Genomic DNA, 144,179 nt, shown 5'->3' on the forward strand with positions numbered 1-144,179 from the left:
GTCTGTTTTGGTTTTATTTACCCTATTTTTTAGATCCTACATATAAGTGAAAACATACTGACTTTTAACTTCAGGTTTGAACTTGGTATGGCTGCAGATACAACACTGAGAATCACGCAGTAGTTACAAGGGTCCTGATATATGGAAACGAGAGCCCCAGTGTGTCCCAGGGTGACCAAGAGCAATTAGTAGTACAAGCCAGAGGAAAAAAAAAGTGGAGACAGGGTGTTAACAAAACTCTGATTTGACTAAAACAGAGACAGTTGCTGACAAAGAGATTTAAAAATTTTTCACTGAAGAGGAAGAGAAATCAATATAACAGCACTATCACATATCAGTTGTTGTACATGATTATGTTTAAATTAATTGCATAGTAAGCCATGTTCATTCAGCAATAGATATGTATTGAACATTAATACAATTAGCTCCCACCCTGAAGAATCACTAGGAGAGATTTTTATACTCAGAGCCCCCACCCAGACCAAATAAATCAGAATTTTAGTGGTGGGGTACATATACCAGTATTGCTTTCAAAGCTCACCCAGTGACTTGAATGTACATTCAAAAGTTGAGAACTATTGGCCTTGTGTGGTGGTTCTTGAGTCTCGCTGCATTTTAGAATCACCTGGAGAACTTCTAGAGCATACTGATTCTGGGTCCCAGTACTGACCAATTGAATCTGATTGTAGGAGGATGAGGCTTCCCAGGTGGCTAGTGGCAAAGAATCTGCCTGCCAATGCCAGAGATGCAGGTTTGATCTGTGGCTCATGAAGATCCCCTGGAGGAGGAAAGGGCAACCTACCCTAGTATTCTTACCTGGAAAATGTCATGGACAGAGGAGCCTGATGGGCTACAGTCCATGGGGTGCCAAAGAGTCGGACGTGACTGAGCAATTGAGCATGCATGCACACAGGAGGAAAGGACCTGGACATCAGTAATTAAAATCTCCCTGGGAGATTCTAATGTTCAGCCATGGTTGGGAATCAACCAATACCAGGCACTCCTGTTAGGTGCTTGTAAACAGAAAACAAAGCTAGTGAGCAAATATAACATCATTTGTGCCCTCATAGAACTTCACACAATGCAAAAGAGAGGCAAAGAACATCTTAAAACAATACAATTTTGATACACTGAAATAAGTATGGTGATAAAACCAAAAGATGGCAAGAATTGGAAATAATGGTGGAGAGTGAGGGAATGACTGAAATTAGGCAGAATGGTCAGAGAGGTGACATTTAACCTGGAAATTAAAGGAAGACAGAGTTCTAGTATTTGGAATTTAAAGAGAGTGGTGGGGGAGGGGGAAGAAATAGGGAATAGATATTTCTGCGTAATCCAAACAACACATGCAAAGGCCCTGGGGTGAGACAAAACTAGACATGTCCAAGGAAGGCTTCTGCCTGTCAGGGAATAAAGACAGAAATAAGTTATACAAGATGACCTGGAGAAACTTCACAGGGGCCCGTCATGCCATGTTAAAGAACTTGTATCTCACTTTAAGCTTAATGAAAGTGAAAGTCACTCAGTTGTGTCCGACTCTTTGCCACCCCGTGGACTATAGACAGTCCATGAATTCTCCAGGCCAGAATACGGAAGTGGGTAGCCTTTCCCTTCTCAAGGGGATCTTCCCAGTCCATTGATCGAACCCAGGTCTCCTTCATTGCAGGCAGATTCTTTACCATCTGAGCCACCAAGGAAGCCCTTAAGCTTAATAGAATTTATCAAAGGCTTTTACGCAGGCGTGTGAGATACTTCCATTAGTTTTTTCCAAAGGTCAAGCTAGAGATGGGAGAGGCTCGGATGATGGTGATGGAGTAGAGATGTAGAAAAATACCCCTACTGGCTGGTAACTACATGTGATTTTAAGTAACAGAGACCTGGAATAAAGGTTATTTAATACAGAGATTCAGTTTTCTCATACATAACAAATATTCCAGGGCTGAAATGGCGGCTTCTTGAGTTTCTACCTCGACCTTCCCTAGAAAGTGCCTGTACCCTTAAAGTAATTTCATGATTGCAACATGGCTGATGCAGCCCTAGTCAGCATGCCCTAGCCAGGAGTAACAGGAGATGTGGGGGCACGACAACCCACTCCAGTATTCTTGCCTGGAGAATCCCCATGGACAAAGGAGCCTGGTGGGCTATAGTCCACCGGGTCGCAAAGAGTCAGACATGACCGAGCGACTAAACGAACACAAAGCAGACTAAGATGCCGTGCTAACTAAATGCGATGTGGGATTCCGGGGTGGATCCTGGAACAGAATTAAGGACATTATTAGAAATCTGGTGAAATCTGAATAAAGTCTGTAAGTTAACAGTATTGTACCAAAGTTACTTTTTTAAACTTTGGTAGCTCTACCATGGTTATGCAAGGTGTTAAAACTAGGGAAATATACAGAAAGCTGAACGAAGGGTATATGAAACTCTGGAATATTTTTGCAACTTTTCTCTAAGCCTAAAAATTATTTTGAAATAAAAAGTTTTTTAAAATCTATGCAATAAACATAACTCCATAAAGCAACAACCAATGCCACTTTGGTCTCCTAAATGCCATTTTGGACACCCAGGTAACAACTCATAATTATTTATTCTGAAGTTTACTAACGCAAGGGAGAAATGCAAACATTGAAACAGCAAAGTACATTACCATTAATGTATCAATCATTACCAATCATCATCAGATATTTCAAACTCTTCCTCTCTATTCAATTCCAGATCACAGTTACAATTTTAAAAAGTAATTCTGTACTACTGAGGCTATATCTAAAAATGGCTGGTGAAGAGTTGCTTTGTAATATTTTTGTCTGTTTAAGCTACAATGTGACAGTTTCAGCCTAATAGGAATTATTTTCTTCTTTTCTTCCAAATGCCTTAAAATAATGTGCACAAACCTCAGTGGGTTTTGTTGTTAGACTTAAATCTAGAGACACATATACTTAAGAAAATGATGTTTCCACATATAAGTTCACATGAAAAATTGACAAAACAATGAGAAACATCTAGATAACAGTTTATATGAAATACTCAAACTAACGATATAAAGTATTTTAATTCATTATGAGTTTGTTAATTTTCTATCACTTTTATTATTAAATGTGTGTATGTGCTCAGTCTTGTCTGACTCTTTGTGACCCCATGGTCAATAGCCCACCAGGCTCCTGTGTCCATGGGTTTCTCCAGGCAAGAATACTGGAGTAGGTTGCCATTTCCTCCTCCAGGGAATTTTCCTGACCCAGGAATTGAACCTGTGTCTCCTGAGTTTCCTGCATTGGTAGGCAGATTCTTTACCACTGAACCACCTGGGAAGTCATTATTAAATAAATGTATTAACTTTTTAACTTAAAAAATGTTAAAGTACAGAGTTTAACAGTTTAAGTATTATATTTTATGACATGAGTCATTTTTTAAAACTATTCTCAGCTGCCATAGTGACCCACTTTTTATATCTGGGAAACACTGTCATGTAGTAAGTAAAAGTCTAAAAGAAAGTTAGACAAGTACTTATTAGAGCTTTGCAAAACAAACAGACAAAAAATACTTGTAGGTGACAACTATCTGTAATTTCTTCTTTTCAAAATATATCTCTAGAACACAGTTACTTCCTGTTAGTACACGTATAGTTCCAAAACATTTCCAGAAACTGATAAACATAGAAGATCGTAGTCTTTACTCAAAAATGTTCCTAAAATTCTGCAACCTTGAAAATAAATAACTACATTTTTTGATAAGCAAATGCATCTATCCCAATAATAAAAGGAACTGGAATTTTCTTGTGATATTCTCCCCTAAGTAACTCATATTGAAGAACTAAAACTGCTCAAGGTTAATCAGCCTAATCTGAAAGACAGGAAGTTTACCCTTCATTTCCCAACTGATTCTCTTTAATTTGGAGGCTACACTGACAGGTGGCCTCAACACTTAGGGCATTGCAGACCACCTTGAAGGTCTCAGTGCCAGTAGCCTTTGAAGTCAGAATAATCAACAAGCCATTCGATATCTGATCAGACGAAACTTCCCCATGGAGAAGGCAGTCTCTCAGGTAGACTGATTGTCTATCAAATACGAAGAACTCGATACAGTTTGCTGAACCAATTTATAGACTTAATAGAACTCTAAAACAGAGACAAATGGACATTACAAACTGATTTTCAGTGCTCTTACTTTCTACATGTGTTAATATATTTTCTTTCAAGAGTACATAAAGCATCAACCAAAAAAATAATAATCCTTTACTAATAATAAAGGGAAGAAAAATAGTTTGTATTTTATGGGCAGATAAAGTTCCTCTTCTTATATTGGTACATGGTAAATAGTTAGATCAAATATTTTGAATAAGAGGTCAGGTATAGTACAAAGAAAAAAATTAATTCTTTTGCCATGACATGTGAATAAATGGAGAAAAGAATTTTCATTCTTGGGAAGGAATTGATGTTTTCCTATCAGGACAAAACAGTTTTCCGGACTTCAGGTATTCTCTGTGATGATGGTTATTAAGATTTCTATTCACCAAATATGATTCCAACTGCATTTATTGAGTTCTTAGTTGAGTTTTTCTCTTAATTGGGCAGATAAATTTGTGTCTTTACCTTAAGTGGCCAACACTTCCTGTTCAATTGAGGAATAATTTATAATTGCATTGTGTGCTCAGAAAAGGACCTAACACGATTTGCATGTATATTTGTGGCACTCACATTGTCACTGTTCATACCAATTACACTTAATAGTCACTACAATTTTCATATCAATTCAACTTGATACAATAGTTTCTAAGCCCCACCTATATTTCACTCACTGGACCAGGGGCTGGAAATGGAATTCCATGGATTGACTAGTGGCTTTCCCACTAGTACTGACAAATGCATGCATGGGCAAGCTCCCCAAAGTGAATGATGTGTTTGAAATCCTCTGCATGACTGCAGTTCTCAGAAAATCATTTTTCTATTTCATAGGAATACTTAACCTTATGGAATATGAAGAGATTCCCATTAGCAGAGACAGCTGCTATGATTCATCACATGCATTGGAAAAAAAATACTGCTATTGTTAACCTGTATTTTACCTATGATAACCTTCCTGCCTCTTAAGAAACTCAAATACAGTGAAGGAAGAGATGACAATTAATTGGGCTGGGACTTCCCTGGTGGTAAAGTAGATAGGGATCCGTCCGCCAGTGCAGGGAAGACAAGTACAGTTCCTGCTCCAGGAAGGTTCCACGTGCCATGGGGCAACCAAGCCCGTATACCACAACTACTGAGCCCATGCTCTAGAGCCACGAACCACAACCACGGAGCTCGTGTGCCACAACCACTGAAGCCCACACACCTTAGGGCCCACACGTTGCAACTACTGAAGCCCACGTGCCTAGAGTCTGTGCTCTGCGACAACAGAAGCCACCACAGAGAGAAGCTGGCGCACTGCAGCAAAGAGCAGCCCCCACTCACCACAACTAGAGAATGCCCGCAAGTAGCAACGAAGACTCAGCACAGCCAAAAATAAAATAGATAAGTTACAATTAAAAAAAAAAGAAGAGTAATTTTTAAAATACAAATCAGTAGCATTGGAAATGTTCCAAATAGCTGAAGTCTCATCTCTCTGTGATGCCTGGATTCTACGACCATTTGCCTCATCATTGGTGAGCATTTGCCACCTGATAGTTGCCACATGGTTCTAAGACAGACTTAAACACAGGCTCTAGAGTCAGGCCATGAATCAAGTTCCAACTCTGCCAATTAATAGTTGAGTGAACTTAAACTGATTACTTGAGTTTTCAAAGTCTCAGTTCCCTCATTAGTAAAATATGGGTAATAGTATACCTACCATAATCTCAGAGACTCGCATGAAGATGAATGAGAGCGCATGTAAAGTGTTAGCACATAGCTTAGAATAGAACCAATATTTGGTGTCATGTAGCTTCTATTTTTATTTGGAAATGTTCAACTTTTCCTCAGAGCTACTTGGCAAAGCATATAGTATTTTTCAAGGCCCTCAGCTTCTGTACTTGTTGTTCCGATTTAGCTATTAAACCACTGTTGTTCTTTACCCCTTCCTGTTATTAATATATCCTAACTTCCAGAGCTCAAAAAAGATACTTCAGAGTAGATGAATTCAGGACTTTGAGAATTTTCTGTCATGAAATAGGAGAAACTTGTAAAAATTGTCTTGAATACTATTTTGCAGGGGTTATAATGCAAAGATATTTAATCTGAGTAACAGGAGGAAAGTTGTGGTTGAGGAAATCTGGCTGAGAATAATGTGTTGAGAACAGTGACAAGAGACAGAGAAATCAATGACAGAGACTGTTAAAATAATCCAGCCACTAACTAGAGCAAAAGAAAAGTGAAAGCATAAGGAAAATGTGATTTGACGAGATTAACCCTCTTCCCCCAACAAATGAACCCAATGCCATTAACAAAATCACCAAGATCAAATATTTAGGAAAGAATAATCTGACAAAATATGCACAGGATCCATGTCCCGACAACTATAAGACACTGATGAAAGAAACCAAAGACCAAAATAAATGGAGAGATAAACCATATTCATCTACCAGAAGGCTCAATATTGTTACATTGATTTCCCCCAACCTGATCTACAGATCTGATGCATTTCCATCCACATACCAGCAAGGTGTTTTTTGTAGATATTGACAAACCCAATTAAAATTTTTTTGAAAAGCAAAAACCCACAGAAAGCCAGAACAGCCAGAATAATTTTGAAAAATAAAAAGAAAGTCAAAGAACTACATGATTTCAAGAATTACTATAAAGCTGAAGTAATCATGAGAAGTGGTCCTGGCAAAAAGACAGACACCTAGATCATTGCCACAGAAAGACAGCCTAGAAACAGACATACATATAAATTGTCAACTTGGGCAAGTGGTTTTTGCCAAAGTCCAAAGACAACTTGGTGGGGAGAAAAAATAGCTTTTTCCAACAAATCCTTCTGGGACAACTAAATCTCTAAGTGTAAAAATATGAACTTTAGCTCATACCTTGAATATATACAAAAATTAATTTAGAATGGACTATGGACTTAAATATATAAAGTCAAAAAAATAAATATAAAACTTCTAGATAAAAACGTACATGAAACATTTATTGCCTTGGTTAGGCAAAGATTTCTTAGATATGTACCAAAAACACTATCCACAAAAGAAAAAAAAAATGATAACTCAGATTTCATCAAAATGCAAAGCTTCTGTAAAAGATACCCTTAAGAGAATAAAAAGAAAAGCCACAGACTAGAAGAAAATATTTGCAAATTACACATTCACAAGGAACTTTGTCAAGTATTTATAAAGAACTCTTGGGCTTCTCTGATAGCTCAGTTGGTAAAGAATCCACCTGCAATGCAGGAGACCCAGTTCAATTCCTGGGTCGGGAAGATCTGCTGGAGAAGGGATAGGTTACCCACTCCAGTATTCTTGGGCTTCCCTTGTGGCTCAGTTGGTAAAGAATCTGCCTGCAATGCAGGAGACCTGGGTTTGATTGCTGGGTTGGGAAGAACCCCCAGAGAAGGGAAAGGTTATCCACTCCAGTATTCTGGCCTAGAGAATTCCATGGACTGCACAGTTCATGGGGTCGTCCATGGGGTCACAAAGAGCCAGACACAACTAAGTGACTTTCACTTTCACTTTCTCAAAACTAAACAATAAGAAAATCAACAACTTAAATTGAAAAAATGAGCATAAGATTGGAACTGATATTTCACAAAAGAAGGTAACAGGTTGGCACATACCACATGAAAAGATGTTCAACATCATTAGCCTTTCAGTTCAGTTCAGTCGCTCAGTCGTGTCCAACTCTTTGCAACCCCATGAATCGCAGCACACCAGGCCTCCCTGTCCATCACCATCTCCCGGAGTTCACCCAGACTCACGTCCATCGAGTCAGTGATGCCATCCAGCCATCTTATCCTCTGTCATCCCCTTCTCCTCCTGCCCCCAATCCCTCCCAGCATGAGTCTTTTCCAATGAGTCAGCTCTTCGCATGAGGTGGCCAAAGTACTGGAGTTTCAGCTTTAGCATCATTCCTTCCAAAGAAATCCCAGGGCTGATCTCCTTCAGAATGGACTGGTTGGATCTCCTTACAGTCCAAGGGACTCTCAGGAGTCTTCTCCAACACCACAGTTCAAAAGCATCAATTCTTCGGTGCTCAGCCTTCTTCACAGTCCAACTCTCACATCCATACACGACCACAGGAAAAACCATAGCCTTGACTAGACGAACCTTTGTTGGCAAAGTAATGTCTCTGCTTTTCAATATGCTATCTAGGTTGGTCAAAACTTTCGTTCCAAGGAGTAAGCGTCTTTTAATTTCATGGCTGCAGTCACTATCTGCAGTGATTTTGGAGCCCCCCAAAAATAGCCTTTAGAGAAATACTAATTTAAATCAACATGGTGGTGTGGTTCATGCCTGCTCAGTTGTATTCTACTTTTTTGCAACCCTGGTAGACTGCAGCCCACCAGGCTCTTCTCTCCATGAGATTTCCCAGATTGGAATACTGGAGTGGGTTGCCATTTCCTACTCCAGGGGGTCTTCCCGAGCTAGGGACAGAACCTATGTCTCCTATGTCTCCTACATTGGCAGACAGATTCTTTAGTGCTGAGTCACCTGGGAAGTCCCATGGTATATTGTTAAAAACCTATGAGAATGTCTAAAATTAAAAACTGATAATGTCAAGTGATGCAGAGCACACAGAACAACTGAAACACTCCAACTTTGCTGGTGGGAACACAAAGTGGTGTAGCCATTTTGGGAAAGAGTTTAGCAGTTTCTTATAATGTTGAACATACATACTTGCCACATGATTCAGCAACTACATACATAAGAGAAATGAAAACTCACATATATACAAATGCCTTGTACATGAATGTTTCCAGTGTCTCTACTCATAATCACACACACACAAACTAGAATGACAAACGAAAAAGAAAAAATAAAATTAGAAAAATAAAAATACATTGGAAAAAATAAAAATGAAACAACACAAGGGCAAAAATAAATACAATTAAAATTAAAAAATAGATAAATAACTGGAACAACCCCAAATACCCTTCAACTAAAAAACAGATAAACTGAGATTCATCACACAATGGAATACTACTCAACAAGGAAAAATTTTTCATAGAGAAAGCAACAGGGATGATGTGATGGTAGTACGGTAAGTAAAAGAAGTCAGACTCAAAAGCTACATACTGTAAGTTTCTATTTAATGACATTCTATAAAAGGCAGAATTTGAGGAACCAAAAATAGATCGGTAGCTGCCAGGGGGTGAGAGTGGGAGCAGGGATTAATTACAAAGGAGCGATGTGAGAAAATCTGAGGAAGTGATAGAACATTTCTGTATCTGAAACTGTTGTTGTTACAAAACTACATGCTGAACCTGTTGTCTATGCGTATAGACCCGTCCAAAAAAGAGTTCATTTTACTGCACATTCATTTTTTTAACTGAGTAAAATAAAACAGAAAAAAAAAAAGTCAAGGTGTTTGAGCTGGTATGGCTAAAAGGAAATGATTAAAAGGGTCAACACTATAAGAGATCTCAGAGAAGTAGAAAGAAAACCAAAAATATGTAGAGTCGTGGGAGGGAAAGGAAAAGAGCCTTTCTAGAAGCAGATGATAGCAAATTCAGTCAATGATAAAAAAAAACATTATTGTTGATTTTAGGAAGACCTGTTTGAGCAAAAGAGTTTGCCCATTTAGCAACTACTTTATTCTTTCCTAGGTCAGCAACACACTGGTTTGACATTTAACTAACCACTGTCGTAAGAGGTCTGGACTTCACAGGTGGCACTAGTGGTAAAGAACCCATCTGCCAATGCAGGAGACATAAGATGCAAGTTCAGTCCCTGGTTAGGAAGATCCCCTGGAGGAGGGCATGGCAACCCATTCCAGTATTCTTGCCAGGAGAACTTCTTGGACAGAGGAGCTTGCTGGGCTATAGTCTATAGGGTCACAAATAGCCGGATGTGGCTGAAGCAATTTAGCACACAACGATAAGAAAAGACTAGGGTAATTACTAGATGAGGCTTCAGGTTCAAGAAACGAAGTTTTAAACTTGGGGATACGCTTGAGAATGTAAGATACAGGGGCAAAGGATTCACAGAGGAAGAGGAGACTGAAGAAGCTGATGGAAGAGAGGACATGGCCCCTCGGAAGGTGAAGAGAGAAGTTAGCCTTGAAGGAAGGGAGTGAGTGGCCTCTTTTCTCTTGAGTGGGGGAAAAGGCCAGAGCTAAAACAGAGCTTCTCAGGTGGCGCTAGTGGTAAAGAATCCACCTGCCCATGGCACCTCACTCCAGTATTCTTGCCTGGAAAATTCCATAGACATAGGAGCCTGTGCGCTACACCCATGGGGTTGCAAAGAGTTGGACACGGCTGAGCATCTGAGCACAAAGACAGTGAAACAGAGACACCGAGAGACACAGGGCTGACGCTGAAGTGATTATTCCAAACGGCTCTGCACGTCATTCTTCTCTCTAGTGATGGTAAGTCTTCATACAGTTTATTTTTTACTGTGGTAACTTCAAAACGGCTGGTGACTTTCTGTTGTTTTCTTTCTGTAGCTTGTCTTGAGCAAGCGAACCCTACTCAGTGATGTATTCAGGAACGTGTTAAATTAGTGCCCCCTTGTGGCCTCAGGGAAGAATGGGGCCCATTGTATTGAATACATCTGCAAACAAGCCCCCAGACTCAAGATGCTCTATAAAAGACCACATCCATTGGTTGCTTCTTTCCCCTAAGGTAACGAGGATTTAGTCAAGGGTCGCCTTGAATAAACTGTTTGTTGTTGTTGTTGTTTAGTCGTTAAGTCCTGTTCAGCTCTTCTGTGGCCTGACGAGGGTCCTCTGTCTGTGGGATTTTCCAGGCAAGAATGCTAGAGTGAGCTGCCATTTCCTTCTCCAGGGGATTTTCCTTACCCAGGGATCAAACGCACATCTCTTGCATTGGCAGGTGTAATCTTTACCATTAAGCCACCAGGAAGCCCAACAGGGATAATGTGCAAGGAGAAATGTTAATAACAAGTAAAAATAATGTTTGAATGAATTCTACTTCCAGATGTGTTCAAGTATGTTCACAGCTTTCATTCAGACAAGACTTGTGAGTATATAACTTCTGGCATGAACAGAAAAAGGAGAGTAAAAATGGTTCTGAAATTGCTGATGATTCCTAAGCTGTTACTTAATGGGCATCATTCATAAATCTATTTGTAAGGCTATGGACCAATGACTGAAGCAATGGAAACCAATTTGCTATGGTGTTTGGAATGAGAGACTTGGGATATAGATGTTCAACTTCAGCAAACTCGAGGCAATTTTTCATGAAAAGGCCTAAGAATTGATCAAATTTGATATATGTCATACCATGTTTGCCAATTAAATAAAAACCCTACAGAGACACACATAGTGCTTTAATTGCAAAAATAACACCTACACTCAGGAGAAGTACAGCGAGAATCCTCATGATTCCCATTACCTCTAATTGGAATCAAACAGCAAAATCCCTGACCTCCATGAGGCATATTCATTTCACAGCTGACATTTGTTTTCTTTTTTTCCTTCTCAGCTGATATTTTAAAATTATCACACAAGCAGAAAAACGTTTTAGGACTCTGTTTAGTTCAATATTCTAGCCTTGACTTGTAGGATTACCTTCAGAGGCCAGGCCGAGTCCTTTCTCCACACTACTTTAGAGCCATATGGCCAAATGAAAACAGAATCAGGTCATTGTAGCTTTTCCTTCTAAGCTGTCTTGTAAATGGGAAAGTGCTGTGGTGAAGCAGAGAGAAGTGTGAATTTCCACACTCATAACCAGCAAACAAAGAAATAAATTACTTTATGGTTTCCATCCTTAAATGGAAACAAAATGGCCTCCTCTTTGACTCATGACAATTTAGTCCATTTCATCTGAGTTGTTCCCAGAGGTCAAGCCCTTCCAGATCTGGAAATGATTTAATATGGCAAAAGTGAGCAGCAGGATGTACCCAAATGTTTATATTCAGGTTGACTGTAAAAGGCTGATAACCTGAAAGCTGAAATTTATAACAGCTTCAGGGCTACTGTGGTATTTATTTCTTGAATTGGCCTGGTTGAGGATTAATAAATCTATTGAGAAGTACCATGGGGAATTCCCTCTCAGGCTATTTGAATGGTGAAGAAGAATTAAAGTAATGTGGCTGATAGCTGAAATGGTACCTGGTGACTTCACTGAGTCAAACAGCAGCAAACACCTAAATAAAACTAAAAAATGCAGTAAATTACCCTAGAAATTTGACCTGTCTGATTGTCAAATACACAAACATACATAAAAGTATAGACACAATAACTTGCTTGTGATATTGTTCTCAGGATCCATTGGGATTTTTTATGGAGAAACTACTTTACCAGTTCAGTTCACTTCAGTTCAGTCACTCAGTCGTGTCCGACTCTTTGCAACCCCATAAACTGCATCATGCCAGGCCTCCCTGTCCATCACCAACTCCCAGAGTTTACCCAAATTCATGTCCATTGAGTTGGTGATGCCATCCAACCATCTCATCCTCTGTTGTCCCCTTCTCCTCCTACCCTCAATCTTTCCCAGCATCAGGGTCTTTTAAAATGAGTAAGCCCTTTGCATCAAGTGGCCAAAGTATTGGAGCTTCATCAATCCTTCCAATGAACACCCAGGACTGATCTCCTTTAGGATGGACTGGTTGGATCTCCTTGCAGTCGAAGGGACTCTCAAGAGTCTCCTCCAACACCACAGTTCAAAAGCCTCATCTTCGGTGCTCAGCTTTCTTTATAGTCCCAACTCTCACATCCATACATGACCACTGGAAAAACTACAGCCTTGACTAGACAGACCTTTGTTGACAAAGTAATGTCTCTACTTTTCAATATGCTGTCTAGGTTGGTCAAAACTTTCCTTCCAAGGAGTTAAGTGTCTTTTAATTTCATGGCTGCAGTCACCAACTGCAGTAATTTTGGAGCCCAAGAAAATAAAGTCTGACATTGTTTCCACTGTTTCCCCATCTATTTCCCATGAAGTGACGGGACCGGATGCCATGATCTTAGTTTTCTGAATGTTGAGCTTTAAGCCAACTTTCTCATTCTCCTCTTTCACTTTCATCTTTAGTTCTTCTTCACTTTCTGCCATTAGGGTGATGTCATCTGCATATCTGAGGTTATTGATATTTCTCCCGGCAATCTTGATTCCAGCTTGTGCTTCATCCAGCCCAGCATTTCTCATGATGTACTCTGCATAGAAATTAAATAAGCAGGGTGACAATATACAGCCTTGACATATTCCTTTTCCTATTTGGAACCAGTCTGTTGTTCCATGTCCAGTTCTAACTGTCGCTTCCAGACCTGCATACAGATTTCTCAGGAGGCAGGTCCGGTGGTCTGGTATTCCCATCTTTCAGAATTTTCCACAGTTTATTGTGATCCACACAGTCAAAGGCTTTGGCTTAGTCAATAAAGCAGAAATAGATGTTTTTCTGGAACTCTCTTGCTTTTTCCATGATCCAGTGGATGTTGGCAATTTGAGCTCTGGTTCCTCTGTGTTTTCTAAACCCAGCTTGAACATCAGCAAGTTCACGGTTCACATATTGCTGAAGCCTGGCTTGGAGAATTTTGAGCATTACTTTACTAGTGTGTGAGATGAATGCAATTGTGAGGTAGTTTGAGCATTCTTTGGCATTGCCTTTCTTTGGGATTGGAATGAAAACTGACCTTTTCCAGTCCTGTGGCCACTGCTGAGTTTTCCAGATTTGCTGACAAACTGAGTGTAGCACTTTCACAGCATCATCATTTAGGATTTGAAATAGCTCAACTGGAATTCCATCACCTCCTTTAGCTTTGTTAGTAGTGATGCTTTCTAAGGCCCACTTGACTTCACATTCCAGGATGTCTGACTCTAGGTGAGTGATCACACCATCGTGATTATTTGGGTGGTGAAGAACTTTTTTGTATAGTTCTTCTGTTTATTCTTGCCACCTCTTCTTCATATCTTCTGCTTCTGTTAGGTCTATCCCATTTCTGTCCTTTATCGAGCCCATATTTGCATGAAATGTTTGTTCCCTTGGTATCTCCAATTTTCTTGATGAGATCTCTAATCTTTCCCATTCTGTTGTTTTCCTCTATTTCTTAGCATTGATCACTGAGGAAGGCTTTCTTATCTCTCCTTGCTGTTCTTTGGAACTCTGCATTCAAATGGGTATATCTTTCCTTTCCTCCTTTGCTTTTCACTTTTCTTCTTTTCACAGCTATTTGTAAAACCTCCTCAGACAGTCATTTTGCTTTTTTTGCATTTCTTTTCCATGGGGATGGTCTTGCTCCCTGTCTCCTGTACAATGTCACGAACCTTTGTCCTTAGTTCATCAGGCACTCTGTCTATCAGATCTAGTCCCTTAAATCTATTTCTCACTTCTACTGTATAATCTTTATACTAAGGTCTATTTCATATAAAACCAACCAGAAGCATAAAGTCACCTGAGAGTAGTGCTAAATTAGAAATAGGAATTGATATAGACATAAATTTAGAAATCTGCCATAGGGAGGATCCATGTAAGCTAATGAATTTCTCAAGATTTGGAACATATTAATAGAAAAGGACAAGCAGAAGGTCAAGAGAGATAACTGGTAGATACAAATCTACCATCTCATTTGTCTTCATCACAACCTGCCATTATATATTCATTTAGTGTCAGTTGCTCAGTCATGTCTGACTCTTTGTGACCCCATGGACTGCAGCACACCAGGCTTCCCTGTCCACCACCAACTCCCAGAGTTTACTGAAACTCATGTCCATCACATCGATGATGCCATCCAACCATCTCATCCTCTGTCGTCCCCTTCTTCTCTTGCCTTCAATATTTCCCAGCAACAGAGTCTTTTCAAATGAGTTAGTTCCTCGCATCACGTGGCCAAAGTACTGGAGTTTCAGCTTCAGCATCAGTCTTTCCAATGAATATTCAGGACTGATTTCCTTTAAGATTGACTGGTTGGATATCCTTGTGGTCCAAGGGACTCTCAAGAGTCTTCTCCAACACCACAGTTCAAAAGCATCAATTGTTCAGCATTCAGCCTTCTGTATAGTCCAACTCTCACATCCATACATGACTACTGGAAAAACCAAAGTTTTGACTAGACAGACCTTTGTTGGTAACGTAATGTCTCTGCTTTTTAAAACACTGTCTGGGTTGGTCATAGCATTTCTTCCAAGGAGCAAGCATCTTTTAATTTCATGGCTGCAGTCACCATGATTTTAGAGCCAAAAAAAAAAAAACAAAGTCTGTCACTGTTTCCACTGTTTCCCCATCTATTTTCCATGAAGTGGATGGGACTGGATGCTGTGATCTTAGTTTTCTGAAGGTTGAGTTTTAAGCCAACTTTTTCACTCTCCTCTTTCACTTTCATCAAGAGGCTCTTTAGTTCTTCTTCACTTTCTGCTATAAGGGTGGTGTCATCTGCATATCTGAGGTTATTGATATTTCTCCCAGCAATCTTGATTCTAGCTTGTGCTTCTTCCAGCCTACCATTTCGCATGATGTATTATGCACATAAGTTAAATAAGCAGGGTAACAATATACAGCCTTGATGTACTCCTTTTCCTATTTGGAACCAGTCTGTTGTTCCATGTCCAGTTCTAACTGTTGCTTCCTGACCTGCATATAGGTTTCTCAAGAGGCAGGTCAGGTGGTCTGGTATTCCCATATCTTTAAGAATTTTCCATAGTTTGTTGTGATCCACACAGTCCAAGGCTTTGGCATAGTCAATAAAGCAGAAATAGATGTTTTTCCGGAACTCTCCTGCTTTTTTTGATGACCCAGCAGATGCTGTCAATTTGATCTCTGGTTTCTCTGTGTTTTCTAAATCTAGCTTGAACATCTGGAAGTTCACATTTCATGTACTGTTGAAGCCTGGCTTGGAGAATTTTGAGCATTACTTGACTAGTGTGTGAGATGAGTGCAATTGTGAAGTAGTTTGAGCATTCTTTGGCATTGCCTTTCTTTGGGATTGGAATGAAAACTGACCTTTTCCAGTCCTGTGGCCACTGCTGAGTTTTCCAGATTTGCTGACAAACTGAGTGCAGCACTTTCACAGCATCATCTTTCAGGCTTTGGAATAGCTCAACTGGAATTCCATCACCTCCTTTAGCTTTGTTCGTAGTGATGCTTTCTAAGGCCCACTTGACTTCACATTCCAGGATGTCTGGTTCTGTGTGAGTGATCACACCATTGTGGTTATCTGGTGTGGTTATCATGGTTATCATGATCTTCTTTGTACAGTTCTTTTGTGTATTCTTGCCACCTCTTCTTATCTTCTGCTTCTGTTAGGTCCATACCATTTCTGTCCTTTGTTGTGCTCATCTTTGCATGAAGTTTTCCCTTGGTATCTCTACTTCAAAGCCTAGATCATTGCTTGTCATGCCCTAGGTACTCCAAAGAAAACACACAGAGCTGCTGAATGAGGTGAAGAAAAATACAAAGAAAAGAGATGAGAACCAGGAGAAAAAATGTGGGAAGAATCACAAGAAATAGGTTACTCAGTGCTGTCAGACAAAGCTGAAAGGTACAGATATTTAAGAAAAAATCTAGGAAAGGTCTGTATACTGGGATAATGCATTGTAGAGAGGTTTAGTGGAAGTGAGAGCAAGCAGGCCATGTCATGAGCGGCATAGCAAGCCTGCTACTGAAAAATAAGTCTCTTTTCAGTTATACAAAACATTTGTTAATTTGCAATGAAAAAAGCAGGAGGCATAATAAAATAATATGAGGAGGTATTAACATAGGTATGTTCCCCAGATGGTCACCTTTCACCTTCCTTATGTGCTTTTTAATATGCAACATAAATGTGGGATGGAATACAGGACAAAGTCTCTTACCAATTATTTGGAAAAGCTTCCAAAATTAAGATTGCTCATGGAATCGGGATTGAAATGTATTTCGAATAGATTAAGTGATATTCTTTCGCAGCACACTGAATTTTCTATTTTGATCAGGTTAATATCAACATGACTTCATTGTTTGCAAGTGTTCATGTTGAGGGCAGGAAAAGTGACCCCAGAGGTTTCTACTGTACAGGGAAAGCAACCTGAGATATCTATGTGCTCTGAATATGTACAATGAGCCACCTAATATTTCTGAATTATCATTACTGTTCAAGGGCACCCAGCCAGAGTAAGTGTGTGTACTGAAATTCTATGGGGGTCTAACTTGAGCTTGCGACAAGTACACATAAAATCTAATATAAAAGGTCACCATTAAGTGTGTGTGTGTGTGTGTGTGTGTGTGAACAGTTATCCTGTGACTCACCAAAACACACTCAACCATAACTCCCCTCCAGCAGCACAGCCAACAACCTCTAGTCACTGTGGCCTCCTGCCTGTCATCACTAGTGAGAGAGATGGAAGCCAACTGGGAATGAGCTGGGACACGGGTGCCTGGAACATACATACAGGCCATCAGAGTTCTGATTGCAACTTCAGTGTGTGGGGGGCCAACTTGGAAAATGCTTAAAAACACTGGCTTTTTTTTTTTTTAATGGTATGAGTTCAGGAATCTGATTCAGAGAGGAAAAGAATAATGAACTGTATATTTTTAATAAACAGAAGAGAATCCCACCTGGGGACTTGATTGGGGGATTCTGTTTGTGATGGTTAATGGCTGTTTTATGTGCACTTGAGAGTGGTTCAGGAGCCCCAGGCTGAAGCATCACACATTGAAGTTAGATGTGAAGACCTGCCTCAGTGCATCCTTATGAAGATAGGAACTTTGCTATAAACTTTTCAAAGGAGACAGCATTTTGGAACACTTGAAATCAATTACACAAAAGGCCTATAATGAATCAGGTATATGAATTTTGAATTATCCCCAGTTGGGAATTTCTGGGCAAGTATGTGTAGATTTAAGGGAAAGAATAGTCTTCAAAGAAAGCTCAGGTATCCAAGGATGTTGAGTCATCTGGCTTTGAATATTGTATTGTTTTCTCCATTGTCCAGATTTTTTCTCTTGGTCTATGCACCATATTTAAAATAGGGTCATAATTAAGGAAACTTTTAGAGTCAAAGGAAAGGGGCTTGGAGATGGCTGAATTGAGATGGAGGTGACCTTTTCCAGAAAAGAAGAGAGGCACGGGAGTGTTGGGGTCAGGCAACCAGATTAGGGACTTCTGACCCCAAATGAGTGGTTTAACTAGTTCTGCAACCCTAAATTAACCTTCCTGAGCATAACATTTTTATCACCTGTAAAACAGGGATAATGGTATCTACTGTGCAGTGATGTTAATCAGATTAGCACTGATTTAAATAAACACCTGACATACAATTGGTACTCGTAGTCATGATTGCATCTGTCCCTTCACATTCCTCACCCAGAGCTAGTTGTACCATATTGCATTGTATATATTGTAATGTTTATCTCTAGAAATGTGGTAGATAAGCACCCAGCTAAATTTGATCTGAATTTTACATTTCAGATAGATAACGATCTTTGGAGTTTAAGTAAGTCCTATGCAATTTGGAGAATATACTTAACACTAAAAAATTAGTTGTTACTGATTTAAAATTCAAATTTAGCTGAGCAACTGACATTTTAATTTGCTCAATCTGGCAAACCTGCCTACTCAATATGTATTCCCTATTTATCTCTTTCTAACAGCACGGAGATTTTCATTCTGATAATGAACCCTCTCCTGCAGTGCAGAGTCTACATGGCTTAAGGCAATCAACACTTTTCATCCTCCTGGCCAAAGTAACTGGATTTTTTTGGTAGGCATGTGATCTAAGTCACAGTGAATTTAGGCCTCTTGTTTGGAACACAAAATTAGAAATATTTGCTCTCTCTTAGGTGTGATCAAGAAGAAAGAACTCCGCACATTGTTGGTAATCATTTAGCTACTGTGTGAGGAACTGACCCATAGAAAATACAAAGCCAGGGTTACAGCTGGGGAGTTACCCTTCTGGGGCTAGCAGTAGAATCAGTTTCCCTTGAAGTACAGGGCGTATGGGGAAGAGATGGACACCTGATGGACACCTGAACAAAACCCTCTTTCTCCCTTTTTTTCCTTTTGTTTAAGGAAGGAAGAAGGAAGAATTGATGCATCATAGGTAAGAGTATCCAGTACAGGGTGAAAATAGGAACTAAGAAAAAGCATGTCCTTCTGTGAGTTCAAATGCTTTAGTTGCAAGTAGTAGAAAAACCTAACTTAGCTAAACAATAAAGGGAATTTATAGGTTCTTGTAACATAAAAATCCCAAGGGTAGGTGAGTTTCAGGGGAAGCTGTTTATTTAACAGTGAAATATGACAACAGAGAGAAAAGGGGAGGGGGCTTGTTCTTTTTTTTTTTAAGTTAGCCACTGCTTCTATTTTTATGATTCCATAATTTTATGATGATTTGGCAAACTCAAAATGCAGCTGCACTCATTAGTTTCCCAAATTAATATTTATATAACTTGATGCAGCATTGGGGCCAAATTTTTAGTAGAACTTTACAAACATTTCATTGCACGTCAGTCTTATCTGCTTAGAAGTGCAAGCATCACATTTTCCTATACACATCCCAGAATTACTTCTGCCAATTCAAGATTTCATGATAAGTTTGCATTTGTAAGCTTCATTTCCTGATTCCTTGATTTGTGCACTTGCAAATTACAATTCTGTGCATGTTCAATAGAATTAAGATAGTCAAAATTCTGTAACCACCTTACTGCATGAATTTAGATCTCAGATATTTTATAATAATACTTTTCCCACAGCTGATTTTAATAAAATCTATAAAAATAATAATTATGAAAATAAAGAGCATATGATAAGAAATCTTCCTTTCAACCCAGCAATCATATTAAACACATTTGGGTCTAACAAACATATTCTTATATACATGAAGCTACCAATATGCATATAATAGGAGATCTTTTATCCAGGAATATGAAACTAGAAACATCCAAACAGTGGAATTATTGTGAAGTATTTTTTTTAATTCTCATCCATTAAAAAAAATTATATATTGAAAGATTTGAAAATAATATAGCTAGATATTTTCCAGGGAACAGCAGCTCACTGTTGCCCTGTAAACTGAAAGATGGCAGAGTAAAGTTGTCACCTGGTAGGTTTGTGGGTATCATACTATATTAACCACCTTAGCTCTCAGCTGACACATAGTTCAGAAGACAATTACTTTAAAGTGTTATTTTCCAGTCATGCAAATATGTGTTACATAAATCATTCCTTAATTAGGATAATGGAAAGAAATACCCTGAGAATGTACCTAGTGGGATGGAGTCTTTCCTAATTGATGGGCTCCATAGGAATGCAGACATCTCAGACCCAGAAATACTATTGGACTAAGATACATTTCAGACCATCCCAGTGAATTCTTCCCTACTAGAAATAACATTGTATTAATAATTAAAATAAAAATGGCTTGTGTTTACTGAGCTATTATTATGTCTGGAGCTAAGAGTTTGACTTTCAAAGTGAAGCCCTGTCTTCACTTTGTAGATAAGCATTTTGCTAAGTCCAGAGAAATGCCAGGCCACTTGGACCAAAGTCTCTCTAATAGCAGAGCTAACAAGAACACAGGTCATGCTGGGTCATAATGGGGATCATACACAGTAGGCTACACCTTTTAGACTGGAGCTTTGTGAGACAGGCGCTCGTGTTCCCATTGTGTAGAAGAGGGAAGCTAGTCATTTGCCAAACTCACTCACTCATTTTTCAGTTTTTATTAATTTAATATAAAAAGTTTAGGAATGCAGATGACCTCTCCCTTGACAAAAAGAGATGTTCTGTGACAGAGCTAAGATGAGCTAAGGAAATTTTGTGGAATGACTGATTTGAAAGTGTTAATTTTCAAGAGAATCTTCAGCTTTGAAACTACTACTTTTTAGTCAGCATAAACAAGGTAGCTTAATACAAGCAATAATATATTAAACCCATATATTTTCCACCCAAAAGACAAAGAAATAAAACTTCACAGACAACATTAACTTTGAGATATGCTTTCCTCACCATGCATTCAAACAGCATGCACAAGCTCTAGTATTGGCATTGCTGAGAAATTGGTTCTTTTATGTCATTTAAATGGCACTATAGTCTTCCATTCAGGGTCTGGCTAAAACTCAAAAAACAACAAACTACAAATGAAGACCTTTCTTTTCAAATTATTCTTTTGTTCTGTCCAAGTTAGGGAAATTGGTATTCCAGCAGAAAGCTGCTGCTTTAAGCAGAACAGTCTTTAATATGGAAAGATTCTTCCTTAGATTGCTAAAAGTTTTGCAGTTCTACTTTTAGTCATTATTACTATAATCTACCATCAAGAAATCTCTTTCACAGTGAGGTCAGGAAAAGTATATGGAATCTTCTAATGGTCAGGTTCTCCATTTCACTTTCTACTCTGTTACCCTCGAGAAGTGGGGCAGGATCCAGAGTTTAATAACATGGGATTCAAAGTTTATGTACATACATGTGTGTGAACATGTGCTTTAACCTTTTTACACCTGTCACCTTGGAAAAGATCACTTGTCCTTTTAAACCTCAGTTTCCTCATCAGTACAAGAAAGGCATTGGACTAGGTCAGTTCAGTTCAGTGGCTCAGTTGTGTTCGACTCTTTGCAACCCCATGAATCGCAGCACGCCAGGCCTTCCTGTCCATCACCAACCCCTGGAGTTCACTCAGACTCAAGTCCATCGAGTTAGTGATGCCATCCAGCCATCTCATCCTCTGTCGTCCCCTCCTCCTCCCACCCCCAATCCCTCCCAGCATCAGAGTCTTTTCCAATGAGTCAACTCTTCGCATGAGGTGGCCAAAGTACTGGAGTTTCAGCTTTAGCATCATTCCTTCCAAAGAAATCCCAGGGCTGATCTCCTTCAGAATGGACTGGTTGGATCTCCTTGCAGTTCAAGGGACTCTCAGGAGTCTTCTCCAACACCACAGTTCAAAAGCATCAATTCTTCGGCGCTCAGCCTTCTTCACAGTCCAACTCTCACATCCATACATGACCACAGGAAAAACCATAGCCTTGACTAGATGAAACTTTGTTGGCAAAGTAATGTCCCTGCTTTTGAATATACTATCTAGGTTGGTCATAACTTTCCTTCCAAGGAGTAAGCATCTTTTAATTTCATGGCTGCAGTCACCATCAGCAGACTAGGTCAGCCACTCTCAAAGAATGGTCTGGCAGCATCTGAGGTTTCCTAAGGCCTTTTCAAGCAGCCTTATGAGCTTTCAAGCCCTTTCATGAGCCTTTCAAGCTCATGGTTAAAACTATTTTCCTGATGACACTAAATACTGATTATATTATTTTTTCACTCTCACACTTTCACTTGTGAAGAGTGCAGTTTTCTGGAACCTCCATGCTACGTGATGATGTCATCATCCTGAATGTGTTCTTATGTAACCTTGTGTTTCAAAATCATTTTTAGTCTTAAATATCTAATATCATAAATTTCAATAAATACAATTCACATAAAATCTAATAGGGCTCTCAACAGTTTAGGAGTTAACAGGAGTCTTAAACCTAGAGAGGTGGGATGGGGGAGTGGCAGGGAAGTTCAAGAGAGAGGGACTATATATATATACTTATTGCTGATTCACATCGTTGAATGGCAGAAACCAATACAACACTGTAAAGCAATTATCCTCTAATTAAAAATTTTTAAAAGTCTTAAAATCAAAAAGTCTTTTAAAAAAAGTCTTTTAAAAGACTTTTTAAAAAAAGTGTTAAGATCAAAATCAAAAATTTGAAAATTGGTGGGCCAGATCATCTCTGCCTCAGTGGTTTCCAGTGGCTTGTGCTAGGGTTAAAATGTCCTTTTCTTTTTTTAAGGTGATGACGGTAGATTTTAAATACTTTTTAAAAGTTCCTACTTGGTAAGAGAAAAGTGATACCCTTTGTGAGTACCTCCATTAAAAAAATTATTACACTGCTAGTTTATATAGATGCAGCCCTATGAACCCTTTTCGTGACCTCCTATGTTACCTATGATTTTCTGTGACCTTCTATGATTTAAAGACAAAAAACATTAGTTTCTGTGTAGATTGTTACTACCCAAATAGGTATTGATGGTGTTCTATGAAATTGTCCTTAGGCCCTCAAAGCATTTAGATAGAGTTTGTACTTAAGTGAAAACCTAATTAAGTGTAAGAACATATTTACACATGACCAATTCTCTAATATCAGATTCAACCCTGCTTTGTCTTTACCTGGGCTTTTCTAGATTTCCCACTATAGACTTCAAGTCAGATCCTGAGACTTGAGCCAAAAGCTAATTCCTCAAATATGATTTTAAGGTGTCAGGAAGATGGATTGATTGATAACAAACTCTTTCAGTAGGTGTGCAAAAAAAAAAAAAAAAAATGCCTGCTGGCCAACTCCAAGAGGAAAATTCCCAATTCAAACAATACTTCTCCTTGCAACACTTTCTTATTTGATGGATTACTTCTGGATAAGTTATAAAACTGAAAGTTCAATTTTAAACAGGACCTTTTATTCTGAAAGAATTGCAACTCAGGATAATATCAGTGAATGTTTTCTTTCCCAAACCAATTATATGGTAAAATAGGATTTTTGTATTCATTTAATCTACATAAAGTCCATAGCATTAAATGAGAGATCAGCGGGTTGTTTCCAAAGCACTTTGCACTTTTGCAGTGCTGAAGGAGGCTTATTTATTTTTTATTTTCAGCCTTTCTCTTTAATTGGCTTTCCACTACATAGTGCTTATTTCTTGATTTTTAAAAAGAACTTCTTATTATTCTTCTCCATTATCTCATCTTTTTTCCTCTTTGTTGGACTGAAGTGACAAGGGGCCTTGAATCCATGATGAAAGAAAATGTAATTGAGCCTAGGGAGCTAACCACAGGAAAATCTGAGTTCGAACTCTGGCACTGTCTCCCCTTCATTATCAAACCCTGGAGTTCCATAATTGAGAAAATGTATATTGTTAGAATACTTCATGGAGATGTTGTAAAGATCACTGAGTACATTTCCTTTAACATTAGTAGTCTAAAAAGTGAGGCAGAGAAAAGCGCTTTTCCAAATGCACTCCACTTGAGTGAGGATACAAGATCTTGGAAGCAACTTTCTCCCCAGATGTCAGTCAAGTCAGTAACAGCAGAAACAAGGTGATTAGAAGTATGCTTTTTCACTTGTAGGGAGTTGTAATTAGCATAATTTCTTTTGGAGGGACTCTGAGGGACCTGTTGCCTAGGAAGTAAGTAGAACCTGTTCTTGTTGTGAAAATGATTTCATTCTGGTATGGGTTTCAAATGTAGGTGAAAGGACCAGGGAGCAGGTCTCAATCTGATGTCTGCCTACACTGACCGCTTGTCTTTTAATTTGCTCTCTGGGAAATTGCTAGTTAATGATTTTCCGTGCAGAATCCCTTTGATCACTGCAAAGTTCAACTATGCTTTCATGGAAAAACCCTCACAATTGTGACATCGCTGTCTACAGCAGTCTTCTTCGACTTGGCACTATGGACATTAGGGGGTGGATAATTCTTTGGTTGGGAGTGGGAAGCTTTCCTGGGCATCATAAGATGTTTAATAGCAATTGTGACCTCTACACACTAGATGTCAGTGGTGACAAACACGAATGTCTCCAGACATTGCCAACTGGAAGGAAAAATCACCCTCGATTTGAGAACTGCTAGTCTATGGAGTCAAAGAATGTTAGAATCAGACATGGTGCTCAGGGCTGGTGCACTGGGATGACCCTGAGGGATGGGATGGGGAGGGAGGTGGGAGAGGGGTTCAGGATGGGGAACACAAGTACACCCATGGCTGATACATGTCAATGTATGGCAAAAACCACTACAATACTGTAAAGTAATTAGCCTCCAATTAAAATAAATTAATTTTTAAAAAAGAATCAGAAAAAATATTCACATTGTATCATTCTTTGTTTCCCCTAAAATTACATCTCATTTACCACTTGTGGTATACTTGATGATTTTAGGTAGAAAGCAGCAATGAAAAAGTGAAAAGTGAAAGTCACTCAGTCGTGTCCGACTCTTTGCGACCCCATAAACTATACAGTCCATGAAATTCTCCAGGCCAGAATACTGGAGTTGGTAGCCTTTCCCTTCTCCAGGGGATCTTCCCAACCCAAGGATCAAACCCAGGTCTCCCGCATTGCAGGCAGATTCTTTACCAGCTGAGCCACAAGGGAAGCCCAAGAATACTGGAGTGGGGAGCCTATCCCTTCTCCAGAAGATCTTCCTGACCCAGAGATCCAACCGGGGTCTCCTGCATTGCAGGCAGATTCTTTAACAACTGAGCTATCAGGGAAGCCCCAGAAAGCAGCATTAAATGGCACTGAATCTTGTTGTTGTTTAGTTGCTAAGTTGTGTCTGATTCTTTGCGGCCCCATGGACAGTAGCCCACCAGGCTACTCTATTCATGGGATTTCCCAGACAAGAAAACTGGAGTGGGTTGCCATTTCTTTCTCCACGGGATCTTCCTGACCCAGGGACTGAAACTACATTTCCTATATTGACAGGTGAATCTTGTAGTGGGGAGTAATCATATTTGCACATGTTCTCTGTAATTAAGAACAAAGTATTTAGTAGCAGAGCCTCTTCAACACCTCTCTAATATTTGCACATGGTAGCTGCCAAAGCTAGTGGGGCCTCAGGTGCACAGCTCTCAGCAGACATTATCTAGATCTTTTTATGTTATTTATTAAGTATGGTTATCTTCTGTTTATGATAAGTAGTACTGGTTCTCCATTTGCCCTCTTGATGTAAAAGTATCTTTTAAAATTAAAGTATTTGGTAATCACATTGGAAAACATTTACCAATCACTAGGTAATTCCACTCCTAGGTATCTATCCCACAGAATGTGGATTTATAGTCGCCAAAAGACATGTGAAGAATGTTCTAACAACCCTGTTTATTAAAGTCCCAAATTGGGCATTATCCAGATGTCCATCCACAATTCATCGGGGATACTCACACAATGAAACATACATCCAGGAGAAGAATGAACCAAGAATGTGGTAATGTAGATAAATCTCACAAGCAAAATGTTGACTCAAGGAAGCCAAACCAGGCAAAAACAATCTATTTAGTTAGAAGTCAGGATAATAGCAACCCTTATTGAATAGTGATTGCACAGGGCATGAAGAAACTTTTGGGTACTGGTGATATTCTGCTTCTTCATTTGGTGGCATGGGTGTGTTCTGTATATAAAATTTCATCTATCATATAATTATGACGTGTGTGTGTGTGTGGGTGGGTGGGTGGGTGTGTGTGTTATGGGCTTCCCGGTGGCTCAGATGGTAAAGAATCTGCCGGCAAAGTGGGAGACCCAAGTTTGATCCCTCTGGAGAAGGAACTGGAGACGCAATCCAATATTCTTGCCTGGAGAATCCCATGAACAGAGAAACCTGGCAGACTAGAGTCCATGGGGTCACAAGCAGTCAGATACAACTAAGCTACCAACACACATGAAAACACACACACATATATATGCATTATAGAATATACTAAATTTCAATAAAATTTCAAAATTAAAAGTAAAATAGTAAGTGAATTGAGACATATATTATCAGCTCAGTATCAGTTCAGTCACTCAGTCGTGTCTGACTCTTTGCGACCCCACGAATCACAGCACGCCAGGCCTCCCTGTCCATCACCATCTCAAGGAGTTCACTCAGACTCAAGTCCATCAAGTCAGTGATGCCATCCAGCCATCTCATCCTCTGTCATCCCCTTCTTCTCCTGCCCCCATCCCTCCCAGCATCAGAGTCTTTTCCAATGAGTCAACTCTTCATATGAGGTGGACAAGTATTGGAATTTCAGCTTTAGCATCATTCCTTCCAAAGAACACCCAGGGCTGATCTCCTTTAGAATGGACTGGTTGGATCTCCTTGCAGTCCAAGGGACTCTCAAGAGTCTTCTCCAACACCACAGTTCAAAAGCATCAATTCTTCGGAGCTCAGCTTTCTTCACAGTCCAACTCTCACACCCATACATGACCACTGGAAAAACCATAGCCTTAACTAGACGGACCTTTGTAGGCAATGTAATGTCTCTGCTTTAGAATATGCTATCCTGGTTGGTCATAACTTTTCTTCCAAAGGGTAAATGTCTTTTAATTTAATGGCTGCAATCACCATCTGCAGTGATTTTTGAGGCCAAAAATATAAAGTCTGACACTATTTCCACTGTTTCCCCATCTATTTCCCATGAAGTGATGGGACCGGATGCCATGATCTTCGTTTTCTGAATGTTGAGCTTTAAGCCAACCTTTTCACTCTCCTCTTTCACTTTCATCAAGAGGCTTTTTAGTTCCTCTTCACTTTCTGCCATAAGGGTGGTGTCATCTGCATATCTGAGGTTATTGATATTTCTCCCAGCTTGTGCTTCTTCCAGCCCAGCGTTTCTCATGATGTACTCTGCATAGAAGTTAAATAAGCAGGGTGACAAAATACAGCCTTGACGTACTCCTTTTCCTACTTGGAACCAGTCTGTTGTTCCATGTCCAGTTCTAACTGTTGCTTCCTGACCTGCATATAGGTTTCTCAAGAGGCAGGTCAGGTGGTCTGGTACTCCCATCTCTTTCAGAATTTTCCACAGTTTATTGTGATCCACACAGTCAAAGGCTTTGGCTTAGTCAATAAAGCAGAAATAGATGTTTTTCTGGAACTCTCTTGCTTTTACCATGATCCAGCTGCTGCTGCGGATGTTGGCAATTTGATCTCTGGTTCCTCTGCCTTTTCTAAAACCAGATAGAACATCTGGAAGTTCACGGTTCACGTATTGCTGAAGCCTGGCTTGGAGAATTTTGAGCATTACTTTACTAGCGTGTGAGATGGGTGCAATTGTGTGGTAGTTTGAGCATTCTTTGGCATTGCCTTTCTTTGGGATTGGAATGAAAACTGACCTTTTCCAGTCCTGTGGCCACTGCTGAGTTTTCCAAATGTGCTGGCATATTGAGTGCAGTACTTTCACAGCATCATCTTTCAGAATTTGAAATAGCTCAACTGGAATTCCATCACCCCCACTAGCTTTGTTTGTAGAGACGCTTTTTCTAAGGCCCACTTGACTTCACATTCCAGTATGTCTGGCTCTAGGTGAGTGATCACACCATCATGATTATCTTGGTCATGAAGATCTTTTTTGTGCAGTTCTTCTGTTTATTCTTGCCGCCCCTTCTTCATATGTTCTGCTTCTGTTAGGTCCATACCATTTCTGTCCTTTATCGAGCCCATCTTTGCATGAAATATTCCCTTGGTATCTCTAATTTTCTTGAAGAGATCTCTAGTCTTTCCCATTCTGTTGTTTTCCTCTACTTCTTTGCATTGATCGCTGAGGAAGGCTTTCTCGTCTCTCTTGGCTATTCTTTGGAACTCTGCATTCAGATGCTTGTGTCTTTCCTTTCCTCCTTTGCTTTTCACTTCTCTTCACGGCTATTTGTAAGGCCTCCCCAGTCATTTTGCTTTTTTGCATTTCTTTTCCATGGGGATGGTCTTGATCCCTGTCTCCTGTACAATGTCACAAACCTCTGCCCATAGTTCATCAGGCACTGTATCAAATCTAGTCCCTTAAATCTATTTCTCACTTCCTCTGTATAATCATAAGGGATTTGATTTAGGTCATACCTGAATGGTCTAGTGGTTTCCCCCCCCTTTCTTCAATTTAAGTCTGAATTTGGCAATAAGGAGTTCATGATCTGAGCCACAGTCAGCTCCCGGTCTTGTTTTTGCTGACTGTATAGAGTTTCTCCATCTTTGGCTGCAAAGAATATAATCAATCTGATTTTGGTATTGACCATCTGGTGATGTCCATGTGTAGAGTCTTCTCTTGTGTTGTTGGAAGAGGGTGTTTGCTATGACCAGTGCGTTCTCTTGTCAAAACTCTATTAGCATTTGCCCTGCTTCATTCCATATTCCAAGGCCAAATTTGCCTGTTACTCCAGGTGTTTCTTGACTTCCTACTTTTGCATTCCAGTCCCCTATAATGAAAAGGACATCTTTTTTGGGTGTTAGTTCTAAAAGGTCTTGTAGTCTTCATAGAACCATTCAGCTTCAGCTTCTTCAGCGTTACTGGTTGGGGCATACCCTGGATCACTGTGCTATTGAATGGTTTGCCTTGGAAATGAACAGAGATCATTCTGTCATTTTTGAGATTGTATCCAAGTACTGCATTTCAGACTCTTTTGTTGACCATGATGGCTACTCCATTTCTTCTAAGGGATTCTTGCCCACAGCAGTAGATATAATGGTCATCTAAGTTAAATTCACCCATTTTGGTCCATTTGAGTTCGCTGATTCCTAGAATGTTGATGTTCACTCTTGCCATCTCCTGTTTGACCACTTCCAAGTTGCCTTGATTCATGGACCTGACATTCCAGGGTCCTATGCAATATTGCTCTTTACAGCATCAGACCTTGCTTCTATCACCAGTCACATCCACAACTGGGTATTGTTTTTGCTTTGGCTCCATCCCTTCATTCTTTCTGGAGTTATTTCTCCAGTGATCTCCTGTAGCATATTGGGCACCTACCGACCTGGGGAGTTTCTCTTTCAGTGTCCTATCATTTTGCCTTTTCATACTGTTCATGGGGTTCTCAAGGCAAGAATACTGAAATGGTTTGCTATTCCCTTCTCCAGTGGACCACATTCTGTCAGACCTCTCCACCATGACCCGTCCATCTTGGGTGGCCCCACACGGCATGGCTTAGTTTCAATGAGTTAAACAGGCTGTGGTCCATGTGATCAGATTGGCTAGTCTTCTGTGATTATGGTTTCAGTGTGTCTGCCCTCTGATGCCCTCTCACAACACCTACCATCTCTCCTAATGGACTTTATATTTGGCATATCTTAGCATGAAAATGGCAAGGCTTGTTTGCCTTCATAACATATTTTAATGTGGCCAGCTTACAGTTGCTTTGTTTATAATGGTGTGACCCCAGGCTTAAAGTTCTGGAAGAAGTTTTCCGTTTCATTGTGATGAGAAATGTGACTTCAACAGATTTACAACTACTGTGTCCTTAGGATGATTATTCTTCTAGACGGAAACACTTTTCTGCACATTGCATGATAAGCAATGCTGCACTCTGGGAGTCCAGCCAGCTCCATGGGGCACAGGGCTTTATGGAAATTTCAGTGTGAATAGTATACTAAATGTTTCTGTATCAGTATTAGAAATTATGTACATGACACAATAAATGATTAAGCTATTATTCTCAAAGGCTACTAAGTCTCCTCATATATTAAATCACAGTGAAAATAACATTGATCTTCAGCTTACATTACATTATTTGATTTCTAAAGGTGATTTTTGAAGCTTACCACTAAGATTTTTTTATTTCACAGGCCAAAATTACGTCAACAGAAAGGTCTTAATTGCTGTCTTGTTGATGTGTTTGGGTACAATGAAAGGCCCTTGTTTTTACTTCCATGTGACAGTCACATCAGTCTGAAAGAACAGGAAAAGCTACTACGATGAAAACCTCTGCAGCAAAGGGACTCAACCTCTGCAAGTTTACAAGTTGTTGGATTTCAAACGGCATGAGAGGAAATCCTTCGGGCCGGAAGTTGACATGTCATTCTGTAGCCCTCAGCCTGACCTTCCCCAAACATTAGCTCAGACACAAAAGACAACTCTGCTCCAAATGACTTTTTTACCTTCAGGCTGGTAACCCTATCATCTTCCTTAATGACACCTCTGCCACCTTCCACTCTTGTCAGGAAGGAAACCTTTGAATTCTTTGAAGCTCAAAGCCAGTGATGTTCTTCACAGTGACCTTGAGGGGCTGATCACTCCTCAGTCCTTGGCAACTACAGATTAATTTCTATTATTTGGCCCCAAGAAAACTGTCAAGGAGCTATGGATTCATGTAAGCCTCCCTGATGGGCTGAGTCTGTTTAAATTTATTTGCAGGTGAATTTGTTTGTGATTGATCATTTTGATGGGAATTCTAGAACTATCACTAGGCTATTTAAACCCCTCTCTATTAGAAAAATAGTGTGAAATATCAGTGGATGTGAACATATTTGCCTCCATGTAAGGACTGAAAAACTGTTAGAAGAAAAAAAAAACGAGGTTAAACTGTTCTATTTTTTTTTTTTTTTTTAACTAAACCAAAAGAAGCAGAGCCAAATACTCGATTTGAGGGCTGGCCTCAAATAGTTTCCTGTAATGAAAATTGGGAGGAGAGAAACAATCCAAAGTCAGTGAGAACCAAATTTGATTTAAATAAAGCTGTTAGAAGCTTTAGTACTTCTAAAAAGCAAAGTACTTTCCCTTACTTTCTTTTCCATTTAAAAAATCCTCTCTCACTTAGGATATGTAAGAAATTGCCTAGAGATTATTAAAAAACAAACAAACAAAAAACAACAACAACAAAAAAACTTGTTGCATGGGCCATCCAACATGTTTTGCTTCCAAGAAACAAAAGAAAAAGCCCAGAGGTCCAACCAAGACACCATTCAAAATCAGAGTTACTAGGAGCTGAATTTGGAGATCTTTTTACAATTTTGTGTCTGAAACTGAAGAAGGCCTTTGGACCCACAGAAGCCCCATGCACTTGTGCTGATCTTCTGTGTTTTAGGACCTCTGTAATCCTTCAGTGTTGACAGGTCTGTATGTGTATATTTGTGCATTTTAATTGAGGAGAAATTCATATCTCATCGAATTAACCCTCTGAAAGTGCACTGTATACTCAATGCTATACATTCATCACCTCTATCTAGTTTCAAAACCCCATCATCCACAGAAGAAATACCATCCCCATTAACCAGTCATTCCCCATTCCCACTAGTCTTTAGGGAACTACTAATCTATTTCTTGGCTCTCTGGATTTGCCTATTTTGGATATTTCATAGCAATGGAGTTATACAGTATGTAATCTTTTGTGCCTGGCTTCTCTCACTCAGCATAATGTTTTCAAAGTGCATCCATGCTGGAGCATATATTAGTCCTTCACTTCTTTTAAATGGACGAATAATAGTCCATTATATGGATAGACCACATTTATTCATCTATTCATCTATTGATGGATATTAGGGGTGTTTCCATTTTCAAGCTATGGTGAACAGTGCCGCTATGAACATTTGCATGTAAATATCTGAATGGTCGTGGTAGTTTCGTCGCTAAGCCGTATCTGACTCGTGTGACCCCATGGACTGTAGCCTGCCACACTCCTCTCTCCATGGTATTTCCTAGGCAAGAATACTGGAGTGGGTTGCCACTTCCTTCTGCAAATATTTGAATATGTGCTTTCAATTCTTGTGGTTATATGTCTAGTAATGGAAGTGCTGGGTCATATATTGATTCTAAGTTTAAACTTTTAAGGAACCACCAAACTGTTTTCATAGCATGTGCTCATTTACTTGATGCATACAATTCATCTCTCTTCTTTGAAAGTCTTTTTGAACAGGACTCAAGCAGAATAGACAAAACTTTAGGTGACCTGGTCTTCTTCAATCTTCTCAGTGTGGAGTGGAAGCAGCAGTAGTTATTGGTTCCATTTGGAAAACCTTTCTGGGGGCCTTATAATATACTTGATGAATTACTCAAACTCCAAATCTTTCTCCATAGGGGAGGATGGCTGTCATACTGGGGAAGTATTAAACACAGTAAACACTATAGTGTGGTCTCTTAAGACCTGGGTCTGCAGTTGGAAATCTGCCCCCTTTCCTCACATTTGTGTAGAGCAGCAAAGTGACTTAAATGGATAGCCAATGGGAATTTGCTGTATGGCTCAGGAAACTCAAACAGGGGCTCTGTATCAATCTAGAGGGGTGGGATGGGGAGGGAGATGAGATGGAGGTTCAAAGGGGAGGGGATATATGTATACCTATGGCTGATTCATGTTGAGGTTTGACAGAAAACAACAAAATTCTGTAAAGAAATCATCCTTCTATTAAAAAAAAAAAAAAGACCCAAGCTCCAGAGGCTGTTGAAGCACATTTTCTCCATCAGAAAAACCCAACAGACATCTCTGAATCCTACACATTGCCCAATTCATACATGGATACATAGTAATATGATGTTTTGACATTCTGGAAACTCATCCAAACCATTGTTTAAATTTTGAGACAATAATTGTTTTTTTCTCAGTCTTTCCTGGAGGCTCCAAGTTCTCTAAGATGAATAAATAACTAAGAGCTGTTTAGCCATTTCTGTGAATTGCTTATTTTACAAAGATATCTCCAACCTTTAGTCTCCAAGCATTTCATTACCATTTGTAGGCGACTATTAGCACAGAAATTCTCTAACTCCCTGAGTCTTCAACCAGGCTAGAGTTTCTTTTTAAGCATGGATTTAAGGAGGAGTTCATTCTTTCTGACTTCAAGTCATAATGACTTCTCCATCTCTGCTCTTTATTGAGAAGACAGCTTACTTTTGGAACGACTTTTCTTGGTTCTCAAAATATCACTGAGTTTGACTCTTATTTACTACCTGATGGATTCAAATAGGACCTGGTTTGCTACCTTCCACTCCCTGGTGGCTAAAGAGGTTTTAGTTGACAGTCCAAGTAACTAATTTATGATCCCAGACTACCCTTGACACAGTGTAGTGCAAATCAGAGTCTTGATTATTTTTATACTGATATATTTTAAATATATATAATTTATTTTCTTCTTAGTCAACAGACCAGCTTTGTTTGTACTGATGTAGTCTGTTGTCTATTCTTCCCTTTTACCCTTAAGTTCATAAAGTCATTGAAAATCCTACTTCTATGCTTTCTCTTTTCATGAAACTAGGAAATTTTAACAGATATCACTTCTTTATTATCTAAAAATGAGAAGAGCTTATATTCAAGAATTGTGTTTCCAGTGATTTGAATGGGCAGAGAGGTTATGGAAAAGGGATTGAAAAGGAGCAAAAATCTTCTCCCAGGACTTCTGGAAAAGGCAATGTAACGGCTTATGTGTTGTTTCCAGAGATGTACAAGGTTGAGCTGGGGCAGGACCAATACTGGAGACAAGCTGAGTCACAAAAGAGCCACTGGAGTTAATTGAACTGGAACAATTCACATTCTTTCCTCAACTATTTTCAAGATGTGATACAGGATGACATAAGTGAAGTGTTGAGAACTCCAGTCAAGGGTCATGTCCTGTGTTATTACAAGCTTAAAAATGTAGTTAAGAGGTTGGTGGTAGTGAAACCACCACTCAGAGGAGAGAGCAGATTCCCAGACACACCATCTTTGAGTTCCTTTTAGGCACTGCCAAGCCAGGCCCTCAGGTTTAGCCTGGCTCGGAAGTGAAATAGTCTCCTTCTCTTTTCAGAGGGTCATGGATTCTGTTTTGATTTCCATGCTTTTTCCTGAAAGTGTGCCATCATGTTACTATACCTTCCCCAAAAGTGAGTCAGACGTGCTGACCATTAGAACACCAAAGTGGTGGTTCCCATAGCAGCCAGAACCACATGGAGGCAAACAATAAAATACCAACACTGTTCTCAAACCAGCGGAGAACTACAATCACTAGAGCAAATCGAGGACATAGTCACAACGCTGTGCATTTCTGAAGGTGACATGGCTTTTCCAAACTGGAAGAGTTGTCCCTCCTCCTCTGAAACCATCTTCACAAAGTGAATATTAGAGCCCCTCAGTCTTTCCAAGGAAGGACGCTCTTAAGTTTCCTCTTGAATGCACACTTCTGACTAGGATGACGTCACATGGTGGACTCACAAACAAGACCCCTTTGTGGTCTTTCAAAGTAAAGCCAGATGTTAGTTGCTGCTTCCACAGAGACTAAATGAGGTTTCAGGTAAATCAGATCTATGCGTGATTATAAAATTGCATGGTCCATTTCACTGAAATCTGCACTGGTGCAGAACATGGTCTCCATGGTACAACCTTAAAATGTGGAGTTGAACATTTACCTGGAAATATTTTCAGCTTTTATAGAATCATATTTGGGTGAAATAATTATAGTTGTAGAATATTTACCTTTGGAACAAGGAGACAGAAAAAACAAGTGTTCTTAGGAATATGACCAAAAAAAAAAAAAGATTTTAATTCTGTGTAAATAAGATGCCAAAGACATAAGAGACAAAAAGGGAAAATTTCTGAACTGATATATTTGTGTGTACAGCAAGGAGACAGTATAGTTTAATGGTTAAAAACATATACTCTGGAATCACACAGATCTGAGTCTGGGCGTGTGCTTAACACGTTCAAACCTCAACGGTCTTCTGTGAAGAGTGAAATGAGAGTGACAGCAGCAGTTCCTGTGTGTTGAGTGTTTCTTGTATGACAGGCACGGTGTTATCCTCATTTAATCCTCAGAACAACGGTCACAAGGTAGGTACTGTTACTGTCTGATCACAAATAAGGAAACTGACACAGAGATAGTTTGAGTTGCCTAAATATCTAGTAGAATTGACTTGTGGATTAAGCAGCTACCACAGCATCTGATACATATTAGCACTAATAGATGATACCTACAGATGGGATTGGATAGTTGGTATAATGTGTATAATTACTTTCTGCTTCATTTTGAAATGCATTTTATAGGTTTTTTTCCCCTTTTCTTTTTCTCCAGTTTTATTGTATTACCATAATTGGTATACAAAAAGCCACACATAATTAATGTATTCAATCTTGTGAGTTTAGATACATGCATATACTTGTGTTACCATCACTAGAATCCAGGCAATAAACATATACATCACCTAGAAGTTTCCCTGTGTCCCTTTGTTGGTTTTTTTTTTAACAAACACAACATTAGATCTACCCCTCCTAAAATTTTAAGTATAAAATGCCTTATTATAGTTACTATTATAATATGTAATACTTTGTCATTAACTATAGGTACTATGTTGTACAGCAGACCTTTGAACTTACTCCTCTTGTGTAACTGTAATTTTATACTCATTTTCAAACAGCAAATTTAAAATCCCAGAAACTGATCTTCCCTGTGACAAGAAATAAGCAATAGATCCTCAAAAAAAAAATATTTTCTTGTGCTACTTCTTCTCTACCTAGAGTCACCATTAAACATCAAGGGACAGTTTTACTTTTAAAAGCTGTTTTTATGCTACTCTAAAATGGGTTGTCTCACCTCCAAACTTTTTATAGGTTTTGGGGTTTTTTTTGTATATTTTCGGGAGGGCATTTCACCACTTTCTCACCTATCATGGGGAAAGTACAGAGCAAACTTTCTTTGGGGAGAATTTCTTTCATTGAAAAGGAAAAGCCTAAAAATAAATCTGAACAGTCCAAACATCCATAAGTGCTTTAAAAGCAAATATTAGGATCCCCATATTTATACACATCCAGAGATAGACATATTTTCCTTAAGTTTGGACAAGAGCCCAACTCTGGCAGTTTCTACAGTAATGAGAAAAAAAATAAATAAATGCACATGGAGCCATGATATAGTGAAACTCTTAGAAGCCTTATTGTTTCCTGCCAGATAAAATAAAAGTGAGCTGATTGGGAAAGAATTCCTAATAATGCCAGCATCATCAAGAAATAGGTTAAAAGATTTTAGAGTGAAATGAGGGCCAAAACAGATAATCGTGGGCTTATTATGTAAGTAATAATCTGTCCTCATGCTGTGGTTGTGGCCCATAAAACTTGACTCCTTTTTCTGGCAATAGGGATGAATGTGTGCTGACCCCCTCACAGCCTTCTTGTCTGGACCACCTTATGATGAGGGTCAGGAATTCATGGATAATGGGTGGGATCTGAGCTCAATCCAGAACATGAATCAGGGGCATGACTTTCTGCTCCAAACCTTGTCCTGGCCATGCTGCCATGGTGTGTGTGTGTGCTAAGTCACTTCAGTAGTGTCCAACTCTTTGTGACCCCATGGACTGTAGCCTGCCAGGTTCCTCTGTCCATGGGATTTTCCAGGCAAGTATACTGGAGTGGATTGCCATTTTCTCTTCCAGGGGATCTTCCCAACCCAGGGCTCACACCCACGTCTCCTGCATTCAGTTCAGTTCAGTCGAGTCACTCAATCATGTCCAACTCTTTGTGACGCCATGGACTAAAGCATGCCAGGCTTCCCTGTCTATCACCAACTCCTGCACTGGCAGGCAGATTCTTTACTACTCCTGCATTGGCAGCCAGATTCTTTAGCATTGCACCACTGGGAAGTCCATGCTGCCATGGGGCTATAACCAAATGAGTTATCATAGGAAGCTGACAGCTCCAACACAGTATTTCCAGTTTCAAAGGATGTTGCATTTTGCTCATTGAACTCACACTTCTGAAAAGATAGCTCTTGTTAGGGCTGACATTCAGCAGGCGTGGATGGGAACCCTAGCCCTTCTTCTGCATATGATGTCCGAAAGTTACAGGTTAGTAAATATTTTGAATATCACCCTGAAAGACTGCATGGTACAACATAACCTGCTCATACAACATATCTATCAAAAGTCTGAAAGCAATATTAGATTTTAAAAAGATCAATCCAAAATTAGACAGCCAGAATCTGATGTCTAAAATTGGCCTTGTTGTGTCCATCTAGATATGAGGTTTTTAATTTTTTGCTCAGCAGATAAATCTCCAGAGTTGCCAATTAAGTATTGATAAATGATTCTTACATGAAGGTATAGGCTTACACTGCTGAAGAAATGATTAAGTCAACCTTCTACAACCATAGGATCTACCTGCTTAAGGCAATCACTGAATCAAAACTTCACAGCCGTTTCAAAGTATGTATTCAGACATCACAGTTTTGAAAAACTTTCAATACATTTGCCAAGTGCCTTCCCCCCACAACCTTTTAATATTTGAACAGATTTAAAGGAAATCTAATCCATATGTTTCTGACTCATTTACACTTGAATCATAAATATATTATTATCTAAGAACCATTCAATATCCAATAGCTTTTTGTCACCTATAAAAGATAAAATTTTCAAACTTCTTCCCTTAAAAACAAACAAACAAACAAAACACAACTTTGAGCAAACTAACATAGAAAATAGGTACAGTTCTAGTTGAAAGTTTCTGTTTTGGGTTCATCTTAAACTTGGCAAAGGGTGCTCCTTACATGTTCCCTATTTGTTATGTTAACTTCAGAAGCATGCCAATTTTTCATTCTTTTACTATATAATTATTAACTTTAGTACCATTGTGGTTCCTGTTAATTCATTCCACACGTTGAATATTCTCTGGAGACCTTTATTTTTCAAGTATCTTTAAGCTTAGGTCATTTGGGGCTTAAGAAGTAAACGAAATGGTTTTTTTGTGGGGGGGAAATTTTGCTTTTTTGGGAATGTAATTTTTCAGCAAATAATTTCTTAAAAGGCATATACACTGTGTGATCCATAGCCAGCTCTGGATTATTTTTTCCTTCATTTTGAAAACAAACAAATAAAATTCCAGACAGCACAATCATTCTAGGAAAATCCTCCAAGGAGGCCAACAACCATTAATGCAGTGCTTGAATTTAAGGTGATTTGAATCAGAATCTGCTGTTTCCAACGCACTCGTGAATAAAGAGGATTGAAGGTCTGGGAACTTAAGAAACACTAGTATTACACATTACTGTATGACAGCCAAAAAGCTTTTATTTTTTTAGCAAATATTATTTTTTCACTTTCTCCAAAAAGTTCATCTTGTTTAATGCATTTCAGTAATGGCCATAGATATGTTTCTATTTCTCACTGAAAATATTTCTATTAATTGCTTCCATGTGTTGGTATCCATGCTGATGTAAAGCTGTCTTTGCTTGGAAGCACCCAGTTATTTACTTTGACATGACATTTTAAGGATTCTGTCTTTTCCTTACATTTATTTAAGGGCTTCATATACTTGATGTAGTTCAATTGCTATCAGACTTATAGATCTATCTTAAGAAATAAAATGGAGCCCAAGAATCTTCAGAAGAATAATTACATTTGGCCCCTTGAGATATTCCATGCATGTTTATGTGATCTGGCAAGCGATCTCCCAATGCTTACTTATCATGAGGTATAATCAACACGACAGGAATATAAGAATATCCAAGCTCCATTAAACTATTTAATTTAAAATTTTAGAATTCACTTTTCCTTAAAAAAGGAAAACTATAAGCATTCAATATCCATGAAGGCTGCTTTTGATTTGGAGGTATATCAGAGGTTACTGGGCTTCCCAGGTGGCGCTAGCAGTAAAGAATCCATCTTCCAATGCAGGAGACATAAGAGATGCAGGTTTGATCCCTGGGTCAGGAAGATCCCCTGGAGAAGGAAATGGCAACTCACTCCAGTATTCTTGCCTGGAAAGTCCCATGGACACAACAGCCTGGTAGGTAACAGTCCATAGGGTCACAAAGAGTCAGACAAGACTAAAGTGACTAAGCGTGCATGCACGTGCTTAGTAGAAGCACGTGTAGAACTTATTAGAATATTAAGTAAAAACAGTTCGGACTACATCTATATGACACACTCATGGTAGTCTCACAATATGTGAGTCTGCAGTAATTCATGGTAGATGCAAAATCAACGACATCACCAACTCAATGGATGTGAGTTTGAGCAAACTCACGGAGATGGTTAAGGACAAGGAAGCCTGGCATGCTGCAGTCCATGGGGTCGCAGAGAGTCAGACATGACTGAGCAACTAAACAACAAAAAACAACATAGTCAAAAGAATGATTGGTGTGGGTGGCCTTGCTTTGGTAACCAAATGATTTGTTGCCCCCACCCACCCCCATTTCAAGCCATTTCATCAGCTTATGCACTTGACTGACAGCATCTCAGGACTTCCTTTCTATTCTCCCACTTTCTCACCCTCACTGTTACAAGTAGGACATCCTCCTCCCTTCCACAGCTCCCACTGACAGAGACAGTAGTTTGGGATACATCCTTGCACTCATACAGAGGAAAGAGAGCTAATATTTTTGAAGAACTCAAAGCAATCGAGAAGGCTTTTGTTATCATTTTCCATGACTGATCCAAGTTGGAGAACACAGGAAACTTCCAGTAAGGAATAAAATCCTAGGATCACAATGCCTTGCATTCCTAAGCATGCTTTGGTGAATCACCTACTCATTGACAACCTACATGGTGTAATTCACCTCTATGGCTTGGGTGTTCCAAAGAGACACAAAAGATTTTGTCAACTCCTTTTGTAGCCACATTGCTTAAACATGAATAGCATGTGTCAAAGAAACAAACGCTAATACGAGCCATGCCAGGAATAGTCAATTCAACAATTAAATCAATTAGATTTTAGATTCCCAATCTTGTCTTAGAAATGAAAATTGCTCTTTGATTCCTACTTCAAGCTAGGAAAACAGAATACACGTTTCGGCAGCAATGGACAGTATTAAGAAAGTCTCAAGCAGAAGCCAACTTCCTCAGAGTTGATATTTCAAGGCTTGTTCTTAAGGACCCATAGTCAAATTTTCAGACAATTTATGTTCTGAAATCCTGACTCTGCCATTGGTTTGGCTCACAGCCTAGGCATGTCACTTGGATACCAAAGGATCATGAAAAAGTACTATTGAAACGTTTGAAACTGTAGGGTGTTGGTGAAAGGGCTAGCCTGTACTCAGGCTTAGGTATGATTACAAATGTGGAAATAGGGGTACCTATGGTGGTTCATGGTATGACTAGGGGGAAGAAAGAGAGGGGAAGTAACAGAACGGATGACCAGGGGCCAAACTGAGATAAATTCTTTAAGCCATGCTCTTGAGTTTGTACTGTATTCTCATGGCCAAAGGGAGCCACTGACATGATTAAGGATGGGTTTGACAGTCATCTGGGCTTCCCTGATATCTCAGCTGGTAAAGAATCCACTGCAATGCAGGAGATGCTGGCTCAATTGCTGGGTCAGGAAGATCCGCTGGAGAAGGGATAGGCTACCCACTCCAGTATTCTTGGGTTTCCCTTGTGGCTCAGCTGGTAGAGAATCCGCCCACAATGCGGAAGACCTGGGTTTGATCCCTGGGTTGGGAAGATTCCCTGGAGAAGGGAAAGGCTACCCACTCCAGTACTCTGGCCTGGAGAATTCCATGGACTGTATTATAGTCCATGGAGTCTCAAAGAGAAGGACATGACTGAGCAAGTTTCACTTTCACTTTGACAGTCATTTAGAAAGCTCACTCTGGCTAAAAATAGTATATTATTGAACTTTGAGGTCAACAGAAGCACTATGGACCTTAGACTGTAACTCAGCATTATTCTACCAGGCTCAACAAGGAGGCCACCACTTAACCAATACCTACATTTTAAATTCTGATAATTATAAAATAGAATAAGGCAGACAGTATTGCATGAGTTATTTTAATGGCAAAAAAAAAAAGCTTGAAAACTAAGTGCTTCCTCTATGCACTATCTTCTATGGTTACAAGAAGAGTACTGGAAACTTTTTACCACCTGATTAATCTTTAACACTGCTATTTCTATGTACCAAATTATCAAGTTTATACTAGGTGATAATAAATGTAAATTACTCCATCTTCTAGGTTAGCTTTGGGAATAAGACAAATTCATCAAATTCTGTATAAGATGTCCTTATGTGACAATGACTCTGAATAAACTGCTAATGTCACTGAGAGATCAATTTCCTCTTATTCCAAATAAAATATTGTATGGAAGCAGTCTTTCCTTTGAATCAATTCAAAACCCATTCTTGGACCACTCAGCTCCTCTAACCCCTATCGGCCTCACTAATCTTTCTTTAACTGTAGCTCCTGGAAGGGGCTACTGGAAAACTTGTTATGGTGGCCAGAAACAGAAGGAGCAGGAGAGAGACAACTTAAGGCACCAACTGAAAGATGGTCAAGTGGAGAAAGAGAGTCATTAATCTGCAACAGGGATTTTGTTCAGGGCAGAGAGAATTAAACTTGGCCCAAGCTGGGGAGAATAGTTGTTCTGTTATTGTTATTACTTCTGATTGTCATACATTCAATTTCCACTGAAAAAAAATATTTATTCCACTAGCCGCTCCATGGGACATGACTAATAAATAATACATGGCAATAATAACTCCATTTGGTACAATTTATTTCAGTGGGTCAAGGCACATTTTTATTGCTTGCTGTCGAGGACCTTGTGTTTAGAATGTGTTCATGTGTCTATTTATCAAGAGACAGGTACTGGTATTGGCGGAAGAGGGGGACTAACAGGAACTAATCAATTCCAATCCCGTGGTTTCTTTTGAGTTCTCCAGCTGCCAACGCGCAGGCTGCATTCAGCATTCAAGAGCCTAGGAAACCACAAGCCCGTAAAACCTGCTTTCCTCTTGCAGTTCTACATCCTGTAGAAGGACAGATTTCCCTGGTTTGGGGTGCACCGTGACATTTGGTGGTGAGGAGGAGGTGGGGGCTGATGCTGGCCTTCAGAGAAAGCCTGGCACTGGTGACTGTTAAGCCAGCTGTCTGGCATCACATTACTTGGAAAACAACCCTTCATTTTTCACTCTCCTAAAGCTGGAGGGCGGTAATTCTTGGGCTCATTACCCTTGTCTGTAAAATACTGGAATGTGAGAATGTGCTGGAGTGGGTTTCAAAGCCGTCGGACTTTGTGGTCTTGGTATCTACTTGGGTGCCCAGCTCTGTGTTTTATAGAGCCCTCGTCTTGTGTGCTTTGTGGGCATCATGATGGATAAGCACTTTGCTGTGGCCAAAGCCCAGAGGACATGGAGTGACCAGACTATCAGGCTGTCATTAAAACTCCAATTGCATAGAGATAGTTCTAGGCTATATATTGTAAAAATTTTTTAAAGGGTATAAAAGATGGGTAGATATCTGTATATATAAATTTTATACATAATATTTGTAGGGGAGAATTTGGAAAGCTACACAACAGCCATGTAACAAATAGCTCCTTCTGAGTTCTGGGATTTGGGTTAGTTTTGCATGTGTTTATTGCCTGTTCTATTTTAAGAGAGCCAACTCTGGGTTTGAGTTCCACACACCGCTCCCCACCTCCCCCAATAATAGCTGGAGACTTGGGATCTAAATCTCAGCTTTTCTATTTGCACAAATGGAAATAATAATAGTATCCACTACAAAATGAAATGAAACGAGGTTAGATATATAAAAAGCTCAGTTCAAGTCCAGGTTCACAAGAGGTACTCCATAAAGGTTGGTTATTGTTCATATAGTACTATTATGTTGGTGCTATTGTTATTGGTACTATATATACATATATATATATATATTTGGTGAAACTAATTGAGGCATTTCCCCAGTTGTGATTTCCTGCTCATATGTGTATGTCGCTCTCAGACCCCTATGGGCCAGCATTGTCCCAGCAGCACTTCCCAAGAAGAGTGTACTGGTGGGTTCCAAGCCCACCTAGACCACTCACCAAGCTGACTTGGTCCATACTTTCTCTAAGAAAACCATATATTCATGTTTTTGCCTTAACTAAAATGAAAATAATCTTCAGACCATGGCTACTCACCAGGATTCTCTGAGTTCTCATAAATCATGAGGGTTGTATTAAATGTCACAACAACTTAATTGAAGAGTCCCATGAGAGAATTCCAGAGTGAACTTCTCACTCTTCTGATCAAGTTCCTCATCTTTCTGAAACAAGGAGAAATAGCCTCTAGTGCATGATTCTTGTAACCTTAAAGATTCTGAAAAAAATAAAATAGGCAACAGATGAGAATTGCATTCTTGCAAACTATGCTTCATTAGGTTGCTGGAAGTCCTTACACTTTCACATGATTCAAAATTGAGGCATTTTGGAAAGGTTGTTGACATTTCAGATTTTGAACCTTTCCACAAGGTTCAAGATATTTTACCCGAATCTTGTCTATAAAGAACCCTCCTGCCAATGCAGGAGATGAAAGAGATGCGGGTTCGATCCCTGGGTTAGGAAGATCCCCCTGGAGGAGAGCATGGCAACCCACTCCAGTACTCTTGCCTGGAGAATCCCATGGACAGAGGAGCCTGGTGGGCTACAGTCCAAAGGGTCGCAAAGATTTGGACACAACTGAAGTAACTTAGCATGCACACCTCTCTATAAAGCCATGTAGACAAAGCTACATGCATTTCTCTAAGGGGAATTGATCTTATGTGAGAGCACTTTCCCATGGATGAGATTCCAAAAACCTCGGTCATGTCATCCAAGAAGCAGTTACCACATAGCTACAGACTGTGTAGCTATAGATGCCCCAGCTTCAACCCTGCACACACACTCAATGCTACATAAACAGTAGGCCCAGATCCATAATAGTCTGTAACTCAGTGTCAGACGCAATCCAGAACCGAGAGTGCTAGTTGCTCAGCCATGTCTGACTCTTTGCAACTCCATGGACTATAGCACATGGACTATAGCATTATGGGCTCCTCTCTCCATGGGCTTATCCAGGTAAGAATACTGGAGTGGGTTGCCATTCCCTTCTCCAGGGAATCTTCCTGACCCACGGATCAAACCCAGGACTCCCACAGTGGCAGGTGGATTCTTTACCATCTGAGCTACCAGGGAAGCCCAAACCAGATAAGGGCAGGATAATAACTCTCCAGCTGCACAGTCATGAGAACCAGTGTCCACAGAATCCTCTTGACTCCACATCCTTTTTCCCCCCATGGCGGTGGCCAGGGAATCCTGGTCCCAGTGAACAAGTCATGGCAGGATCCATCTGCACGGTCACCCATCATCTGGTGCAGAAACCTCACCTTCACCTTCTCTCTTGGACAGATGTTTCCCTGAGACGACTTTATATATCTTTCACTTAAAGTCAAATTGTGGAGGGAAACACCACATTCTTTAGAGAAGACTATCTAGACATTATCTGCATGCACGCTGAGTTGTTTCGGTTGTGTCTGACTTTGTGCAACCCCATGGCCTGTAGCGTGCCAGACTCCTCTGTCCATGGGATTCTCCAGGCAAGTATACTGGAGTGAGTTTCCATGACCTCGATGATCTCAAAATATTTTTGTGCCACTCTCAAGCTCCCCAGTCAAGAGTGACTTCTCCCTGGTTGGTCAGTGCAGTAAACATGACTCCAGCAGCTCCCCATACAACTTCACAGCCTGAGCTATTTGATAAGAAAATGAAAGTGAAAGTATCCCCATGGAAGATACGGTCCATGCAATTCGCCAGGCCAGAATACTGGAGTGGGTAGCCTTTCCCTTCTCCAGGGGATCTTCCCAACCCAGGGATTGAACCCAGGTCTCCCACCCTGCAGGCAGATTCTTGACCAGGTGAGGCAGAAGGGAAGCATTTGATGGGAAATGGCCTCAAAATTACAGTGAGGGTGACAGGATGCTTGAAGCCTGATGTTGGAGGGCTCAGGCTTGTTCTTTGATGGAGACGGCTTCTGAGGGTACAATGGGGCAACCTGTGGAGCTTTGGGATCTTGAACTCCTGAATGTGAATGATATCCTGTGTCTGTGGACATCAGCTCAATCCTTTTAATCCTCAAGTCCTTAGATTTGATTCTGACAAGATCAGAGTAACAGGACATGGTCAGAAGCTTCATTCTTCACTTCTAGGGCTCTCTTGAGGGAAGACCCATGTTGATGATCACAAAAATCAGAGAGTAGCAAAATAAATTAGATTTTTCAAATATTTAATAGGGAGAAACTTGTGGTAACAATAAATCAAGCAGTTAAATAAAGTAGTAGAGTGATTTGAAGTCTCTCTCAACACACATACAGGCAAATGTACAGAGAATTGGCATAACACCAGAAATTTTTTTTCAAAAGCCCAAAGACTAGAAAAAGGACAGGTCTAGAATTACTGAAGTGTGATGCAGAAATTGAAAAATTAATAGAAGATGTTATAGAAACACAGAGTCAATGTTTCTGTTCACAAATTTTGACGTTTTGGCTGCTAATCCTATCATTCTGAACTTTGCTGTGTACATCTGTAGAATTAAAAACTAAGCTCCCAATTTTGTTTTTCTTCATTATTTGCCCTTCATTATAAACATATTTGACCACTTCCAATTTGCCTTGATTCATGGACCTAACTTTCCAGGTTCCTATGCAATATTGCTCTTTACAGCATCAGACCTTGCTTCTATCACCAGTCACATCCACAACTGGGTATTGTTTTTGCTTTGGCTCCATCCCTTCATTCTTTCTGGAGTTATTTCTCCAGTGATCTCCTGTAGCATATTGGGCACCTACTGACCTGGGGAGTTCCTCTTTCAGTATCCTATCATTTTGCCTTTTCATACTGTTCATGGGGTTCTCAAGGCAAGAATACTGAAGTGGTTTGCCATTCCCTTATCCAGTGGACCACATTCTGTCAGACTTCTCCACCATGACCCATCCGTCTTGGGTGGCCCCACATGGCATGACTTAGTTTCATTGAGTTAGACAAGGCTGTGGTCCTAGTGTGATTAGATTGACTAGTTTTCTGTGATTATGGTTTCAGTGTGTCTGCCCTCTGATGCCCTCTTGCAACACCTACCGTCTTACTTGGGTTTCTCTTACCTTGGACGTGGGGTATCTCTTCACAGCCGCTCCAGCAGAGCGCAGCCACTGCTCCTTGCCTTGGATAGGGGTATCTCCTCACGGCTGCCCTTCCTGATCTTGAACGTGAAGTAGCTCCTCTCAGCCCTCCTGCGCCTGTGCAGCCTCCGCTCCTTGGACGTGGGGTTGCTCCTCTAGGCTGCTGCCCCTGACCTCACCATGGGGTAGCTCTTCTCAGCCGCTGCCACTGACCTCGGGCGTGGGGTAGCTCCTCTCCACCACCACCCCTGAACTTGGGTAAGGGGAAGCTCCTCTTGGCCACCAAACAATGTTCAAACTACCACACAATGGCACTCATCTCACACCCTAGCAAAGTAATGTTCAAAATTCTCCAAGCCAGGCATCAGCAATATGTGAACCATGAACTTCCAGATGTTCAAGCTGATTTTAGAAAAGGCAGAGGAACCAGAGATCAAATTGCCAACATCCACTGGATCATCGAAAAAGCAAGAGAGTTCCAGAAAAACATCTATTTCTGCTTTATTGACTAAGCCAAAGCCTTTGACTGTGTGGATCACAATAAACTGTGGAAAATTCTGAAAGAGATGGGAATACCAGACCACCTGACCTGCCTCTTGAGAGACCTATATGAAGGTCAGGAAGCAACAGTTAGAACTGGACATGGAACAACAGACTGGTTCCAAATAGGAAAAGGAGTACATCAAGGCTGTATATTGTCACCCTGCTTATTTAACTTCTATGCAGAGTACATCATGAGAAACACTGGACTGGAAGAAGCACAAGCTGGAATCAAGATTGCCAGGAGAAATATCAATAGCCTCAGATATGCAGTTGACACCACCCTTATGGCAGAAAGTGAAGAGGAACTCAAAAGCCTCTTGATGAAAGTGAAAGAGGAGAGTGAAAAGTTTGGCTTAAAGTTCAACATTCAGAAAACTAAGATCATGGCATCTGGTCCCATCACTTCATGGGAAATAGATGGGGAAACAGTGGAAGCAGTGTCAGACTTTATTTTTTGGGGCTCCAAAATCACTGCTGATGGTGACTGCACCCATGAAATTAAAAGACGCTTACTTCTTGGAAGGAAAGTTTTGACCAATCTAGATAGCATATTCAAAAGTAGAGACATTACTTTGTCAACAAGGTCCGTCTAGTCAAGGCTATGGTTTTTCCAGTGGTCATGTATGGATGTGAGAGTTGGACTGTGAAGAAAGCTGAGTGCCGAAGAATTGATGCTTTTGAACTGTGGTGTTGGAGAAGACTCTTGAGAGTCCCTTGGACTGCAAGGAGATCCAACCAGTCCATTCTAAAGGAGATCAGCCCTGGGTGTTCTTTGGAAGGACTGATGTTGCAGCTGAAACTCCAGTACTTTGGCCACCTCATGCGAAGAGTTAACTCATTGGAAAAGACTCTGATGCTGGGAGGGACTGGGGGCAGGAGGAGAAGGGGACGACAGAGGATGAGATGGCTGGATGGCATCACTGACTCGACAGATGTGAGTTTGAGTGAACTCAGGGAGTTGGTGATGGACAGGGAGGCCTGGGGTGCTGCGATTCATGGGGTCACAAATAGTCGGACACGACTGAGCGACTGAACTAAACTGATAAACATATTTTAAAATATTGAGAGACTGTTTTGCTCGGAGAGATTTAATCATAATATTGAGGTACCTGATCCATGCTGGGTGGCAATAACCCCATTCCTCCACCCATTCCTTCATGCAATAATGCACTCTTTCATTCTTATGCAGATATTCAAGTACCTGCTGAGATTTAGAAGCTGAATTCCACTCCAAAATAATCTCACCCTCCTCCTTAAATCATCCCCTTCTCTGATGTCGACCATCTCTGCAATGGCAACCCTGTCCATCACTCTCTCCTCTCCTCTCTAAGCACCCCTTCCCAACACCATGACAAGCATCCTTGAAAATCTAAGTACTGGTTAAACTGCTGATCCCTCAATCAGGGATTCTCTGATTTTTCTTTGAATTCCTCATACAAAGAAGATACACGGTCAGAGTAAGTGTTTAATAAAAATGGAAGAGATGAACGAAAGAATGAAAGAATGAATGGTTCATCCTCTAATGTCTCTCATATTCACATTCTCTTTCTATCCCTGGGATCATAATTCAGGTATGTAATCTCTTCAAGCAGACCACTGAAGTCACCTAATGGACAGGGTCTCCATTTCTATTTCCTCTCCATGACCATCCATTCCTGGCACCCCTTCAAGCATGTTTCTCAACTCACTATGTCTCACGAAGCCTGAAGTCCTTATGGTGGCCTTCAGAGCCAACTCCATTTGGCTCCAATTTATCTTTTCAGCCCCACCTCCTGCTACATCCCATTAAATTCCTGCTTTATCCAGTCCAGATGACAAAAATGGCTTTGCCAGTGTTTGAATCTCTATCTCTATAATACTTCTGCCTGTGCACCCATGGCCACTCCATCTCATCCAACCGACTTTGAAGGCTTATTTATACAGTCTTATCAATTAGTAGTTTACTCTGTCCCCTCAAGGTAAATTTTACTTATAGCATTCATCACATTCTTTCTTATCTTTCAGATATTTGTGACCGTATTTTATCTTCCACTACTAAATCATAATCTCATGATGGTGAGAATGTGTGTCTCATTTATGCTTTCCCCACAGTGTCCAGAAAATGCCTTATACATTTTAGGTACCTAATAAACAATTCTGAGTTGAACACAGAAATGCAATACGGTTCTTACTCTTGAAAGAATAAGGGAGAATATACATGAAAGAACAGAAAGCCATCAACTTTGGGCCCTGGAGATATTTTCCTACTAACAAGAAAATGCAGATTTATACCACGTACTATCAATATGCCTGACACAGAGAATACAGGATCCTCCGTAGTCTAATACCTCCATCCCGATCATGGTACTAGCAGTGAAAAGTTAAACACACATATTATTGAGCATTTTCAATTGCTAGTGGACTTAAAGATCTCTTCTAAAGCCCTCATATCAAACATGAAGATGCTGAAGGAAGTCCAAGGAGGTTGATAATGTCCTTGTACATTTATTTTGTGCCAGATGCTGTGCTAAGTGCTTTATATGCAGTTTAACTTGAATCCTTACCACCCCATGAAGTGGGGACAGTTAATAGTCCACATTCCATAGGTTGGAATGAGGTTTGCAGAGGTTAATAACTTGCCCAAGTTACATAAAGCAAGGAGAAGGAAGAATCAGGGTTGCAATATATATTGTCTAACTTACACATATTCTTTATTATGTGGGTAATGCAATGCTTCCAAGATCTTTCCATGAGTTACAGGTAGGTATGAGATGACAGCTGCAAACTCCCAACATCTGTTTCCTGTCTCCTTCATTTATCACTTTCATTGGGATTTGCCTAGTAAATTTCACAGGTTTTAAGTGCTTAGGAAATGCAAATTAAAATCAAATAAACTTGTTTCATGCCCCTGAGTGGTAGGGGATACTCTTTATCTTTTGTGATCTTCTGTCTTCTGTGCTTTTCTCTGTTTGAAATTTTCTGTAATTGACATATACATACTTTGTTGTGCTCAGTCTCTCAGTCGAGTCCAACTCTTTACAACCCCATGGGTTGTAGCCCACCAGGCTCCTCTGTCCTTGGGATTTTTCAGGCAAGAACACTGAAATGGGTTGCCTTTTCCTCCTCTGTGGGATCTTCCCAACCCAGTGATCAAACCTGCATCTCCTGCATTGGCAGGCAGATTCTGTACCACTGAGCCCAATATACATGATACTATATATAAAATAGATAACTAATAAGAATCTGCTATATAGTACAGGGAACTCTACTCAATACTCTGTAGTGGCCTATATGGAAAGAAAAAAAGTCTTAAAAAAAAGAAGAGTGGATATATGTATGTGTGTGTGTATATATATAAAAAACTGATCCTCTTTGCTGTATACCTGAAACACAGCACTGTAAATCAACTATACTACAATAAAAATTTGTTAAAGGCATAAATTTAAAAGTTGATATTTTATAATAACTATAAATGGAGTATAACTTTTAAAATTTGTGAATCACTATATTGTACGCCTGTAACTTACATAATATTATACATCACCCATACTTCAATTAAAAAAGAAAGAAAAATTTAATGAAAAAGCCTATGGCCAAAAATAAAACAAAATAAAGTAGGATTTATTATTCTTTAATACTAGAGAACCATTCTTGAGGGAAAGACCGTATCAAAAGCTTCTTGGTAGGCTCTATCAGAAATAACCCTTTTTAAGATAATTTTATACCAAGGCTCATCAAGGAACAGAATTTTAAATTTAGATAATGAGCTGGGAGAAAAGTGTATCAGAAGATGAGGAAAGATCAGTTATGTATTTGAGAGAGAGAGAGTGGGTTGCTACTCTTATTCCCTTCACAGGCAGAGGCTGCCCTCTGCTGGAAGAAACAAGCCTTTACACCCCCTTATCTGTTGAACTGCAGAACTCTTGTTATCAGATGTGCTGCGTAAAAGGTTGTAAGATACTAGGTGTAACGTTTACATTCATCATGAGAAAACTTTTACTGCTGTGGATCTGAAAGGCAGAATATGAGCTTCCGATTGGTGGATTTAGTCAACGAGGTGATTGTCATATACATCTTAAAAATCACATTTTTCCTTTACAATGACCAAGTCTTATTTAATGGAATGCCAGAGCCACTAGCCAAAGCACTTCTTCTACTCTCCTATTGGAAGGAAGTACCAAGTTCCCATCACAGGATAATGGTCCAGATTAAATTACATAAACAAAGCACCCAAACACAAAGCCAGGCACATAGTAATTGTTCAGCAAATACAAGTTTTCCTTATTATCTTTATCTCCATCACAGTCATATCAAGGGCAGTGTATTAGTTTGCTAGCATGCCAAAACCAAATACTCAGACTGGGTCACTTAAACAGCAGACACAGTTTTGGAGGCTACAAGCCCAAAATCAAGGCGCCACTGGGGTTGGTTTCTGGAGAAACACCTCTACGTGACTTGCAGATGGCCACCTTCTCACTGTGTCTTCACGTGGCCTTTCCTCTGTGCATGTGTGAGGTAAGTAAGCTTTGGTATCTCTTCTTTGTGTAAAGATGTCAGTCCCGTTGGGTTAAGTTCCACTCTTACAACCTCACTTAACCTTAATTACCTCTGTAAACTGCCTACCTCCAGAGAGTCAGGTTGAAGCTTGGGGCTTCAACATATGAACTTTGTTATTTAGTTGCTAAGTCATGTCCGACTCTTTGTGACCACATGGACTGCATCACCCCAGGCTTCCCTGTCCTTTACCATCTCCCGGAATTTGCTCAGACTCATGTCCATTGAGTCAGTGATGTCACCCAACCATCTTATCCTCTGTCACCCACTTCTCCTCCTGCCCTCAATCCTTCCCGGCATCAGGGTCTTTTCCAGTGAGTCAGCTCTTCCCATCAGGTGGCCAAAGGATTGGAGTTTCAGCTTCAGCATCAGTCTTTCCAATGAATATTCAGGGTTGATTTCCTTTAGGATGGACTGATTGGATCTACTTGATGCTTAAGGGATTCTCAAGAGTCTTCTACAGCACCACAGTTCAAAAACATCAATTCTTCAGTGCTCAGCCTTCTTTATGGTCCAACTCTCACATCCACACGATTACTGGAAAAAACCACAGCTTTGACTATATGGACCTTTGTCGACAAAGTGATATGAATTTTAGGAGAACACAGTCCATAGCAAGGAAGATAATGAAAACATTACTTGGATACATCTTGGAATGTACAGACAGGCTGGTTGCCTGCCCTTCTGACATTCGTCATTTAGGTCTACAACTAGGTAGAATGAGCACTCAGGCATGATAAAATAACTTGAAAATCCCCTTGTCCAGTTGCCTGGATCTTCTAGCATGGAATTCACAGGCTAACCTCCTACATTTCAAGATTTTCAATGAGGGCTGAAACAACTTATATTTAATACAAAAAGGAATTGAATAAATCTTAATTTAAGCTGAAGATTCAACAAGAAAAATCCAGTCCTCAAAGCCATCTGACTAATGGAAGTTTCTTATTTTTCTGTGGTTTCATCTCACATCTTAAAGCCAGAATGGATTCTAGTGCTGACCAACTACAGAGCAGTCAGCCTGACCTTGTGTTGGAGTCACCAACACTTCAATGCTGCTGCTGCTAAGTCGATTCAGTTGTGTCCGACTCTGTGCGACCACATAGACAGCAGCCCACCAGGCTTCCCCGTCCCTGGGATTCTCCAGGCAAGAACACTGGAGTGGGTTGCCATTTCCTTCTCCAATGCATGAAAGTGAAAAGTGAAAGCGAAGTCATTCAGTCGTGTTCGACTCTAGCGACCCCATGGACTGCAGCCTACCAGGCTCCTCCATCCATGGGATTTTCTAGGCAAAAGTACTGGAGTGGGGTGCCATTGCCTTCTCCTAGAACTGAAGCAACTCGGTTCTTAGAGGGAACTGCTTTACTTTGTACTGGAAATAAATGTTACCTTGTGCCCACAGAAGAATTTTTTGACCTCCCAAGTTGCTATTTCATTCACAAGTCCTTTAAGATCCAAGGCACTATTTGGCATAAGATAGTAACTACAGCTGGAGAAGGCAATGGCACCCCACTCCAGTACTCTTGCCTGGAAAATCCCATAGGCGGAGGAGCCTGGTAGGTTGCAGTCCATGGGGTTGCAAAGAGTCGGACACAACTGAAGCGACTTAGCAGCAGCAGCAGCAGTAACTATAGCAGAAACACTGAACATGCTAAGATCTTTGAGGGTTTAGTTTTAAAAAATTTTAAACTTGGGCCAGAGTGCTTGGGCCAGAACATCAACTTTCACTGGGCCCACCACCACATTTCTTTTCAAAGAATAACTCAGGAAAATGAAACAAAACATCAACATTTCTATTTTGCTTACAGAGATTTTAATTTTTCCTGTGCTTTGGAGGTAAGAAATCAATTAGGAAAAAAGAACAAATTAATACAAAGAAGACAGTGAAGCTCTTTGTTTGGAGCAATGGGTTATCTGGCCTCCTCCCTCCTTTACTATGGAAAATATTTCATCCTTTGACAAGTAAGTAGTCAAAGCTTGTTGCCATAGAGCGCTTTCCTTTTGGAAAACAAAAATCCTCGTGGTTTTAAAAATCTTCTTTGTCCCAAAATTATTCCCATCAGTTTTTATAAAAATTAATTTATTTAATTGGAGGCTAGTTATCTTTACAATATTGTGGTGTTTTTTGCCATACATTGACGTGAATCAGCCACGGGTGAACATGTGTCCCCCCGTCCCAAACCCCCCTCGCACTCCCCTCCCCATCCCATCCCTCTAGGTTGCCCCAGTGCACTGGCTTTGCGTGCCCTGTTTCATGCATCCAACTTGGACTGATCATCTATTTCACATATGGCAATATACATGTTTCAATGACATTCTCTCAAATCATCCAACCCTCTCCTTCTCCCACAGAATCCAAAAGTCTGTTCTTTATGTCTGTGTCTCTTTTACTGTCTTGCATATAAGGGTCATTGTTACCATCTTTTTAAATTCCATATATATGCATTAATATACTGTATTGGTGTTTTTCTGACTTACTTCATCTGTATAATAGGCTCCAGTTTCATCCACCTCATTAGAACTGACTCAAATGTGTTCTTTTTAATAGCTGAGTAATATTCCATTGTGTATATGCATCACAACTTTCTTATCTGTTCATCTGCTAATAGACATCTAGGTTGCTTCCATGTCCTGGCTATTGTAAACAGTGCTGCAATGAACACTGGGGTACACGTGTCTCTTTCAATTCTGGTTTCCTTGGTGTATATACCCAGCAGTGGGATTGCTGGGTCATGTGACAGTTCTATTTCCAGTTTTTTAAGGAATCTCCACACTGTTCTCCATACTGGCTCTACTAGTTTGCGTTCCCACCAACAGTGTAAGAGGGTTCCCTTTTCTCCACACTCTCTCCAACATTTATTGTTTGTAGACTTTTTGATAGCAGCCATTCTGACTGGCATGAGATGGTACCTCATTGTGGTTTTGATTTGCATTTCTCTGATAATGAGTGATGTTGAGCATGTTTTCATGTGTTTGTTAGCCATCTGTATGTCTTCTTTGGAGAAATGTCTGTTTAGTTCTTTGGCCCATTTTTTGATTGGGTCCTTTATTTTTCTGGTATTGAGCTGCTCGTATATTTTGAAGATTAATTCTTTGTCAGTTGCTTCATTTGCTATTATTTTCTCCCATTCTGAAGGCTGTCTTTTCATGGTTTTCGAGGGATAGCAGACACTTTAGTGGGATTCCCAAGTGGCACCAGTGGTAAAGAACCTGCCTGCCAATGCAGGAGATGCAAGAAATGTGGGTTTGAATTCCTGGGTCAGGGAGATCCTCTGGAGAAGGAAATGGCTACCCACTCTAGTATTCTTGCCTGGAGAATACCATGGACAGAGGAGCCTGGCGGGCTACAGTCCATAGGGTTGCAAAGAGTCGGACTAAGGCGACTTACACACAGACTTCAGTAACTTCGTTTTTTCAGCAATCTGGAGGGACTTGCTAGTAATGAGACTTCTCAGCCAGGAAGCCAGACTCTTGCAGATCCAGCCTCAGACTCCCTTTTCAGACACCCCTGTCCTCCTCACCTTCTCCTCCCTCCCACCAACCAACCCACTGGTCCCTCAACATGCTGTTGTCATTACTCTCTTCAATCTCCATGCCTTTGCATAAGTTGTTGCTTTTGTCTAAAACATTTCAACCTCCCTCTTATTTGCCTATCAAACTTGTAGTAATTTTACATTTTATATTAAATCATCTGATCCTTTGGAACAGCTTCATGTTCATCCTTCACTACAGAATTCATTTTCATAGAACATATTTCTGGGACAGCACTTCTAATAATGAACAATAATGATTTCTTTACATAGTAACAGCTAGAATTTTTTTAGTATACAATATGGTAAGAACTCGGTTCCATGTTTTACGTGTATTATTTCTACTCCTCTTATTAAATTGAACAGATGCAGAAACTGAGGCTTAGAGGCATTAAGTGATTTGCCTGAGATGACACGGGGTGTGGAGCTCAGATGTGAACCTATTTCCTTTCAGTTCACAAGCCACGTGATTTGTCACTACCTCACACCACTTTCTATTAACCATCTCCCAAGATGATCAGTTCCTTTATGTCAGGGTCACACGGAATTCCTTTTGGCAGTCTTAATGTAAAGCACAGTACGTTTTATCTAAGTGTTGTGTTAGAATGTAGGCTGAATGTATAAGTGGAAATTAATGAAGCACTGCAAAATCTTTTTGAAATAAGCATTACATAGTAAGAACTCTACTTTCTAAGGTTGAGAAAGGAGGTTCTCCAAGGAGGTCTACAAGAACTACTCCTGTTCCAACCCCATATCCTCTCCTCCCATCCTCTTCCCTGCCTGTACCCTGTTCGCTGCACTTCAGTCTTTGCTGTTGTCCAGTCGCTCAGGTGTGTCTGACTCTATGGGACCCCATGGACTGAGCACGTCAGGCCTCCCTGTCCATCACCAACTCCCAGAGCTTGCTCAAACTCATGTCCATTAAGTCAGTGATACCATCCAACCATCTCATCTTTTGTCATCCCCTTCTCTTCCTGACTTCAATCTCTCCCAGCATCAGTCTTTTCTAATGAGTCAGCTCTTTGTATCAGGTGACCAAAAGATTCACCATCAGTCCTTCCAATGAACATTCAGGATTGATTTCCTTTAGGATGGAGTGGTTGGATCTCCTTGCAGTCCAAGGGGCTCTCAAGAGTCTTCTCCAACACCACAGTTCAAAAGCATCAATTCTTCAGCCCTCAGCACTTCACTCTAGCAGAGCTGATTAATGCCTCCTTCCTCAGAACTGCCAGTGCAGCTGCCCAAGTTGCACTCACTATTCCCACCCCTCTTTCACCTTCCTCACCAAGCCCCTTCTCATTTTCACACATATAACCTGTGAAATCTAAACTCCCTGCCAATAACAGTTCTCTGGACTTATCAGACAAGGAGTAAAGTAAGAATACTAAGCGCTGTAAAAGATCAACCCATGGGGCAGCAGTGAGGAGTGGTCAGAGGTGAAGGCTCTAGAGTCAGACACACTTGAGTTCATTCAGTGGTGCTGCCACTTTTTTGTTGCATCATTTTGGAAAAGTAGCTAAAGGTCTCTACATGTTATGGAACCACTGAGCAAAACCGCCTGCCTTGTCCAGGCACAATAATAACCGAATGCATGAGTCGTCTCACAACAAGAGGTTCCAACAAGGAACATGTTGCTGACACCAAAAACTAACTGGGAGAATTCGGGAGGGGCCAAAAAGAAGGGGATTCCAGCCCATAATAGTCCTTCCCAGTAACTCTCACACTAGAATCTATCTTGGCAGAGAGATGAATGCACCACCAGGAAGGACCCTGAGTCAGATCAAATATGGGTGCAAGCAAGATGACTGGACAGAGACAATCTGGAAAGTTAACCCTACTACCATAAAGCCTGAGACTGCAAGTCACCTAGCAAAGCAGATCTCCTGGGTCCCCTTACCCTGTTGCCTCTTTCCAATAAAGTCTTCTGCTTTGTCAGTGTGTGTGTCTCCTCACAACTCATTTCCAAGTGTTAGATAAGAGCCCACTCTTGGGCCCTGGAAGGGTTCCGTCTTCCAGCAACATACAGGACAATTTTTTAAATCTACTCATCTTCTAGGGTAATTCTGAGAATTCATGCCTCTAAAGCTTAGGATTTTGTACAATATAAACACTCAACGAATATTAGCTAATATTATTAATAAAACAGAAAACTGTAACCTTTCGTAGATGAGTGGTCTTGCCAAGGGCTTCTCTGGTGGCTCAGCAGTAAAGAACCTGCCTGCCAATGCAGAAGGCCCGGGTTCAATCCCTGAGTCAGGAAGATACCCTGGAGAAGGAAATAGCAACCCACTCCAGTATTCTGAGAAATTCCATTGAGAGAGGACCCTGGCGAGCTACAGTCCATGAGGTCACAAATAGCCAGACATGACTGAGGGAGCACGAGTGTGGTCTTACAGAAAGGAAAGGAAACCTCTCCAGATTTTGAGGCCCAACTTTCAGTGACCTGATGAGAAAAAGTAACTCCTGGGCTATGTACATGGATGCAAGACTCACTGTCTTGCATACTCAGGTGGACTCATTGTCTATGAGTCTTTCCTAGAAAGCACATTGAAATTTGGGATCAAAAAGCAAAGACTATAGTCTTCCATCTAGTAAAACAGGTAACAACTCCACACCCTGTGATTTTTGGCAAAGAGATTGATTCAAGGGCAACAGTTCAGGAAAAACAGGCTATTTCCTGTTTTATGGAAATGGCTCATAAACACATGGGCTATACTCTTTGAACTCAAGTATGTCAGGCCTCCAGTGACTCGTGCTCACAGAAGTTCTTAATTGTGAGGCAAAGACACTTAACAAGTGTTGAGTTTTCACGGAAAATTAATGACGATTTCTTTAGAGGTACAAAGAGGGAACATGGTAGGGGTGGGGAAGAGAGGAAACAGCATACAACAAGGAGCAGACTTGTAGGACTGTTCGGAAGGCAAGCAAGTTCACGCGCCCAACTCACAGTGAAGCCAAAGAACACCAAAACGTCAAGAGTTTGGAGCAGAGAAACGCTTACTGCAGGGCCCTGCAAGGAGATGAGTGGCTCATGTCTTAAAAAAAAAACCTGAACTCCCCAAAAGCTTTCAGCAAAACCCCTTTCTAGGAAAGGTAAGGGAGGGGTGTGATTAGTTGTTGAAAACCTCTTGGTGTCAGATCTTTTGTTCTTGAGGTCAGGTCATGGTTGGCTCAGAGTATTCCGGTAAACCTCCACCATAAAATGTTGTTCTCTGTTCTGAGAAGAAAGGGCAGAGTCCCAAGGCTCAACTTCCCTCTCCCAGGTCCAGGGCCTGGCTAAGACCTGGATAGGCTGCCTGGGAGTGATTGTTCAGCACCCAGTCAAGGTCCTTCTGCCACTGCCCAGGCCAACTCAAGAGGCAGATCTAAGTTGACGGCACCCTCAAAGCCGGCTCCCCAGACCCTGCTCAGCCGGGATCACCAGGGAGCCAGGCGCTCAGGGCCTAGAGGGCCCTCAGGCTTTTCACTTAAACTGGGGAGAATCATTTGTATAGGATTAATAGGAACTAACACACAGTTGTAGCAAATACCAGTTAATTACCCCCTTTAGCTCACAATTAGCTCACAACTGCCCCTCTTTATAGACAGCCCCCAAAACGGAGTGGGACCATAAGTAATAATATGCAATATCCTTGCAACTTCAGCTGGACCAATATTGAAATTTGAACGGAGAGACTGAAGCTGGTGGAAACTGTTACTTTAACAGCACTGTCCGGTATACTTCAGTTGCTGAGGCCTCCATGGGCCTTGACCCACAGGAACTGCCGAAGCCATTAGGTCAAGGCTTAGGCCTGGCTAGCAGGCAGCCAGGCTGAGGGCTCTGGAGCTCTGCCGGACACACCCCCAGCCTGTCCCCAGGCCCCTCAGCTTACCTGCTGGCCTCTAGGCCTGGAGGGCTTCAGGAGAAGGCTGCAATCCACCTCACACTACACTCTCTGCCACGAGAACCACAGTGAAGCTGACTGTTAGTAGAGCTGATCCTCAAACCTCAGAGTTCAGGGTCTCGCGAGAACAGTGCTCAGGGTCTCGCGAGAACAGTGCTAAGCGTGTCCAGATAATGACTGTGTGGCCTGCTCTACCCTATTATAGAAAGGTAATAAGACCAACTGGCTTAATCTGTATTTCTTCTGCTGCTAATGAGCCATGTACTTCCTTTACCCTGGCCTATAGATTTCCCAACAACTTCTTTGACAAGTAAAGGAAACATTTTCCGTTTCTAAGTATCCCTCTGAACTAGAGGCTATGCCCCCAAACAATGGTTCCTTGGGGGAAAAAAAAAAAAAAAACCACAAAAAACCCTTTGTTGGAAGCAGTAGAGTGTGGTAGTCAAAGCAGGAGCTTGAAGTAAGATAGCAAGTTATTTCCATTTCAGACAGTAATTGCAGGGATTCAATGCAAGTATCTATGAACCATCCTTAGCATGATGCTAACACTCAACATTTGGTAGCTATTTATAGAAGGAAGGAAAGAAGGAAAGAGAGGAAGAAAAAAGGATGGAAAGAAGAAGGGAAGGAGAGAAGGAAGAAAGGAATTTTTTAAGTAACCTAAATTATATTTGTGTTAGATTCTCAATGCCCTATTATAATACATCTACTTTATATTATCTATTTTTTGTTTTTTAATTGAAGTATAGTTGATTGACAATATCATGTCAATTTCTGACATACAGTGAAGTGATTCATATATATCTGTGTATGCATACATATAATTTTCAATCTTTTCCATTATATATTATTGTAAGATATTGAATCTAATTCCCTGTGCTATATAGTAAATCCTTGTTATCTATTTTACATACAGTGGTGTATCTGTTAATCCCATACTCCTAATTTATCCCTCCCCCTTCCTCTTTAGTAACCATGAATTTGTTTTCTATGTCTGTTTTAAATACTAAATTGAATGAGAAAATCCATCCATAGTCCATCCATTCCCAAACTCGTCTTGCTACTCTAGGGATTATCACAGGTGCCTGGATGTATCATATCATTAAACAGTTTTCATCCTAAAGGAGATTCCAGTTTTGGTTATAACCAATGGAAAATTCACCTCATTCTTCCCAGGGAGCAAGCAACTTGACCAAATTAAGCTGAGTCTGATTTTCTTTGTGAGCAATTCAAGCCTCATCTCAAGAAAGTTGCTGCTGCTGCTGCTAAGTTGCTTCAGTTGTGTCTGACTCTGTGCGACCCCATAGACCGCAGCCCACCAGCCTCCCCCGTCCCTGGGATTCTCCAGGAAAGAACACTGGAGTGGGTTGCCATTTCCTTCTCCAATGCATGAAAGTGAAAACTGAAAGTGAAGTCGCTCTGTCGTGCCCAACTCTTAGCAACCCCATGGACTGCAGCCTTCCAGGCTCCTCCGTCCATGGGATTTTCCAGGCAAGAGTACTGGAGTGGGGTGCCATTGCCTTCTCCATCAAGAAAGTTACTGTGTAGAAATTGCCGGAGAGTGCCAGAGATAGATCCTTTGGGTTCCCACCCTAGAAATGAAAACACTGCAGGCCCCTCACTAGCAAGCATCTGACTGTGCTTGAGAATGAGCCACCTGTCCTGCTAGAAGAGTTGGCATCTGCATCTCAGGACTAATCTTAGGTAAGAAGAGAAGGTATTGAGAAAACTAGAATAAAATGGAACAAATTCACTTTCAGCATTTCCACCTTAGAGGAATTGCTGTACCTTTCTCTCCTCCTTCTTCCTCAACTGGAGTGAAAGCTCCTGAGGTTGGGGAGCAGATCTCTTGCTAAGTGCCCCAGGCAGCAAATGCTCAATAAAAGTTTATGGAATTGTTGAGTTGAATTTACTGTGACATTAAAACACAACCTTTCCCTAGTGTGGGAGTGCCTATTTCTGCTCGGTCTTCTGAAGGGATTATATTTGTCCACCTCTACTTTCCCTGACAGTAGTTGGGAAAAAGGCAAGTGAGTATTAAAGTGGCTAACTGTAGCTGCTGCTGCTGCTAAGTCGCTTCAGTGATATCCAGCTCTTTTCCACCCATGGACTGTAGCCCGCCAGGCTCCTCTGTCCATAGGATTCTCCAGACAAGGATACTGGAGTGGGTAGCCCTGCCCTCCTCCAGGGGATCTTCCCAATCCAGAGACTGAACCCGCATCTCTTACGTCTCCTGCATTGGCAGGCAGGCTCTTCACCACTGGTGCCACCTGGGAAGCCCCAAATTGGCTAAAAGCCCATCCTAATGAGAACGTCCAAACCATAAATAATGTGTTTGCTGGAAATGAATAAAAACAAGTTTTAAAAAGATGAATCATTGGTACTGTGTATAAAATCTTCTAGTCTCCAATCACTCTTAACTTCTAGAAATAATGGTATATGATATTCATAAATAGAGAATTCTTAGAAAACATATATTGAAAGGGCAAAACTTTTTAATATGCCCCTCAACCTTCCCTAGTAACAGAGAAGAGGTGAACAGTGATGACATCAGTGTAGTTCTCATACCCAACCAGAATTTACAGACAGAGAGAGCTCTTGCTGAGTGTTAATGGTGAAATCCACATTAAGTCTAAACATGACATTAAAGACTCTGTAGGTTAAGGCATTCTCCCCAGGTAGAAAAAGTCTGCCAGGAGGAGAAAGGGTGTGTTCCAGAACACTTTGGTTTTGTGACTGCCACTCAGTTTAAAAAGATAATTATATTAGTAATAAAATTAATGCCCTTTCCATTTCTTTTCAGAATCCCATCCAATCCTTTCTCCAAGGGGTAACCACCACTGTCAATTGAGTATTTATCATTTCTATGCACTTCTTTTACTTCTGCTACTTAGGTGGGTATCGCCAAGCAACATAGAGCATTACTTTGCCTGTTCCAACTTTATATAAGTAGAATCCTGCTCTGTGTTTCTGCAGGTTTTTTTTTTTTTTGCTGCATATCAAAAAAATGATTTATAAGCTTGCTATATTTATTTTCAAAACTTCTGATCATCAAAAGACCAGAGGTAAAAGGAATAAGCCTTAGATGGGGAGATGATAGTTGTAAAACTCATGAGTAATGATCACTACCCAGACACTAAGCTCACAACTTATGTCAGGTTGAAACTTGAGTCTCTAGCACGCCCTTTCCAGGCCTCTGGACAAATGCGCTCTACAATGCTTCAAATGATAATGTCATTAGCTCTGGACCCACAGAGCCTTCCTGTCATATTACAGCTGCTCAGTGATGAGAACAGATCAGAAATCGAGATCAAGTTCAGACCGTTTGTTTGGAGACCACCCAGAAAAGACGTTGTCTGTGCCAAGAAACCCAACTTCTCCAACCCCAGCTAAATTAGACAAGCTAGATGATACCAAAGGAAAGAAAAAGAAACCAGGGATATGGTGAGTAATTGCTGGTGACTGATGAGCTTATAAAGGAAATCTTAAAAATCAAACTAAAAGGTCAGCTGAAGTGACAGAGTCCTTGGCATCATGGAACATGAGGTCATGGGATGATCCACTGTAGTCACTAAACATGACCCCCCAGAAGATACTCTACTCCAACTCTGCTCTCCGGAACCTGTAAATATGACCTTACTAGGAAACAGTCTTTGCAGGTATGATTAAAGAACTCAAGACAGGATCATTCTGGATAATCTAGAAAGTGAAAGTGTTAGTCACTCACTCATCTCTGACTCTTTGTGACCCCCACGGATTGTAACCTGACTCTACACAACCCCGTGGACTGTAGCCCGCCAGGCTCCTCTGTTCAGGGGATTCTCCAGGCAAGAATACTGTGATTGCCATTCCCTTTTGCAGGGGATCCTCCCAACCCAGGGATCAAACCCAGGTCTCCTGCGTTGCAGGCAGATTTTTTACCATCTGAGCCACCAGGGAAGCCCCAAGTAAGTACGTAAATAAGTGGGAGTGACTCAGTCCTGTCTAACTCTTTGCAACCCCATGGACTGTAGCCTACCAGGCTCCTCTGTCCGTGGGATTCTCCAGGCAAGAATACTGGAGTGGGTTGCCATTTCCTTCTCCAGGGGATTTTTACCCTCCCAGGGATCAAACCTGGGTCTCCTGTATTGCAGGCAATTTCTTTACTGTCTAAGCCACCAGGGCAGCCCCAGGTGGAGCCTAAATCCAATGGCAAGTATTTTACAAGAGACAGAAGACACAGAAGGGGAGAAGGCACATGAAAACAGAGCCAGAGACGGGAGTGATCTGTCCACAAGCCTAGGAACTCCTGGAGCCGTGAGAAACTGGAGGAGATAAGCTTTGCTAGTGCGTTTGGAGGAAGTGCTGACTTGTTGATACACCTTTCTGAATGCTATCAGAAAGCCAACTGTATTTTCATTGTCTAGGATTTTTTTTTCTCTAGGATTTCCAATATTTAAAGACAGCTGGCTTCCTCTGTTCTCTGTTAACCTTCAGACCTGCTGAACTACCTGCATCTTCCACAAGCATAGTCTCTTTCAGTGACCCAAATAGGAAAAATAATTTGGGAAAATTAATAAAACCTCATACCAGATGGCTAGAGACTCCATCATTAATTTAACTGGGGCCTGCAATTAAAAAAAAAAATTACAGGCTAGTTTTAATTTTACCAGTTTAATATTAAATGGGCATACATACAAAGTTATAAATTGGGGATAAAAGGATACAACTGTGCATATAGAGATTAAACAGAATAGTGGTACAGTGTGTGAAAAACAAAGTAAATCAACAGAGATTGAGACACAGGGAAGACTATGTGAGAATACAGGGAGAAGACTGCTGGATAGCTACAAGCCAAGAAAAGAGGCCCCCCAAAGAAACCAGCCCTGCCAACACTTTGAGCTTGAACTTCTCGCTTCCAGAACCAGAGGGAATAAATTCCTATTGTTGAAGTAAAAAAAAAAAAAAATTGAAAATGACATGGACATGCTGATCAATAGCAACAATTCTGGGCTGCATTAATAAGAATATAATAATGGAGCAAAGCAGTCTCTACTCTGTCCATTCCTGGAATCCACCCCATGCTAAGAGCAACGTCTGCAAACTTAACTTACCCAACGGAAAGCAACTAAGCCTTTAGAGTGTGGGTGTCATGACCAATGACCAGCAGATGAAACAGTTCATGATTTTCAGCTTGGAGAGAATCTTTGGGTAAATGTGATGCTGTTTTCTTGCCTTCAAAGGACCATCACAGGAATTTGATTGAACTCTGGGTACCAGAGAGCAGAAACGGGTGGAAGTGGGTGGGCCTTCAAGAGGCTAACAAGAGTTCATCAGGGAAGGAGTGGGTGAGGGGGTACCAAGAGTGTGTTGTATCACAGAAGCCAAAGGGACAGTTCCTGGCCAGGTGGTATTTGTGTGGAAAGAGACCCAGTCACCAGGACCACACAGATTGAGGGAGACAGAGGACTTTTCTAGAAAGGGAGAAATCTTTGAAGACACTCACATTTACACTCTGTGTTACATCACGTATCTATTTGTCCTGGATTTTGGCTAATCTGTAAAAACACAATAACAAGAACAACAACTCATCTATCCTCTATGTTTCCTATGGGTCTTAATGATTGTCCACAGTTGCCAACCACCTGTGAGGAAAGTTCCAGTTTTTTTTTTTTTTTTTAAGGTTTTTAAACATAATTTTATTTATTTATTTTTGGCTTTGGTGGATCTTCGTTGATTGTGGCAAGTGGGGAGCACTCCCATTGTGTGTGGGCTTCTCACTATGGTGGCTTCTCTTGTTACGGAGCGTGGACTCTAGGGAATGAAGGTTTCGGCAGTTGTGGCTCCTGGGCTCTACAGCACAGGCTCAACACTTGTGGTGCACTGGCCTAATTGCTCCACGGCACAAAGGCTCTCCCTAGACTAGAGATCGAACCCGCGTCTCCTGCGTTGGCGGCAGAGTCTTTGCCACTGAGTCACCAGGGAAGCCCAAGGTCATTCTAGTTTAACAGAGAAAGGCATCATCCCTTTTGTGCTCACCTAGGCCGGAGAAGGCAATGGCACCCACTCCAATACTCTTGCCTGGAAAATCCCATGGATGGAGAAGCCTGGTAGGCTGCAGTCCATGGGGTCGCTAGAGTCGGACACGACTGAGTGACTTCACTTTCACTTTTCACTTTCATGCATTGGAGAAGGAAATGGCAACCCACTCCAGTATTCTTGCCTGGAGAATCCCAGGGACGGGGGAGCCTGTTGGGCTGCTGTCTATGGGGTCGCACAGAGTCGGACATGACTGAAGCGACTTAGCAGCAGCAGCAGGCCGGGTGCAGAGCAACATTGGTTCACGCGTCACTCTCCCAGCCACTCTTTCAGATATTCACTTCATTTTACAGATGAGAAATCTGAGAGTTTGGAGTAGTTAACCAGCAATGAAAGAATTTAGTTGCATAGTAATCTCCACCACAGTACAAGGAGTTTCCCCAAAGAGCCGTATTTCTTTCTCACTTTCACACCCTCCTTCCTATGATACCACTCTTGACCACAAGGGGGAAGTATAGACTCATTGTAATGTGTTCATTTTACATGACCAGTTTTACCTGTTGTTAGTTTTACCTATTTTTAATCAAAACAAACTGCAAAAATCTATATTACCATTTTTTAATGCTTCTGTTTTTGTCCACAATATTATTTGGCTGGAGTGAAGAACCAAAATGGACTTCCCTAGTGGCTCAGATGGTAAAGAATCCGCCTTCAATGTGGGAGACCTGGGTTAGATCCCTGGGTTGGGAAGATTCCCTGGAGGAGGGCATGACAATCCACTCCGGTATTCTTGCCTGGAGAATCCACATGGACAGAGGAGCCTGACAGGCTATAGTCCATGGGGTCACAAAGTGTCAGACACGACTGAGTGACTAAGCACAGCACAGCACAAGAACCAAAATGGACAGAGTGAGTAGAACTCTGGACTGCATTAGAGAGTGTGTTCCTCTTAAAGCACAAACACAGAATTCATACCTGTGGATGCAGGTTTTCCATGAGAAGGATCAGAATGATTCTAGTATTTTCATAAAGATGTAGCAAGTGAACCTACCACTTGCTGTTTATTCTTAAAGACAAGGCCCAGGTCTAACAGGTATAAGGTGGCCATAATCATCCCCATTTATTTCTCGCAGGATTGTTGGAAGTTCAAATGAACTGATCATCACTGGTCCTTCCTTGAATAACTCCTGCTCCAAAAATCCTCTAAGAACTGTAACACTGCTAACAAATATGACCAAATGATGAAGCAAGTTATACATCTGTGTCTCATTCATAAACGAAGTAAAGAATCCTCCTGAAATGCAGGAGACTCCAGTTTGATTCCTGGGTTGGAAAGATCTGCTGAAGAAGGGAAAGGCTACCCACTCCAGTATTCTTGGGCTTCCCTTATGGCTCCGCTGGTAAAGAATCCTCCTGCAATGCCGGAGACCTGGGTTTGATCCCTGGGTTGGGAAGATCCCCTGGAGAGGGGAAAGGCTACCCACTCCAGTATTCTGACCTGGAGAATTCCAAGGGTTGTAAAAAGCCAGACACGACTGAACCACTTTCACTTCACTTCACATAAACTAAGTAGTTGTGGGTAGCTTCCGAAAGTGGTTTTCTAGAAGGGCTCTGATAGCAACAGTGTCCTTGAAAAATTACTACAGGGGATCTGAGACCCCCCAGATGGCCCACAGGTGAAAGAAATCCTGACTGTGTTGTGGGTGCTCCTAACAGTTTGACACATGTGCATCGCCCAGTTTGTAAGCCTCTTTGGATCCTCTTCAGCATGGCTGCTGCTGCTGCTGCTGCTAAGTCGCTTCAGTCGTGTCCGACTCTGTGCGAACCCATAGATGGCAACCCACCAGGCTCCCCCGTCCCTGGGATTCTCCAGGCAAGAACACTGAAGTGGGTTACCATTTCCTTCTCCAATGCATCAAAGTGAAAAGTTAAAGTGAAGTTGCTCAGTCATGTCCCACTCTTTGCGACCCCATGGACTGCAGCCTACCAGGCTTCTCTGTCCATGGGATTTTCCAGGCAAGAGTACTGGAGTGGGGTGCCATCACCTTCTCCGACCAGCATGGCTAGGTCTCCAGAAAGACCTCTGCCACCAGCTGCTTTCTTGATGGTTACAGAAGAAGAAGAAGATACACTTCCAGAAAAGTAAATTTTGTTGCGTTCCATAACTGCCTTTAGGAAATGAACAATGGCTTACGGTGAACGATGTCAGATTCGTGATCTCCGAAGAAGATTAAGCTTCAGGACCAGAGACCAGACTTGACCACTCAGGGCTCTTGTGTGGCAGAAGTTTTATTACAGTGAAAGGGGACAGAGAAAGGGGGCGGAGAGTGCCCCCGTCACTAGTGTTAGCAAGGGAGTTATGTACTTTTTAAGTTCAGTTCAGTTCAGTTGCTCAGTCCATGCAATCCCATGGACTGCAGCATGTCAGGCTTCCCTGTCCATCACCAACTCCTGGAGTTTACTCAAACTTAGGTCCATTGAGTAGGTGATGACATCCAAGCGTCTCATCCTCTGTCATCCCCTTCTCCTGCCCCCAATCTTTCCCAGCATCAGGGTCTTTCCAAATGAGTCAGTTCTTTTCATCAGGTGGCCAAAGTATTGGAGTTTCAGCTTCAGCATCAGTCCTTCCAACGAACACCCAGGACTGACCTCCTTTAGGATGGACTGGTTGGATCTCCTTGCAGTTCAAGGGACTCTCAAGAGTCTTCTCCAACACCACAGTTCAAAAACATCAATTCTTCGGTGCTCAGCTTTCTTTATAGTCCAGCTCTCACATCCATACGTGGCTACTGGAAAAACCATAGCCTTGACTAGACAGACCTTTGTTGACAAAGTAATGTCTCTGCTTTTCAATATGCTATCTAGGTTGGTCATAACTTTTGTTCCAAGGAGCAAGCATCTTTTAATTTCATGGCTGCAATCACCATCTGCAGTGATTTTGGAGCCCCCCAAAATAAAGTCTGTCACTGTTTCGACTGTTTCTCCATCTATTTGACATGAAGTGATGGGACCAGATGCCATGATCTTAGTTTTCTGAATGTAGCTTTTAAAATTAGTTATTACAGTAAATCAAAAGAATGTCTCAAGGCTGTCAAGATCTTACTAGACCCATTCCCATAATTTACATTTTAAGATAACAGGATTAGCTGGAAGGTTTTCAGGAAGGAGAAACTGTCCTCAAGCAGGATTGTTGTTATATAATCCTTAGTGCAGAGTTTAAACTAAGTTGTTTGTTGTGTAGTCATCAGTTCCAGGCTTAAAGAAAAAGAAAAAAAAATTTATGTGACTAAGACTAGGGAATGTAGAGAGAGAGAGAGAAAAAAAAAAAAAAAGATGTTTGTCCTTTCCTCCTTGAGAATTCCAGACCCCTATCTCTACTTCGAGAGCCCTAGACACCTTTCTCCTCCTCAATGGACTTCTCCTCCTGGACTTCTTATCAATCTGCCTAGGAATTGACTCTCTCAGAAAGGGACCACTTCTCAAGTGAACTGAGGGCGGGGGCAGGTCATCAAGGCAGGGCTGTGTGAAAGGAGAAGTTCAGGGCCTGATCCCACCTGGTGCCCAGGCAGGAGTAAGGGAGGAGACCCCAGGTGGGGCTGACCTCCAGGAAAGGGAGATGGAGCAGGTGGGAAATCCCTTCCCCTAACCCCCCCTCAGCAGCCCCAGCACCACCACCCTTAGGGGACCCGGTGGCTCCCTGCGTCCTCTCTGAGGACGTCCTGCTTGTCCCCAAACTGTAACCAGCTTAGCTTTGCACTACATGGGGTTCCATCTCCTCCTTCCCTGCCTCGCTCCCATTTCCTTCCACTTCCTCGCTCCTGTGATCCCAGATTCCCCGCATAAGGTGTTAGCTCCAATGCTTTTGCTTCTGGCTCTGTCCTCTAGGGAATCCAGGATAAGACAGAGTGCTTTTGTTGTTTTAAAATGTTGTCTTCCAGAAGGCGTGTAACCTCGGTCTTTGTATTCACCACCGGAGACCTAAAACGCTTGAGCTTGATGTGAGAGCTGGACTATAAAGAAAGCTGAGCGCTGAAGAATTGATGCTTTTGAACTGTGGTGTTGAAGAAGACTCTTGAGAGTCCCTTGGACTGCAAGGAGATCCAACCAGTCCATCCTAAAGGAGATCAGTCCTGGGTGTTCGTTGGAAGGACTGATGTTGAAGCTGAAACTCTAATACTTTGGCCACCTGATGTGAAGATCTGACTCAGTTGGAAAGACCCTGATTCTGGGAAAGATTGAGGGCAGGATAAGATGCTTGGATGTCATCACCTACTCAATGGACATGGGTTTTGGTGGACTCCGGGAGTTGGTGGTGGACAGGGAGGCCTGGCGTGCTGCGGTTCATGGGGTCGCAAAGAGTTCGACACGACTGAGCGACTGAAATGACTGAACTGAACTGAACCTCAGGGTTAATATATGCAGGTTAAATGTTTGCGGCAACTTACAAATTGGTCACTAGATGGCGCGCTGAACACATTCTTTCATGACTGGGCCCGTTGTATGGTGCTCAAAAACTTGACTTTGGTGTCTTTGTAGTTTTGATCTGCAGCTCTCTTATTCTGAATGATGTTGAGCTTATGTTCATATTAAAGGGCCATTTGCATTTCTTTTTCTGTTAAATCTGTATTATTACCTCTTGCTCATTTTTCAATAGGGTTATCAGAGTTTTTCTTCTGTATATTAGATGATTATCTACTTATCGTCTTTCTATTTTAGGATTGTCAGTCCTTATCTGGTAGCTCAGCTGGTCAAGAATTCACCTGCAATGCAGGAGACTCTGGTTTGATTCCTGGGTCGGGAAGATCTGCTGGAGAAGGGATAGGCTACCCACTCCAATATTCTTGGGCTACCCTAGTGGTAGCCTGCAATGCGGTAAAGAATCTGGATGGTTAAGATGGTAAAGAATCTGCCTGCAATGTGGGACACCTGCATTCGATCCCTGGGCTGGCAAGATTCCCCGGAGAAGGAGCGGCTACCCACTCCAGGATTCTTGCCTGCAGAATTCCATGGATAGAGGAGCCTGGCAGGCTACAGCCCATGGGGTCACAAAGAGTCGGACATGACTGAGCAACTTTCACTTCACTTCATCTGTCATGCATGTTGCAAATATTTATCTGTGTATTGTCTTTTCCACTTTGCTTATGCTTTCTGTCATAATTAAAAAATATTTATGAAATTGAAAAAAATAAAAAATAAAAAATATATATATATATTTAATTTATTTTAATTGGGGGATAATTACTTTACGCTACTGTGACGGTTTTTGCCATACGTCGACATGAACCAGTCACGGGTATACATGTGTCACCCTATCCTGAATCCCCCTCCCACCTCCCTCCCCACCCTATCATCTGGGTTGTCCCAGAGTACTGGCTTCTTCGGGTGCCCTGTTTCAAGCATCGAACTTGCACTGATCATATATTTTACTTTCTAAATTCAATTATTTTTTCTGATTGAATCCTGTGATAAGAGTTTGAGCTGCAGAGAGTTCCCAGAATAGCAGAAACAGTGATTATGGAAGAAAATAATATAGTGTGGAAATGTCTGTTGACAGATGTATTTACTGCCCTTGAAGATGAGTTTAAAAGGACTCATTTTCTTATACTTGATAAAAATTACTACTTTTTTAAAAAGAAAAATCCTTTTTGAGATGAAATTCACAAGACATAATTTTAAAGTGAATAATGTAGTGACATTTAGTACGCTGACAATTTGTGCAAGTACAATGTACATCTAGTTCCGAAACATTTCCATCATTACAAACTAAAACTCTTTTAAGCAGGCTCTCCCCATGGCCCCTGACTCCAGCCCCTGGCAACCAACCAATCTGCAGTTTATCCTGATGGATTGATTTATCTGTTTCATACAAATTTCATACAAATTAAATCATACAATATGTGATCTTTAGTGCCTGATTTCTTTCACTTTGCATAATGTTTTCAAAGTTCACCCACCTTGTGGTATTTATTCATTTTTATGACTGAATAATACTCTATTGTATAAGGCTACTACAATTTATTTATTTAGGATATTTGGGCTATTTTCAGCCACTGCTGTGAACTGTGCTCTTTTAAACATTCATGTGCATATATTTGTTTGAGTAACTATTTTCAATCCTAGGAGTGGAATTCGTGGGTTATATGGTAATTCTATGCTTACCTTTTTGAAGGACTCTCAAAATGTTTTTCACACCAGCTAGTATTTCTACCACTAACATTGTTGGAGGACTACAATTTTTTCACATCCTCACCAATGCTTGTGATAGTCCTTTTCTGTTACTAGAATAACCATCCTAGTGGGTGTGAAGTAGTCCTTCATTGTGGTTTTGATTTAAATTTCACTAATGACTAATGATGGTAAGCATCTTTTAATGTGTTTTTTGGCCACCAGTATATCTCTGGAAAAATATCTATTCAAATCCTTTGACCATTAAAAACAATTTGGAATTGTTTGCCTTTTTGTTATTTTTAATCTTTGGCAATATGAAATTAAAAAGAAATTGCTTTCCTTCTGTTATTGTTCAGCTCAGTCAACTTCATATATACTTAATCCTTACCATTCACTTGTATTTTATTTCATTTTGTTCTATTTTTCTTTTTTCTCCCATTTCCCTTGGTATATCAATGTCTTGTTACTGATTTCTCAGAACTCATTTATGACTAAGGATGTCATGCTGTGCAAATGAAATACCATATTTTATTGCCATCAAGTTACTATGATGTTTTATATTTTGGTTGTGTATTAAAATATAATCATTTTTTTAAAGAATCTTTTATATACTCTGGTTACTAGATCCTTATCAGAATATAATTTGTGTGTGTCTTAGGTGCTCAGTCATGTCCAACTCTTTGCGATCCCATGGACTGTAGCCTGCCAGGCTTCTTTGTCCATGGAATTCTCCAGGCAAGAATACTGGAGTAGATTGCCATTTCTTTTTCCAGGGTTTTGGTATTATACCCACTGCCAAGTCCAAGGTCTTAAAGATTCACCCCTACGTTTACCTCTAATAGTTTCATGGTTCTGGATATTATATTTAACGCATAAGTCACTTAGGCATTTTGAGTTAATTTTTGGTGTGACATAGAAGTCCAAGTTCATTCTTTGGCCTGTGGATGCCCTGTTGTCCCAATACCATTTGCTGTTGTTGTTTAGTTGCTAAGTAGGGTCCGACTCTTTTGCAAGCCCATGGACAAAGGAAGGCAAACCAGCCAGTAAAAAATAGCTAAGAAATTATCTCAAATGATAAGGGAATGAAAGCTGAATCTTCAAGCAGAGTCTTCCTCTAATCCCAGATAGTTGAGAAGCCACATCCAATTTCCAAAATACAAATTCATTTTCCTTCTCTGTAAAATGAATAGATTGTCTTGGTTTCAATTATCATTATTAAAATTATAATTTCTTATCTGCTCATAGCATAAGCCTTTCCCATGTAGTTACGCAATTTGGAGACCATAGTTTTTAATTGTTGCATAAGAGTCTGTGGTTAGGTAATCACAGTAGACATTTAGATTAGTCTTTATTTTTAATTATTTTTAGCATACTGTGATGAAGCTAAAGTAGATATCTATGAGACACCTTCTAGCTCTAAAGTATTGTGGCTTCATGATTCTATGAAATAGATAATGCAGATCCTACTTAATTTCATGATTACTAATCCCTAATAGTGGAGAAGGCAATGGCAACCCACTCCAGTACTCTTGCCTGGAAAATCCCATGGATGGAGGAGCCTGGAAGGCTGCAGTCCATGGGGTCGCTAGGAGTCAGACACGACTGAACAACTTCACTTTCACGCATTGGAGAAGGAAACGGCAACCCACTCCAGTATTCTTGCTTGGAGAATCCCAGGCACTGCGGAGCCTGGTGGGCTGCCGTCTATGGGGTCGCACAGAGTCGGACACGACTGAAGCGACTTAGCAGCAGCAGCAGCAGCAGTCCCTAATAGTAATGGTTAGAAAACCTCTCTAAAAGATATCCTTAGGTTTACCCTGATTTTCACGGCTCAATTCAGACGTATCATTTCTTGTCCTGTCATTGTGAAAATGGTTAAGAGTAAATCACCCATTGCTGGTGGAAAGTTGTCACTTCCAAAACTCACTTCAGCAATTCTCTATTAAACACCTCTGATCTGATTGGCTATTCTAGGTAGAGTGGGAGTGCGTCCAGTGCTGTATTCTCCAAGACTGTAATTCTATGAGCTAAAAACCCCAGTGCGGGAGACATAAGAGATGCGGGTTCAATCCCTGGGTCAGGAAGATCCGCTAGAGAAGGGCATGGCAACCCACTCCAGTATTCTTGCCTGGAGACTCCCATGGACAGAGGAGCCTGGCGGGCTACAGTCCATAGGGTCACACAGAGTTGGACACGACTGAAGCGACTTAGCATGCATGCATGACGATAGCTTTACCTCTTTTAGTTCAGCGCATAGACAGCAGGCATTTTTCAAATCGTCTTCATTAGGAGATAAAGAGGAAAGCATAACCAAAAAGAAACAGATGTCTTTACAGATGACAAATGCCTTCCCCTGTCTGCTTCAGTTGATACTACCAGCTAAGCAGACAGACCCTGGCTCTTTTCCCAAGGTTCACACTGTTTTAAGCACTCAAAACCAGGTAAAACTCTGTAGACTCATCCACTGTTCCAAGTTCACATCCAAGGCTAAGGTGGCCTGGTTGGTGGGCACCATTTTCCCACCAGCTTCCTTTATACTTGAGAGACATATTGAGGGAGATAACAGGATGGGGTTGATTAAGGGTTCAGATTCTGAACTAAAGAGAACCAGGTTTAACCTCTGAGTCTATCACTAACACCCGTGTGGCTCTCAGCAAGCTCCTGAAGTTCTGTGGCCTTCAGTTTTCCTACCTATAAATGAAGAAAAGCAGAGACTTTGTAATGTTCTGAGGAGAGACTTAAACGAGATACTGTCTACAAAGTGCATAGCATAGGACTTAGCGTGTATACAGTGTTAGTGTGTCTCTTCCCATTTTAAAGCTTTTGTCCTTTATTATACTCAAGCAGTGAGTTTCCTTTCTGTCTGAGGGCTCCCAGGAACTATCAGATCCTGGGCAGAGCTGAGGCACCTCCTGTTTGGCAAGAATTAGTATCATTGTCAAGCCGTGTCCTGGATGCTTGTGACGATTAAGTATCTCACAGGGGCTCTAAAGAATGGACTTTCCCCAATCACCATCATTTCACAACAAAAAAATAACTTACCCCAACAGTTGTTGCTTAGTCACTAAATTGTGTCTGACTCTTTTTTGACCCCATGGGCTACAGCCCACCAGGCTTCTCTGTCATGGGATTCTCCAGACAAGAACACTGGAGTGGGTTGCCATTTCCTTCTCCAGAAGATCTTCCTGACCCAGGGATTGAACCCGTGTCTCTTACGACTCCTGAATTGGGGGTTTTAGCTCACAGAATTACATAGTCTGCGTCTCCTGCATTGGTGGGCGGGTTCTTTACCACTGAGCCACCAGGAAAGCCCAACCAAGTGTAACAGTAACTATTCTCTATTAGGACTAATTCATTAAATATTTATTGAGCACCTCCTTTCTACTAGAAAGATGGGGCTTATGATTTCATAAAAACTCAAAATGAAAAACCAAGATCCCTGATCTGAATACATTTACAATTCAGGGACAGGAGAAAGTCAAGCTCATGCAGAAGGGTGGCAGGGACATTGTTTCCAAGATGTGTGTCTTTGAACCAAGGAGTCCTTTTCTCTCTCTCTCTCTCTCTCTCAGCTTTTAGTTGCTAGTGTACCGGTTTAGAATCTGAACCCCAAGACCAAGACCAAATGTGGTAAGAATCTTGTTAGGCCAATGGACAGTAGAGTTCCTAAATGAATGAAAGAGTTTCTAAATTCTGTACTCTTTCAAACTTGCCTTTTTAAACTTCGGTGATAAATGATGACTCATGATGTATACTGTCTGGCCCAAGTTAGAAACCTTGTAGTCATCCTTAATTTCTTCCTGTCTTTCATCACCCACATCCAGTTCACAACCCAGTCAACTCAGTTCTAGCAACAAAATGCCTCTTGAATCCTCCCCTTTATGGGAGGCATTCTCACCATTACCCTCAGCCTGAGAGCTCAGCTTCTCTTGCCTGGTCTGCTCAATCCACAGGTCCTTCAGCCCATCCTGCACACTGCAGTCCAGGGAGTGTTCCAAGCGTCCAGGCTCAGGTGACCACATCTCATCTCTAGGTGTGAAACAACTCACAGGTGTGATGCTAAAGCACCAACAGAGATTTTGAGAAATTACCAAGGTGAAACTTACTAAAGGAAAGCAATGGGAAAATATCCTACCTAAAGGGAGAAAAAGCTCACCAGATTCTCAGAACAACAGACAGGGTTTCAACATTTCCTAGGCTTCTAGGAGTTTAAAGAAAGCCATCCTTTTCTTCTTCTTCTTTTTTTTTTTTTTTTTTTTGCTGAAGTTGCTTTGATTTGGATCAGATTTTTCCACTATAATTTTTAGTCTGAGGCAAATTAACTACAATCATTGAACGCTTGTTCAAAGGTCTGACCAGTCTCCTTGTCTCATTAAAAAAAGAAAAACTAATTAAAATCTGTTTTTAGAAGGGAATGGCTTTATTTTTAAAAAATGTTTTTAAAATGTGAGCCATTTTTAAAGTCTTTATTGAATTTGTTACAATATTGCTTCTGTTGTCTTTGTTTGTTTGTTTTTCCTGGCCTCAAGGCATGTGGCATGTGGATCTTAGCTCCCCTTGGATGGGACCCTTACCCCCTGCACTGGAGGGCAAAGTCTTAACCACTGGATCACCAGGGAAGTCCCGAGAATAGCTTTAAATACCACAGTTTCCACACTTACTTGATTTCTACATCACATCGAAGAAGGCTTTAGCACCTTCGTCAGATTGAGTATGAGGAAAATGAAGAGTCTGTATCAAAGTTTATAACTGACAGTTAAATTGTATTATAATAGCACAATTCTTCTGTACAAGTCAAAAGACACCTGAGGAGTTTGATTTCACCTGAAACCTTTAAGTGAACTTTGTCCTTCTGCTCAGGGGTTCAGCCTCCCTTTTGCTATGTACTAATGAACTGGATCACTGATGTCGAATGGAAGACCTGTAAGAAGTAGAGCATTTTAGAACTGAAAAAGACCAGAGGCTTCATCTCGCTCAGGCCCCTCATTTTTGATGAGAACCCAAAGTTGGAACATGAGCGATTGCCCCGGGCCACCCAACTAGTCAGTTTCTCTGATAGCCCCCACTTGTCACCCTCGGCAGACTCCCAGTGCTTGGCCAGCGCACATCACAAGCAGCTGCAGAAAATAGCTGTCCTGGTGCCAAATTCTTATCTGCTGGTGTCCTTCAGATCGGGTGGGCTGAATGCCAACGGGAAACTCAGAGTCTGTGAATTCTAATCCTGGACAGTTCTGGTCATAGGGTCTTAAATTTCCCTCCAGAGCCGAGGTCCTGGGACAGATCAAGTATGACTGGGTGCATCTGAATCCACGCAGATGGTTGGTGCTGTTTATAATCTCAATATGTTATAATGGCCGTAGAGTCAATCTACCCGCTGTTCTATCCAGCTGTCGTGACCATATAGATATATTTTAGAGACCTATTCTCCAAATGAGCTAGATGTGTTGCTTGTTGTGCAAATCAATACCCTGAAGATTTCAAAATTCTGAAAAGGCCAATCCCTTTAGAGGAGAATTGAAACACAGTCAGAGTTAAAGGCTGAGATTTTTCAGATTTATGGAAAAATAAGGGGCTCTGAATGGTCAGGGACTTAGCATTTTCTCCTACATGCTGAGAAAATGACTCTTCCCAGATGGTTATCTCAGTGTGATGATAATGGTGATAGGAACGCTGATACTAATAGATGAACATTTGTTGATGACCAGGCACTAAGTGTTTGATAGTCACTGTGGCTTTGAACCTTCATAAACAACCCTCTCAGGTAGGTTCTATTATATCTTCATTCTACAAGTGAGGAAATTGAGATTCAGTGATTTTAAGTCACTGGTAAGAGTCCATGCTCTCCACTGCCATACTGGCTGTGAACTTCAGCCTCTTGACCAGTACTGGAAGCTCTTCATAACTTATAGTTCTTTCTGGGACGTCTTTCCCCTACCTTGTCTTCCAGCCTCACCTGTCAGCTCTCTGGGAAGCCTTCCACGATGATCCAAGGCTGTGTGTTATACCCTGCCTCCTGAAAGGCCATGTCCCTCCAAAGCGTGCAGCACCCCGTACTTCACAGATCAGTCCATCTGACTGTTTCTCTTTTCCTTTATGGTTCTTTGAGGCCGGCAGCTGTCATTCATTTCACTCTACCCAATGTTGTCCTGGCCCATTGCGGATGACCTATAAGTGTTTCTTGAATAAATGGATGATGTGGAAACTGACAATAAGTTTCAGTTATCTATTGCTGAGTCATAAACCACCCCCAGTTTAGTAGCTTAAAACAACTCTATTACTAATGCATGCGTGCTGAGTCGCTTCAGTAGTGTTTGACTCTGTGTGACCCCTATGGACTGTAGCCTGCCAGGCTCCTCTGTCCTTGGGATTTTTCTGGCAAGAATACTGGAGTGAGTTGCCATTTCCTTCTCCAGGGGATCTTCCTGACCCAGGGATCGAACCCACGACTCCTGTGTCTTCTGCATTGCAGGCGGATTCTTTACCTGCTGAGCCATCAGGGAAGCCCTTGTTATTATTATCTCTCACAATTCTGTGCATGGGGAATTAGGGCAGGGCCCAGTGGGACTGGCTTACTTCTGCTGTCCGTTCTCTGTGGCTTCTTCATTTGCCACAATATGCGTCAGAGTTGCCTCTGCTGGGATCATCTGTCTCACTGACCTGGCTTTCAGCAAGGCTCCTCCATTCTTAGGTGTAGACTCAAGGTTTCTCTCTTTGTCCTGTGGCCTCTCCATGTGGTCCCTTCAGGAAGGTGGTTGGGATTCTCATGTGAAAGCTCCAGGATCCCAAATAAGTACAAGCAGAAGTGGCTGGTCCTTAAGGCTCAGGCCCAGAACTGTCAGAGAGTCACTTCCACCACCTTCTATTGGTTACAGCAGATCACTGGACCAGCCCTACACAAGGGGCCTGGTTCATCAGGGACCATCTTTGGTGATTAGATACCCCATCATCCAGTGGGACCTAACCCATCCCAACCCAAGCCTCCAAATAAATGGTGTTGGTCGGAAGAGGGCCTAGGCAGAGAAGGTAGATAGCTGAACCTATTCCACCACCAACATTTAAGGGAAAACCTGTAATTAAAGCCCATGAAAGTTAGGGATTTCCAGAGATTTCTGTCTGTGTAAACAGCCAGCCATACAGGGCCTGGTCAGAAACACCTCAGGTGTTCTGTTTAGAACATAACACACAGCCCATGTCCAGCAAGGCAGAGGTCTGAGACAGCATTAGGACTGTGCTCTTTCCTCTCCTGACAGCTTCTTCCTTTTCTCTGTGTATATCTGGTTTACCCATCTTGACCCATCAGGCTCCTGAGGCCTTGGTTTGAAGCCCCTCAAGCACTGTCCTTGCAATTTTGATTCTCCTTAATTGGATTTAGCCTGAGGTGTTTCTGCTATTACTTTGCACAGATAATATGCTGTCCAACTGCCTGGCTCTTAAAACAGTTTCTTTAAGGATCAGCCAAGTGCCTTAGACCTCATGTCACTGAGTTTTTTATTTTATGGGATCCTTCTTTGCATTTGAAGATGCTTGCTTCCAAAGCATTTGATGGCTCAGTGATAAAGAATCTGCCTACCAATGCAAGAGATGTGGGTTAGATCCCTGGGTGAAATGGCAACCTATTTCAGTATTCTTGCTTGGAAAAATCCCACTGACAGAGAAGCCTGGTGGGCTACAGCCCATGGGTCACAAAGAGTTGGACACGACTTAGCAACTAAACATCAACAACCAAAGCATTTGAGGATTCTCTGGGTTTTTGTTGTTGTTTGTTTTTGTTTCTTTTCTACTCTAATTATGCATGTCCAGGCATTTAGTTGCTTTAGTGATGTGCCCAGTATAAGTTAATCGATATTATCATGAATAAATGTATCTTTCCCTACTTGGCAAACCTACAGATAAAAATAAATTCTTTATTGAGGACCACTAAAAGCAATGCCCGTATTTCCTTAAATAAATTTATTTATTAGTATGATATAGAGAAATTTATTTAAGGGAATATGGGCATTGCTTTTAGTGGTCCTCAATAAAGAATTTATTTTTATCTGTAGGTTTACCAAGTAGGCTTTATTAGTATAATATACGGAGAAGGCAATGGCAACCCACTCCAGTACTCTTGCCTGGAAAATCCCATGGACGGAGGGGCCTGGTGGGCTGCAGTCCATGGGGTCGCTAGGAGGACTGAGCGACTTCACTTTCACTTTTCACTTTCATGCATTGGAGAAGGAAATGGCAACCCACTCCAGTGTTCTTGCCTGGAGAATCCCAGGCACTGCGGAGCCTGGTGGGCTGCCGTCTATGGGGTCGCACAGAGTTGGACACGACTGAAGTGACTTAGCAGCAGCAGCAGCAGCAGTATGATATAATGGCTGTGATTCTAATATAGCCATAAGAGAATATTAATATATGGACAAAAGAAAAAGGGATTTTGAGGTCTTGAACTTTGGCCATCACTTTCCCTTTCATCTGAAAAAGGGGGCCAGTCCTGAGGCTACCAAATTAAGAGCCTGGAGGAGACAGGAGAGATGGGAATGAGGAAGAAAGAGCAGGAAGTGATACAAAGAGCCTTCCGCCTCCATGGAACCATGCACGTGCTGGTCCAGCTGCTTTCCCTGAGAGATACAGGAAGAATGTATGGAGAAAGCGTTGCATGGAGAAAGTCCTTCACATCTAAGCTATCATCCTAACCTCTCATCCTAAGCCATTCCCTGATGGCTCAGATGGTAAAGAATCTGCCTGCAACACAGAAGACCTGTGTTTGATCCTTGGGTTAGGAAGATCCCCTGGAGAAGGGAATGGCTATGCACTTTAGTATTCTTGCCTGGAGAGTTCCATGGACAGAGGAGCCTGACAGGCTATAGTCCATGGTGTCACAAAGAATCGGACATGACTGAGCAACTAACACTTTCACTTAACCTCTCTAGAGAATCTTTCTGATCGAGTGTTTGCTTCTATATCCAATGTAGATTTTATCTACAGGCTCCTGTCCTACTGAGATGATCACAAAATCAAGAAAACATCAATCTTATCAATTGATAAGCCTTAGGAATTATCTAGGCCAGTGGTTCTCAAACTTTTCTTTGCTTCTGTCTTTTTTGACATTAAAAAAAAATTTTTTTTTAAACCCTGAAAAGCTTTTGTTTATGTGGCTTCTATCTGTTGATATTTACTGGATTAGAATTAAAACCTGAGAGAAAATATTTGTTAATTCATTTAAAAATAATAAGGAAGTAATTACATGTGAATGTAAATAACATATTTTCAATTATAATAACTGTATTTTCCCAAACAGTTGAATGGGCAAAGGGCAAAAAGTTTTATATTTATGCAAGTCTCTTCAATATCTGACAATAGAAGATAGCTGAACTCTCATTTCTACTTTCTACATCAATTTGTTGTGATATGTTATTTTGATTGACGTATATGAAGAAAACCCAGCCTTACACAGATATGTAGTTGTAAAGGGAAGAAGTATTTTAATGGCTGTTTTAGGTCATTGTGGATATTCTTTTGATATAACACCAAGGCTCCTTGAATCTAGCTTCTGAAAGGTTGGTTGCAATACAGAATCATATCAATGAAAATTTTATACTCTATTATATCAAAATCCATTGGACTATCTTGCACTCCTAAATGAATTTTTTTTTAACCCATGGATAAGTTTTGATGGTGAGTGGTTTGATCTTTATTTTTTAAGAGAAAACCAAATGAACATTTCTCCTTAGTGACAACAAAAAGAAAGGTCAATATAGGAAAACTGGTGTGGTGTAAAAGTACAAGGTGATAAAAGTGGCAGGGGGGAATGACAACAAATTCTCAGGAGAGTGAAAGACATCTGAACTACTCGTAGAGGAAAGGAAAGAAATCAAAGCTTCAATTTGTTTTTAATTGGCACTTATGGAACATTGCCTAGGTGTTTAATAGAATTATTGTATTTAATCCACTTTTAATACTTTTGGGGATATAGGACGTATTATTCTCATCTCACAATCCTAAAGGAAATCAGTCCTGAATATTCATTGGAAGGACTGATGCTGAAGCTGAAACTCCAATACTTTAGCCACCTGATGCGAAGAACTGAGTCATTGGAAAAGATTCTGATGTTGGGAAAGATTGAGGGCAGGAGGAGAAGGGGATAACAGAGGATGAGATGGTTGAATGGCATCACTGACTCTATGGACATGAGTTTGAGCAAGCTCCGGGAGTTGGTGATGGACAGGGAGGCCTAGCATGCTGCAGTCCATGGGGTCCCAAGGAGTTGGACATGACTGAGTGACTGAACTGATTCTCATCTCACAGTGAAGAAAGTGCATGAGGATGCTGAGCTGTGAAACGGTGGGACTAGACTGAAATCAGCTACATATGACATGGCAACTTTCAGGCTTTTTAAAAAATTGAGTTTTTAATAATTCCAAAAGTAAATATATAACATTGGGTTATCCAAAAAGTTCATTTGTATTTTTCTATGTAAGAGCTTATGGAAAAACCCAAATGAACTTTTTGGCCAACTCGATATATAAACTTTCTTAATAAACAAAGTAAAAAATACAAGTTTCTTGCTCCTTGTTCCCCTCTTCTCCACATGTTTACTGATAAGAGTAATAATCAATATAAATACCATATTTTCACCCAACTGAAAGCTGCTCCATAAGCAATGAAGGACCCCAAAGTTGATCTGTAACCCATCTTGGTGATAGAAGAACCACAAGGGCTGAGAAAATTCAAGGCACTAGTACTTAGTGCTAATTAGGTTTATCTATACCATTATATTGGAGAAGGCAATGGCAACCCACTCCAGTACTCTTGCCTGGAAAATCCCATGGACGGAGGAGCTTGGTAGGCTGCAGTCCATGGGGTCTCTAAGAGTCGGGCACAACTGAGCGACTTCACTTTCACTTTTCACTTTCGTGCATTGGAGAAGGAAATGGTAACCCACTCCAGCATTCTTGCCTGGAGAATCCCAGGGACAGAGGAGCCTAGTGGGCTGCCGTCTATGGGGTCGCTCAGAGTCGGACACGACTGAAGCGACTGAGCAGCAGCAGCAGCAACACCATTATATATAGATTTCAAGTTCTGGCTACTTTCTAGACCTTCTTAGAGTCATTGGATTTCAAGAAATTTTATGGATCATTTTTCACCATTGTGGGAGAGAGAAAAAAAGATAATAAAAATGACAAAATAGTGTAGAAAAGGAGATGAATGGTGGCTTTTTGTTGTTTAGTCACTAAGTTGTGTCCGACTCTTTTGCGACCCCATGGACTGCAGCCCATCTGGCTCCTCTGTCCATGAGATTTCCCAGGCAAGAATACTGGAGTGGGTTGCCATTTTCTTCTCCAGGGGATCTGCCCAACCCAGAGACAGAACCTGGGTCTCCTGCACTGGCAGGTGGATTCTTTACCACTGAGCCACCTGAGAAGCCTGAATGGTGGGTAGTTAATACAAAGATGCAAGCATTCTGATCATCCTCAGGTAGATAAACAGAAGTGCCCAACAAAAAGATAATAGCCAGGTGCCCAGGTACAAAGGTGGTGCCCGTAAGTTAGATGCTTGGCAATGAGAAGTCAATTATGAACTTTCCTGGGTTTTGTCTTTCCAGACATTAGGAAAAAAAAAGTGTTAGCCAAGCTATTTACCTACTACCTATTAAAATAGGATGTGTTCCATTTAGTTCTTTTTATAGAGGGGAGATGTCTTTCTTATTTATTTTTGACTTATGAAGATTTTATTGCCAGAGGGAAAAAAGCTGCGCCTGTAAAAAAAAATCTCCACTTTAAATTGTAATGGTCATTGTCACTATCTGTTGAAGGAGATATCAGACTGAAATAAAGTTGTAACTTGAAGCTTGGTGCAAAAGAAAATGCCCCAAATCAATTCTTCATCCACAACCAAGAGAAACGCCTAAATGTTTCAAAATTACAGTGCCGAAAGTATTTCATGTAGAATATTCATCTTAGGAAGAGCCTGTGAAAGGGGATTTTTGTTCTTTTTGATTGAGTCAGTCTCACTAATAATAATGCTTTGGTCCCTCAAAAAGCCCCCGGAAAAGTATTTTTCAATTTACTCATTTGATTTGTTATTCAGTACTTTTTACATTTCTTAACCTTTCTTCCTTCAACTTTTCTCTCACAGTAGTATAATCAAATCGAAATAACCCTAAGGACAAACTTACTTCTCTTTTTTTAATTTGCTGATTTCCCCAGTCCCAATTCCTGTTTATCCAGCCCAAATCCCTAAAAGAAACTGATGAAGGGAAAAAAGAAGGAAGGCTTTGGGATGTCTTTCTATCCCTTAGAGCACATAGTAATCACCATATTCACTGGAGATCGAGAAAGGACAGTTCAAGGTACTCTAGGCCTCTCCCAGCAGCAACCCTTGCCCAGAAGTTTGAGCAATTTATACTGATTCATTTGGACTTACTAGAAATTGGCCTCTCCTCTTTTTTTAACTACATAATTCTTGGCATTGAACTTCTTACTGAAACCATGGGGCAAAAAATTCTTGAGAAAGTTTTTTCTCTTCTCTATAAATTATTAGGTTATCAAGTGCAATAAAAAAATGAGCTTGCAGAGAACACCACTCTGGATATGTGAATCATGAAAGCACCCCCTTCTTGGGGGTGGGGGGCAGAGGAGGGGCAGAAAATCTGTGGGTTTGCCCCTGAAGTGTCCTGAAAGGATATAATCATGGTAACACACATTTTAAATATTTTATTTATGAAAATGTGCCCTAATATATTTCCTTGTTTATCCAATTGCTTTTTCCTGCTTATATTCACTGCAAGTGGTCTTTTTCTTTTCTTTTCTGTCTCTGTTTCTACTCTGGTGGGGGGCACTTTTCTCTCACTGTTTTAATCCAGGCATCTCAAAACAGGACCCAGTCTTGAAGAATGGATTCCTGAAATGTCCCACCTGTTTAAAGTGGTACCACCTGTTTAAAGTGGCTCCCCCCCCCCCTTAAAATGTTCCCTTTTACCAAAGTCTTCCCTTCTGTTTCCTTCAGTCATCAATAAGCCTTTAGGACACGGCTCACTGCCTTAGAAAGGATGCTTAAACACTGCTGTCACTTTTATTCCTGATGACCATCTTCTGAGGCAGCCACTGTTACTACCCTATTTTGTAGATGGGGAAAGTGAGGCTGAGGGGAGTTGCATAGTCACCAGTCTGTGGGGGGTGTGCCTGAGCTTGGATCCCAAGGTAGCTTCTGCAGACTTTCAGGTTCACATTATAAGCTAGGACACTGCCTCCTTTCCTTTAAAACGACCTCATTTGCTGGCAGCTTTGTAAAAGACCTCGACTCAGGTCTGGCTTCCAGCAGACACCCAACTCCGAAGAAGCTGGGTCCCCAAAACTGGCCTAAGTGGGCTTCCCGGGTGGCTCAGACGGTAAAGAATCTGCTTCCAATGCAGGAGACCTGGGTTCGATTCCTGGGTCAGGAAGGTTCCCTGGAGAAGGGAATAGCAGCTCACTTCAGTACTCTTGCCTGGAGAATCCCGCAGGTAGAGGAGCCTGGCAGGCTACAGTCCTTGGGGTCACAAAGAGTCAGACAAAACTGAGCAACTAACACGCACACGAAGTGCCTTTAGCCACCATGGCAAGGTTTCCTGTCACTAGTTACTCCCAAGTACTCCTTTAATCAGAGATCCTTGATGCCAGGGAAAGCTCCTGCCAGCTTCTGCCACTGAAGACTGGATCCTGAGGGCTGGATCCCCCACCGGGATATGAACAAAAGCCCCAGAAAATCCTGCTAGAAACCAGTTCTCCAGAGTTTGGGTTCGGTTTAGTGCAACACAGGAAACCATGCTCCCTCACTTCCCTCTCACCTCCTAAACTCCAGCTATATTTTCTCTCTCTGGTAAGTGAACTGCCTTTTGATTTCATAAAATAATGGACACACCCCAAATTGGGCATTTGTTTAGTTTCATCCTTCACACTTTTCTAAATTTTTAAGGTTCTACAAAGAGAATGCTCCTCTGTAAAAAGACCTGCATTTAAAAACCCTGTGATGGGTTTCCCCAGTTATTACTTCCTGTGAAAATTGCGGGTGGCTGGATCAAAAGTCTATATAAACATTAAAAAAAAAACACAAAACTCTCCTGAAATACAAATCAGTGCCAGTTAGACCCAAGACTCATCCCTACTTTGGATGTGTTGGCTGTAGGGAGTTCTTGAACTACTTGCAATTGTTAGCACTGTAGTGTCTTTTAGGCTGGAGAAATTCTCGTGTGTGTGTGTGTGTGTGTGTGTGTGTGTGTGTGTGTGTAAGAAAGAAGTGCACCTATATTGCTTTGAAGAGTGTATACCTTTCTTTCCACGTGGCCCTGACCCCAAAAGACTATTAAGGGCCTTACAAGCCTCTAGTCCCTGGCTTCCAAGAACCCTTGCCTTACGAAGAGGAATCAGAATCAAAGAAAAGCAGAGTTATACTTAAAATTGCAGCGATCCAAACCTGATCAACCCCTCCGCCTCCAACAATGACCCAATTCCCACACAGAGCCAAAGGGCAGCTTTAAATTAATTCCCGGACCAAACAGCCACGGGCAAAAAGACCACATTTTGACGCCCCAGGGCACTTTTCACAATGCGTTTTATTATTCATAAAAAAATAAATTTATTTACATTTGCTAATTATTGTGGTAGTGCTGCCTGGGGCAGCGGCGCGTTCCGCCGCATCATGGTCTCTAGTACGGAACAGCCTCCGCGCCCCATCCCGCCCGGAGGAAGAATGGGGGCGCCGAGAGGTGGAGTCGGAGGCGGGTGCCACCGGAGGGGGAAGCCAGGTGGGGACAGTTGGGAGTGAGGGGTGGGGAGGGGGCCTGCAAGTAGGTGTGGGAGGAGGGAGCAGAGGGAGGTGCCCAAGCAGACGCGAGCCAGGTCGGTGAGGAGAGGCGGATGGGAGGCTCAAGCCTTAGAAGGGGAGGGGGCACACCTAAGCCTGGTTAAGGGGAGATGCTCGCCTCGGGGGACGGAGGGGCGTCACTGGCCCCCGGAAGCACGACCGCAGGGAGCGCTCCGGGCAGACCCGGTAGGGTGGGTCTCTGCGATCGCGCTCCCACCTCTCCCCAAACTGGCAGGGCATCGTGCGTCCGGCCCAGAGGGAGCAACCCTGTGCGATACAATTCTGGCCCAGGTGTGCCGCGCTCCTCTCTTTGCAACTTAAAAACACACCCCGATGTAGGGTCTGGCGTGAAGACTTCGGTCTTTGAAGCCGGTTGTCCAGAGCGCGTCTGACCATGGTCTAACCGTGAGAAGCCTGGGCAGTGCAAAGTCGTGCCATCACACGGTAGATCTGGCTCAGTTTGGAAACTAAACCCTAGGCGGCTGCGCGCTGGGCTCTGACTGTACCGCGGGGGTAGTCTATACAGCTAAAGCCCGAGGCTTGATCTGGGTCCGCGTGTAGTGTCGTCGCCCAGACCCTCGGCAGCAGAGCCGTCTGCGCCCTGCGATGCCAGGCTCACTGCCGACACCTGGGAACTGCCCACCCCACCCCCAACCCCCCCAATGCTCGCCACCTGTCCAGTTCACGGTCCTGGCTGGGGGAGTCTGGGAGAATCCAATGGAACGTTCTTCCCGTTCTTGGGGCTTCTCACACTGTCTCCCTCCTCTCCCTCGTCCCCAAATCCGTGTGCTCAACCAACAATTCCAAGTGAGTTAGAGTTCGGTCTAAGCGGTGGTCCCACATAATCTGTTGGCCGCGGAGACTTCTTTGGTGTCAGAGTCGGGTCGTCCGGAGACCACAAATGGCCACGTCTGTAAACCAGAAAGAACATCAGATACCGGAGAAACGATCATTTCAAACCGAAACCGCTCTCCAAAAGAAACCCCGGGATATCCCTGGCTTTGTGTAGCTCCGATTTTATCAGTATTCTGGGAATTTTTCGCGTCTTCTCTCTAAACCAAGACTTTAATTTTACTGGATTTTGATCACGTAAGAAGGGAGTTTTCCGTTCCTGCTGTCCTCACGGTGATTCCGAGAAATTTGCATGAATTTGGGATTTTGTGGCTTAGTTCCCTTCCCCCCAAACACACACACACACACACACACACACACACACACACACACACACACACACCCATCAGCCATTCACTCCAAGAAGGAACTGGGATATGATCTTTCTCAAGCCGGGAGAGTTGGCAGGTCGGAGAGGGACTTTCCAGACAAATCCCGTTTGGGGAAACCTCTGCTATTCAAGAATTGAAAAAACCCAAAGGCTTTTAAAAAGGTCTCGGTCTTCCCTCCCTCCTTTCAGAAAGTAGGGCTGGTTGATTTAAACCTGTCAGACTCTTATCTGGAAAAAGATAGGAAGGGAGACTTTTCGTTCTATCTGCAAAGGGACAGTGGACTCCAATGGAACGTAGATTTACCCCGGAAGCAGGATATTAGCCATAGTGATAGTAACTATCAACCGGCAAAAGCGTCACGCACAATGATCAGACTGATGCAAACACAGAAGGGTGGATGGTTCTCTTCCAGGAAAACGACTGGCTCCTCCCGTGACTTGGGAGAACAAACTGGCCTCCTCACCACCCCTACCAGACCTTCCCCCGCCCCACTTCGGGTTCTTCCCAGCGGCCAGACTCTGCCGGGCGCCGGGAAGCGCGCTGGGCATCACTCGACCGCCCCGGCCCGGGCCTCGCGCGGGGCGCTTACCAGGTTCACCGGGTGCACGTAGCCGTTCTCGTAGCGGTCCTCCTGCAGCAGCTGCCGCAGGTGCGCGATGTAACTGGAAGCCAGCCGGAGCGTGTCCAGCTTCGAAAGCTTGGTATCGGGGGGCACCCAGGGCAGGCTGGTCTTGAGTCTGGAGAAGGCTTTGCTCAGCACGCGCATCCGGGCGCGCTCTCGGGCGTTGGCCGCGTTCCTCTGAGACTGCTTGCACTCGGCCGCCGAACCCTTGGGCGGGAGGGGCTTCTTGCCGCCGCCCCCAGCCACCCGAGGCCGCTTCCTCTTGCAGCCTCCCGCGCCGCCCGCCGCGCCCAGTGCACAGCGCTCCTCCTCGCCGTCGGGGTCATCCTCCTCCGCAGACGAGTTGTCGCTGGGCGACACGTAGCTGCGCTCGGCGCCGCGGAGGGACGGCCTCTTGGAGACGGGGACCGGGTACCCTCGCTGCAGTCCCTGCAGCTCCATCTCCTCGGGGTCGCTCACCGAGCCGGTGGACATCGTTGCGTCCCCCGCGCCCCAGCTTTCCTCCCCCAGGCCAGTCTCGCGGCCTCCGCCTTCCGCTCCCTCGCGGAGGCGGGGGCCAGGCTGAACTCCGCAGGCGACGAGAGATCTGGGTCGTGAACCGCGGAGCCCCGAGACTGATCCGGGAGAGCGTGACCGAGAAGTCGGCTCCTGGGCCCAGCCTCGGCGCTCACTACCGCGCACCGCGCGTTTTGACCGGACTATTTATTCTGTACTCCTCGGAACAAACCACCCCGGCAAAGAAGAGGGGGTGGGAAAGGGGGGCAAGAGGTGGGGCGGGGGCGTGGAATGGGTGGGGACCGCTTTTCAGAGTGCCGAGAATCTGCCGGTGGGGGCGGGGAAGGGGAAGTCTCTTGAACTGGGATCTGGACCCCTGGGCTCGAGGGACCCATCACTGCGAGATGAGTGCTCCTGGGTGAGTGAAGGAGGGGACCTTGTTCGTACCCAGGTACCCACTTCCACCCTCTACTGATCTTAACGGAGGCGAAGATCGCCGGACACTTGGAAACCCCAGGATCTCGACCTCTGCGTCCTTCCCCTCTTGTCAGCCGAAATGTATTTTCCAAGTTCATCACTCATAATGTATGACTGCTAGTCAAGCCCGGCCCGACAAAAGCGTAAAAGCTAAACAAGCAACACCGAACAATGGGCGAATTACCTCTCATTTTCCTCCCCTCTTTTCCTTAAACGTCGCAGTTTGATTTACAAAGCACTTTCATCTACAGTGGTTCGTTTCCTTTTCCAACATCTGTGACTTAAATATTATTATCTCCACTTTGCAGAACTTGAAGCTAAGCCGCAGAGATGGATGTTAAGTAAAGGACCCCATATCGACGGGCTGGTAAGCAGAATATGGACTCAAAATCCGTGTGTAGAATCCCAGGCCCCTCGGTATTTCTGTCGCACAGCACAGGATGCTCTGCGTCTGTTTTCTTCTATCTGGGGAGTTCCACGCGTTAATTCTGTTTTCAACACCAGAGTGCGGTAAGCTAGAGGGGTCCTGCCCGCGCTCTGAGTTACAGTCTAGGGAATCGATGACTATTTTCGATGGTGTGTTGAAGAGCACGCTCCTGGATTCAGCATGCAAAGTCAGCACAACCATCCAAAGTAAAACAAAACAAACAAGAAACCACGATAAAACAGCACCCAGAAGTATGCCCCTTAAAGGAGACAAGGCATAACTGCGGTCTCCTTGTTTGCTAACTGGGAGAGCCTTGGCAATACGTGGTCTGGGACTGTGTGCTTCATTTTGGGAGTGGACATCAATGGCCAGCTGTTGAGTGCCTGCAGTGTCAGGCACTGGATTAGGCGTCCGGTGCACCCCTTGAGTAATTAAAACTGAAACAACATCAAAATAATTAAAATTCTGTGAGTGGGTTTGGGTTGGCCGTGCTGTTCTGCACTGAGGAAACTTAGTAGTCACACCCGAATTAGGTATTTACCGTCCTTTCCCTACAAGCCTACAGCCAAGCTGAGAGAAGCTTAAGGAGACAGATGGGCAGTAGACCCGGGACGGTGCGGGCAGAGGCGCAGGCCAGCCTCGCCCCGCCGACTCCTCCAGCAGAACAAATGCGCCGGGCTTGGTGCCTGAAATGCCGCAACAGGTGGCTGGCCAGGGCTGACTTCATCACTCAGGCATCATCGTTCCACCTTCGTCTCCCAGGCCAGGCCTCCCTGTGGGGATGTTTTGCCAAACCCCTCCCGCTCGCCCCGTTTGCAGAGGTTTTCTCCCGATGTATTTTGCCATTTTGGGGAGAGGGTGGTGGTGGCGGGGGTGGGGGTGGGGGGGTGGCGAGAGCTGGGGGAGGGTCTCCTCTGAGGTCAGTTGAGTAAAACGCTCGCTCTCAGTTCTCTCGGTGCTGGGAAAAGTCAAGGAGTACTTGACAGAGCTAGAAATCTTTCCTGGACCGCTGCTTGAACTTGAACTTGACTCTAGGTGCTGGGAGAAGGAGGGGAAGGAGGGGCGGTTGGGGAGAGGAGAGAGAAGGGAGGGTGGCAGGGAAAGGGGAGCAAAAAGATGTAAAGGGAAGATCTCAGGCCGCTTTTTGCACCGCCTATTGATGACCTGAAGCTATCAGTATAAATACAGAGCCTCATACATTAGAGGCAGGCATATAGGTTTTAAAAAACGGGATTGTTTATACAGGTGCAGAACAAAGTCTTTCTTTGGAAAAGATTAATGGCAGGGAGACCGCTAGATTTTCTCTAAACAGTCACAAAAACTGTACCCAGCCTCAACGCCAAGCAGGTCATGGCCAGTTTCTTTTTCTTGAAGAAACTGCCTGACCCCAACGATTCATGTTGTTGTTGCTGTTGTTTTAAAACTAGCTCTTTCCTGTTTGTTTTTTCCCCCTTCCTTCCTACTTTCTTTTCTTCCTTCCTTCCCATCCTTCTTTTTCCCTTACTCCCTCTGATCTCTTTCAAGACATATAGCCATTTCCTCTATTTTCCCATTATTTTATTTTCATTTTCCCTTTCCCTCCATTTCTTTCTAATTATATTTTTATTCTTTCATTCTTTTTTTTTTTTCAAGTCGCAGACTCCTAATGAAGATTAAGAAATGTATCTTCATATACACTGCATGTTAGTATATAACTGCAGTTTGCTTTAACAGGTTTGTAATGACATCTGATATTATACTTTCAAAATGCTTTTACTTTTCCTTCTCTCTCAGTGATTACAAAAACCTCATAAGCTGAACAGTGCTAATATAATATCTGTTTTGAAAAACCAGTTGTTTTGATTGTTTCAGCAAGTCCCCATACACTGCAAATAAAAAAATGAAACCTTTACTTTTGTATTTTAAAAACAAGCACACTGAAAACAATTCCTATTTGCCCATGCTAATAACCTTTGAGATTTGTAACACAAATATACAGGTTTCTATGGTATATATTGATGATTTTGAAATTCTTTTAAGATGTTTTTTTAAGTATGCAGTGGGAGGTGGGTTAAAGTTACATTATCAAACATTAAATACATTTAATAATGGTTAAAACATTAATAATCCCAGCTCTCCTGCTTATTAACTGTATGACCTTTGGCAATTTTTTTTTCAAGGCCCAGATTACTGATATATAATATGAAATATCTATCTTGTTGTGAGGAAGGGGGAGTCTATGAGTAATTGCCTGGGCCACAGCCTGATGCATGAGAAAAAAAATCAATAAATGCTAGTTATTTTTATTACTATGAATTGTGTGATGCCCAACATCACACATCTAATAAGTGTCAGGGTCCAGAACTGACCCAGGGTTTGTAAGCAAGGGCTTGTTCTGGGTTTCAGGCAGCACCAGAGGTTTCTTTTCTTTAACTGCAGGCTTCTGTGGTTCAAGTGCGTGGTCCTATTACCTGACATTTCCCCCAGGCCTCAGAAAAGACCTCACTGAGAGAAACTGATGGGACTACATTAGAGACTTTCTTTCCCCACGTTTTCTCCCCATAAAGCCACAGCAATTCTCCCAGTCTCCCTTGCCCTATTTGAAAACTGCTAAATAAATAAATATAAATAAAACTCCTAAATCAGTTACTGAAAGGGTTAAATGAAATTGTGGGGAAGCAACACACTAAGTGTAACACTTAGTGCTTAATTTGCTGAAATATAAAATTCGCAGACTCTGGTTTTCTAAAAAGAAAGAATGAGGTCACAGACCACAGGAAAGGCCATTTAATGCCACACACCCACCCTTTCCACCCCCGAAGTAGGTACCAAGGGCATTTAATGCCACATTACTCCAAAGTAAGTGCTGGAGGAAGAAGTTTGAGGCTGTGCAGATCAAATAGTTGAGAGTTTAGGGAGAGTAGGGACTGTGCTATACTCTTGGACACCAAGTCAAAGCATGTACAAAGTAGGTGCTTAAGAAATGGGAATGCATTTCCCATATGATTTTCCTGGTGGTGTCTCCCCAGATACTCTTGATGTTCTGGGTTGTCCTGTTGGCTGAACAAATTGCCTGTTTCTTTGATCTAGAAAAATAAGAGTCTAGACCAACACTGGCTAATATTATTGATGTCACCAGCCACATGAGGCAACTGAGCACTTGGAATGTGGCTAGTCATGTCCAGTATTGTAAAATACACACTGGAGATTGAAGACAATGTGAAGAAAAGATGTAAAATATCTAATATTTTAAAAACTATATGTCAAACAATGATAATGTTTTGATATATTGGGTTAAAGGAAGTATATTATTAAAAATAATTTTCCATGGCTTTGTATTTTTATAATGTGGCTACTAGACATTGGGATTTACAGATGTGGCTCGCATTATATTTCTCTTGGATAATTCAGGGATTAACGATGCAATTGTGCATTGAGTGTCTAGTGTTTGCTGTGGCAGGTGTTGGTGAGCCCGACTCCCGCCCACTCGGAAGGCACATTCTCGTGGGAAAAAGCACCATAATGCGGGAAGCACGTCTGCTCTCACTAACTCCTGTCATCTCGCCTGCACCCTCCACGTGTACCCTACCCCATCTAATAGGTCCAACCCCAGAACACGGGGAGAAATGCTTCGGTGGTTTTGGGCTTCTGGTGGGTTTGAATTTCTGCAGCGCTTCTCACGGGGAAAAGTTACATGGAGGCATCCGTTCCACAGGTAGTTTGGGTCACCCCACAGACAGCGGATGCCAGGGCTCCGGATGCCCAGTTCCTTGGTCTTTTCAGAACATCCCTGGATACAAAGTACGACGTCCACGCGTGGGAGGCTCAGGGTCTGGCAGTGTGCAAGTCACGTGGAGCACAGGTCATGTGGTATACGGTTACACGGTGGGGCGGGACAGTCACGTGGGGAGCATAGTGTTGCCATGTTTCTTTGTCTCGCGAAGCCGGGGAGCTGATTGGGCTCATCCAGCGTGTTCCCATGCTCCCTGACCCGGAAGGAAAGGAACGCTCCTCACTTGGACCCTGACGGCCACGTGGTCAGGTGCCTGTGGGAACTGTGGGGCCTGCGAGTTGAGTCTTCTGTTGTTGGTCCTCCGCCAGTTATTTATCCAAGATTTGCTGCTAGATTTTTGCCTCTGTGGAGTTCCGTGAGACCTTAGCCCTTTAGAGAGGCTGGGCCTGGGCAGGTCAGGTTTTCGGAGTCTGAAGGTGGAAAAACTGGAGTTAAGAATGAAAAAGGAAATAGGGAATGTGATCAGACCCAGAGACCTGATTTTCTCTGCCATTTAGGACAGAAGAAAAAAAAAAAGTCCTCAGTAATTTGTCTTGATAACTAAAATGCAGGTGACTTTGAAATAGATTTTTTAAAAAGCTATACGTGTGGGCACTAACCAAGATTTCTACAAACTCCAGGTTAGGACTAGAAAGCTGCGGGCCTCCTACAGATGGACTTTCCAGATGGCTTGGCTGTAAAGAACCTGCCTGCCAAGCAGGAGAGGCAGGTTCCATCCCTGGGTTGAGAAGGTGTCCTCTGGAGGAGAGAATGGCAACCCATTCCAGTATTTTTGCCTGGATAATCCCATGGACAGAGGAGCCTGGTAGGCTACAGTCCATGGGGTCGCTGAGAGTAGGACAGGACTTGGCTACTGAACAACAACAACAAATTCCTGCAAACGACTTTGAATTCTCCATTAGCAGAGTTAAGCAGCCAGCCCAGCTCTCAGGAGGAAACACATGGTGATGGCTTGGCCCCTGGAGGTTTGTCTGCAGAATCCCTGGACTTCACTTATTTGGAGGATCCTGAGGCACAAGTTGGTCTGCGCTGTGATTCATGGGTCTGACAGAAGTCTTATTTTTTAAAAACTCTTTGTGACAGCCTTCCATTCTTAGAAGCTGAGTCTCTAAGAAGTTTTTCTTTTACTGTTGATTTTTATTGGCAATACTTTGAAACTGTGACAATGCTACATTTTCAAAACATCCCTTGAAACGTAGAGGGTCTCTGGTATGTTGCCCCAAGCCTTGGATTTAACTGTGGAGTTAACCTAAAAGAAGATGACATCCTGCCATGTGGCATGTACTGGAAAGAGGCCCCTCTGCTGTGGACATTAGGAGATCTCTGCCTATCACCTCAGTGGCCTTGGGACACTTGCTGGCTGCCTTGGAGCTCTTTCTCTGTGTATAGCCCACCAACCAGGTGGCGGTGAGGGGAACTGCAAACCCATGTGTAAGCTTCCCTGGAAAGTGCAGAACATTGTACAAGGTCAGTTATTACATTGCTGTCTTCATTCTCTTTCCTAGGGACTCATCTTTGTCCTACCCCCTTCTCTCAATTGTGAGCCCTGCTCCGTGTCACCCTCATGTTAGCAGCCCTCTACCCTCTACCCCCTTCCCCTCAGCGTCTCATCCCCTATTGAACATCAAGTGAAAACTAAATGCCGCCTGGCGCCAGAGGAAGTTGTCCTGTAATAGATACTTCGTGGTGTCAGAGAGCAGGGATCCTGTGCACTTTGTCAACCAGTCCCTTAAAGTCTTCTGTAAAAGGGAGCCTGGCTTATTTACATACAAACTTTGTCTCCCTGGCCCTAAGTCCCTCTCACCTCCAATTCTAAAATGAGCTCCCATAGGGATCAGAGAAAAGGGAGGTGTTTGGGGCAATGTGCGCACTTTTCCTGAATGTTTTGTCCTTTGGATTATTTGTGCTGCTCTGCCCAATTAGCAAGGATAATGAGCCAGTTAGCAGGGGGAAAACGCTGCCCTCTTTAAGTTTCAAAGATGAACTCCTTGAGGATGTTGGAAACAGAAGTAGATAAGGAATCTTCATGCCTGTTTCATCACTCTGTCCCTATTTCTTCTTAAATTGCCACATTTAGGCAACTTCCTTTAGAGAGGAGAGTAGCAGAATTAAAATTAATAAGAAAACAAAAAGACTAAATTGTCAACTCAGTGATGACAGAGACTGTGCCTTGTTCATCTGGGTATTCCCCCTGTCTGTAACAGACAGTACCTAAGTATTTGATCATTGAAAACATTGAAAAACACAGGAACCCGATCTAATCTTCACCCGTAATTACTGGAAGACATACTCAAACCATTATTTGCCCTTCACTTAACCAACTCAATTTACTCCTGTGTGCTCTGCCCCACTATCAGTACTTACAGAGATCCAATTACATTTCTGATTACCTGAATGGATTTATGGAAACTATTTTCTGTTTTTGAATGTAGCTTATATGTCAGTTTACTTATAATGTAGTTGCCACAATCTGAGTGTTAATTCTAAATAATTGAAGAATTATGTTTATTATAAACATCCCAGCAATGAAATTTCTCCTTATAAAAATGAAATCTGGCTTTAAATAGTATCAAGAATTTTTTTTCCTGATTGAAAAAAATTCAGAATTTTTATAAAATTTCAGAGGGTCATAGATCTATAAAGCCTCACATTAAACCTTTATCATAGTGTAAGGGGAGAATGGAGCCCTGAAAGGCCCACACATTTAATGGGTGAGCAGAGCAGGGGATTCAGAGAAAGTAAGGCCATCATCAGAGAGGTGAGAGGAAAACCAAGATTACTGGTTTTGAAAGCAAGGGAGGGGTTTCAGGAAATAATGGGTGGGGACTTCCAGTTGAGGTGGTATGGTAAAGTCACGTTTTGAAGCTGCCCTTGTGCTCCAAGCACATGGCAATGAGTTAAAGTGTAAAAATAGGAAACTCAAAAGGCGCAGCCAGGTTCAAAAGCAAGAAAAATACCCCTGTGGACTAGGAGTAGAACAGAAACTGAATGTTGAGTGCAGTTGGAGCTCCTGGCAGATCCTCCAGGCAAGAGCATCCAGGAGTTGAGTTCCTTTGCAGAAAGGGGGCACATCATTGTCCCCTGTGAGGAGGGGCACTGGTATGGGTCACTACCTAAATTAGGATGGAGGTCCACCTTAGTGAGTGCAACCACCAAGGAAACAAAGAAAGCAAGCCCAGCTAGCCTACTGGCTCTGTGACTGAATCAGTTTCTTTTTTTTTTTTTCTCTCTTAATTGTGGGTCGCTTTTTCCTGCTTCTTTGCATGCTTTGGTGCCTTTTGTTTGGAGGGCAGCAGACATTGTGAATTTTGCCTGTTGGTGCTGGATATCTATGTATTCTTATAAATACTATCAATATTCGTTCTGGGATGCAGTTACTTGGAAATAGTGTAATCCTTTTCAGTCTTGCTATTCAGATGGCTCGGTAGAAGGAATCAACGGTGCTCATTCTAAGTTAATTCTTCCCCATACTGAGGGAAGACTCTTCTGAGCACTCAGCCCGAAGCCCTGTGCATAATGGAGGCTTTCCAGTCTGGCTGGAGCATGTGTTATTCCTGGCCCTGTATCCCTACCTGACTCTGTTCCCTTTAATCTTTTTTGGTGAGAGTTCCTTCAACCTCTGGTAATTTCCTCCTGTGCTTGTGCTGCTCCACTGAAAACTCCAGGGGGACCTCCTGCAGATCTCTGGAGTTCACCCTCTGGGCCCCTGCCTTCTCTCTGGTCTTCTGTTGGGTGGATTCTAGCTGCCTCGTTCTCCCCACTATCTTGGCTCTGGCTTCTCCACTCAGGGGTCTGCCTGGGTTCTCCCTTTCTGCTGCTCACTTTGGAAACATCTGTGATGGCAAGATCTGGGGCAACGGCAATGATTATAGGCCTTTCCTTGTTTCCCATCTCTTAGGGTCCACTGTCCTTTACTGCCTCCTGTCCAATGTTTGGAGAAGCATTGTTTCATCTCTTTTGCCTGTTTTGTGGTTGCTCCAGATGGAAGGGTGAGTCTTATCACTGGAACTCAATTTTGGCCCTAAGTGGAAGTTTTTGAAATTACTCCTTGGTAGGAAACTGGTTTCTTTTTGGTTTGCTTTTAAGGGTTAGAATTGCTTAAGCATGCTTATGTTTTGAGGAAAAATTAAAGATGTTAAAAATATGAGAAACAGGAGTTCCCCAGAGGAGGTGGAAGGAGATGGGAAGGTAGCTTTGATGAGCATAAAATACACCTCTTTGCCTGAAATGAGTTGAAACTAAATAATGTAGGATGCCACTGTAGATCAGGAATGGTTTCTCATAGGAAGTTAAGAGGTTAGCCCCTGTGAGTAGGAATGAGGTATTGAGGTTAACAGAGGTGGGGAATGTGAGGAGTAACCTTTTGGAGAATAGAATAAAGGACTGAGTAGGTGTAATACCAAGTGTTTCAAAGAGTGTTAAGGGCCCTGATGAGGGACTTTCCTGGTGGTCCTGTGGTTGAGACTTCCTTCCAAAGCAGGGGCTGTGGGGTTCGATCTCTGGTCAGAGCTAGGATCCCACTGTGCCTTGGGGCCAACTGCTCCCCCCACCCCCCAAACATAAAGCAGAAGCAATATTGTAACAAAGTCAATAAAGATTTTTAAAAGAGCCCACCTAAAATAAAAGAAAAAAGGGACCTGGTGAGTTTGAGCATTTATTCTCATTAATAAATATGAAGTTTTCTAGCATATTGGTTGATATATAGTGGTTATTAGAAATAGTTGAATCTTGATAATAAGACGCCCGGTTTACATCTCTGGTAACAAGAAACTGCAAGAATAAGCCGCAAATGGATTCATTATGTTTTGATGAGGTAGAGAGCCAAGTTAGGAATATGGAGTTTAGGGGAGACACTGTTAGGGATTTAGATGAAGCTTCTATAGTTGGGGTCCCGTGGTGCACAGGAGGGAGGCAAAAATGAAAGTGTATTTTAATTTTTTTTTCTTTTGGGGTTAGTGGAGAGGAAAGGATTTGCAGAGACACAGTACCACTATGTTGCACAAGCTTTGAGGGTGTCACTGACACAGAATTCAATGTGGAAGAACCATATATTCAATTATCATTTATCTATTATTGAGTTTTTAATTGAATATCTGTTTCTTATATTTTTGTAGTTGTGCCTTGGCCTTGCAACCAGAATACATAAATACATGCACATATGCCTACATACATGTAAACTATTCTTCGAAATTTAGGCTACCTGGAGGTATTAGCAGATTTTTTTTCAACATATCCCACAGCAGTTTAGAACACAGCAAATATTGTGTATTTTAAATCAATGATAGGCCTCCTGATGTCTTGATATTAGTTAGAGGGTACTCACTGGCATGTGATAGATAGTTTAATGGGGGAAAAAGGTAGGGTGGGTCGGATTGCTCCCCAAATGCCCTTATTTTCTCACTAGTATTCCTCTACATTTTATATTAAAGATATTGAGGTTAAGAGAGGCAAAGTCCCTTGCTGAGAAATAGTTGAAGGTGAACTCAGACTTCTAGATTAGGAGTCTAGCTCTGCATTTACCATTTCATGCCCATGATGGTTAATTTTGTGTGTCAATTTGGCTAGGCCACAGTTCCCAGTTACTTGGTCAAATGTTGTTCTAGATGTTTTTGTGAAGGTATTCCTCTCTCTCTTTTGGATGAGCTTCACTTTGAAACAGATAGACTCTAAGTGAAACAGATCATCCTCTATCATGTGAGTGGGCCTTATCTCATCAGTTGACTGTCTTAATAGAAAAAGACTGACCTCCCTAGAAGAAGAAGAGGAGATTCTGCCAGGAGACCGCCTTCAGACTTGGACTTCATCTCTTCCTTCTGTGTCTAGTCTGCTGGCCTACCTTGCAGATAATGTTCTTAACCAAAAACTGTTGAATCTTAAAGAATTTAGTAAGCAAGATAATGTGTACTATCAGGCACTCCTAAATTGGGAGTGTTATAAAGGGATAGTGAATCTCATAGTCTTTGAAATTTAGTCCTTATTTTAGAAGTCGTGGAAAAATGAATCTAGCCAGGAAGGAAACTGCCCCAGGTAACTGTAAGTATCAATGCACTGACTTTTCATGTTTTTTTTTTTTTTTAATAGTATTATGCTACTTGGTTGAAAGATGGTGAATTTAATTACAAAGTTTTCTTTACATTGTTTGGTTGGATGTAACGACTGAGTCTCTTTCTCTAATAGAAATATAAATCTCGTACCATAAAAATTCACCCTTTCCAAATATGTAGTTCAGTGGTTTTTAGTATATTCACAACATTGTGCAATCATTTCCATTATGTATTTCCCAAACATTTTTATCATCCCAAACTGAAACCCCGTAACATTTAGCAGTCACTCTTCACCTCCTGGAAACTTGCCTTCCACAACTCCCGGAAACCGCTGATCTCTCAGTCTCTGTGTATTTGTCTATTCTGGACATTATTACATAAATGGAATCATCTAATTACATCTATAAGCCATCTGTATAGTAAACTATAGACCTTTCCATCTTAGTTTATTTCACTAAGTATAATATTTTTCAAGGTTGATCCATATTTTAACATATATTAGTTCTTCATTTTACACGGATGGATAATATTCCATTGTGTATATATACCAAATTTTGTTTATCCAATCATCAATTGATGGCATTTGGGTTGTATCCACTTTTTGGCTATTATGAATAATGATGCTATGAATATTTGTGTACAAGGTTTGTGTGAACATGTTTCCAAGCCTCTTGGGTATACATCTAGCGGTGGAAATGCCTGGTTGTATGGTAACTTTGTTTAACTTTTTGAGAATCAGGTTGTTTTCCAAAGTGGCTGTACCATTTTACATTTCCAGAAGCAAAGTAGAAAGGTTCCAATTTCTTTGCATCCTCACCAACACTCTTTATTGTGCTTTTTTCTGATTATAGTCATTCCATTGAGTGTAAAGTGATGTGTCATTTTGGTTTTGATTTGCATTTTCCTGATGACTAACGATGTTCAACATCTTTTTATGTGCTTGTTGGCCATCTGTATATCTTTTGTGAAGAAATGTCCATTTGTCCATTTTTAAATTGGATTATTTGTCTTTTTGTGGTTGAATTGTAACTATTCTTTATTTATAATAAAGATTAGGATTACTAGAACCTAATCAAATAATATGATTTGCAAATATGTTCTTCCATCCTGTGGGTTTGTCTTTTCATTTGGTAGTATCCTTTAAAGCACAGAATTTTTATTTTGACAAAGTCTATTTTTTTTCTTTGATTGCTTAGGCTTTGGGTGTCAGGTCTAAGAAACCACTGTATAATCTATGGTCACAGAGATTTACCTCTGTTTTCTTATAAGAGTTTTATAGTTTCAGCGTTTATATCTGTCTCTGTGGTTGATTTGTAGTTACTTTTTGTGTATGGTATGAGGTAGAGATCCAAATTCTTTTCTTTTTTTTTGCCTGTGAATATCTACTTTTCCCAGCACCATTTGTTGAAAAGATTGTTCTTTCCTACTTAGATTTGGTCAAGGTCTCCTTGACCAAAATGAATTGAGGAATATGGGAATAATATTTCTTACCAAATAAGGCAATATTTATGGACCCTCAATTCTGTTCCACTAATCTATATGTCTACTTTTATTCCAGTACCGTAAAGTCTTGATTACTGCATCTTTCTAATCAGTCGCTCAGTCATGTCTGACTCTGCGACCCCATGGACTGCAGCACACAAGGCTATCTTTCTAGTAAGTTTTGAAATTGGGGATGTTTTTCAAGATTGTTCTGGTTATTCTGCCTCCCTTGAATTTCCACCTGAATTTTATGATCAGTCTGTCGGCTTTTCAAACAGCCAGCTGGAATTTTGATAGGAATGGCGTTGAGCCTGTAGACTAACTGGGGAAGAGTATTGCCATCTTCGTTTTAAAGCTTCTGACCCATTAACATAGGATATTCATTCATTTAGATATTTGTTACTATCTTTCAACAGTGCTTTGTAGTTTTCAGAGTATAGCCTTTATACTTCATTTGTTAAATTTAGTCCTAAATATTTTTATTTTATTTTTTTATTAATTACTTTTTCTTGGAGTGTAGTTGCTTTAAAATGTTGTGTTGGCTTCTACTGCAGAGAAAAATGAATCAGCCATACATAGACATATATCCCCTTCCTTTTTGGACTTCCTTCCAATTCAGGTCACCACAGAGCTTAAGTAAAGTCCCCTGTACCGTGCATGTGGTCCCATCGCTTGTCTGTTCTATAGATCCTGTCAGGAGCGCACTGTATCTGAGTCAGTCCCAGTCTCCTCGTTCCTCCTACCCAACGCCTTTCCCTCTTGTTATCCATGCATTTGTTTCCTACCTTTGTGTCTGTATTTCTGCCTTGCAGATAAGGTCATCTGTACCGTTTTTCTAGATTCCATGTATGTGTGTTATTTTCCAATATTTGTTTTTCTCTTTCTGACTCACTTCATGCTGTTTGACAGTCTCTAGGTCCATGCACATCTCTACAAATGACCCAGTTTCATTCCTTTTTATGTCTGAATAATATTCCATTGTATACAATAAATGGAATTGTTTTCTTAATTTCCATTTTGGACTGTTCATTACTAGTGTGTATAAATACAATCTATTTTCGCACATTATTCTTGTACCCTGCAACCTTTCTGTACTCTTTTATTAGTTTCAGTGCTTTTATAGTAGATTGCTGAGGATTTTCTGTATGTAAGTTTGTCATCTTCAAGTAGAGATAGTTTTACTTGTTTCTTTCCAATTTGGATGCCTCTTTCTTTCTTCTTCTACCCCCTCATCCCACCTTCCTGCATCGTTCCCTCTCTCTTGCTTTCTTGCATTTTCTTTTTGGTCTAATTGTCCTTGTTAAAATGTTGAAAACAAGAGGTAACAGTGTAAATCCTTCTCTTATTCTTGATCTTAGGGGAAAAGCATTCATTCTTTCATCAAGAAGTATGATCTTTGTTGTGGATTTTTTATAGATGCATTTTTCATATTGAGGATGTATCATTCTATCCCCCAATTTTTTTTTTAATTTTATTTTATTTTTAAACTTTACAGTATTGTATTAGTTTTGCCAAATATCGAAATGAATCTGCCACAGGTATACCCGCGTTCCCCATCCTGAACCCTCCACCCTCCTCCCTCCCCTCCCCTCCTTCTGGGTCGTCCCAGTGCACCAGCCCCAAGCATCCAGTACCGTGCATCGAACCTGGACTGGCGACTCGTTTCATACATGATATTATACATGTTTCAATGCTATTTTCCAAAATCTCCCCACCCTCTCCCTCTCCCACAGAGTCCATAAGACTGATCTATACATCTGTGTCTCTTTTGCTGTCTCATACACAGGGTTATTGTTTCCATCTTTCTAAATTCCATATATATGCGTTAGTATACTGTATTGGTGTTTTTCTTTCTGGCTTACTTCACTCTGTATAATAGATTCCAGTTTCATCCATCTCATTAGAACTGATTCAAATGTATTCTTTTTAATGGCTGAGTAATACTCCATTGTGTATATGTACCACAGCTTTCTTATCCATTCATCTGCTGATGGGCATCTATATTTTACCATGAAGGGGTTTGGATTTTGCAAAACGCTTTTTATGCATCTATTGAGATAATCATGTGAGTGACTTTTTTGTACTTTATTCAATTGATATGGTGAAATAATTGGCTTTTGGATGTTGAACTACCAACTTTACATTCCTGGATTAAATCCTAATTGATCATCACATGTAATTCCTTTTTATATAATGCTGGGTTTGGTTTGCTAGTATTTTATTTGTTGCTGTTGTTCAGTCACTAGTCTTGTCTGACTCTTCATGACCCCATAGACTGCAGCATGCCAGTCTTCCTTGTCCTTCACTGTCTTCCGGACTTTGCTCAGATTCATGTCTGTTGAATTGGTGATGCTGTCTAACCATCTTATCCTCTGCTGCCCCCTTCTCCTTTTGCCTTCAGTCTTTCCCCGCATCAGAGTCTTTTTCCTATGAGTTGGCTCCTAGCCTCAGGTGGCCAAAGTATTGGAGCTTCAGCTTTAGCATCAGCCCTTCCAGTGAATATCCAGGGTTGATTTCCTTTAGGATTGACTGGTTTTATCTCCTTAAAGTCCAAGGGGCTCTCAAGAGTCTTCCTCAGCACCACAATTCAGAAGCATCAATTCTTTGGCACTAAGCCTTCCTTATGGTCCAACTCTTGGTTTCTCAAGAGACAAGATATTTGTCTTGTAACAGGATATCTGTGTCTATATCAGTGAAATACGGATTTTGTTTTCTTGGTACATCTTTACGTTCTTGGTATCAGGGTAATACTGGCATCACAGAACAAGTTAGGAAGTGTTCCCTCCACTTCTGCTTTTTGAAAGAGTGTGTGAATGTTCTTTAAATGTTGAGAAGAATTTACAGGCTTTTTTTGTGGGTAATTTTGTGATTACTAATTTAATCTCTTATCACAAGTCTATTCAGAAATTTTATTTCTTCTTGAATCTGTTTTTGTAGTTTGTGTCTTTGTGTACATATAATTTAGGTTATCTAATTTGATGGCTTACAGTCGTTTTTAGTATCTCCTTATAATCCTTTTTATTTTTGTAACTGTGTGTGTGTGTGTGCACATGCACACATGTGCACAGCCGTGTCTGACCAACTCTTTGCGACCTCATGGACTGTAGCCTGCCAGGCTCCTTTGTCCATGGAATTTTCCAGGCAAGAATACTGGAGTGAGTTGCCAGTTCCTCCTCCAGGGGATCTTCCTGACCCAGGAATTGAACCCACGTCTCTTGCATCTCCTGTCTTGGCAGGCGGATTCTTTACGACTGCACCACCCGGGAAGCCCATTAATTTTTGTAAAGTCAGTAATAGTGTCCTGTCTTTAATTCTTGATTTTAGTCACTTGAGTCCAGTCTCTTCTTTTCAGTCAGTCTAACTAAAGTTTTGATTTCACTGATCTTTTCAAAGAGCCAACTTTTGGTTTTGTTGATTATTCTTTATTTTCATATTTTATATTTCCACAGTAAGCATTGTTTTCTTCCTTCTGCTTGCATTTGGTTTACTTTACTCTTTCTTCTTCTGGTTTCCTAAATGTGGAAGTTTAGATTATTGATTTGAAGTCTTTTTTATTTTTTAGTGTAGGCATTTACAGGGGTGGTGAATAATTTTACATGTCAGCTTGGGCTAAGCTATCTCCTAGATAGCTGGGAGAACAGTGTTTCTGGATGCATCCGTTTGGGTCTCTCCAGAAGAGATTGATACTTAAATCAGTAGACTACCTAAATGTGATGGTCCTCACTAATGTAGATGGACATTATCCAATCCCTTGAAGGGTCTGATTAGAACAAAAAGGTGGAGGAAGGGTAAGTTCACTCTTTCTTCTTGAGTTGAGATATCCATCTTCTCCTTGCCCTTGGACATCAGCCATCCTGGTTCTTGGACCTTGAAAGTGAAAGTGAAAGTGAAGTCGCTCAGTCGTGTCCGACTCTTTGCTACCCCATGGACTGTAGCCCACCAGGCTCCTCCATCCATGGAATTTTCCAGGCAAGAGTACTGGAGTGGGTTGCCATTTCCTTCTCCAGAGGATCTTCCCCACCCAGGGATCAAACCCAGGTCTCCCGCATTGCAAACAGATGCTTTTACCATCTGAGCCACGAGGGAAGCTTGGACCTTGAGACAGACTGAATTACACTACCTAGTTTCCTGGTTCTCCAGCTTGTACATGGCGAGTGTGGGACTTCTCAGCCTCCATAATCCTGTGAGCCAATTCCTATAATAAATCTTCTGTTGTATGTATCCTGTTGGGTTTTGTTTCTCTGGAGAACCCTAATATAAATATCCTTCCATGTATGGACCATGCTTTATTGTTTCTTTGCATGCCTCGTGATTTTTTTTAGATAATCAGACATTTAATGTAATGTGGCAATTCTAGAAATCAGAGTTTCTTCCTCCCCAGGGTTTTCTATTGTTTATTTTTGGTTTTGTTTGTTTAGTAACTTTTCTGCAGCAATCCCATGAAGCCGGCATTCTTTTTTGTGTTTCTACTTGGTTTCCACTTGATTATCATAGTGGTCTGCTGATTAGATAGGGATTTCCTTACATGCCTGGAACCAAAACATTTCCCAGTCTTTGCTGAGGGGCTCTCTGTGTGTTTTGAAGTACAGCTTCAAACCTTCAGCCCTTAATCAGACAGGTTCTGCCTTAACCTTCTCTTCCTATTTGCACAGAACCTCCAGATCATCCAGAATTTAGGCCCTAAATTCAGGTCTTTCTTAAGCATGTACACGGCTCTGGGAATGTGCACAGAGCTACTTGTGTTTGTGGCTTTCTTAATTCCCAGAAGCATGGCAGAGCTTTTCAAAGCCCACAAAGATTCTCCTTCCCAAGCTTTTCCTTTTAACATTTTTGGTGAGCCTATTATTTTCCCCAAGCTTTATTCACCACCTTAGGCAGCTTCAGAGTTGAGCAGCTGCCTGTAATTTTTGACGAATGCACCTGGAGGAGAGACTTTTTGCATTGGTTGAGCTGAGTGAGGTCAAATAAAGGCATCACTTCAAGTGGGGTCTTCTAGGGAACTAACAGGTCAGATAATGACAGTTCTCTTGGAATGAAGGTTAACAGAGCCCCACCTCATTCTTCTCCCTCCCAGCAGCTGCCAGTCTGCTGATTTTTTTAAAAAAATTATTTATTTTTAATTGAAGAATAATTGTTTTACAATATTGTGTTGTTTTTTTGCCATATATCCATATGAATCAGCCATCAGATCAGATCAGTCGCTCAGTCGTGTCTGACTCTTTGCGACCCCATGAATTGCAGTCACCCTGTTTATTTAACTTATATGCAGAGTATATCATGAGAAACGCTGGACTTGAAGAAACACAAGCTGGAATCAAGATTGCCTGGAGAAATCTCAATAAACTCAGATATGCAGATGACACCACCCTTATGGCAGAAAGTGAAGAGGAACTCAAAAGCCTCTTGATGAAAGTGAAAGTGGAGAGTGAAAAAGTTGGCTTAAAGCTCAACATTCAGAAAACGAAGATCATGGCATCCGGTCCCATCACTTCATGGGAAATAGATGGGCAAACAGTGGAAACAGCGTCAGACTTTATTTTTCTGGGCTCCAAAGTCACTACAGATGGTGACTGCAGCCATGAAATTAAAAGACGCTTACTCCTTGGAAGGAAAGTTACGACCAACCTAGATAGCATATTCAAAAGCAGAGACATTATTTTGCCAACAAAGGTTCATCTAGTCAAGGCTATGGTTTTTCCTGTGGTCATGTATGGATGTGAGAGTTGGACTGTGAAGAAGGCTGAGCACCGAAGAATTGATGCTTTTGAACTGTGGTGTTGGAGAAGACTCTTGAGAGTCCCTTGGACTGCAAGGAGATCCAACCAGTCCATTCTGAAGGAGATCAGCCCTGGGATTTCTTTGGAGGGAATGATGCTAAAGCTGAAACTCCAGTACTTTGGCCACATCATGGGAAGAGTTGACTCAATGAATCAGCCATAGGTATACATATATCCCCTCCTTCTTGAATCTTCCACCTCCCACACCATCCCACTCCTCTAGGTTGTCACAGAAGCCCGATTTGAGTTCCCTGAGGCATACAGCAAATTCCCACTGGCTATTTTACATATGGTAGTGTATATGTATCCAAGTCAGCTGAGTTTTACTCTGATTGTGAGCTGTCAGTTTTCAAGGCTACTGTGGAGCTAGAGAGGAGCAGTGAGCACAGGGCAAATGAAAATGCCTCGAAGCACACTGTTCTTACCAAGATTAAGCAGTTTGCCTTGAAAAACCACTACCCAGATTTCTGGGATCTTTTGATCAATTTCTAGAATTCTTAAAATACTTAACCTGACAATTGTTTGTGAGTTTTCTAGTTGCTTTAATGGAGAAAATGAAGAGAGAATTTCTGTAGTTCCTTGATCTGCCATTTTTGCTGACATCATTTCCCTGGCCCACTGAATTGTGATGTATCAATAGATTATATATATCTTGAGATCCAATTAGAAAGGCAGTACATGAAGTGCCAGTTATCCTGTTCATGGGTAGGAAGGAGAACGTTAAGAGGTCTCACATATGTTGAGGAATTTGCTTTCAGTCTTTTCTTGAACTTCTCTTGGTGCAAGAATCAGAGGAATCAAGGAGCAGCTTGTATTCAGCAAGACTGTTTTCACATTGCTCGTCTACCACATCGTCCTCTGTAAACCACACTCCTGTGCATTTGTGTTTTTGCCTCTCCATCTTCCATAATAGCTTTCCTGTGATTAGACTTCCCAGGGTGAGGACTGAATCATTCCACTGAGAGTCTGATGTAAGAACTGCTGTGTTGTAAAAACTTTCCCTGCACATTCAAGAAGGAAAGCTACTTAAAAGAATGGGTGCCCTTAACTATTTGTATCATTGATGACAACAGGTTAATATTATGTAGTACTTTTGTAAGACTGTTCCGAGGTGAATAAAAAGAAACAATAGGTGTTTAGTTTCTTTCTTTTTTTCTTATCTCCTTAATAATACTTGCACGTATAAGCACAAGTTGCCTGTTGCCAATAAGCAACAGTAGTCATTTTAGCATATATTCAGTCAGTAAATTCTGTAATGAACCCAGGTAAATAAGTTCACTCCCTCAGCAAGGAGATGGTGAGAACTTACTATGGACTAGGCATATGATTAAGTTTGTTGCTCTCATTCTCCCAGAATTCCAGAATTTTCCTATTCCTTCCATATCTTGGGTGTAAACTATGAAATTGACTTCGTTACTTCTCTTGCTTTATCCAGAAACACAGAACAAAGTGATCTAGATGCCACACAAAATATTCAGTGCTCCCTCCGCTTTCTCACAGACACACAAACACATCATACACACGAAGTGAAAGAGGAAAACTGCCTATAAAATCAAGGAATGTTAAGTGCAAATAATTTTTTAAGCTCATACCACTTCCTGAGACAAGGCATACTAGGGCACGGTCATCCGTTTTTTCTGGTCCTGCTCAACATCCAGAGATACACTTAGATCCTAATTAGAGATTTGGAGATCATGGGGGCAATTCTCCTCTTGAAAGTTTCCACCTCTACATCCAGTACGTGCCTGGTATCATATTCAAAAATATTTCATGAATTTACTGGGTAGAGTTCAGAATTTGCTGGTTTAGCCTCAGAAGTGATGAGATTGCCAAGATTTTCCAGTTTTCTGCGTGTCACCTTGTTTCCTCTTTGTACATAAGCTTGCAAGGTCTGCCCGGGGCTGGGTACTCCCAGTCCTGTGGGGGAGGGTGGGAACGCTGGCAGCTGCCAGGACGGCTGTGGCGGTGGACGGCTGGATGCAGGTGCACAGCCTGCCTCGATTTGACAGGCTTTAAGGCTCGCATTATCTCTAGTGGTATCCAATATCCTGACCAGTACGGTCCTTCAAAACAACAGAAGCAACCCAGTAATGCAACTTCATCAGGGCATCCAGTTCCATAATATTTACTCAGATCTACGTAGATAAAACATCTGCAATGTGTTTTTTTGTGTGATTTGCATGGTCCCCCGTCCCAGCAGCTTAGAAATTAAATCATGCCCCTGACCTTATGATGCATTGGTATTTGCATGATATTTTTTTCACTTACACCCTGTATGCTCTGTAAAGATTAGAACTTTTAAGGGTGTGTAACAGTTCCTTGCCAGAGCAGTTCAAGGGACAGGTAGTAACTGCTGGGTGAATTATTCTCCTGGTAGAAAGTTGGTGTAGAATTCTGAAGCTGTACAATGTTCATTCGGAGAAGGCAGTGACACCCCACTCCAGTACTCTTGCCTGGAAAATCCCATAGATGGAGGAGCCTGGTGGGCTGCAGTCCATGGGGCCGCTAAGAGTCGGACACGACTAAGTGACTTCACTTTCACTTTTCACTTTCATGCATTGAAGAAAGAAATGGCAACCCACTCCAGTGTTCTTTCCTGGAGAATCCCAGGGACGGGGGAGCCTGGTGGGCTGCCGTCTATGGGGTTGCACAGAGTTGGACACGACTGAAGTGACTTAGCAGCAGCAGCAAGTTCATTTGCCTCTGGTTTGGAGAGTCTAGTCTCATTGTCTGATGAATGAACTTAGTCCCCATCCACCACTAACTAACTAGACCATGGATGAGTCACTTGAGTTTTCTAAATCTCCATTTTCTTGGCTGGAAATTAAAACAAATAACCCCTGCCTGGCGGCCTTATGAGGTAGTTTTGAGAATGAAATGATAAGAATGTGTGTGAAAGTAGTTTGGAAATGACTGTTAGAGGCAGATAAGAGCTCAAGATTACCTCTCCTCCCTGCCAGGTTCTCACCTCGAGAGAGAAGAAGAACCAGCCAAATAGGGCTTCAGAGTGCCATCCTGTTAGAGCTGTAGCAAACAAAATTTGGGGCTTGGGAAATTGGAATTGGAGAATGTGGCTTAGACCTGAGGCTAAAATTGTGTCCCCTGCCTCCCACCTCAAATAAAAACCTTTGTATTGGCAAAGAGAGCCGAATTGACTGGGCAGCAGTCCAGTCCACTCACTGCCAATTCAAGGATGCTTCTGGAGGATGAGAGGAGCTGGGACACAGAATGGCAAGCAGTCCACACACACAATGGTGGTGCGGGTCCTCCCACAGTGGTCAGTGCTCAGAGGTAGGAAGCGCTGGCTCACCCCAGAGGAGGAGGGGGCTTCTACTGCCCGAGCCCACGTGGTCAAAGAGAGCTAGACATCCTGCCACCAATGAGTAGTGACCTGCCATCTCCTCAAGCAGGGAAACAGGCTCCTCAAACAGATGAGCACTCCTCCTTCCTGAAGAGAAGAACAAGTAAGGGGGGGAGTGTTGACTTCATCACTCTAGAGGGAGGAAGTGACTGGAAGTTTGTGGATTTGTGAAGGAGGGCAAGAGTCCCCTCCTGTCGCCCAGTCACGGTGGTGAGGCATACAGAGGGATCAGGGTTTGCCTTTATAGGATTTGCCTATAAGTGAAAAGTCTGAGGAACTTGTTTATTAAGGTACATTGCTGCTGCTGCTGCTGCTAAGTCTCTTTGGTCGTGTCCGACTCTATGCGACCCCATAGACGGCAGCCCACCAGGCTCCCCCGTCCCTGGGATTCTCCAGGCAAGAACATTGGAGTGGGTTGCTATTTCCTTCTCCAATGCATGAAAGTGAAAACTGAAAGTGAAGTCGCTCTGTCATGTCTGACTCTTAGCAACCCCATGGGCTGCAGCCTACTATCCATGGCTCCTCTATCCATGGGATTTTCCAGGCAAGAGTACTGGAGTGGGGTGCCATTGCTTTCTCCATAAGGTACATTAGAGGATATTTAACAGTCCCCTCGTTTTGTAGGGAGAAGGGGCCAAGGGCAGGTGGGTGACTGGCTCAATTAGTTGATGTCAGTTTTCTAGTCTTCAGAAAGAAGATTAGGTCTAGAGAACAGAACGCTCACCAGGGAGGGTAGGACTTGGGTGGTGCCCCTGGGCAGCCAGAGACAAGTAGGGGAGTTTGGGAGTGTGTTCTCAAACAGAAGTGTATGTGTGTGTTGTGTTCCAAGTTGCTTCAGCTGCGTCCAACTCTTTGCAACCCTGTGGACTATAACTGCCAGGCTCCTCTCTCCATGGGGATTCTCCAGGCAAGAATACTAGGGTGGTTTGCCATTTCCTCTAGGGGATCTTCCTGACCCAGGGATTGAACCCATGTCATTTATGTCTACTGGCAGGCAGGTTCTTTACCGCTAGCCCCATCTAGGAAGTCCTTCAAACAGGAGTGTGCATGCTAAGTCACTTCAGTCATGTCTGATTCTTTTTTTTTTTTTGTAAATTTATTTATTTATTTTAATTGGAGGCTAATTACAATATTGTAGTGGGTTTTGCCATACACTGACATGAATCAGCCATGGGTGTATGTGTGTCCCCCATCCTCAACCCGCCTCCCACCTCCCTCTCCATCCCATCCCTCAGGGTTGTCCCAGTGCACCGGCCCTGAGTGCCCTGTCTCATGCATCAAACCTGGACTGGCAATCTATTTCACATATGGTAATATACATGGTTCAATGCTATTCTCTCAAATCACCCCATCCTCACCTTCTCCCACAGAATCCAAAAGTCTGTTCTTTACATCTGTGTTTCTTTTGCTATCTCACATAGGGTCATCATTACCATCTTTCTAAATTCCATATATATATATATGTTAATACACTGTATTGGTGTTTTTCTTTCTGACTTACTTCACTCTGTATAATAGGCTCCAGTTTCATCCACCTCATTAGAACTGACTCAAATGTGTTTTTTTAACCGCTGAGTAATATTCCATTGTGTATATGTACCACAGCTTTCTTACCCATTCATCTGCCAATGGACATCTAGATTGGTTCCATGTCCTAGCTATTGTAAACAATGCTGTGATGAACATTGGAGTACATGTGTCTCTTTCAGTTCTGGTTTCCTTGGTGTGTTTGCCCAGCAGTGGGATTGCTGGGTCATGTGGCAGTTCTATATTCAGTTTTTAAAGGAATCTCCATACTATTCTCCATAGTGGCTGTACTAGCTTGCATTTCCACCAACACTGTAAAAAGATTCCCTTTTCTCCACACCCTCTCCAGCATTTGTTGTTTGTAGACTTTTTGATAGCAGCCATTCTGACTGGCATGAGATGGTACCTCACTGTGGTTTTGATTTGCATTTCTCTAATAATGAGTGATGTTGAACATCTTTTCCTGTGTTTGTTAGCCATCTGTATGTCTTCTTTGGAGAAATGTCTGTTTAGTTCTTTGGTCCATTTTTTGATTGGGTTGTTTATTTTTCTGGAATTGAGCTGCATGAGCTGCTTATATATTTTAGAGATTAATTCTTTGTCGGTTGCTTCATTTGCTATTATTTTCTTCCATTCTGAAGGCTGTCAGTAACACAATAATAGTGGGAGACTTTAATACCCTACTAACATCTGTGGATAGATCAACCAAACAGAAAATTAGCAAGGAAACACAAATTTTAAATGATGCAATGTAATAGTTAGACCTAATTGATATCTATAGGACATTTTACCCCAACACAATGAATTTCACCTTTTTCTCAAGTGCATACGGAACATTCTCCAGGTTAGATCACATCCTGGGACATAAATCTAGCCTTGGTAAATTAAAAAAAAAATTGAAATCATTTCAAGCATGTTTTCTGATCACAATGCAGTAAGATTAGATGTCAACTACAGGGAAAAAAAACTATTAAAAATACAAACATATGGAGGCTAAACAACACGCTTCTGAATAACCAACAAATCACATAAGAAATAAAAAAGAAATCAAAATATGCATAGAAACAAATGAAAATGAAAACATGACAACCCAAAACCTATGGGATTCAGTAAAAACAGTGCTAAGGGGAAGTTTCATAGCAATACAAGCTTACCTCCAGAAACAAGAGAAAAATAAAATAAATAACCTAACTTTACACCTAAAGCAACTAGAAAAAGAAGAAATGAAGAACCCCAGGATTAGTAGAAGGAAAGAAATCATAAGTATTAGGGCAGAAATAAATGAAGGAGAAACAAAGGAGACTATAGCAAAAATCAACAAAACTAAAAGCTGGTTCTTTGAGAAGATAAATAAATAAGGCAAACCTTTACCCATACTCATCAAGAAAAAAAGGAGAAGAATCAAATCAACAGAATTAGAAATGAAAATGGAGAAATCACAACAGACAACACAGAAATACAAAGGATCAAAAGAGACTATCAGCAACTATATGCCAATAAAATGGACAACTTGGAAGAAATGGACAAATTCTTAGAAAAGTACAACTTTCCAAAACTGAACTAGGAAGAAATAGAAAATCTTAACAGATCCATCACAAGCATGGAAATTGAAACTGCAATCAAAAATCTTCCAACATTCAAAAGCCCAGAACCAGATGACTTCACAGATGAATTCTACCAAAAATTTAGAGAAGAGCTAACACCTATCCTACTCAAACTCTTCCAGAAAATTGCAGAGGAAGGTAAACTGCCAAACTCATTCTATGAGGCCACCATCACCCTAATACCAAAACCAGACAAAGATGCCACAAAAAAAGAAAACTACAGGCCAATATCACTGATCAACATAGATGCAAAAATCCTTAACAAAATTCTAGCAATCAGAATCCAACAACATATTAAAAAGACCAAGAGGGCTTTATCCCAGGGATGCAAGGATTCTTTAGTATTTGCAAATCAATCAATGTGATACACCACATTAACAAATTGAAAGATAAAAACCATATGATTATCTCAATAGATGCAGAGAAAGCCTTTGACAAAATTCAACATCCATTTATGATAAAAACCCTCCAGAAAGCAGGCATAGAAGGAACATATATCAACATAATAAAAGCCATATATGATAAACCCACAGCAAACATTATCCTCAATGGTGAAAAATTGAAAGGATTTCCCCTAAAGTCAGGAACAAGACAAGGGTGCCCACTCTCACCACAACTATTCAACATAACTTTGGAAGTTTTGGCCATAGCAATCAGAGGAGAAAATGAAATAAAAGGAATCCAGATTGGAAAAGAAGTAAAACTATCACTGTTTGCAGATGACATGATCCTGTACATCAGTCAGTTCAGTTCAGTCACTCAGTCGTGCTGACTCTTTGCGACCCCATGAATCGCAGCACGCCAGGCCTCCCTGTCCATCACCAACGCCCAGTGTTTACCCAAACTCATGTCCATTGAGTCGGTGATGCCATCCAGCCATCTCATCCTCTGTTGTCCCCTTCTTCTCCTGCCCCTAATCCCTCCCAGCATCAGGGTCTTTTCTAATGAGTCAACTCTTCGCATGAGGTGGCCAAAGTACTGGAGTTTCAGCCTCAGCATCAGTCCTTCCAATGAACACCCAGGATTGGTCTCCTTTAGGATGGACTGGTTGGACCTCCTTGCAGTCCAAGGGACTCGGAAGAGTCTTCTCCAGCACCACAGTTCAAAGCATCAATTCTTCGGTGCTCAGCTTTCTTCACAGTCCAAATCTCACATCCATACATGACCACTGGAAAAACCATAACCTTGACTAGACAGACCTTTGTTGGCAAAGTAATATCTCTACTTTTTAATATGCTGTCTAGGTTGGTCATAACTTTCCATCCAAGGAGTAAGTGTCTTTTAATTTCATGGCTGCAGTCACCATCTGCAGTGATTTTCAAGCCCAAAAAATAAAGTCTGACACTGTTTCCACTGTTTCCCCACCTATTTCCCATGAAGTGATGGGACCGGATGCCATGATCTTCGTTTTCTGAATGTTGAGCTTTAAGCCAACCTTTTCACTCTCCTCTTTCACTTTCATCAAGAGGCTTTTGAGTTCCTCTTCACTTTCTGCCATAAGGGTGGTGTCATCTGCATATCTGAGGTTACTGATATTTCTCCCAGCAATCTTGATTCTAACTTGTGCTTCTTGCAGCCCAGCGTTTCTCATGACGTACTCTGCATATAAGTTAAATAAGCAGGGTGACAATATACAGCCTTGACGTACTCCTTTTCCTATTTGGAACCAGTCTGTTGTTCCATGTCCAGTTCTAACTATTGCTTCCTGACCTTCATATAGGTCTCTCAAGAGGCAGGTCAGGTGGTCTGGTATTCCCATCTCTTTCAGAATTTTCCACAGTTTATTGTGATCCACACAGTCAAAGGCTTTGGCTTAGTCAATAAAGCAGAAATAGATGTTTTTCTGGAACTCTCTTGCTTTTTCGATGATCCAGTGGATGTTGGCAATTTGATCTCTGGTTCCTCTGCCTTTTCTAAAACCACCTTGAACATCTGGAAGTTCACGGTTCACGTATTGCTGAAGCCTGGCTTGGAGAATTTTGAGCATTACTTTATTAACGTGTGAGATGAGTGCAATTGTGCGGTAGTTTGAGCATTCTTTGGCATTGCCTTTTTTTTGGGATTGGAATGAAAACTGACCTTTTCCAGTCCTGTGGCCACTGCTGAGTTTTCCAAATTTGCTGGCATATTGAGTGCAGCACTTTCACAGCATCATCTTTCAGGATTTGAAATAGCTCAACTGGAATTCTATCACCTCCACTAGCTTTGTTTGTAGTGATGCTTTCTAAGGTCCACTTGATTTCACATTCCAGGATGTCTGGCTCTAGTTGAGTGATCACAACATCGTGATTATCTTGGTCATGAGGATCTTTTTTGTACAGTTCTTCTGTGTATTCTTGCCACCTCTTCTGAATATCTTCTGCTTCTGTTAGGTCCATACCATTTCTGTCCTTTATCGAGCCCATCTTTGCATGAAATGTTCTCTTGGTATCTCTAATTTTCTTGAAGAGATCTCTAGTCTTTCCCATTCTGTTGTTTTCCTCTATTTCTTTGCACTGATCACTGAGGAAGGCTTTCTTATCTCTCTTTGCTATTCTTTGGAACTCTGCATTTGGATGCTTATATCTTGTCTTTTCTCCTTTGCTTTTTGCTTCTCTTCTTTTCACAGTTATTTGTAAGGCCTCCCCAGACAGCCGTTTTGCTTTTTTGCATTTATTTTCCATGGGGATGGTCTTGATCCCTGTCTCCTGTACAATGTCACGAACCTCATTCCATAGTTCATCAGGCAGTCTGTCTATCAGATCTCATCCCTTAAATCTACTTCTCACTTCCACTGTATAATCATAAGGGATTTGATTTAGGTCATACCTGAATGGTCTAGTGGTTTCCCCCACTTTCTTCAATTTAAGTCTGAATTTGGAAATAAGGAGCTCATGATCTGAGCCACAGTCAGTTCCCAGTCTTATTTTTGCTGACTGTATAGAGCTTCTCCATCTTTGGCTGCAAAGAATGTAATCAATCTGATTTCAGTGTTGACCATCTGAAGATGTCCATGTGTAGAGTCTTCTCTTGTGTTGTTGGAAGAGGGTGTTTGCTGTGACCAGTGCATTCTCTTGGCAAAACTCTATTAGCCTTTGCCCTGCTTCATTCCTTACTCCAAGGCCAAATTTGCCTGTTACTCCAGGTGTTTCTTGACTTCCTACTTTTGCATTCCAGTCCCCTATAATGAAAAGGACATCTTTTTTGGGTGTTAGTTCTAAAAGGTCCTGTAGGTCTTCATAGAACTGTTCAACTTCAGCTTCTTCAGCGTTCCTGGTTGGGGCATAGACTTGGATTACTGTGATATTGAATGGTTTGCCTTGGAAACGAACAGAGATCATTCTGTCATTTTTTGAGATTGCATCCAAGTACTGCATTTCGGACTCTTTTGTTGACCATGATGGCTACTCCATTTCTTCTAAGGGATTCCTGTCCACAGTAGTAGATATAATGGTCATCTGAGTTAAATTCACCCTACTTAGCCTCAATTTGTAAAATAGGGGGTAATATATTCTTTCTCAAAGACTTTTGAAAATCAAGTGAAATAATTTGTGTGATGTATTCCAGTACGGGCTTCCAAGTGGCACTAGTGGTAAAGAACCCGCCTGCCAATGCAGGGAACATCAGGGACTCAGGTTTGATCCATCGGTTGGGAAGATCTCCTGGAGGAGATCATGTCAGTCCACTCCAATATTCTTGCCTGGAGAATCCCATGGACAGAGGAGCTTGGTGGGCTACAGTCCAAAGGGTCCCAAAGAGTCAAACATGACTGACGTAACTTAGCACACATGTACCCTAAGACAAAGCCAGATTCATAGTAGTTACTCAGTGAGTTGTAGTTGGATTGCTTTACAGAAATTTATCTTTTGATGATAGAAATTCTCATTTGGCCAAGAGTAGAGTTTCTCCCTTGCTGGCTCAGCCATAAAGAATTCGCTGTCAATGCCTGCCAATGCAAAAGATGCAGGTTTTATCCCTGGTTTGGGAAGATCTCCTAGAGAAGGAAATGAGAACCCATTCCACTATTCTTGCCTGGAAAATCCCATGGACAGAGGAGCCTGGTGGGCTACAGTCCATAGGGTCGCAAAGAGTCAGACATGACTTAGCAACTAAACAACAGCCAGAAGTCTTTCAGTTGTGACCAGTTGTTAAATGTGCTGAGATTTTGTCTCCATCTGTTACCTTTCACTGTGTGGAGGCATTCTGGGTGGTCAAAAACTAATTCATGAACTCCAGCTGCCTCTTGGTTTCAGAACCTACCTAATTGGAGATTGTTATCAATAAAATTGGGCTTCCCAGGTGGCACTAATGGTAAAGAACCTGCCTGCCAATGCAGGAGACATGAGAGACATGGGTTTGATCCCTGGGTTGGAAAGATCCCCCTGGAGAAGGAACTGGCAACCCACAGCAGTATTCTTGCCTGGAGAACCCTATGGACAGAAGAGCCTGGAGGGCTTCAGTCCATAGGGTTGCAAAGAGTTAGACATGACTGATAAGACTTGGCACAGCACCAACAAAGTTAATCTACCTGAGGCCAGAATCATTTATTTTATAGAGAAACAGTGTCATCAAAAGGTAGTAACTCCAGCATCTTTCTGCAGGACTGCACTTCCCTTTCAACATGGGATTCTCAAGCCCTTGCCACAAACTTGATTCAGATCAGGGCTGAGTACAGTTTAGCCAAGCAGTATCATTGAAGGGCATTAGAAAATCTAGTTGAGAGCTCAACAGTTCATCTGTGTAGAAATCTCATCCATGACATCTGGGATACCCAGTCGGCCTCAGAATTCCCTTGGTATTGACATCAGTGTGGAGAGGTTGTTCTGCATTTGTGAAGTCCCTTTCTTTTGATCCATTGTCCTCCCTCCTCTTGTGTCATTATAATCATAATAAATTGGGTCTGCATGCTGGCTGCCTGGATGGAAATAAATTTTATGGTTTTAGTATAATGGGAAAAGAGAAGAGGCATGCATAATACTCATACTTGGAATTGCTAAACTTGGAGCCAATATAGTTATACCCATAGCCGAGTCTGTGAGTTTGTATTTGGTATATGAATTCCTAAGTGCTACTTCTGTAAGTTATGTGCAGGGGGTGTCATGACTGAATTATGAATCTTCTGTACTAGAAGGCTTAGTATTTTGTTCAGTGCTTTGCATAAAATTGTTCAAGTGTCATGAGTAGTATATGGATCTGGCCATCATTTTTGAGGTGTTTGAGAAAAGTAGTCCCTGTTAAAGGCTTCTTGTTTGAAGTTTTGTGAAAAAGCCATCATTGTATTTCCACTGATCGTCTCTTAAGCTATTTGTGTTTTTACTTCTTTAAGGCATCTCATGTTGCAGTACTGAGGCAATCTGGAATGTGGGTTTGCAAATTCAGTTCTGAGGAGCAGGCCAGCTGGGAGCCCCGCACAGATACCATGAGCCACTTCTGTGGGAAAACAGAAACCTCTCTCACCACTAATGACCCCTATAGAGACAATCAACTTTTTAAAAAGATATATATTTTTAATAGTAGTTATTAAAAATCTCAACTTTTAAAATGAAGATATTTCTATTCAAACATTTAGAAGAAATGAAATAAAGGTGATAAGTACACTTTTTAAATTGATGGTAATATCAATCAGGTCAACAGTAGTTATTTAACCAAGACATTACATATCTCATCTACCCTATTTCACATTTTAAGATCACTCTAGGTAAGGAGATAGCTTTAAGAAAGTATATGTTAGATTGAAAATTATAGTCTCTTTTTGGTATTATCACCACAGTATTTTTTGGTAATTTAGGCATTAAACTCAATTTATAGGAGTAAAAAAAAAAAAAAAATCCCAGCCTTTGCTTTTTTCATTGTTGTGTTTCATTTAGGGCTTCATTGTCACTATGTGAACTGTGTTTACTCCAGTAAACTATAGCCACGGTAAAATCTCCTCTATTATCTTACATGGAAAACTTCATTGGATAATATTTGTACATTGCTTTGAATTCCTCCAAAGTATGCACATTGTTCCCCAAATTAAATACCCAAAATCATTTTTTTCACAATTACTTTAAAACAGCATAATTTTTGAATATATAAGTCCTGCTAACTAAAATATCTACCCTCTTTCCATTTTATCAGCATATTCACCGCCTACCTATTTTCTGTTTGGTTACATTTTATCCCACAGACAAAATAAGTATTTCTAGACTAATGGAAACCAACAGTCACACTGAACCAATTAAAGCAAGCAGAGGAAAGAATTAGCTGAGAAAAATCTGTGGTGTTTTATGGATGAGATTTTATGCACAATATCATACCTCACATTATCATAACTCACAGACTTCTTACTTTCTTAATGAGTGACAATAGCAAATCTGGAAAACATCTGCCTTGAAAAAGAACACTAACTGCTCTCAGCTTAAAAAATGTTGCTCGGCTATTACTGTATAGCAGCCATGCGTATCATATTGTGGTATGAGATGTCTTGGTTGTAAGAAATTAACATTCTCCTGTTTGATTTCAAATTGTCTAGAACAGAATCCCGGCATAACTCAAATCATTGTAAAGCCACAGTTGCAATAAAGAACATGATTTACTATTAAGCAGATCTTCAACACTGCTGCTCAATTCCCAGAAATCATTATGGCTTGGATGAAGAAAATTTAGCAAACTGTTCTGTGATTTTGTGCTATCTAAAAAGAAAACCTTCAATATAAAAATGAAATCTAGACGCAACTTCTAATTTATATAGCTAACCATTTTGACTGGTAAACATATTCTGGCAGCACAAATAAAGTATTTTCTTTAAATTTCATTACAACCTCAAGAGCAGCTACCATCATAAGTTTATCAAAGTAATTCTCTGGTGGTCCAATGGTTAGGACTCAGTGCTTTCACTGCTGAGGCCTGGGTTCAATCCTTGGTTGGGGAACTAAGATCCCACAAGCCATCTGGTATATGGAAGATGAAAGAATGACACTTTTAGGAGAAGGAATAAAAAACAATTCCAGCATCATTTGTACATTGCATGTCCTAATTTTTCGAGTTATTGTTCAGTAGTTCTGAAAGTTAAAAGTAGCTGTTCATTCATTTTTATTTCTCTTGAAAGTGGGAAGTAAGATCACAGTAAACTGCTTTCTCACTTTGAATATGTGTTCTCATTGTACTCATACTGTATTATTAATTTCTAAACCACCACGAAAGCATAGAGTTTGGCAAAATGCTAATTATTTCTTTCTTGGCTTAGAAAATAAATTTGGTCATGGAAAAGAATTCATTTCTGGACTATCTCAGATATTTGTCATCATCTTTTTTTTAATTTTTTCATTTCAGTAGTGATGCCTTATTATTACAAAGTGTGAAAATTTTCATTCAAGAGTGACTTTATCCAAGACATTATCTAATGGAACAGCTGGTACCCTTGTTCGTATTGACCCTGAACTGTTGAGAAGTTCACAATTCTCACAGGCCTTTGACTTGCCTTTGTTATAAACAGAGCAAGGTCTGAATGAACTATATTAACTATTTAGCTCATTCTCTATTATTTTATCTTATTTTAACTTTTTTGGCTGCACTACGTGGCATGTGGGATCTTAGTTCCCCAACCAGGGATCGAACTTGCACCCCCTGCATTGGAAGCTAGGAGTCTTAACCACTGTACCACCAAGGAAGTCCCTTTTGTTATGTTTGATGAAATAATTCACATGAATGGAAGACAGAATTCTTCCATATACCAACTGAGTTTTAAATTATACAGTTGATTTACTTTCAAACATTTTTGACAATCAGAAATGCTCTCAAAACATGCCCTCCAATTCATAATTTTATGTATCAGTATATGTATAGATACTGATATATATCTGTCTTTAGATAATTCTACTGTTTAGCCCAGAGCATAAGCAGATTTGAATTTTTAATCTTATTAGTTCCAGAAGACAAACCTAGTAGTGTGTAAAGAGGACTGAGCCAAGTTGATGGTGGCTTGTGAACAGGCTCTGAACAGAATCATATACTGTTTACAGTTGTCTGTTGCATGCAGGTGCATTGTGGGAAAGTAACCCACTTCTGAAGTCACATCGTAAGAAATTAACAATGCTGTGTTTCTGTTTAATATTTCTCATATTTCTTATTCTCATTCTGTAGGAATGCATTCTAATCCAAGCACACATTCTCATACATTCATTAATCCTTGTGCTCCAAAATGATTCACATGAAAACTCAAAATCAGATGGTTTCATGTGTTCCAACTTAGCTTTTGCTAAAACAGGGTCATCCTTGAACTTGTCATCTGCTGAGGTATTGAATTCCCTAATTCATTCAATTACATGATCTTAAGAATGTGGCCATTTGCCATTTCTGTCTCAACTTTGAACACATGTTTTTGCATCTAACTGTTCAGCTTAGGAACCCCTTAATTATAAATGACCTAATGGAAAAAAGAGTAAATCATTTAAGAAACTACCTAAGCAATACATACAAATGTTATTTCTGTTTAAAAATAAAGTTATTAGTGTAAGTTTCCTGGTGATGACAAATTTTAACTCTTTAAAGCATGCTACTGTAATATCTGAATTACAAATTAATTGTTTAAAGAGTAAAATATTTCTTTAGTTTTAAGAAGAATTCTCATATACTTAATGAAGTTTTAATCAGGGTGATATTTGGAGAGAAAATCAGTTGTAATTTTTTCCCTAATTTAAAACAGTATACTAATTCTGGACTAATTTAATTGTAAAAAAATTATTTTCACATGTGTATATTGTTACTCAATTTTCTTCTAAGAATGGACAGATGTTAGTTTCAGATATTTATAATTAAATGGTTGAGTCAAATTAAACATAATTTGTCTTCTTCATTGGACTAAAAACTCCTTAAGGGTGCAGATTGTGTCTTTTTCATTCCCCAGATAGAGAAATGACTAGGACAGAATTTGGCATGTAGTAGGGGCTCATTAAATGTGACTGAATTGATCTAAATCTTTATGTGGCCAGATATAAAACCCCTTTTTTATTTTTATCAAACAGCCTTCAACTAAAGAATAAAATATAAGCTCATACTTTGCATTTATCCCATGTCTTTTTAAAATCCTTTTCAGATCACTTTCACATAGTTATACCACTTGATCCTTTTGGAGTGATGAGTCTAATAAGTCTCATCAGTCCATTTTTCTTGTTTGAAGTCACACTCCTGGCTAATTAATTACACGGCAGGAACTGGAAACTAGGTTTTTTTCTTTTAAACACTTGTAGGCCCTTTGTCTATTCACTGTCATATGAGCAATATGTGGGATGGGTCAGATTGCCTCTTTGTAGAAAAGACTTCTTTCTTCATTTGGAAATTAAGAGTGCTGAAAAGACTATCACTTCTACACAAACAACAAGGGAAAAAAAAAAAAAACCTGACAAGTGGAAATTAATATTTGAACCTGTGAAAGAATTGAGATTTCAGGGTGAACAACTACCCTGAAATATGGGGAGAGACAAGTGCTTGCAAAGAAAGATGTTGCCAGATTCATAAGAAGATTCAGCTAGAAGTTTTTAATGAATTTCTAAAGATGGTAGCAATAACCCTGTATGCAAGACAGCAAAAGAGACACATGTATAGAACACTCTTTTGGACTCTGTGGGAGAGGGCGAGGTGGGATGATTTGGGAGAATGGCATTGAAACATGTATAATATCGTATGTGAAACTAATCGCCAGTCCAGGTTCGATGCATGATACAGGATGCTCAGGGCTGGTGCACTGGGATGACCCAGAGGGATACATGGGGAGGGAGGTGGTAGTGGGGTTCAGGATTGGGAACACATGTACACCTGTAGTGGATTCATGTCAGTGTATGGGAAAACCAATACAATACTGTAATGAGCCTCCAATTAAAATAAATAAATTTATATTTTAAAAAATAAAAACAAAAAATATAAATAAAAACTACAAATGTATGAGGGGAAAAAAAAGAAGTGGCTGGAACAGTCTTTTTTTCCCTATGCTATTTGAAATAGTGGTTTGAAACACTTAAACTTTGTTGTGATTTTAAAGGTGATATTGTAAAAAAAAAAAAAAGTCTCTCACAAGGTAAAAAAAAAAAAAAAAATAAAGCCTGGGTGGGAGGGTGAAGCCCCTGGAGCTGCAGACATTCGTGTGTGTATGGGGTCACAGTCACAGAAGAATTTTCCTCTAGGAACTCCCAGGGCAGATTGAGGAGAGGCCTAGGCAAACTTCCCCTGTGATATGGCTGGAACAGGGGAGGGAACAGAAGCCACTGCCAACACTGCCAGATTCACCTTCTATATCATCTAAGAGGAAAGCCTTACTATACAGGGAAAGGGAAACGAAGATATGGACTAAGGCATCTGGGGGATAGCTGAGACCATGTAGACCCAGTATTACCCCTGGAGAAGGAACAGGAATACTTAAGAATGTCACAGACCTGAGATCCAGGTTCATAACGCTTGCCTAAATGTGAGGCTTAATAAGAACATCTCCTTTCACCACTCCCCCTATTATTCTCAAATAAAATTAAGAGTGGAATACAACCGGGAGAGCTGCAGGAGACAGAATCTGTCTTTTGCACAAAGAAGAAAAAACAAAACCTTAGCCAAGTAGAAGACCCAGAGCCAAGCAGGAAGCAAGCCTCAAACCCAGCCCAATTCCTGACTTGATGGGCATGAACCCCTATACTAACAGCCCAACAGGGGGAAATGTGTGCCCATCTCCAAGTATAACAATCATATATCCCGATATTTATTTTGTCTTGTACAATACATCCAACTTTAAACAAAAAAAATTTAGGCATACAAAGAGGGAAGAAAAAACACAGTTTAAAATGACAAAGGAGTCAATAAAGCCAGACTCAGATATGACCCATATGTTGGACCTATCCAATAGGGATTTAAAGTAGTTATGGTTAATATGGTAAAGGCTGTAATTGAAAAGGGAGACAACATACCTGGCTGAGTAGATGCTTTGAGCAGAGACATGGAAACTATAAAAATGAAAATCCTAGAAAAGAATGGTTCAGTAGCAGAGATGAAGAATGCTTTCAGTGATTTTGCCAGTAGATTTAAGATAGCTGGAAAAAGAGCCAATGAACTTGAAAATGGAGCTAGGTCAATAGAAATTACCCAAAGTGAAACACAAAGAGAAAAAAAAAAAGAATGATACAAAAGAGAACAGAGCATCCAGTGGCTAAAGGACAATACCAAAGGATCTAACGTATGCATAATTGAAACTCCAGGAGCTCAGATGGTAAAGAATCTGTCCACAATGTGAGAGACCTGGGTTCGATCACAGGTTGGGAAGATCCCCTGGAGAAGAGAATAGCTACCCATTCCAATATTCTTGCCTGGAGAATCCCATGGACAGAGGAGCTTGGCAGGCTGCAGTTCATGGGGTCGCAAAGAATCTGATACTGTTGAGTGATTAACACTTTCACTTACTTTAACTTTCAGGAGAACAAAAAGAGTAGAGAGCAGAAAAAGTATTTGAAGAAATATGAGTAAGAATTTTTAAAAAACCCAACACCTGTGAACATCATGCTCTAGATCCTGAAAGCTGAAGACATAGGAAAAAACCTTGAAGGCAGAGTGAGGGAAAAATGATGTTACACTGATGAACAAGGAAGAGAATTACAGCAGACTTCTCATTAAAAATCATATAAATAAGAAGGCAATAGAACGATGTCTGTAAAGTTCTTAAAAGGAAAAAAATCTGACATATCTAGTAAAAAATATCTTTCAATTATGAAGCAGGGGACCTCTCTGGTGGTCCGGTGGTTAAGAATCCACTTGCCTATATATGGGACATGTGTTCAAGCCCTGGTCCAGGAAGATCCCATATGCTGCAGAGCAGCTAAGCCCGTACTGAAACTGCTCTGGATGCTGTGCTCCACAAGAGAAGCCACTGCAGTGAAAAGCCTGTGCATCAAAGTCAAGAGTAGACCCTGACTGCCGCAACTAGAGAGGGCCCACACACAGCAATGAAGACCCAGCACAGTCATAAATAAATAATGATTTGTAAAAATTGGAAGTAGAAGCAAAGCCTTTCTCAGATAAACAAAAATTGATGTAAATCATTACCACAGATCTACTCTGCAAGAAGTGTTGACGTTTCTCAAGTAGAAGAAATATGACACCAGCAACTTGGATTTATACAGAGAATAAAGAATGAAGCTAAAATGGAATATTTTGTTAATTTGTACTTGTTCTAAAAGCTAACTATTTAAAGCAAAACTTGTAGCAATGTATTAATTCCATAAAAATGAAATGTATGGCAACCGTGGCACAAGGAATGGAAGGACTTGGGAATGTACTGTCACGTTGCATATGAAGTGGTATAATATTATTTGAAGGAAAACTCATTAACCATTACAAAGTTAAATATTAAAAAAGGTAGCAAGCCTCTATGAGGAAGACACTGACTCTCCATGGTTCCTTCTTGCTGAGGAAGGAAGTCAGTCAGGAAGTTATGCTGCTGCCACATGGCAGCCACGGATTTTAATGCTCCTGGAATGACACTTGTGGACCCAGAAGTGGTGGTTCACTGAAGATTTACCCTAACTGTCCGCCATATAAAATCCTTGGGGAAGATGTGTGCTGACTTGATGAGAGGCTCAAAGGAAAAGAACCTTAAAGTGGAAGGGCTGGTTCAGATGTCTACCAGGACTGACAATCAGTATGAGAAGAACTCTTTGTAGTGAAGGTTCTAAGACTTGCCAGCATTTCCAGAAGATTCTTAAGTGACTCATCCACTTGGACAATCCTTTTGAGAGAGCTAAGCAAATTACTTTTATTATTATTGAGCCGAGAGTAGGGGAAATCACCATTGTGTTGCTTAAATCAACTATTTTAATAAATTGATTATTAGTCATTGAAAAAAGAGGCATAAATAGTAAATAATTGTATGAGATAAAATAGATAATTGAAACGCTTTGTTGTTCAGTCGCTCAGTCGTGTCTGACTTTGCAACCCCATGGACTGCAGCACACCAGACTGCCCTGTGTTCCCCATTTCCTGGAGTTTGCTCAAACTCATGTCCTTTGAGTCGGTGATGCCATCCAACCATCTCTGTCGTCACCTTCTTCTGCCTTCAGTCTTTCCCAGCATCAGGGTTTTTTCCCCAGTGAGTCGGCTCTTTGCATCAGGTGGCCAAAGTATTGGAGCTTCAGCTTTAGCATCAGTCCGTCCAATGAATATTCAAGGTTGGTTTCCTTTAGGATTGGTGGGTTTGATCTCCTTGTTGTCCAAGGGACTCTCTAGAGTCTTCTCCAATACTGCAATTCGAGAGCATGAATTCTTTGGCACTCAGCCTTCTTTACGATCCAACTCTCACATCCATATATGACTTCTGGAAAAACCATAGCTTTGACTATACAGAACGTTGTCAGTAAGATGATGTCTCTGTTTTTTTTAATATGCTTAAAATGTTTAGTCATTCAGAAAAGGCAGAAAGTGAGCAAAAAAGCAGCAAGGGCCAAATTGAACAAATAGAAAATGGCAGGTTTGATGCACGATACTGGATGCTTGGGGCTGGTGCACTGGGACAACCCAGAGGGATGGTACGGGGAGGGAGGAAGGAGGAGGGTTCAGGATGGGGAACACGTGTATACCTGTGGCGGATTCATGTTGATATATGGCAAAACCAATACAATATTGTAAAGTTAAAAAATAAAAAAAAAAGAAAATGGCTAGCAAGATAGTAGATTTTAAGCCAACCATAATGATAATCACTTTAAATGTCTAAATGCATCAGTAAAAGGCAGATTGTTAGATTGGATTTAGAAAGAAGACTAAGTTTTATGTTGTCTATAGGAGACTCACTTCAAATATAAAGACATAGATAGGTTAAAATAAAAGCATATACAGGTCCCCCAACTATCCACAAGTAAAGTGTTCCTATGAAACCTTTCCTAAGCAAAAATGCCTTAAAGCAAAGAAGCATTTATCTTAAGACACATCTTGCTAACAGATGCAAAAAATAAATCAAGGTAAAGCACAGATGCTCATACGGTTCAAAGCAACGGTGGCTTCATGCTGGGATGCTGAATGTGCTTCCTAGAGAAGAAGTTTGGTGGTGCCACTGGCTGCCGGGGGTGCCCTACCTCCACGCCGCAAAATAATACTGAACACTACGTATTGTTTATTGTAGTTGGTTTGCCCTATTGTGTTAGTTTTGGATGTACAACATAGTGATTCAATATTTTTTATAGACAATACTCCCTTTGTAAGTTATTACAAATAATGGCAGTACTTCCCTGTACTCTGCTATATAGCCTTGTTGCTTGTTTATTTTATGCATAGTTGTTTGTATCTCCTAATCTGCTTCCTACCAGGGCTTCCCTGATAGCTCAACTGGTAAAGAATTCACCTGCAATGCAGGAGACCCCGGTTCAATTCCTAGGTTGGGAAGATCCCTTGGAGAAAGGATAGGCTACCCACTCCATTATTTATGGGCTTCCCTAGTGGTTCAGACAGTAAAGAATCTGCTTGCAATGCAGAAGACGTGGGTTCTGTTCCTGGGTTGGGAAGATCCCCTGGAAGAGGGCATGACAACCTATTCCAGTAGTCTTGCCTGAAGAATCCCCATGGGTAGAGGAGCCTGTGGGCTACAGTCCATGGGTCCCCAAAGAGTCAGACATGACTGAGTGACTAAGCACACACACAGTCTGCTACCCCTATCTTGCCTCTCATCTCTTTCCTCTTCCACTTTGATTTTTGTCTGTTTTTGTAAGAGCAAAAACCCTCTTCAAATTTTTTTTGCTTAGCTAAAACAGGTACTAATGGAGGTCTTTCAGAAAAGGGGAGTGTATAAAGCAGAAGATACCTGTACCAATTACTGTGTCCTGACTCCTCCATAAAAAAGCCAAAGCTGGACTAAACTATGTTAAATTCAGTCAAAGTAGACTTCAGAAAAAGATTATTGTCAGAAATAAGTAGAACATTACATAATGATAAAGTGGTAAGTTCTGCAAATGGACCTAACAGTCCTAAAGGTATACATACCTAAGAGGAGAGCTTCAGAATACAGGAGGCAGAAAGCTGAGAGGACAGACAGACACATCTGCAATTATCACGGTGACTCCAACCCTCCTTTATAGTTGCTGATAGAACAATTGGGAAAAAAAAAAATCAGTAGCGACATAAATGATCTAAGCAATGTTATCAATCAACTTGACATGGTTGGCATTTATCACTCCACCAAAGAACTTCAGAATACACATTCTTCTTAAGTGCCCATGGAACGTTCACTAACATAAACTATATTCTGGATCACAAATGAACTTTAACAAATTTAAAAGAACAGACATGGTACCAACTATGTCCTCAGGTCATTATAGAATTATATTATAAATTAATAAGAGAAAGCTGGAAAATTTCCAAATATTTGGAAATTAATACATTTTTAAATAACCCATGAATCCAAAAGGCAATCTTGAGGCAAATTTTAAAAAAATATTTTGAACTCTCAACAAGAGAAAAACAAAGAAGCCAGGCAAATTATTTTAACAGAAACATCACTGAAGAAAATACACAAATGCAAATAAGCATATGAAAACATGCTCAACATCATTTGTCATTGGGGAATTTCACATTAAAACAAGATGCCATTACATGTGTATTCCAATGGGTAAAATGTTTTTAAAAATCTGATAATACTAATTGTTGGCACGGGTGAGTAACAACAAGAACTCTCATTGTTTGCAGAAATATAAAGTGATACAGGTACTTCAAGAGACGGCTTGGCAGTTTCTTACAAAGCTAAACATAGTCGTCTTATACAGCCACAGATCAGGCTCCCAGGTATTTTAATAATAATGAATAAATAATGACAGTTCCTCAAATTTTCTTCCAGAAAATAGACAGGGCTCACTTAATAATTCATTCTACAAGGCCAGCATTCAGTTCAGTTCAGCCGCTTAGTCATGTCCGACTCTCTGTGACCCCATGGACTACAGCATGCCAGGCCTCCCTGTCCATCACCAACTTCCAGAGTCTACTCAAGCTCATATCCGTTGAGTTGGTGATGCCATCCAACCATCTCATCCTCTGTCATCCCCTTCTCCTCCTGCCTTCAGTCTTTCCCAACATCAGGGTCTTTTTCAGTGAGTCAGCTCTTCGCATCAGGCAGCCAAAGTATTGGAGTTTCAGTTTCAGCATCACCTTCCAAAGAATATTCAGGACTGATTTCCTTTAGGATGGACTGATTGGATCTCCTTGCAGTCCAAGGGACTCTCAAGAGTTTTCTCTAACACCACAGTTCAAAAGCATCAATTCTTCAGTGCTCAGCTTTCTGTATAGTCCAACTCTCACATCTATATGTGACTACGGGAAAAACCGTAGCTTTGACTGGAGGGACCTTTGTTGGTAAAGTAATGTCTCTGCTTTTTAACATGCTGTCTATCGTTCATAAAACTAAGATCATGGCATCTGGTCCCATCACTTCATGGGAAATAGATGGGGAAACAGTGGAAACAGTGTCAGACTTTATTTTTTGCAGCTCCAAAATCACTGCAGATGGTGATTGCAGCCTGGAAATTAAGAGATGCTTGCTCCTTGGAAGGAAAGTTATGACCAACCTAGATAGCATATTCAAAAGCAGAGACATTACTTTGCCAAGAAAGGTCCGTCTAGTCAAGGCTATTGTTTTCCCAGTGGTCATGTATGAGTTGGACTGTGAAGAAAGCTGAGTGCCGAAGAATTGATGCTTTTGAACTGTGGTGTTGGAGAAGACTCTTGAGAGTCCCTTGGACTGCAAGGAGATCCAACCAGTCCATTCTAAAGGAGATCAGCCCAGGGATTTCTTTGGAAGGACTGATGCTAAAGCTGAAACTCCAATACTTTGGCCACCTCATGTGAAGAGTTGACTTATTGGAAAAGACTCTGATGCTGGGAGGGATTGGGAGCAGGAGGAGAAGGGGACGACAGAGATGAGATGGCTGGATGGCATCACTGACTCAGTGGATATGAGTTTGAGTGAACTCTGGGAGTTGGTGATGGACAGGGAGGCCTGGTGTGCTGCGATTCATGGGGTCGCAAAGAGTTGGACACGACTGAGTGACTGAACTGAACTGAACTGACTGAGGTTGGTCATAGCTTTCCTTTCAAGGAGTGAACATCTTGTAATGTCATGGCTGCAGTCACCATCTGCAATGATTTTGGAGTGATTTTTTGGGGGCTCCAAAATCACTGCAGGTGGTGACTGCAGCCATGAATTTAAAAGACGGTTATTATTCCAGTACTAAAGCCAAAGAAAGAAGAACAATATCTTATATGACCATAGAACAAAATTCCTCAATAAAATATGATCAAGTTGCATTCATCATTGGATAAAAAACATAGTCTATCATGACCAAGTTAGGTTCATCCCAGAAATACAAGGGTAGTTTCACATTTTATAACCAATTAATATAATTTGATGCATTCATAGGTTGTATGAGGAACACCAAATGGTCATTTCAATATATGGTGTAAAAAAAGAATTTAACAAATTTCTACACTCTTTCTCAATAAAAACATTTAGTAAACTAGGAATATAAAGGAGTTTCCTAACCTAGTAAAGGGCATCTACCAAAAAAAGCAAAAGACAACAACCCCTGCCAAAAACAAAAAAAAAAGCCCAAAACAAAACTAGACCTACTGCCTATGTTACGTTGAATGGTAAGAGTTTGTATCTTTTTTCCAAGACCAAGAATAAGGAAAATATGCCTTCTCCCCTCACTGTTTATTCTTCAGGCAAGAATACTCAAGTCAGCTGCCACGTGCTCTTCCAGGGGATCTTCCCAAGCCAGAGATCGAAGCTGTATCTCCCTTGGTTCCTGCACTGCAGAAGGTTTCTTTACCCCTGAGCCATAGGGGAAGCCCAAAGCTAATCTATAAGAGCTTCCAATAAGTAAACCTGGAACAAATTTGAACAACAAAATGAATGGTATTGGATTATAAGCTAAGATATAAAATCAGTATCTCTTGAGTTTGTACTGATATAATTATTGAATAAGTAAACAAAAAGAGGAAAACAGACTTACCTTCCTTACTTCCTTAGAGAATAATTCCAAATAATAAATGTAGAAAGGATGAGGGAAATAGAAAGTTACCATCCAATCATCTTAGTAATAATGGTAACAGGGCATGATCCACAGATGAATGTCAACGTTAATGGGCAGAACTTTACGGAGAAACAGGATATTTACATAGCCTTGGTGTATATTTCCTATGACATCTATTAATCACTAAGACCACAATAGTGATTAATAGATGTCATAGGAAATATACACCAAGGCTATGTAAATATCCTGTTTCTTTGTAAAGTTCTGCCTGCTAACATTGACATTCATCTGTGGATCAGAGGCAATGGCACCCCACTCCAGTACTCTTGCCTAGAAAATCCCATGGGTGGAGGAGCCTGGTAGGCTGCAGTCCATGGGGTCGCTAAGAGTCAGACTCGACTGAGCGACTTCCCTTTCACTTTTCACTTTCATGCATTAGAGAAGGAAATGGCAACCCACTCCAGTGTTCTTGCCTGGAGAATCCCAGGGACGGGGGAGCCTGGTGAGCTGCCATCTATGGGGTCGCACAGGGTCGGACACGACTGAAGCGACTTAGCAGCATTGTGGTCTTAACATGTTTCCACAGTTTCCTAATGCCTTTCCAGGAGGTGGAGTTTAGTCCCCCTCCTCTTGGGTCAGATATAGATTTAGTAACTTGCTTTCTAATGAATGAAGTATAGAAAGGGGGAAAATGAATTTTACAGAGGAAAAACATGCAGTTAACAAAAACTAAACAATCAAGTTAACTGCACTAACCTTATTAGCCAGTAGTAATTCAGGCTGATATAGTGATTTGTTATATGAGAAGGGTACTTGACTCTGTGATGTTCTTTCCTCAAATCTGTATTCCCTATCTAATGAGAGAACATCAAACAGACAGAGAATCAGTCTACAAAAATATCTGACCAGCACTTTTCCAAAGTGTCAAGGTCATGGAAAAACAAAACAAAAAAAGGAAAAACTAAAACAGTCACAGATAGGAGAAATAACAAATAAATACAACCTGGTGCATTGGATTGGATCCTGGAACAGGAAAGAGTCTTTCATGGGAAAAGCCTGGTGAAAAGTCTTGATAAACTATATTATGTAAGCATTAACCTGTGAGAAAGCTGCATAAAGAGTATACAAGAACATTCTGTATTATCTTTGCAATTCTTCTGTGTATCTAAAATTATTTAAAATGTTTTTTAAAGGCATGTAGTAAAGTTTTGGTATATGTGAGGCAATTTGACAGTGCTTTGATCTAGGCAAAGAAACATACAAACTAGCATAGCCACATGCTCTGTTGCTTCAGTCGTGTCCAACTCTTTGCAATCCCATGGACTATAGCCCACCAGGCTCTTCTGTCCATGGGATTTTTCAAGCAAGAATACTGGAGTGGGTTGCCCTTTCCTCCTTCAGGAGATCTTCCTGACCCAGGGATCGAACCCACCATCTCCTGTATCTCCTGCATTGCAGGCAGGTTCTTTACTGCTAAGCCACCGGGGAAGTCCCTAGCATAGCCATAGTCATTTATATAAAAATAATAGAGTGACAAAATAATTCTGGTGCAAAAGAGTTTAACATACTACCTTTATATAAAATATAAAAGATAGTGAAGATAATTTTGGTGCAGTATAGAGCATGCTTAATATACAAGTAGTTCTGTCCATCCCACAATTGTTTAATTAATATCTATTTTTCTGTTTCTTCTAATGATACAATATCTAGGTTTGTATTACCCAATTAAAGTTTTTTATAGCGAAAGAAAGTCACTCAGTTGTGTCCAAGTCTTTTCAACCCCATGGACTATACAGTCCATGGAATTCTCCAGGACAGAATACTGACTGGAGTGGGTAGCCTTTCCCTTCTCCAGAGGATCTTCCCCACCTAGGGATTGAACCCAGGTCTCCCGTATTACAGATGGATTCTTTACCAGCTGAACCACAGGGGAAGCCCCTTTTTATAGCAATGGAACTGTTATAAATCTACTGTTCAGTATGGTAGCCACTAGTCACATGTGGCTGTTGAGCACTTGAAATGTGGCTAGTATGACTGAGGGGGTAAATTTGAATTAATTCAACTTTAATTCAAACATAAATCTGAATAGCCACATGTGGCTGGAGACTCTCATATTGGACAACAGAGCTCTATATGATAAGTCCCTTGAGAGCAACAATATGTCTTACTCAGTTTTTATCACTTGTCTGAACAGTGATCAACAGAGATGTATGGTAAATAAAGCTGACAAAGTCACTTTTTGGAGAGTCTGGTGTAGTGATTTTCAACCTGCCTGCACATTAGAATCACATGGAAAAGTGAAAGTCATTCAGTTGTGTCTGACTTTTCTCCAGGCCAGAATACTGGAGTGGGTAGCCCTTCCCTTCTCCAGGGGATCTTCCCAACCCAGCAATTGAACTAGGGTTTCCTGCATTGCAGGTGGATTCTTTACCAACTGAGCTATCACATGGAGAGAGCTTTAATTTGTGATCTCCACCCCAGATAGTCACCTTAAGGCAGGGGCTGGGGGAGCCAGAGAAGGGAAGAGATGTCCAGATATAAGGATTTATTTTAAAAGATGTTAGGTGATTCTAATACAACCAGGGTTGAAAAACACTGTTTTCAGTAAAGAAAGGATATATGACACAATGATCAAAAATGGATTTAAATTCCCTACCTTTTTACACTGCCCAAGATTTCTTACATTGTCTAATAGATGGCAAAGTAAAACTATGTTTCATGCATATAATTTTAAACAAATAAGTGCTAAATAGTACTTTTAGGAAAAAGATATTGTATCATTTAGGCTATTATAACTCATGAAAAAATTGCATCTTGCTGTATTAGACAGTATAATGGCAACCCACTCCAATACTCTTGCCTGGAAAATCCCATGGACGGAGGAGCCTGGTAGGCTGCAGTCCATGGGGTCGTGAAGAGTTGGACACGGGACACGACTGAGCGACTTCTCTTTCACTTTTCACTTGCATGCATTGGAGAAGGAAATGGCAACTCACTCCAGTGTTCTTGCCTGGAGAATCCCAGGGACAGGGAAGCCTGGTGGGCTGCCGTCCATGGGGTTGCACAGAGTCGGACACGACTGAAGCGACTTAGCAGCAGCAGCAGCATGTGTACTGTACATATGATACACATAGAGTATCAAGGAGAATAAGGTATCTTGAACATGTATCTCTGCAGTTCAGAACCAAGCAGAATAGATAAATCACAAATCACAGATTTTATTGTTTGTTGTAGCAGAAAGTGGTTAAAGAGAATCACTGTTAGAACTTTTGTTTTTGGCCTGTCGAGTAGATTTGTTACCTGGGTTCTAAATAGTGAATTAACTTAAGGAATGAAAAGTTTAAACCCAGCTAGGGTAGAAGCCAAGGAGCTGACCACCATTATTCCCTCACTACTGATGAATTTCCTCCTTCAGATTCCTGGATCTTTGTGTTTTAATTTGGTGTGTAGGTTGGGAGATTATGTTTAAACCATTAAGGGATTTTAACTGGAGAAAGGTGAGGGCTGAGGGGTAACTGTTATTGGATGACAGTATAAGGTGCTATCAAAGATTCAGCTTCAACTTGGATAATCATTTATCTTCTCTGCATCTAGAATGCCAGCTATAATCATAATCAATTACGTGTTCCTTTCCTGTTGACTTTTTTTTTCCTTTTCTTTTTCTAATAGAGTGATTTGGGGGAATGGGGAGCTGAGAGCCATAAAAACCCTATTAGTCATAGAGAATTATTTGTTGTATAGAATTACTTATTACTGATGGCGAATGGTTTTTATGGGCCATTCCCTAAGACTTGGAAATGATTTAACTGGTGTAGCAGGAAAAGCATGGACATTGTACAGTAAGACCAGGTTTTGAATCTCAGTATTTTCACTTACTACCTATATAATTTTGGGGAATTTTATCTCTGAGTCTCAGTTTCCTCTTTTACATGGTGGAATTATAATACCTGTCCTAGTAGAGCTGTTGTGAAGAATAAACGAGCTAATATAAAGTACATGGTAGGCAGTTAGTGCGTTCTAGTTTTCCTTCCTTGATGACACCTCATGCTTCTCTCCACAAGATCATTCCCCTCGCTCCTTCTGGCTCTCGGGGGATCCAGCACTGTAACCCCTGTGTGCTCTGCAGCCCTCCTTTCAACCCAGCATCACCACCTCACCTGTGGTCTTCCAGGTTCCTGCAGGTCTCAGCATGGTGACTATTCTTACTCCTCCTCTTCTCCCTACTCTAAGTTAATATTTATTGAGTACAGTGTTAAATTCTTTAGGTGTATGTCTACTTAATTAATAACATAATATATAATAACATGATTACGTTTATCTACGTAAAGCTTCCCAGGTGACTCAGTGGTAAAGCATCTGCCTGTCAATGCAGGAGAAGCGGGTTCAATCCCGGGATCGGGAAGATCCCCTGAAGAGGGAATGGCTACCCACTCCAGTATTCTTGCCTGGGAAATCCCATAGACAGAGGATCCTCGTGGGCTACAGTCCAAGGGGTTGCAAAAGAGTCAGACACAACTGAGCGACTGAACAACAGCTTAATCTTCACGACAGTGTCATCCCTATTTTACAGATGAGGCAGCAAGTCTTAGATGAGATCTCCCTCAGGTCATGACACTTAGCTAAGGTGACACAGCCAGTCCACTGTCTTGGTTGGCTCCAGGTTGCCCCCAGGACCCATTGACAGCTTTTCGGGACAGAATACAATTCTCTTCATGGTTGGGACTCCTGTGTTTCCACCTGAAGCTTCAGGGACACTCAGACCCATTCCTTAAACATTCCATGTCTTTTGTGCTTCCTGCTTTTCCACATATTACTCCCTGCGGTGCCCTGTTCTTTCTCCAACCATCCAGTTAGCTTCAGGTTTTTTTTTTTTAATTTTATTTTATTTTTAAACTTTACAATATTGTATTAGTTTTGCCAAATATCGAAATGAATCCGCCACAGGTATACCTGTGTTCCCCATCCTGAACCCTCCTCCCTCCTCCCTCCCCATACCCTCCCTCTGTGTCGTCCCAGTGCACCAGCCCTAAGCATCCAGTATCATGCATCGAACCTGGACTGGCAACTTGTTTCATACATGATATTATACATGTTTCAAAATGCCATTCTCCCAAATCTCCCCACCCTCTCCCTCTCCCACAGAGTCCATAAGACTGATCTATACATCAGTGTCTCTTTTGCTGCCTCGTTTTGCGGCCTGTCTGAGATGTCAAACTTTCTATGATTCTTCCTAGCTTGTTGCAGGCCCTCCAACTTCTGTAGTCTGTGACACAAGCTTGTAACTGTCACTTTTCATACTCTTTGGAAATTAGTAATTCATCTGTTCCTTTTCCTATGCTATTATTTATACTAAACTATTACACTATTACTGGCTTTCCTGATAGCTCAGTTGGTCAAGAATCTGCCTGCAATGCAGGAGACCCCGGTTCGATTCCTGGGTCAGGAAGATCCCCTGGAGAAGGGAACGGCTACCCACTGTAGTATTCTAGCCTGCAAATTCCATGGACCGTAAGTTCCATGGGGTTGTGAAGAGTTGGATGTGACTGAGCGACTTTCACTTTCACTTTTCATTACACTATTACTATCCTTCAGTGGCTAGCTTTCTCCCTTCTAACAGGGAGAAGAATTTTTACTACCTACTTGGTGTTTAATAAAGGTGTATATTGTGTGTGTGCATTAAGCTGGAATTTCTATTAAGATACTTTTAATTCGCATGTGGTAACAAGAAACAATAGAGATCCCTTACATGGTGCTCATTTTCCTCTAGTTCTGTGTGTGTGCTAAGTCGCTTCAGTCATGTCTGACTCTTTGCAACCCTGTGGGCCCTAGCCCTCCAGGCTTCTCTGTCCATGGGATTCTCCAGGCAAGAATACTGGAGTGGGTTGCCATGCTCTCCCCCAGGGGACCTTCCCAACCCAGGGACTGAAGCCACATCTCTTATGTATCCTGCATCGGTAGGCAGGTTCTTTACTACTAGCGCCACTGGAACCTTTAGTAAAACTATAGTATAACATCAAAACCAAGAAATTGACGTTGATACAGTCCGCTGATTTTATTTAGATTTTTTTCAGTTTTACTTGGAAATAATACACACTCATTTCTGTGTGTATTAAGATTACTTAAAATTTATCACCCGTGTAGGTTTGTGGATCTACCACCACAATCAAAATACTGAACAGTTCCAATACCACATGGGTCCCTTCTGAGCCCTTTTATAAGCAAGTTCATGTCATTCCCTCCCTTGCCCACTTCTTACCACATCCTTTGGCAGCCTTACCTAACCTCTGGCAACCATTTATCTGTCTTTCATTTCTAAGATGTTGTCATTTCAAAAATGTTACAAAAATGGAATCATGTAGTACATAATCTTTTGGGATTGGCTGTTTTAACTCCGTGTTACTCCCTGAAGATTCATCCAAGTTTTTGCATATATTAATTGTTCATTCCTTTTATTGCTTTTATTGTATTCCACGCAATGGCATATCTGCACTCCACTTGCTTGGCATTCTACACTCCACTTTCTTTAATCATTCACCTGATGAAGGACATATGGGCTGATTCCATTTGGGGGCTGTTACGAATAAAGCTACTATGAAAATTTGTGTTCAGATTTTTAGGTGACCGTAAATTTCATTTTCTCTAGAATAAATAATCAAGAGTGCAAATGTTGGATCATATGGTAATTGCATGTTAAGTTTTATAAGAAACTCTCTTCTTAGGCTCCAAAATCACTGCGGATGGTGACTGCAGGCATGAAGTCAGAAGATGGTTGCTTCTTGGCAGGAAAGCAATGGCAAACCTAGACAGCATGTTGAAAAGCAGAGACACTACTCTGCTGACAAAGGACTGTATATTCAAGGCTAAAGGCTATGGTCTTCCCAGTGGTCACATACAGTTGTAAGAGCTGGACCATAAGGAAGGCAGAATGCCAAAGGAATGATGCTTTTGAGCTGTGGTGCTGGAGAAGACTCCTAAAAGTCCCTCAGGCAGCCAAGAGATCAAACCAGTCAATCTTAAGGGAGATCAACCCTGAATATTCACTGGAAGGACTGATGCTGAAGCTGAAGCTCCAGTATTTTGGTCATCTGATGTGAACAGACGACTCATTGGAAAAGTCCCTGGTGCTGGGAAGGATTGAAGGCAGTAGGAGAAGAAGGCATCAGAGATGAGATGGCTGGACGGCATCACTGATGCAATGAATGTGAACTTGGGCAAACTCTGGGAAGTGGTGAGGGACAGGGAGGCCTGGCGTGCTGCAGTCCTGGGGTCACAGAGTCAGACCTGACTGGGCGACTGAACAACAACAACAGAACCCCCAAATTGTTTTCCAGAGTGGCTGTACCATCTTGTATTCCATCAATAGTGCATATGTGGTTCAATTTCTCTAAGTCCCAGTCAGCATTCTATATTTCCTTTATTTTTTATTTTTACGTTTCTGATATTTCTCTCACCCTCTCTCTTCCCCTTCCTTCTCTCCCTCTCTCTTTCCCCCAAACTTCTTTTCTTCCTGAGAATCACGCCTGTCTCATTGTGTGCCGTATTTTACCATGAGGGCATTTTCAGGTAGGTTCCTACTTCACTCCATGGGTATTTGTGTTCCTGCCTTTTGTATGTGGGGAGCTGTGTGCATGGAGGGGAAGAAGGGATCTGTTACTGTAGGGTGGGGTGCTGGCCACTCTTCCTGCTGTGGCTTCTCCTTTTTGGCACCCATTCCCAATCTACTCTCAAGCTTGTGTCTTCAAACACCCTTCTAGGAGGCTTTCAGGAGAAGGCAATGGCACCCCACTCCAGTACTCTTGCTGGAAAATCCCATGGATGGAGGAGCCTGGTAGCCTACAGTCCATGAGGTCGCTAAGAGTCAGACATGATGTGAGTGACTTCACTTTCACTTTTCACTTTCATGCATTGGAGAAGGAAATGGCAACCCAGTCCAGTGTTCTTACCTTGAGAATCCCAGGGATGGGGGAGCCTGGTGGGCTGCTGTCTGTGGGGTTGCACAGGGTCGGACACGACTGAAGCGACTTAGCAGCATCAGGAGACTTTCAATGTGTTTTTTTTTTTTTCCCTCACAAAATTAACCTTTGCTTCATTTAGCCAGTTATCTGTTACTTACAACTTAGAATGCTGGCTGATATCATTTTCTTTTTTTTTTTAATGTAAATTATCTTCACTAATTATTCATAGTAGGGGTTTCCCTGGTGGTTTAGCAGTAAAGAATCCATCTGCAGTGCACGAGATGCAGGAGACTCAGGTTCGATCCCTGGGTTGGGAAGATTCCCTGGAGAAGGAAATGGCAACGCACTCTAGTATTCTTGCCAGGAAAATCCCATGGACAGAGAAGCCTGGCAGGCTATGGTCCATGGGGTCACAAAGAGTCAGACCTGACTGAAGCAACTGAGCATTTCATAGTAGAATATTTAACATATATTTCAGTGTCCATTCTTAGTAATATAGAAACATAAAAGTATTACATAATGTGGAATAGTGCTAAGTGTAAAAGAAAACTCATGCAGATTCAGAGGGAGAACTATTATATTTACCTGAGTGCAGATGGGAAGACGAGATCAGGAAAGGTTTTCAGAGGATAAAGAATTTGAGTAAAGTCTTAAGAAGCAAATAGCGTTTGGACAGATTACAATCCAAACTGAACAGCTATTTGCTGAATTTTGGTTCTACATTCATCCAAACAGATCACCACTGAATATCTTTTCTGAATTTTCACTACTTTTGTATTTACCTATTCTAAATAGCTAGAAAATAGACCCTGTGTTCTAACACAGTCTGATCATCTTAGATTGGTGTAACTATATCCTTGTCTGCACTGAATAAGTGATGGTGATTGTGCTGGAACTAAATGGTCAGGACTGGGGAAGAGGTTGCAATGTGATACATTGTATCGGTTCTTCACTTACAAGATGAAGCTCAGATATTTTGTTTTTATGATTATTGTTCTTTCTTTTAGTTTTTCTTAAAACATACTGAGTTTCATCCAGTTGCAAAACTGGTGCACTATTCCACATTATGTGATGCTTCTATGTTTTTATGTCACTAAGAGTAGACACTGAAATATGTTCAATATTCTACTGTGAATAGTGAAAATAATTTACATTTAATACAAGCAAATGATATCAGCCAGAGTTGTAAGTTGTAAAACTCCTTTTAAATTTTAGTTTTAAAAGTATGAATTTGACTATGCTGGTAGGAATTGCATCACTCGCAGGAGACCTGGGTTCGATCCCTGGATTGGGAAGATCCCCTGGAGAAGGGAAAGGCTACCCACTCCAGTATCCTGGCCTGGAGAATTCCAAGGGGGTTGCAAAGAGTCAGACATGACTGAGCCACTTTCACTTTCAAGGGGACCTGTCTGCCTGTCCCATGCTTATCGGTGGTTAGGAGCAACACCAATGAAGGGAGCATACAATAAACTTGTAAAGAACTTCTTCATGTGTTATAGATGTAGTTCAGTGTGTTTATCACAGCTACTGAAGCCAAAGAATGGATTCCTATATGGAATGTTGCGACCTCACTGAATATTGTATTTCATTTAGCTCTAAAAGCAATGAAATCTTCTCAAGTTATCAAGTCATAAATTAAAGGTGAAAGTAATACTTGAATTACATAGTTAATAGATAAAAGTATTATTTTAATTTATATCAAGAAATTCATTTATGACATTTTTGAGATGAGCAATGTGAAACCTAAAACATGATGATAGATTCTAGAAGTATACACCACAACCCATATTTTTTATTATGACATACATCATCTCTATAAAAGAATATAAATAGCTATATATACACTATCTGCATACATGTTCAGTTGCTCAATTGTGTCCAATTCTTTGCAACCCTATGGACTATAGCCTGCCAGGATCCTCTGTTCAGGGATTTCCCAGGCAAGAAGACTAGAGTGGGTTGCCGTTTCCTCCTCCATGGGGTCTTCCTGATCCAAGGATCAAACCCATATCTCCTGTGCCTCCTTGCATTGGCAGATGGATTCTTCACTACTGAGCCACCTAGGAAGCCCATATACACTCTTTAGAGAATAGTAAAATAAATAGCCACATTCCTGGCAATGAGTTTAAGAAACAGAATGTTCCTAATGCCTTTGCAATCTTCATGTACCCTCTAGAGCCCTTCCTCTGCGTCCCTCCTGGAGGTGGGTGGAGCCTAAAGTTTGTATTTATCATTCTTCTGTCTTTCATAATGATTTTATTACATATAAATGTAACATAAACAGTAAATATTTTTAAGTTTTGCATACTGCTGAGGCATATATAAATGAAATTTACTGTGTGTGTTCCTCTGTGATTTGCTTTTTTTCTCAGTGTTAGGTTTAACATTTCATCATGTTGATGCCTGTTGTTGCTCAGTTGCTAAGTTGTGTCCAACTCTTTGTGATCCCATGAATTGCAGCATGCCAAGCTTCCCTGTCCATAACTATCTCCCAGAGTTGGCTCAATTTCTTGTCCGTTGCTTCAGTGATGCCATCTAACCATCTCATCCTCTTCTCCTCCTGCCTTCAATCTTTTCCAGCATCAGGGTCTTTTCCAAAGAGTTGGCTCTTCACATCAGCTGGTCAGAGTGTTGGAGCTTCAGCTTCAGCATCAGTCTGAGCTCTAGTTATTCATGTTTCCTGCTCTATAGTGTTCACTTGTAATAATGTCCCACAGATATTTTTATCCATTCCAATTGCAATTGGACCTACTCTTAGTGGATGTAAGCATGTAAATGTAAAATAATTTATGAAGCCTGTTTTTCTGTTATAAAACTGAGCTGAAATACAAGTTTATCCAGAATTGTATTTTATTAGCTTTTCTGACCATGACCTCCAGAAGATACAAATTGGTTTTGGAATTTATATCACTCACAAAACAAAGGATTACAAGGGATGCCTTTTGATATTTTCTATTCTATTCCATTCCATTTTAAAAAATTCTGCCTATGGTCGCAGATTTGTATTGATTTCTTGAGCTACTAATGCTTCACAATCAGTCAACCAGCAATTTTTAAAACATTGCACTCACACCAGGAATGGAATTGCTGGGTGGCATATTATGCACACTCTCAGTGTTATTAGACAGTGCCAAATTGATTTCCAGTCATTTGCACTAAGTTACTCTCCCAGGAGCAGCCTGCATGTTCCCTTTGTTGTATAGATTTGTTAACACTGGATGCTGTCAAATTTTCCCATTTTCTGGTTTACTGCATTCCATGTTTTTAAGAAAAGTAAATTGAACAGGAACCCAGTTTTAAAGCTCACACAGATAATCCAAATTAAAGTGAACCTATTCAGTCTCTCAATAAAAATTACATGTTCAGAAGAAATCAGAAGTTTCCATTTCTAGGCATTTTAATATAAGGGTGCTTTTAGGAAAAAGAAAAACACCTCCTGTGTGTTAACTGTATATCCTGAACAGTGAGCTGGAATCAAATCAGATTGCAGATTGATCTTTGGGGGACTCATACTGTCCAGGTCAGTAGTCAGCTATGGAAGGCATACATGCATAGTTGTGAAAAATCTACTTTGGACTTTAATGAAGCAACAGGAATGTTAGCATGAATCATACCTGTAAGCAAATGAAACGTGTGGCTTTTGGATCTTTGAGAGCTCAAGTGTACAACAAATTGAAGGGATTTCTGGTCTTGTGTTTCTGCTGTTTCTACTTAAAACTTGGACAAAACTGTACTTTCTCAATTTTCCCACTATCCTCAATGAAGAATGATGGGAAGAGATTGATCTATTTCTTTCAGTTGACTTTGAAATCCTTGAGATACAATTCTGGTGAACCTAGCACTCACTAGTGGTAAATTTGGGGCACAGGAACTTGTCTTCTGTGCCTCTAGCCAGCATGTGGAAGGCTCAGGAATGTAGGATTTTCTAAATTTCCATACACACAACCCTTCAGAAGCTTGTAGCATCCCCAGCCCTCAGTTATGCTGAAGCAAATTAGTGAGGCCAAGCAGTCATTTACCTACTTGGAGAGGGAGCAAATTTATTTATGGCAAATTCTCTGGCCACTTGCCAACATCATACACGTTCACAAACAAAACTGGTTGGAGGAGGGGAGGCAGAGAAAGGAAAGTGGTGAAGATGGATCCTGTGTCCTGGAATCATCAGGGCCTCCAAAGGGTGGAGCCTCTACAGGGTTTGAGAAGGGCTGTTTGGGAGAAGTTTTCCTAATCCCGCTTAAAAAGAGAGATGTATTCTGATGTTAGGTGGGCCTTTCTGCTGCCTGACAAATGATATTTTATAGCATTTCAGTAACAATATTCCATTATACAGAGAGGTAACTAAGGTCCAAGAAAGAAGGAGTGAGGCTGGTAGGAAGTAAGTAAGACGGCGATTTTTAGTCCTGGCTCTGTTGGCAGTTTGGCAATTGTGCATGTGTGCTCAGTCATATTCATGTTTTAAAGAAATAGCTTTATTTAAATGTGAACCTAAAGACTGAAAAAAAAGAAACCCAATATATTTTAATTTATATGCATTCTTAGGCCTAATATAGATTAATATTTAAATAATAGCATTCATTCATCATTCATTCACTAAGCACCATGCCAGACACATATCTGACATTTACAAAGGGCTCTATGTTTTTGCAAAGTACTCTTAATGCATCATCACAAAAGTCCAGCAGAACCCTGAGAGTCTCTTAGTGGGTCTTCTCAGATCAGGAATGGTGATGTTTCCTGGCTGCTGGAGGCCTGCTGAACCAGACTGAAGCCTAAGGGTCTGCTCTGAGGTGTCACTAGGCAGGGAAAGTAGGTATCTGAAGGCATTGGGACCTTGGTCATTATGGCACGGTGGTAAAGAATCCTGCATCAATACAGGAGATTTGGGTTCGATCCCTGGATTGGGAAGATTCTCTGGAGAAGGAAATGGCAATTTACTCTAGTATTCTTTCCTGGAGAATCCCATGGACAGAGGAGCCTGACGGGCTATAGTCCCTGGGGTCACAAAAGAGTCAGACATAGTTTAGCGACTAAACAGCAGCCACCTATCGTCCTGTGCCAAACCAGGCCCTGTGCTCTGAATAACGAGGTTGAGATAAAGACACTGGAGTTCTGGTGATTTTCTCTGCCATCCCTCCCTAAATACCTCCCTGAATGCCATGGTACAGCCAGGAGGAAGAACTTGCAGAAATTTCTCATGCTGGAGCTTCACGTGTGACGAAACCTAGGCAGGGGGAATATTTTTGCTGATTCCTGAGGCCAGGCAAATCCAGGTGATAATTTTGGTATTGACCAAACTGCTTCCTTAGTGTTACAATAACAATGGGACTTCTGCTATTTTCATGGCTGTTTTAGCTGCTGCATTGAGTAAACCGTTTCCCAAATAGATATGTTAGAAATATTTTTAAATAATTATGGGAAGGAGTGATTCTTCAGTCTACTGAGGAGACAGCCAGTACAGGTTGAAAAGCTGATAAAAGAACCCACAGAAAGACCAATCAGCTAATGATGAGCATGGATAAATTCTGCTTAATAAACTGAGCAGGCAATTGTGAAGAAGATGAGTTAGCTTTTGCCTTTCCTCCACATGTATATGTTTGATAGTTTT

General features: G+C 41.3%; 1 protein-coding gene and 1 long non-coding RNA gene across 8 annotated transcripts; one reads left to right on the forward strand and one right to left on the reverse strand.

Annotated features, from left to right (window-relative positions):
- The first annotated feature begins 9,791 nt into the window (after window positions 1-9,791).
- On the forward strand, window positions 9,792-107,263 carry LOC139186914 (uncharacterized). Of its 7 annotated transcripts, none has more exons than XR_011570602.1 (5): window positions 9,792-10,487; window positions 88,935-88,993; window positions 90,686-94,292; window positions 96,724-100,525; window positions 105,621-107,263. It is a non-coding gene; the product is annotated as an uncharacterized lncRNA (long non-coding RNA). The 7 variants fall into 7 exon arrangements; XR_011570601.1 differs by lacking the exon at window positions 9,792-10,487 and having other exon boundaries at window positions 88,464-88,993; window positions 90,686-92,894; window positions 93,446-94,292; XR_011570599.1 differs by lacking the exon at window positions 9,792-10,487 and having other exon boundaries at window positions 88,466-88,993; window positions 96,724-96,814; window positions 98,559-100,525.
- On the reverse strand, window positions 85,541-88,335 carry MSC (musculin). The gene is made up of 2 exons (XM_070802678.1): window positions 87,622-88,335; window positions 85,541-86,720 (listed from the first exon to the last, which is right to left on the reverse strand). Exons 1-2 carry the CDS (start codon window positions 88,126-88,128, stop codon window positions 86,634-86,636), a joined length of 594 nt encoding a protein of 197 aa, XP_070658779.1. The 5' UTR covers window positions 88,129-88,335; the 3' UTR covers window positions 85,541-86,633.
- Window positions 107,264-144,179: the final 36,916 nt, after the last annotated feature.

Source organism: Bos indicus, chromosome 14, assembly GCF_029378745.1.
Source record: "Bos indicus isolate NIAB-ARS_2022 breed Sahiwal x Tharparkar chromosome 14, NIAB-ARS_B.indTharparkar_mat_pri_1.0, whole genome shotgun sequence".
In the NCBI taxonomy this organism is placed as follows: Eukaryota; Metazoa; Chordata; class Mammalia; order Artiodactyla; family Bovidae; genus Bos; species Bos indicus.

What these genes read in the sequence shown, in the direction of transcription:
- MSC (XM_070802678.1), bottom strand. Translation starts at nt 88,128, where the DNA reads ATGTCCACCGGCTCGGTGAGCGACCCCGAGGAGATGGAGCTGCAGGGA. An exon ending in ACGTGCACCCGGTGAACCTG is followed by an intron (nt 86,721 to 87,621) that starts GTAAGCGCCCCG and finishes TCTGGTTTACAG; the next exon opens with ACGTGGCCATTTGTGGTCTC.